Source organism: Loxodonta africana, chromosome 23 (genome assembly GCF_030014295.1).
Source record: "Loxodonta africana isolate mLoxAfr1 chromosome 23, mLoxAfr1.hap2, whole genome shotgun sequence".
In the NCBI taxonomy this organism is placed as follows: domain Eukaryota; kingdom Metazoa; phylum Chordata; class Mammalia; order Proboscidea; family Elephantidae; genus Loxodonta; species Loxodonta africana.
Window position 1 is genome coordinate 60,043,988 of NC_087364.1, and position 121,896 is coordinate 60,165,883.

General features: G+C 40.8%; 1 protein-coding gene across 3 annotated transcripts; it reads right to left on the minus strand.

Annotated features, from left to right (window-relative positions):
- Positions 1-30,936: 30,936 nt before the first annotated feature.
- Positions 30,937-117,167, minus strand: GK5 (glycerol kinase 5). 3 transcript variants are annotated; one of them, XM_023555467.2, is made up of 16 exons: positions 116,977-117,166; positions 106,020-106,113; positions 103,400-103,475; positions 92,764-92,857; positions 83,980-84,111; positions 73,630-73,705; positions 73,006-73,067; positions 72,840-72,913; positions 72,578-72,638; positions 71,102-71,228; positions 69,713-69,817; positions 54,598-54,692; positions 44,785-44,888; positions 43,865-43,924; positions 42,611-42,744; positions 30,937-37,758 (listed from the first exon to the last, which is right to left on the minus strand). In XM_023555467.2, the coding sequence occupies exons 1-16, from the start codon at positions 117,136-117,138 to the stop codon at positions 37,610-37,612; spliced, it is 1,605 nt and encodes a 534-aa protein (XP_023411235.1). In that variant the 5' UTR covers positions 117,139-117,166; the 3' UTR covers positions 30,937-37,609. The 3 variants fall into 3 exon arrangements, with proteins under 3 accessions (XP_023411235.1, XP_064131607.1, XP_023411236.1); XM_064275537.1 differs by lacking the exon at positions 116,977-117,166 and adding an exon at positions 116,658-116,837; XM_023555468.2 differs by lacking the exon at positions 42,611-42,744 and having other exon boundaries at positions 37,618-37,758; positions 116,977-117,167.
- Positions 117,168-121,896: the final 4,729 nt, after the last annotated feature.

A 121,896-nucleotide genomic window follows, 5' to 3' on the forward strand; every position in this document is an offset into this window, starting at 1 on the left:
ACAAGGCATTGTAGAATGGCCCTAGGATCCACATCTACCGCCCGTTTTTTGCTTTTAGACCTTTTAACTACACTTAAGTCTCAAAAAGCCCCAAAAGATAAAGTACAGTGTGGCCCAGGAGGATGTACGCTACACTCCAAAAGAACTGCTTGACTTTTTAAACATGTACAAAAAGAAACCTTGGGAATATGTGTGGGAATGCCTACTAAAGGCGTGGGATAATGGTGCAAGGACCATAATAAAGTTGGATCAGTCTGGCTTTATTTATACAGGCCCACTAAGCATTTTTTTTTACTAAGCATAGATTCTTCATTCACTGTTTCGGCTCAAGAGGTTAGGAAAGGATCTAATAGTTTATTTGGTTGGTTCACTGAAGTATGGATTACACAGTGGCCTACACTAAATCAAGTTGAAGTACCAGGCCTGCTTTGGTATACTGAAGAAAAAGGTATCCAAAGGTTTAGGAAAAATGGCAGATTAGAGTGGATTTATCAGGTTAGATCCACAGACCCACGCATGGAGTGCCCAGAGAACACACTTTTTACCACAATGGTGAGGAACAAATTTATGAAGGGAGCCCCAGTATCCCTGAACCCTGCTGTGATTGCTATTTTATATAAGCCAGATTTGACAGTGGGAACTGTCCTAATTGAATTAAAACACCTAACTACAACAGGGCTGATTGGACCCTCATGGTGGAAGAGGCCAAGTGGTAGCAATCAATCAACAAAGATAAGGTGGGCATGGTTGCAATAAAGGACAGCAGAGTCAAAGCAATAATCAGAGTAGTTTGACTCATATGGACTTAAGGCATTTGCTACTTAGTCATGGTGTCCCTAAAAGTGAAATGGATCAGAAATCTACTGAACATTAACTTGATCTGTATAAGTGGAAGAATTCTAGGTCAACTGAATGGCAGTGTAACTCAAATCGCCAGAATAGAGACTCATGACCCTTCAGAGGTTGGGTCCCCTAGAAGAAGGAGGCCATTACACTGCCAAAATTTATACTGTCAATCTTTCTCTAGCCTTCCCAAAAGGGATCTATGGCCTTTTATGAGAGTGACTGTTCCTTGGGGGAAAAAGAAATAATCAGACTTTTCAGGGATTACTGGATACTGGCTCTGAACTAATTCCAGGAGACCCAAAACATCACTGTGGCCCATCAGTAAGAGAGGGTATATGGAGGTCAGTTTATTATTGGAGTCGTAGCTCAGATCCATCTCACAGTGGGTCCAGTGGATCCCCAAACCCATCCTGTGGTGATTTCCTCAGCTCCAAAATGAATAAGTGGAACAGACATACTCAGCGACTGGAAAAACCCCTTATTGGATCCCTGACAAGTGGAGTAAGGGCTATCACGGTATGAAAAGCCAAGTGGAAGCCATTAGAACTGCCCCTACCTACGAAAATAGTAAACCAAAAGCAATACTGCACTCCTGGAGAGATTGTAGACATTACTACCACCATCAAGGACTTGAAGGATGTGGGGGTGGTGATTCCCACCACATTCCCATTCAACTCACCTATCTGACCTGTGCAAAAACAGTTGGATCTTGGAGAATTAGTGAATCATTGTGAACTTAACCAGGTGGTGACTCCAATTGAAGCTGCTGTTCCAGATGTGGTTTCATTGCTTGAGCACATTAATACATCTCCTGGTACCTGGTATGCAGCTATTGATCTGGCCAATGCCTTTTTCTCAATTCCCATTTTAAAGGACCACCAGAAGCAGTTACCTTCAGCTGGCAAGACCACTAATACACCTTCACTGTCCTACCTCAGGAGTCTATCAGCTCTCCAGCCTTCTGTCATAACTTAGTCTGCAGGGATCTCGAAAGCCTTTCCTTTCCACAAGATGTGACACTGGTCCATTATATTGATGACATAATTCTGATTGGGACCTAGTAAGGAAGAAGTGTCAATGACTCTGGGCTTACTAGTAAAACATTTGTGTGCTACAGAGTGGGAAATTAATACGACAAAAATTCAGGCACCTTCCCCCTCAGTGAAATGTCTAGGGGTCCAGTGGTATGGGACATGTCAAGACATGCCTTCTAAAGTGAAGGATAAGTTGTTGCATCTGGCCCCTCCTACAACTAAAAAGGAGGGACAATACCTGGTGGGCTCTTTGGATTTTGGAGATAACATATCCCTCATTTTGGTGTGCTGCTCCAGCCTATTTATCAAGTGACTCAAAAAGCTGCTTTCAGCAGGGCCCAAAACAATAGAAGGCTCTGCAACAGGTTCAGGCTGCCATGCAAGCTGTTTTGCCACTTGGGCCATAGGATCCAGCTGATACGATGTGTCAGTGGCAGATAGAGATGCTGTTTGGAGTCTTTGGCAGGCCTCTATTGGGGAATCACAGCAAAGACCCTTAGGATTTTGAAGTAAAGCCCTTCCATTCTCTGCAGATAAATACTCTCCTTTTGAGAAACAGCTTTTGGCTTGTTACCGGGCCTTAGCAGAAACTGAATGCTTAACCATGGGCCACCAAGTCACCATGCAGCCTGAGCTGCCCATCATGAACTGGGCGAGCCATAAAGTTGGACATGTACAGCAACTCGCCATCACTAAATAAAAGTGGTACATATAAGACTCGAGTGGAACCTGAAGGCACAAGTTGCATGAGGAAGTGACCCAAATGCCCACAGTCTCTACTCCTGTCATATTACCTGCCTTCTCCCAGTCTGCACCTATGGCCTCATGGGGACTTTCTTATAATCAATTGACTGAGGAAAACTCATGCCTGGTTTACAGGTGGTTCTGTACGGTATGCAGGCACCATGCAAAAGTGGACAGCAGCAGCACTGCAGCCCACTTCTGAGAACTCCCTGAAGGATAGCGGTGAACGAAAATCCTCCGAATGGGCAGAACTTTGAGCAGTGCACCTGATTATTCACTTTTCTTAGAAGGAGAAATGGCCAGATATGTGATGTGGGCTGTGGCCAATGGTTTGGCTGGATGGTCAGGGACTTGGAAGGAATATGATTGGAAAATTGGAGACAAGGATTTATGGGGAAGAGGTATGTGGATAGACGTCTCTGAATGGGCCAAAGAAGTGAAGACATTTGCGTGTCATGTGAATGCTCATCAAAGGGTGATCTCAGCAGAGGATTTTAACAATCAAGTGGATAGGATGACGTATTTTGGAAAACAATTATCCTCTTTGCCCAGTCACTCCCATCACTGCCCAATGGGCTCATGAACAAAGTGGCCATGGTGGCAGGGATGGAGATTATGCGTGGGCTCAGCAACATAGGCTTCCACTCACCAAGGCTGACTTGGCTACAGCCACTGCTGAATGCCTAATCTGCCAGCAGCAGAGACCAACACTGAGTCCCTGATAATGGCACCATTCCTCAAGGTGATCAGCCAGCAACCTGGTGGCAGGTTGATTACATTGGATTGCTTCCAACATGGAAAGGGCATTTTCATCCTGACTGGGATAGACAGTTACTCTGGATATGGATTTGCCTTTCGTGCACACAATGCCTCTGCCAAAACTACCATCCGTGGACTTACGGAATGCCTTATCAACCACCATGGCATCTCACACAATATCACCTCGGATCAAGGGATTCAATTCACAGTAAATGAAGTATGGCAATGTGGACACATGCTCAAGGAATTCACTGGTCTTACCACGTACCCCATCGTCCTGAAGCAGCTGGCTTGACAGAATGATGGAATGGCCTTCTAAAGATGTAATTATGGCACCAGCTAGGTGGCAACACTTTGTAGCATTTGTACAATGTTCCCCAGAAGGCTGTATATCCTCTAAATCAGCATTTAATATACGGTGTTGTTTCTCCCATATCCAGGATTCACAGTTCCAGGAATCAAGGGGTTGAGATGGGAGTGGCACCACTCACTGTTAATCACAGTGACCCTCTTGAAAAATTTTTGCTACCTGTCACTGTGACCCCAAGCTCTGTGGGTCTAGAGGTCTTAGTTCTAAAGGGAAGAATGCTCCCACCTGGAGACACAATATGGATTCCATTGAACTGGAAGTTAAGGATGCCAACTGGGAATTTTGGCCTCCTCATGCCTCTGATCAATAGGCAAAGAAGGGAGTTACCACACTGGATATTATACATGCCTCTGATCAATAGGCAAAGAAGGGAGTTACCACATTGGATGGTATGACTGACTCTAACTACCAAGAGGAAATTGGATTGATGTTGCATAACGAGGGTAAAAAAGAGTATGTCTGGAATACAGGAGATCCCTTAGGGCATCTCTTAGTACTATCATGTCCTGGGATAAAAGTGAGTGGAAAACTACAGCGACCCGAATTCCGCCATGACTACCAATGGCCCAGGCCCTTCAGGAATGAACGTTTGGGTCACCTCACCAAGCAAAGAACCAGGAGCTGCTGAGGTGCTTGCTGAGGGTAAAGTGAATATGGAAGGGGTAGTGAAAGGAGGTAGTTCTAAATACCAGTTATGACCACGTGACCAGTTGCAGAAACGAGTGCTGCAATTGTTATGAGTAATTCTTCCTTGCATCTGTGCATCAAAAATTTTTGTTTTCTTCACTTAAAAAATACAAGATGTAAATGAGGCTAGTGCATTTTCGGTTGTACATGTTAGTTGTAGCATGTTAGGTGCAAGTATGACTTTATAATTGTCTTTATTTAGAGACTGTGTATGGTTTGAAGAGGTGTATACAGGTACCAAGTTGACAAGGGTTGGACTTTCATGGTTAACGTTGTGTCAACTTGTGTGGGCCATGATTCCCAGTGGTTTGGTAGTTATGTAATAATGTAGTTCAGCAGTTATGTAATGATGTGATTTGTTTGTTATGTAATGGTGTCACCCTCCTTGATGTGATCAGCTGTAAGGGGAGTTTCCTCAGGGGTGTGGATGTTCTGGCAAAGCTTGCTTGCTTGCTTTAGATCCTGCATCTAGCTTGTCATTATCTGACCTCTGGTTCTTGGGACTTGAGCCAGCAGCCTGCCATATTGCCTGCCGATCTTGGTATCTATCAGCTTCCACAACTTGTGACCCAGCAGCCTGCCTTCTTACCTGCTGATCTTGGATTCATCAGCCTCCACAGCCCATGAAGCAGTGGTCTGCCATCTGAATTGCCAATCTTGGGTTCGTCAGCCCCTGCAGCTACATGGGTCAGGAGGAGCCTCCAGCCTGACACCTGGTCCACAGACCTGGGACTTGCCAGCCTCTACAACCATGTGAGCCATTTCCTTGAAATAAATCTCTCTCTCTGTATAAATATATATACATACATACATATACATATATATACATACATACATGCTTCACTGGTTTTCTTTCTCTAGAGAACCCAGCCTAAGACAAGACCCTTGATACCTTTTAAAAATATATATTTTATTGTGAAAGTTTACACAGAAAATTAGGTTCCCATTTAATGATTTCTATATTGTTCAGTGATATTGCTTACATTTTCCACATTGTGTCAACATTCTTATTTCTGTTCTGATTGTTCCATTTCCATCAGTCTAGCCTCCCTACCCCCCTGACCTTCTCATCTTTGTTTTAGGGTAAATGTTGACCATTTGGTCTCATATAGATGATTTTTCTTTAAAGAAGCACAGTACTCCGGAGTAATTTTATTTTATGAGCCAATCTGTTATTTAGCTTAAAGGTGACCTCTGGAAGTGGATTCAGTTCAAAGTTTAAAGGGTATCTCAGGGCGATAGTAGTGGGGATTCTTCTAGTCTCTGCTGGCCCAGTGAGTCTGGCACTTTTTAAGAATTAGAGTTTTGTTCTAAAATTTTCTCCCATTTCATCCAGAACCATCTACCATGTCCCTGGTCAGAATGATCGGTAGTGGTAGCTGGGTACCATCTAGTTCTTCTGGTTTCAGAGTAGATAAGGCCATGGTTCATGGAGGCAATTAGTCTCATACACTAGTTCCTTCTCTAAGACTTTGGTTTCCTTCTCTCTCTTCTGCTCCAGACGAGTAGAGACCAATAGCTGTATCTTACAAGGCCACTCACAAGCTTTTTAAGATCCACAGACGCTACTTACCAAGCTAGGATGTAGAACATAAACTTTATGGGCTATCTTGTGCCAACTGACCAAGCTGTCTCATAAGACTATGGTCTTAAGCCTTCAAACCCAGTACATCAACCCCAAAAGTGTTTGGTTATATCTGGGAAGTGTCTGTGACTGTGCCCCCAATGTGCTTCATTATATACATGTGTAGCACACACGAACATGTATATGTATATGCCTACAGATACACCTATACACGCACACATACACCTTCCTTTACACATATATGCATACATATCTGCTGATGTAACCACTCATGTTCTTGGTTGTTATTTCAAAATTGTTCATGTTACAGCCTTTACCAATAATGTCCCTTATTCTTGTGTATTTCTTAGTGTCATAATTAACCTTGGTCAAGTTGTGCACACTTCACCCGCATGTGGTATTGCCTTTCCCATTACCAAAAATAACAACTGTCTACTGTCTAGAGACTGATTCCCTCTCCCTGCTAACCACCAAAGAATGATGGTTTCTGTATGTATACCCATTTTTGTCTTTTTATGGAAATGAGATCATACAATATTTGTGTTTTGATTGACTTATTTCACTCAGCATAATGTCCTCCAGATTCATCCATGTTATATTTTGTGAACTCGTCATTACTCTGTATAGCTGCGTAGTATTTCATTGTATGTAAATACCACCATTTGTCCATTCATCTGCTAATGGACATTTAGGTTGTTTCCATGTTTTTGCTATAACAACACTGCAATGAACATACCAAAAAAACCAAACTCGTTGCTGTCGAGTTGATTCTGACTCATAGCGACCCTATACAGAGTAGAACTGCCCCATAGGGTTTCAAAGGACCGGCTAGTGGATTTGAACTGCTGACATTTTGGTTGGCAGACAAGCTCTTAACCACTGTACCACCAGGTGTGCATAAGTCTATTTGTGTCACTGCTATTAGAGCTCTAGGGTATATAACTAGTGTTGGGCTTGCTGGATCATAAGGTATTTCTATCTTTTTGAGGAAGCACCATTCCACAGTGGTTGCACCATTTTACAATCCCATCAGCAGTGGATAGGGTTCTGCAGTGCAGTGAACTATTTTGTATGGCTCTTCTAGTAATGCATGGTCTTGTGACTTCCACAAAATGATTGGGTGAGACTATGCAAATAAAGTGTTTGTGGCCCACCAGAATTGGACAGCTTGCTAATAATGCAAATAAGGTGCGTGGAACTCCTACAGGTGGGACCATGTAAACAATGCATACAGAGTCCTAAGTGATTGGTTAGTTTTGCCATCCTGCTAGGCTGAAAGGGAGCCAATTCCAGAAGCGAGGTGGGGGGACCTCACTACCACCAGAAGGAAAAGAAGGAGCAGAGTGCATCCTTCAGACCCAGGGTCCATGTGCTAAGAAACTCCTAGTCCCAGGAGACAAAGAGAGAAAGAGAGCACTGTAACACCAAAGACAGCACAAGACAGGCATGAGATGGCACGGTGGACTTCCCAGCCCATACAGCAAGGTGACTACAGTGGGCGTGCTGACCCACGGAACAAGAGTGCTAAGCGCCTTTGGGCGGGGGCATCCTGGCAGAGTGGTGTGCCTCTGGATGCCTGGTGGTGAAGCTAAGCTTGGCAACTCACAGAGTGAGAGAACTGAGCACCTTCAGGCTGAGGCTTACTAGCAGGGGTGCCTCTGGGTACTTACTGGCAGAGCTAAAGCACTTTGTAACATCTGCCCAAGCAGGGCAGAGGCCAGGCCTAGGGGTTGAGGTGCCGAAGGTAAGGCCTGCCTGTGGGCACGGCCGAAAGGTGTCCTGACTGAAGAACTGTATCCTGAGTCATTCCTGATCCTGAACTGTAACCTGTTACGTCCCTAACAAACCCCATAATCTTGAGTATTGTCTGTAAGTTCTGTATGGCCACTGCAATGAATTATTGAATGAAGTAGAGAATGCCATGGGAGGGATGGCTCGTGACAGGATTGGTAAAAAGATTGGAGAGAGGAGGTATTTCTGACCTCCGCCTCATAGGAATCTGCCTTGGGCTGATGTTGATGGTGATTCCCTCTCCTTTACCTTGTGAAGTCAGACAAGGAGGTCCAACGTTGCCGCACCATTTTTACAGATTCCAATCCCCCCACAACTTGGCCAGCATTTGTTAATTTGTTTTTTTTTTTTTTTTTTGATCGATGTCATTTTTGCAGGGGTGAGATGGTATCTCATTGTAGTTTTGATTTGCATCTCTCTGACGTCTAATGGGAAACCCTGGTGGCATAGTGGTTAAGTGCTACGATGCTAACCAAAAGGTCAGCAGTTCGAATCCGCGGGGTGCTCCTTGGAAACTGTATAGGGCAGTTCTACTGTGTTCTATAGGGTTGCTATGAGTTGGAATTGACTTGACAGCAACGGGTTTAATGGCTAATGATTGCTAATGGCTAATGATGGCTACTTGAGGGCCCTCTTTAGTGAAGTGCCTGTTCATATCCTTTGCCCATTTTTTAATTGTATCATTTGTCTTTTTGTTGTTGATATTTTCTGTATATTTTGGAGATTAGAGCCTTAACAGATATGTTGTCTCTAAAGATTTTTTCCCAGGGTGTAGATTCTCTTTTCACTCTTTTTTACAAGTCTTTTGATGAGTTTACATATTTAACTTTTAGAAGGTTCCATTCTGTTGCTCATGTATCTGTGGTGTGTTTGGTAATCTATTTCTGAAAAAAATTAGGTCCCATAGGAGAAACACGTATTTTAAAAAGAAAGATGGCTCTGGCTTCAATGTTTAAGGACTGCAGACAGAAAAGACTAGAATAGGAAGCTATTATATAGTCCAGAAAAGAAGGAATGGTGGCCTAGACATGGTGACAACAGTAGGGATGGAAAGAAATGGATGTGGATGACTTTTTTGCTTTAGGCATCTCTATTAGGAAGAATTATCTTCAGACTGGATGAGGCTAAGCAAGCATTCCACCACCATCTGTCAATTTGTTGTACTGAGGAGGTTTGATATTGCTATGATGCTGAAAGCTATGCCACCAGTATTTCAAATACCAGCAGGGTCACACACGGTGGGCAGGTTTCAGCAGAGCTTCCAGATTAAGACAGACTAGGAAGAAAGGTCTGGTGATCTTTGCAAAAATATGCCAATGAGAACAGAATATTGTCCAACATCGTGCTGAAAGATGAGCCCCCTAGGCACTCAAAATACACAATGGCAGCAACAATGGATCAATGGTCTTGAAGATGATGCAGGACAGTGCAACGTTTTGTACTGTTACACATGGGGGTTGCCATGAGTCGGAGGTTACTTGACCAACAAAAACAAGCACTGGAATTCTGCACAAAATGAATATTTAATAAATTTAAGCAATGAATTAATGGAAATCAAAGCCCAATATGGACGAGAAGATTGAAGAGAGTTCCTAACTGCTGGAAGTAAACCTTCGACAAGGTACACTCACTGCCCCGATGGAATTCCCACTCAGCTGCTGGCAATCACTGAGAAACCAGGGCAAGCAGGAGACTAAAGACTGGAAAATAAAGTTCAAAAAACTATATTTCAAGAAAGAGAAAGGGTATCCTGCCAACTACTGATCACTGAAGTAAATGCAATTCCAGACAAGACTCTAGAATCACCACTGACCGGTTTGTGAATGCTTAGAAAAAGTAATAATCAACACATACCACTGAAAACCGGTACAGTTTCATTAAGGACAAGTAATCACAGATTAACACTATTTTCCTGACAATTCCTAATGGGTAAGGGTTAAAAAAAAAAAAAGAGGCATATAAAATTATCTGGATTTTAAGTGAGACCATTTTAAAAGTTCCTCATAGAACCCTTGTAAAAATTGGGGGAAATGTGAGGAGCATAATGATAAATTGGGTGGATTTCTAACTGATGGTACAACTTGAAACAAAGAATTAATGTTTTTTAGTCAACTCTATGGGGCAGTTCTACAGGGCTGCTATGAGTCGGAATCGACTCGACGGCACTGGGTTTGGTTTGGTTTGGTTAGTCAACGTAGTGGTCTCTCACATAGACCAGTGAGCTCTGCTCTTAGAGCCGGCTAGCCAACATTTTTATAAAAGATTTGCATGAGAGCAATGTCAGCATTATCAAACCTATAGTATATCAAATTTATGGGTTTGATAAACCTTTTGATTGTTCGACAAAATCAGAATTTAAATATTTTATTTTATTGTGATAAAACACGCTATCTCAATAATTTCTACATGTACAATTCAGTAACACTGATAATATTCTTCAAGTTGTGCAACCATTCTCACTATCCTTTTCCAAATCATTCCACCACCATTAACAAACACACTGCCCCTAAGTAAAAACTCCACCTTTCCCCTCCCTTCCACCCGTGGTAACCACTAATAATCACTGGTTTCCATATATTTGCTTATTTCATATAAGGGAGCTCATACAATAGTTGACCTTTTGTGACTGACTTATTTGGCTCAGCAAAAATCAGGATTTTAAAAAATGGCAAGAGATTTGGAATCAATCTGACAGGAGAAGATATAACACCAATAAATATAAACCAAACCAAGCCCGTTGCCGTCAAGTTGGTTCTGACTCATGGTGAACCCATGTGTTACAGAGTAGAACTGCTCCATAGGGTTTTCTTGGCTATAATCTTTATGGAAAGAGATATTTAGGTCTTTAGTTGCCTGGTGCCATTGGGTGGGTCCCAGCAGCCAACCTTTAGGTCAGTAGTCTAGCACAGTTCGCACCATCAGGGACCCTACTTAAATATGGAGTCTTACAAAAAAAAAAAAAAATCCTATTCAAAAATTAGGACAGCATGACTTAACAACAGCATGCACAAAACAAGAATTTTGCTGACTACAAAATAAATAATGTTGTTATTGTCGCTGTGTGCTGTCGATTTGATTCCGACTCATCAACAACACCAACACAATTGGTAACATTTATACAACACTTGAGTGCCTGGGACCATTCTAATTACTTTGCATACATACAGTCATTTAACTCTTAGAACAACCCTATGAGACAGGTACTATTATTAACCCCATTTTACAGATGAGTAAACTGAGCCCCAGAGTGTTTAAATAATCTACCCAAGGTCACCTGGCTAATAAACTGTAGAGCCAGGATTTAAACCCAGGCAGTCTAGTTCCAGAGTCCATCCTCTTAACCACTAAATTTTTATGAATTAACAGTGTGGTGTGGTTGCCAAAAAGCACTCTTCAAGCACATGCTTTAAAAGCAGAGCGGTAACTTATAGTCTCCTGTATTGGTTAACATCTAACTGTGAGTACCACAATTTAAGAAGAATGTAGATGAACTAAAACAAACCCACAAGTAAGCAATCAGTATTGTGAGGAGACTCAAAAAAAAAAAAAAAATCATTAGAAGAGGTTAAAAACTGAGAATATTTTGTCTATAGAAGAAAGGAATCAGTAGAATATAAAACTAATCTTCAAATATTTGGAAACCCACAAAACAGAAGAGATACAACTAGAACTAATGAGGATATAACTTCCAGTTTGTTAAAAGAAAGAATTTTATGAAAACTACAGTTGTTCAAATGTCTTTGCCTGAGAAGGTCATGTATCTCACCGCTAATGTCTTTTCAAATAGGGCCTAGAAGATATTTAGCAGGCATGCTGTGGGCAGTGTTCTTAATCTTTTAGGGCATACGAGTATTTCCAAAAATTCAATGAAAACTATGAATCCTCTCTCCAGAGAAACATACAAATGCATGTAATTTTGGATAAAATTTCTGAGGGTTCACAAACTTACTTAAACTCATCCATGCCCTAGCCCTAGAGAATCATATATTCCAGATTAAAATGGACAGAATTTCAATATGAAGAGGGGGTATAGTTTATCACCTTTAAATTCATTACAAGTTAAAATTCTATGATCTAACAAACTCTCAACCCTATGCTTTTTAGTTCCTTCTGAGATCCACGCTGACACATATCTCAGTAAGAGTTTAAAAGATCAAGGCAAGGACAAAAAAAAAAAAAAAAAGGAAATCTGCCAAGTGGCAATGTAGATTATCTGACAATGACTATACTCATGAATAATATGGCTTTATTATATACTTTTTAAAAGAAATGTATCTAAGTTTACAGATAAAAATATGCAAATATCTATTCAATATCTAATAGTTAATCCCCAAATTTGACATTTCTCCCCTCTGCTATTAAAGCTTTATCTTAAACTCTTCCTTTCCATCCTTTGTTCTTTGTTGTTAAGATTGATAGATCTTTGCCATAATTTTAGAGTCGGAATTGACTCGATGGCACTGGGCTGGGTATTTCTTAGTAATTTTCCTCACTATGCTCTAAAAAGTTTCACACACATAAGAGCTTCAAAACTGGTGAAATGCTACGTAAATATAAATAATTCATGCATTATTTGCAAGGCATAAATTATCAACAGCGAGAAAACAAAGCCATGAGTTGGGAGATGACTTCCTAGATACAGTACTGAGAGCATGATCCATGACAGAAAAATGGAAAAGTTGGACATAATTAAAATTAAGAACTTCTGCTCTGCTAAAGCCACAGAATGGGACAAAATATTTATAAAACACCTATTTGATCAAGAACTTATATTAAAAATACACAAAGAACTCCTAAAAGCCAACAATAAAAAAACAAAAAACAATTAAAAAGTGGACAAAAGATCTAAAATGATATCTCACCCAAGAAAATATACAAATGGTAAATAAGCACGTGAAAAGAGGATCAGCATCGTATGTCATTAAGGAATTGCACATTAAAACAATGAGACTACACAACTACTAGAATGGCTAAAATTCAAAATACAGACACCACCAAATGCTGGTAAGGATGTGGAGGAACAGGAACTCTCACTGCTGCTGGGAATGCCAAATGGAACAGCCACTTTAGAAGTCAGTTGACTATTTCTTAGAAAGCTAAACACAGTCTTACCACTTCATTCAGCAATCACGCTCCTAGGTATTTACTGAAGGTGGAAACTTAGGTCCACACAAAAACCTGTACACAAATATTTTTAGCACCTTTATTCATAAATGCCCAAAATTGGAAGCAACCAAGATGAACTTCAATTAAATGAATGGATAAACACACTGTGGTACATCCATACAATGGAGTATTATTCAACCATAAAAATAAGTACATTATTAAACTACAAGAAGACATGGAGGAAACTTAAATGCACATTGCTAAGCCAAAGATGCCAGTCTGAACAGGCTACGTGCTATGATTCCAACTATATGACACTCTGGAAAAGGCAAAACTATAGAGACAATACAAAGACTACTGGTTGTCACAAATTAGGGGGTTTGGGGGAATAGAGAGGGTGAGGATGAGTAGGTGGAATGTGGGATCTTTACGTCAGTGAATGTATTGTGGATGATACTGTAATGGTGGACGGATGACATTATGCATTTGACCAAACCCACAGAACTGTACAACACAAAAAGTGAACCCTAATACAAACTATGCCCTTTAGTTAATAATGATGTATTAATATTGGGTCATCATTTGTAACAAATGTACTTCACTGACACAAAATGCCAATTGTCAATAAGAGGGGAAACTGGGGGAAGGGGGAAGGGAGGTTACTGTACTTTCTGCTCAGTTTTTCTGTAAACTTAAAACTGATCTCAATAATAAAGCCTATTAGTTGAAAGATTTTTTTAATAAAAAAGCAGTCTATTATGTTAAAAAAGCTAATGTATATTCACATTCTAATTCTTCATTATAAAAATCAATTTTTGAATCCTCTAGGGTATATTCTAGTGTATAATTTTAATCTACAAGCATATGCCTTCCGAGTTAAGGATGAGCTTATCCTTACATCCAATTTTGAGTTGTACTGTAGAGCACACAGTTTGAAAGTAAACAATTTGGGCTGCAAGGGAAAAATGTGAAGGTACCAGTTGGACGACACTCAAAAGTGCTGGGGAGGGGGTTCCACGATCACAAAACAGTAAGATGAATTATTACACACTAGAAAAATTCAGTGTTCTTTCTTAATTAAACAATTAAATATAAAGAGGACTAAAAAAGTAAGAGTTTAGTAAGTCTTGACTTTATTAACAAAATACAATTACCACATTGCTGCAACGGCAAGTGCACTGCCAGAAAAGTACTACAGACACCATGTCTGCCATTAGATGAGAGTCTAGTTCCAGGCACAAGATGTTCTAATAAATAACAAACGCAGCCAGAGCCGGTACACGAGTGTGATAGAATCTGGGATCTAGGCATTTGATTTTGCTCCTGGTGTTATTTGAGATGGACACTGCCATTAAAGATTTCTTACGGTAATTTGATAGTGATAAAACGCTAGCTAAGCAATGAAATGGAAAAGATGCATTATCAGATTAAATGAACTAAGTTTTATATTCAACCTTGAAAAAACACAAGGTCATATGCTGTAGAGAAAGAGGACAGACAGATAAGTAACTTCAACTATATTTATTAGCTGGAGATGATTTCAAGCAATTAAAAGAAAACAAGTAGCCCAGAAAAAAATTAGGCTGTGGAGATCAAATGAAAACACACAAAGCTAAAATTTAGGGGACAAAATGAGCTACTGACTTAGAAAAAGAGCAGGTGGGACAGGGAGTCTGAGTCCTCTGGGATAGAATGAAGAAAAGAGAAAAGTATTCAAAGATGTAAAGGGAGTTTGGGGAGTGAATACCGAAAGGAATGAGCTCATTAATTGTTTCAGTAGAAAAAGGGGTCCTTTTCTGAACCAGCATTCAGAGTATTATGAATAATAAAAATTACGCCTAACTTAGAACAGACAGTCAAGTATGAATCAAGCTTTGTTCCAAGGGTGTTACATATGTTAATTCCTTTACTCCTCCCAACACCCCAAGCAGGTAGGTCCTACTATTTCACAGATGAAGAAACTGAAACCACACAGTGAAAGGTAACCCGGGAGGGACTCGAACCCAGTTAAGATAGCTCCAGAGCCTGAACTCCCATCCACTTCGTGATACTGCCTGTCAGCGAGATCGCATGAAAACCTTTATACATATATATGGAGGGGCTCCGACTTCCTGAAACTTCTCAATTCAGTCTGGGCCCAAAAAACGTGATGCTCTACTTTTTTTTTTTTTTCTCCACTACTTTAGCAAAAAGTTCTCTAAGGAGGAATATGAGATTCTTCGGAACTCTGAAAAACATCTGCTATCAGACAGATGGAGGAGTGTGGGCCACGGAAGGAGGAGGTAAAGTCAGAAACCCACTTAGAGCTCAGCCTTCTCCTCCGAAGGAGCCTGCTGGCGCAGTGGTTAAGAGCTCGGCTGTTCAACCCACCAGGGGCTCCGCGGAAGAAAAGACCTGGCGATCTACTCGAATAACGATTTCAGCCCGGAAAACCCTCTGGGCAGTTCTACTCCGTCCTACAGGGTGGCTATGAGTCGGAATCACTGCACGGCACCCAGCAACAACTTCTCACAGGACCGAGAGTGACTTAGGGGCGCCGGCTCTCCCCAGCAAGCTGTCCGGGCAGAGGGGCGCCCACCGCCGGGTCCCGACCCTGCCCTCACCCCAGACGCCCGCTGAGCCCTCCCCCACCCCGCCCCGCCCCGCCCCGCCCCGCCCCGCCCCAGGCCCGGCAGAGCCCGTGGGAACGAGCAGCTGGAGGCTGGCTGGCAGGGGCGCGAGGCCCAGAGGGGGAACCGACGCGGAGCGCGCCGCCCGGGCCCAGGCCCCTCGGCGCGCGGGCCCGCACCTCGCCGGACCTTACCGCCGCTCGGCTGCAGAGGGCGAGGCGGCCCGCGGGCTGCCGGGCCGGGCCTGGGGAGCGTCTTCGCGCCGCCACTCCTCCGGCGCCCGCGCTAGGCGGCGACCCGACCCCGGAGGACTCACACCCGGGGCGAGGGGACAGCCGCGGCCGGCCGGACGGAGGCACGGGAGTTCGAGTCCCCAGGACGGCGACTGTGCGCGCGCCCTCGAGCCGGCCCGAAGAGGAGCGATCGGGGCGCCCGGGTGCGGGCGGCAGAGGCAGCTGCAGCCAAGCCCGCGGACGGCTTCGTCCTGCCTCACCCGGCCCAGCCCCTGTCCCGCTTCCCCCGCGCGAGCTTTGGCGGCGGAGCAGGGCGGTGTACGCCCATTGGCCCGCGGCATGCGTGACGTAAGGCGCCGCTCCGCACGGATTGGCCGATCCGGCAGTGCGTGCAGGGGTAAACAAACCCCGCCCCCAGGCTGCCCACGGAGGGGAGGGGGCCGCGCGGCCAAGGGGCGGGGTCTCGAGCGCTCTGCCCACGCCCCCGGCGGCCCCCCGGGAATTCCTGAGCAGCCCCCGCCGTCTGCTAGCCGCCCTGCCCCGCGGCCGCCTGCCGGAAGGGCTGCAGGCCCGGGGCCTAAAATTTAGGGACACGCCCTCCCTCCGGGGCCGAGGGTGGGAATTTTGACTCTCCCATCTGCCCCCATCTCTCCAGTCCCATCTCTCAAGGGACGAGGGGAACTGAGGCGGTTACAACTCCGTCCCCAGCCTTTTGATGGGGTCACTAATGGTCGTGAGAGCAGGTGTGGAGCACCCTGAAATTTTCCTACAATAGAGACCACCTGGGGATGTGGAGCTTCTTCAATACCTGGGCCAGTAAGATCCAACCCAGGCCAGGTCACCATGTCATGGGAAAGCTGAAGGGGGACTCGTGGTACATACGCCCAAATACCTGCCCATTTAGTTCATATTAAAACATTTCGTCCATTAATTCTGTGCCTAGGTGAGATGTACTGTGGAGGGTCCGAGACCAGTGAGATGGGAGCTTCCCGTCTAATGGAGACAAGCTTGAAGGCGTATCATTAAAACGATGGTTAGATCTTTTTGGTTCCACCTCTTCGTTTCACTCAATTGATAAATATTTATAGATCGCCCACCATATGGCAAACACTGTTCTTGACGCTGGAGCCCTGGTGGTGCAGTGGTTAAGCATCTGGCTGCTAGCCAAAATGTTGGTAGTTCCAATCCAGCAGCCCCTCCTTGGAAGCCCTATGGGGCAGTTCTACTGTGTCCTATAAGGTCACTGTGAGTCAGAATCAGCTTGATGGCAATGAGTTTTGGGTTTATTCTTGAAACTGAGGACACATCAGTGGACAAAACACAAAAATTACTGCCTTCATCGAGCTTACATTCTAGTGGGGCAGGAAAAACACTATACAAAAGAAATAAGCAAAATATAAAGTACGTTATGTGCTGATAAGTACTAAGGGAAAAAAATTAACCAGAGAAGGCATTCAAGGGGTGGTTTCAGTCTTAAATAGGGTGATCAGGGAAGGATGCATTGAGAAGATTCTATTTATGTAAATGTCTAAAGGAGATGATGGTGGCAAAAAAGAGCCTTGGGATCTTTCTCTAGAGTGGAATACAGGGATAATTTCTGCATGATTGTACACTGATAAAAGCCTCAGAGTCAGTATTCCCCTGATTGATTCAAAAATGCAAGAACCCCAATAAAGTGGTTATTTTACATTTTCTAGTAAGAAATCAATTAAGATTTATTTTGTTTCGACAAGAAATTTTATTAATGTTCAATTTCATTCAACAAATACTTATCAAACACCATAGGCACTGAAGACATAAAAAGTAAGAAGATAAAATCTCTATCCTTAAACGCAGCCTACCAGGGGAGACCGACTGTAAACCACCTCAAAACAGTGGGTAAACGACTGTGTTGGAAGTACACACACAGAGCGCTTGGGCTAGGCAGGGGCATGTTACTGGGGAGCTGAACCGCTCTCAGTATCTCCTTACCTATAAAGAATAACCAGCACTACATTTTGGAGTAAGGGTATGGCTCTCTGAGATTCTCCAACCTCTTTCTGAGTTTCTAAGGTGACAGACTTTTAAGTGACAATCAAATTGGGTTGAACCATAGGAAGTTGGTGATATTTGGCAATTTTCACACGGCTCAACTCATTCTCTTTCAGGTTAATATAAGGATTTTGCTTATGTGATACACATAGTAAGTGTTCGACAAATGATGGCAATTACTATAATCATTCATATGTTGCTTTTGAAAAATCTATGTAAAAAATAGATGTCTAATGACACTTTGCAACACTACAAAATAGAATGGGCAGTGACTTCCAAATTTTCCATATACTGGTTTGATCTAGCTGTGAATTTCCATGACCTAATCAGGATATGCTGTGAAAGACATTAAATGCTAGTTTCACAGCAGGCCAAGAAATTCAGAATAAGGAACAGCTTGGTTTTGAAGCCAAAACTGAAAATTATCCAGAACAGAATAACTCGTGGAGTTGTTACAGGGAGGGAAATTCATGTAAATCAATTTTGCATTCCCACTCAAAGTTCCAATTTAGCAATTTGCACACGAGTGGCATTCTCTCTTCCTTCTTATTTCCCCATTAAGGGATCTTATTTCCTTTGAAAAGGAAAATAAAACTTCCACCATTTCCAATTCCAGAGAGAAGGTGTCTAAAATGTGATGGAACCTACTTTATTAATCCAACAAACACTAAGTACTTATTGTATGCCAAGAAGTATGAGGCACTGGGGATACAAACATAAATGTCCAAAGATCTCTGTTAATCAGATATTCCTTGTGCTTGGAACAATACCCCACTTGATGGTTAAGGTTCTATGTCAACTTGGCTGGGCCATGATTCTTACTGGTTTGGCAGTATGATGTAGTTTGGTAGCTATGTAATGATGTAATCACCTCCATAATAAAATCTGATATAATGTAATCACCTCCATGATGAGATATGTTATGAGCAGCCAATCAGTTGAAAGGGAGTTTCCTTGGAAATGTGGTCTGCATCCAACATAGATGGATTTTCTGACAAAGCTCTTTGGCTTTTGCTCACTCTGGCTCCTGCAGCTGGCTCCTGATCATCTGACCTCCAGGGGGAGATTGATGACAAGGACCTTCCCACAGAACTGACAGAGAGAAAGCCTTCCCTTGGAGCGGGTGCCCTGAATTTGGACTTCTAGCCTCCTAAACCTTGAGAGTATAAACTTCTGTTTGTTAAAGCCATCCACTTGTGGTATTTCTGTTATATCAGCACTAGATAACTAAGACACCCCAATTCACCCACACCCCACCTACACGTGCCTTCTTGTCTAAGTTTAAACAACACTTTCTCCAGAAAAGCTTCCCTTGTCTCCCCCTCGTCAGCTGTTACTGTAAAACTCTGCGTGTCTTTCTAACATACATCAAACTTGCAATTACTCATTTGGTGTTTATGTTGCGTACCATTAGACTGTATGCTACTTGATAGTTGGAGCCATGTCATCATATTCACCATGGTATTCTTAGTGCTTCCTGCACGAGTCTGTTTGTCATATTCTGGGGGCTTGTGTGTTGCTGTGATGCTGGGAGCTACGCCACTGGTATTCAAATACCAGCAGGGTCACCCATGGTGGACAGGTTTCAGCTGAGCTTCCAGACTAAGACTAGGCAGAAGGACCCAGCAGTTTACTTCTTAAAAGAATTAGCCAGTGAAAACCTTATAAATAGCAGCTGAACATTGTCTGATAACAGTGTTGGAAGATAAGCCCCTCAGGTTGGAAGTCACTCAAAATATGATGGGGGAAGAGCTGCCTCCTCAAAGTAGAGTCAACCCTAATGATGTGGATTGAGTCAAGTTTTGGGGACCTTCATTTGCTGATGTGGCACAACTCAGAATGAGAACAGCTACAAACATCCATTAATAATTGGAACTTGGAATATACGAAGTATGAATCTAGTAAAACTGGAAATTGTCAAAAATAAAGTGGAATGCATAAATATCGATATCCTAGGCATTAGTGAGCTGAAATGGACTGGGATTGGTCATTTTGAATTGGACAATTATATGGTCTACTATGCCGGGAATGATATCTTGAAGAGGAATGGTGTCACATTCATCATCAAAAAGAACATTTCAAGATCTATCCTGAAGTACAACGCTGCCAGTGATAGGATAATATCCATATGCCTACAAGGAAGACCAATTAATACGACTATTATTCAAATTTACCCACCAATCACTAAGGCCAAAGATGAAGAAACTGAAGATTTTTACTAACTTCAGCAGTCTGAAATTGATTGAACATGCAATCAGGATGCACTGATAATTACTGATGATTGGAATGCGAAAGTTGGAAACAAATAAGAAGGATCGGTAGTTGGAAAATATAGCCTTTGTGATAGAAACGATGCTGAGATTACATGATAGAATTTTGCAAGACCAGTGACTTCTTCATTGCAAATACCTTTTTCACCAACATAAACGGCAAGTACACACAGAGACCTCACCAGATGGAATACCCAGGAATCAAATTGACTACATCTATAGGAAGAAACAATGGAAAATCTCAATATCATCAGTCAGAACAAAGCCGGGGGCAGATCAGACAATCAATTCCTCATACGCAAGTTCAAGTCGAAACTGAAGAAAATTAGAACAAGTCCATGAAAGCCTCGACGGCACTGGGTTACTGGGTTTTTCCACGAAAGCCAAAGTAGGACCTTGAATGTATCCCACCTGAAGAACAGATTTGATGCATTGAACACTAAAAACTGAAGACCAGCGAGTTGTGGAATGACATCAAGGACATCATACATGAAGAAAGCAAGAGGTCGTTAAAAAGACAGGAGAGAAAGAAAAGACCTAAATAGATGTCAGAAGAGACTCTGAAAGTTGCTCTTGAACATCCAGTAGCTAAAGCAAAAGGAAACAATGATGAAGTAAAAGAGTTGAACAGAAGATTTCAAAGGGCAGCTCGAGAAGGCAAAGTATTACGATGACATATGCAAAGACCTGGAGATAGAAAACCCAAAGGAAAGGACATGCTCAGCATTTCTCAAGCTGAAAGAACTGAAGAAAAATTCAAGCCTCGAGTTGCAATACTGAAAAATTCTACAGGGAAAATATTAAATGACACAGGAAGCATCAAAAGAATATGGAAGGAATACACGGAATCACTATACCAAAAAGAATTGGTTGACATTCAAACATTTCAGAAGGTAACAAATGAACAGGAACTGATGGTACTGAAGGAAAAAGTCCAAGCTGCACTGAAGGCATTGGCAAAAAAAAAAAGGCTCCGGGAATTGATGGACTACCAGTTGAGATGTTTCAACAAACAGATGCAACGCTGGAAGTGTTCACTTGCTCATGCCAAGAAATCTGGAAGACAGCTGCCTGACTAACCAACTGGAAGAGATCCATATTTATGTTTATTCCCAAAGGTACTCCAACCGAATGTGCAAATTATTGAACGATATCATTAATATCACATGCAAGGAAAATTTTGCTGAAGATCATTCAAAAGTGGCTGCAGCAGTATATCGACAGGGAACTACCAGAAATTCAAGCCGGATTTAGAAGAGGACGTGGAACTGGGGATATCATTGCTGAAGTCAGATGGATCCTGGCTGAAAGCAGAGAATATCAGAAAGATGTTTACCTGTGTTTTATTGACTATGCAAAGGCATTCAATTGTGTGGATCATAACAAATTATGGATAACATTGTGGAGAATGGGAATTCCAGAACACTTAATTGTGCTCATGAGGACTCTGTACTCGACCAAGAGGCAGTCATTCCAAGAGAACAGGGGGATACTGCATGATTTAAAGTCAGGAAAGGTGTGCTTCAGGGTTGTATCCTTTCACCATACCTATTCAATCTATATGCTAAGCAAGTAATCTGAGAAGCTGGACTATATGAAGAAGAATGGGGCATCAGGATTAGAGGAGGACTCTTTAACAACCTGCCTTATACAGATGACACAACTTTGCTTGCTTAAAGTGAAGAGGATTTGAAGCACTTACTGATGATCAAAGACCACAGCCTTCAGTATGGATTGCACCTCAACATAAAGAAAACAAAAATCCTCATGACTGAGTCAATAAGCAACATCATGATAAATGGAGAAAAGATTGAAGTTGTCAAGGATTTCATTTTTCTTGGATCCACAATCAACACCCATGGAAGCAGCAGCCAAGAAATCAACAGATGCATTGGATTGGGCAAATCAGCTGCAAAAGATCTCTTTGAAGTTTCGAAAAGCAAGGATGTCACTTTCAGGACTAAGGTGTGCCTGGCTCAAGCCATGGTGTTTTCAATTGCCTTCTATGCATGCGAAAGCTGGACAATGAATAAGGAAGACCGAAGAAGAGCTGGCACCTTTGAATTGTGGTGTTGTCGAAGAATATTGAATATACCATGGACTGCCAAAAGAATGAACAAATCTGTCTTAGACGAAGTACAACCAGAATGCTCCTTAGAAGCAAGGATGGCGAGACTGTGTTTTACACACTTTGGACATGTTATCTGGAGGGATCAATCCCTGTAGAAGGACATCATGCTTGGTAAAGTAGAAGGTCAGCGAAAAAGAGGAAGACCCTCAGCGAGATGGATTGACACAGTGGCTGCAACAATGGGTTCAAGCATAGCAACAATTGTGAGGATGGCGCAGGACCAGGCAGTGTTTTGTTCTGTTATGCATAGGGTCGCTATGAGTCGAAACTGAGTCAATGGCACCTAACTACAACAACATCCCCAGTGCACAAGAGAAGCTCAATAAGTTTTTGTTGAATGGATGAGAGTGCCACAGTCCAGCCCATCTTGGAAGGAGGAGACAAGGTATAAACAAACAAAGTCTCTCCCACTCGTAAATATGCAGGCCACAGAATAGCAAAGAGGGGGATTCCTTACAGTTTAACGTGAGGAATTTCCACATGCTGCCCCCTTCCTGGAGGGTTCGTTTAAACCAACCAGTTGCTGTCGAGCTGACCCCAACTAATGGAGACCCAGTGTGTGTCAGAGTAGAACTGTGCTCCATAGGCTTTTTTCAATGGCTGACTTTTCTGAAGTAGATCACCAGGCTTTTCTTCTGAGGCACCTCTGGGTGGACATGAGCCACCATCCTACTGATTATCGGCAGAGGGGGTGTAACCATTTGTACCACGCATGGACTCCAAGGCATGGAGTCAATTCCAACTCATAGTAACCCTATAGGACAGACTAGAACTTGACCCCACAGGATTTCCAAGGCTGTAAATCTTTATGGAAGCAGGCTGCCACATATTTCTCCGCAGAGTGGCTGATGGGTTGCCCCATCTAAATCTGATGCTCCACCACCCGTCTGTCAGTTTGTTCTGCTGTGGTGGCTTGCATGTTGCTGTGATACTGGAAGCTATGCTACCAATATTTCGAATACCAGCAGGGTTACCCATGGTGGACTGGTTTCAGCAGAGCTTCCAGACTAAGATAAACTAGGCAGAAAGGTCTAGCAATCTACTTCTGAAAATTAGCCAATGAAAATGTTATGGATCACAACAGTTGTCTGACTTACGTGGTTTGGATATATCATCAGGAGGGAGCAGTCACTGTTGGAGGACATCGTGTTTGATGAAGAAGGCCAGCAAGAGCAAGGGAGACCTTTGGTGAGGTGGATTGGCACAATAGCTGCCACAGCGAACAACCGATGATTCTGAGGATGACATAGGACCCGGCGACATTTTGTTCTGTTGTATGAGTCAGAGTCAATTTCATGGCAGCTTTATCTAAATCTGGTGCTTTCTGTAGGTGCATTTAAAGGACTCCTGGATTAGTGCCTCTCAAACGTCGATGCACACAAAAATCACTTGGAATTTGTTAAAATTCAAATTCTGATTCTGTGGGTCGGGGGTGGGGCCTGTTGTAAGTTGCCGGTTGATTGTTAGTCCCGTTAATTCTGACTCACGGCAACCCCACGTGTGCAGGGTAGAACTGCTCGAAGGGGCTTTCAAGGCTGTGACTTTTCAGAAGCAGATCGCCAAGGCCTGTCTTCCAAGGCACCTCTGGGTGTGTTCAAACCACCAAGCTTTTGGCTAGTAGTCAAATTCTTAACCAATTGCACTCCCCCGCCCCCAACCAGGGACTCTAGGGTGGGGGTGGGAGTTTAGGTTTGGCATTTCCAACAAGCTCCTAAGTGATGCTGGTGCTGCCTGGCCAAACACCACACTTTAAGCAACAAGGTCCTCAGTGACACTTTTTCAGTCATATAAAAAGTTCTGTCAGAGACTGACAAAAGAAAGAATAGAATACTTCAAAGAAAGCATTAAGTCAAAGACTTATCTTCCAAAGACAGTCCTACTGTGTGCAGTTCAGTCACCTTAATAGGACAGAGTAGAATCAAGTCTTTGGAATTCCCTCAGAATTACTTTATTAGGGTAGTGGAAGTATTTCACAATCACCCTTAAGAATAAGGTACCTCTTCTTAATATCAAACCTAAAACCCTTTTTCGGACAAAGTATTTTATTCATCCTAAAAATATACAGTTAATTTGAGGTATGAGGAATAATGATAAACCCTTAAAAAATGGAATTAGCAACACCACTGGACCCCGTGTGCCCCTCTGAATGTCTCCCTCTGTCTTTCCCTGTCCAAAGTAACCCCATCCTGAATTTTATCATTCCATTGTTTTCTTTATCATTGTAATACATATGTATGTATTTCCAAACAATATATTGTTTAGTTTCACATGTTTTTGAACTTTGTATATTTCACATCAAACTAATATTTACCTGCAAATTATTTTTTTTGCTCAACATTGTGTTTGAGGATTCATCTGTCTTAATGAACAAAACCAAACCCAAACTCATTGCTGTTGAGTTGATTCTGACTCACAGTGACCCTGTAGGACAGAGTAGAACTGCCCCATAGGGTTTCCAAAGAGCATCTGGTAGATCTGAACTGCTGACCTTTTGGTTAGCGGTCATAGCTCTTAACCGCTACACCACCAGGGTTTCCTAACCAGCTAAAGGGGATCATTTTCTGAAAATGATAAAATTTACATAAATCCATTCTTTTTTTGATAGGCATTTGTGTTGTTTACCTTTTTTTTCCTTATTACAAAATCTGATGCATGTGTAATTTCCCATAAGATCTTAAATTATGTATGGGGTGAGAGTCAAAATATTTAACAACTGGTAATGCACAGATCTTAGCTGTTTCTCCATTGTGACTCCCACTCCTGAAACAAATTCTTACAGACAGATGGTTTATTTGGGGAAATGATACCAAGGAACAGGAGTCGGGGACCAGAAAGCATGAAACACAAAGGAAGGAAAGGCAGTCCAAGAATACGGTATTGCGATGATCGCTCCTGGAAGCCTGCAGGAGGCTCTCCTAGAAGCTGGGAAGAACACACTTCAGAATTGTACCCTTGAAGGATGGGAACCAAAACCAAACCTGTTGCCCTTGAGTTGACTGCCACTCATGGTGACCCTATGTGTTACAGAGTGACACTCCATACGGTTTTCTTGGCTATGTCAAAGTCATGATAAAAATCTTAAAGGAAACAGATCACTGGGCCTTTCTTTCATGGCATTGCTGAGTGGGTTCAAGCCACCAACCTTTAGGTTAGTAACGCAGTGCAAACTGTCCGTACCACTTAGGGACCTTCTAAGGGATGGGAGAGGGGCATGTTTATAACTGGCTCCCTATTCCATTGTTTAAAAGTTACTCTACATGGGAGAAAACAACAGACTGGGTTCATACAAGTATTCCAAGCTGAGAGGCAGAGAAATTCAGCTCAGATAATAGGAGATATGGTAAGGCAAGGTGCTGGCAGGTGATACCTGGGCAGCTGGTTGATGCAACATTATCTGGAGTAAAAATATGGGCCAAGAGGATGTGAAGTGGAGCACAAGGCATGACTAAAACTGTTATAAATAACTCAGTAACAAAGAAAGGAGCCCTGGTGGCGCAGTGGTTAAGAACTCGGCTGCTAACCAAAGGGTTAGCAGTTTGAATCTACCAGCTGCTCCTTGGAAACCCTATGGGGCAGTTCTACTCTGTTCTATAGGGTTGCTAATATGAGTCAGAATAACTATAAAGACACATGGAAATAGAAAATCATTATTAGACAAACACCATGGTAATGATTGTTGCAGGTGAGAACCACTGATGGATGTTAAAACTAGTGAGTGAAAGTGTGATGGGAAACAGGATACGGGCCTAGTCTTGAAGTATCTCCCTACGAGATTCTTATTAACTACAACAGAGGAAATGGCAACCTTACATGGAAAAACCTGGAAGACACTACCTTCACGAAGTGACTGAGGTCACCTATTACCTGGAATAAGACATACTGACATCATTTACTACCTGATAGGATGTACTGAGATGGCCACATCACTTTGGTAATATTCTGATGAAAAACGCATAACCATGATCTAATCATGAGAAAACATCAGACAAACCCAACTGAGAGGCACTCTGTAAAAGAACTGCCCAATACTCTTAAAAAATGTCAAGGTCATGAAAAAAGTAAAACTGAGGAACGTCACAGATTGGAGGAGAGTAAGGAGACATGAAAATGAAATGCAACGTGGGATCCTGGATTGGATCCTGGATTAGAAAAGGGACGTTAGTTACAAAACTGGCAAATTTTAAATAAGGTCTGTCTGTAGATTAGTTACAAGCCCTGGTGCTGCACTGGTTAAGTGCTTTGTGGGAAGAAAGATGCAGTCTGCTCCTATAAAGATTTGTGGCCTTGGAAACCCTCTGGGGGCAATCCTACTCTGTCCTGAGTTGGGCAGTGGGGTTTCTTTTTTTTTTTTTTTTGTAGATTAGTTAATACTACTGTATTAACTGGTTTCAATAATTGTGCTGTGGTTGTGTAAGATGTTAGTATTAGGGGCAGCTAGGTGAAGGGTATGTATAGGGTTCTGTACAATCTTTTACAATCTTTCCGTTAAGTCAAATAAAATTATTTCAAAATAAAAAGTTAAAAAAACTAAATGCCAGAGGATCTTCTTAAAATACAGATTTTGATGCAGTGAGTCTTGGATGAGGCCTGTAATTCTGCTTTTCTGAAAAAGCACCTAAGTGATGCTGAGGCTGCTACTCCCTACAGCAAATTTGAGTAGCAAAACTTTCCGCCCAGTTGCATTGAGGTATAACTGACATTCAATGAACTGTACACGTTTAAAGTGAATAATTTGAATACTAATGTACATATATATCCATGAAATCATCATCACAATCAAGATGAGGAATTTATCATTGGGAGACAATTTTACATGGGTCTTTGGCATGTCTGCTTGTCTTCAAGCAGAGGCAATGTAGCCTTCGTGGTAAGATAGAGCTAGTGTCTCCCTCCAGAGCAGAGGACAGTTTTGATTACTGTCCAATATAATAAAAATAATTTCCTCTAGGGCAAACATCAGGCAGGTTTGCTTGCAGCCTGTTATAAAAGACTCAAGTTTCCTAAGCTTGAGGTTCCTCAGGCTACAAGGCAAACCCAGTGTGTGCACAGCATCAATCTGGAAGCTCTGTGTAAGGGCTTTGGGGGCAAGGAACAATGTGAAGATGAAGCTCACGATGTTGCTATGTAATGAGTAGTAAAGTCCTTAATCTCCGACCTAGGAATCTTGTGTCTTCTGCCAGTATCCACGAAACTGTGGGAGACTAACTTGTTAGCTTTCAAGTGGGGTAAAATCTCAAACCTTTCACAGTTCTTGACAGTATTTGAGGATGCAGCTAGGATGCTGATAGACCTGAATTTTTGGAAGAGAGAGGACAGGGGTTCTTGGGGGCTGGGTGAAGGGATATAACTCCCTAGGATCTGGTATCAAATACTCTTTCTGCCCAAGTGGTGGGTATAAGGGTCCTCTACTGTCCCACCACAAAGGAATGTTTACAGGTTGAGCAAAGAGAGAGATGATTAAAACAAACTGTGAAATAGTGCTTTTGGCTGTTGCTCACTTTCCTCTGGGTGAGAGGAAGAAGGGATGTTAAGACAATGGGGAGCAAGTACCACAGCACCACGGAAAAGCAATGTGGCTGCAGTTAAGACAAAAAGCCCTTAAAGCTAAAATAAGTAATACAGTATAGGAAATGAGGATACATAGCTTTGGATGAACCCAAAACATTAGAAGTTCTTTTGGTTGAGCCATGCAGCTGCTCACAGTTGCTGGAAACTGGAAGTAAAGGCAGAACCTTACTTACTGGCACAGGAGTTGCTTGGTCCCTCTACACTCATCATCTCTCCCTCTCTTCCACCCTCCACTGCTTTTTAGGAGAAAGATGATTAGGACTAAGGGCAAGGTCTCCCTGACCCTAGGAGGACCAAAGGCCATACACACTTGCCTGCATGTGCTAAGAAACTTCCGGGAGGGGAGAAACTCAAACTTTTATGGCTTTGTTGGATTTAGGTGCCCAAGTCACCATCCTGCCTGGTCCCACAGAGTTGGGGTTTAGATAGGGTTCTCTATGGGGAAGGTAAGCCAATATGACCTCGTGGGTGGGGATCTTTGGGCCAATTTAATGTCCTGCTGTTGATGCTACCACTGATGCACACAGAATTTATATGTCATCTGTTTGTACTTCCTGTCCTAGAGTGCCACAGGGGATTCTTGCAATGGGAGAGAGACACATGGAGAGAAGTGCTAGAGGTATAAGCTCCCCCGCCATTTGCCACCAGTGGGTGGGTCAGGATTTAGTGTGAGTGCCTCTGCCCTCTGACGTCCACAGCTTTGACTATATAGATGATGTCCTGCTGGTTTGGAAGTCAGAAGCCTCAGCCTAATGGCTTTGATTGCAGTGTTATCCCCTGTGTTGGAGTGCCTGATAAACCTTGACAAATTTCAGAAGTCAGGTAGGCAAGTAAAGTTCCTTGGAACTACATAGGCAGTCCCATTATCTGCTCAATCCCTTTGAAAATCAAGGAAAAATTGCTGTTTCTTCTGACACCAACCATAAAAGGTCTGGCACTGTATTGGACTTTTTGGGTAGTGGACACAGTGTGTGCCAGACTTGGGCATTCTACTCGGTCCTTTTTGTTAGCTAACTCAAAAATGAGCACGCTTTGAGTGGGGTCCGTGTTAACAGGCTGTGTTGGAAGCTATCCAGCAAGCAGTGACATACTCTACACTTTTGAGGCCCCCTCCAAGCCCAGTGACCCCTTTGAGCTACAAGTCTGTGTGACTGATGATTTCACTGACTGCAGCTTCTGGTAAGGGGAGGCAGCCTTCACCTGGAGCACCCCGTAGGGTTTTGGACTTACTGCTTCCCTAACACGGCTATCAGGTACACTCCCCTTTTAAAAAGCATCTATCAGCTTGCTTAAGAGCTACAGCTGCTAACCAAAAGGTTGGCAGTTCGGGTCCACCAGCCACTCTTTGGAAACCCTATGGGACAGTTCTACTCTGTCCTATGCGGTTGCTATGAGCCGGAACTTACTAGACAGCAACGGGTTTAGGTTTTTAGTTTTTGTATCAGCTCGTTACGGGGCTTTTGTCAAAACTGAATGCCTGGCCATGAAAATTCTGTGACTGCTCAGCCTGATGTTTCCATTTTGGCACAGATAAATTCAGAGTTGATGACTAACAAGATGGGAAGGACCCCAAAGTCCTGCTTGTCAAATGAAAACAGTATGTTAAGAACTGGGCCTTGTCCAGTGGTCTCTTGATATGAAAAAGTGGCAGATAACCCTTTGAGGGAAACTTTATCCCCCCATTTCATTATGTGAAGCAAAGCTGCCGGTTTGATAGGGCCTTCCATTCACAGAGGTTCCCCTAAATATCTGGGCCTGGCTCACGGGTGGTTTGCTAAGCTGAAACCCAATGTTGTCACCTGGGCTGCCATGGCTGTTCAACCTCACTGCTGGCAACGCAGGACAGAAAGTGGACGTGGCCACTCAATGGGCTCAACTCAAGACTGTGCCCGCAGCTCTAGCCAATAGCTCCCTGGATGAACCTTGTTACATTTTACCGACTCTTGGGCTGTTGCTAATGTCCTAGCTGTTTAGTCTGCCACTTGGAAAGCCACAGACTGGCAGATTAAAGCCACTACTCTTTGAGGCCACAGACTGTAGAAACAAATCGTGGCAGCTGATAGAACCATCTGGGTCCCTCATGCAGTTGCCCATGGTAAGAGCCCACTCTCTGATGAGACCACCCGGAATCAAGTTGCTGACTGAGTCTGCTCTGCCCAGGCTGCCGCCATTGCTGTCTGGATCCATCATTGTTTGGGACGTGGTAACACACGGGCACAAGGTAAAGAACTCCATGTTTCTGATGCAGAGGCTCCTTCTGACTCCTGGTACCTCGTCATTGTTAATACTTTCTCAGTTAAGGCGTTACTATCTAGTCTGGCCACACTCATCTGTGGTGCGTGTTTGGCTTTCTAGACCATTTGCAGTATGACCGTGGTGTGCCTTTTATCACAAAATCTGCCTAACAATGAGCTGATAGTCAAGGTATTTTATGGCCCTTCCATTCCCCAGCTTCTGGTATTGTTGTGTTAGAGAAGTCTCAAAAGTTGATTTAGAGTTCTGACTCCACCTTCCTTACCTCCTGATTATGGGACTGAATCCTCCACTGTATGGATGTTGCTAAATATGTGTGTGAACGGAAGCACTGAACAGAGAAACAATAAATTAAAAATGACTTTAATACATCAATAGGTGTCAATCAATCATGGCCTGTTTCATTGTAATTTCCCAAATGATTTTAAGGTTATAATTTTCAGAAAGAGATTTTTGAAAAACTGCTAGGCTAATTCCATCACATTTGTATTTGAAATTACTTTTTCGTCCAGTCAGTTATAATCTTTCCAAATACTTGAAAATATAGCCCATTTTCCCAACAAATTATATCATCTTTTCCCCCACCACAAAGAATTAACCCTCTTCTCTAGTAATTTCCCTTATGCAATAATGTAGGCCATAGGATAATAAGCCTAACAGAATCTAAAGAGGCAGGGTTGCCTAAAACCTTCTTTCTCTGATCATAGCTGTAGTCAATATATGCTTATTTCTCTATGTCCTTAATGTGTTGAAGCCAAAACAGGAAACAATATTTTAATAAGAATTTCCTGGTAAAATTTAAAACGCAAATCTAAAATTAAAGTAGACAAAAAGTTAAGGATAAAATTCCCACAGGCATGACAAATATTTCTACAGCTGTGCAGCCTAGATTTTACATACAGATCTCAACAACAGTTCGTGAGGTTCTCAATGACTATTTAATAAAACTGTGAAATTTGTAGATATAAGGCAATAGGAGAAATAAGACTATGAATTTACTGATGTACATGAATTGGGATCTAGTATTTACCATTTTGCACAAATATGAAAATTTCTAATTAATTTTCCACAAAACCATTCTGAAACATATACACAAATCAGCTTATTTTAAATAAAAAGTTTAGAAACATTATCAGTGTATATAAAATATATATCTTTATACTCTATTTAAACATTCTAAAGCAGAGGAGTCTTTGAAAATTTTGCCATTACACAGTATTAGTACCACATTATATAATGAGAACAGATGAACTGTGAAGACTTCTTCGGCTCAGTACATTATAAAATCATGTTCAAAATGCTTTATACATTAGAAAGATTTGAAAATCCTACTTAATGACTTCTTAAGTCACTGGGCTGATTAAAAAAAAAAGATATTCATTTAAAGATATGGCTCATTTAACAAACAATCTAACTAACAAATGGACGAAATATATGAACAGACATTTCACTGAAGAGGATACAGGGATGGAAAATAAGCACATGAAAGCAGATCAACAACACCATTAGCCATTAAAAAGGGAAATGCAAATTAAAACCACAAAAGAGATATCACTACACATCTATCAGAATAGCTAAAATAAAAAATAGTAACAACACCAAATGCTGGTGAAGATGCAGTGAAACGGGATCACGCACATATTGCTGGTGGGAATGTAAAACAGTACAGCTACTCTGGGAACGGTCTGACAGTTTCTTATAAAGAGTTGGCTCATTTAAAGTGGAACCCTTACATCATTTCTTTTCTAAATAATATAGATACCTGTCTACACATAGCCGCTTCATTGTTGCTGTTGTTAGCTGTCATCAAGTCAGTCCCCAGCTCATGGCAATCCCACACCTAACGGAACCATAGGGTTTTCACCCGCTGATTTTTGGAAGTAGATCGTCAGGCCTTTCTCCCTAGTCTGTCTTAGTCTGGAAGCTCCACTGAAACCTGTCCAGCATCATGGCAACATGCAAGCCTCTACTGATAGCAGAGAATTTCAGAAATATCTGACTCTGCAGGTGCCTGCCTCTATCTACCCGGCTCCCAAGATTGTAACTGCATTCCTCTAGTGACAGTGGTCCCATGGGAACACAGTGACAATACAGCCAGTGCTAAGCTTGGAATAGATGCTGGTGCCAAAATATTTATGAGGCTATGAGGCTCCAAAACTAAAAAATCAATTGATTCAGGGTCACCTGTTTGACTTTTGGGGGCTACCCCTTTTGTCTAGTTTGAGCTATATGACTGGCTTTGGGTATACAAGAAGGTGATTCTGGGACCAGGTAGGTCTTAAAGACCCGGGGTATGTTTTGGGCTTTTAATTCTTATTGAGAAACATGATCTAAATTTCCCAAAGGGAATCAGAATCTTTTAGGGTTGCCTTATGGGGTTGCTATGAGTCGGAATTGACTTTATGGCAATGAGTTTTTTGGGTTTTAGGTTATCTGGGATGACTCTAGAATCACTTAAAGTCCAAAAACCCCAGGGTATAGCTACCGTCTCCCCTCAAAGAATTCTAGAATTTTTGCCAGGCTCTTGGGCTAGACTACTTCTAATCAAAGGCTGGGCCCCAGGTAAATCCCTTGCAGAAGGGGTTATTTCTGAAGTTTTTTTCCCCCAAAAAATCAAACCCATTGCCGTCAAGTCAATTCTGACTCACTGAGACCCTATAGCACCTGTGTATTTGGCACTTTTATGGTTCAATCTCTGTCAGCTACCTGCAGCCAAATACATAAAACCTGTAAACAGAATGGCTTCAATTATAACTTGAAAAGTTAATATAGCTATGTGTATGAATGCATGTGTATCTCTACACATTTGCAAACAGAAACATTTAAAGAATATAGTTGCTGTTGTTTGTTGCTGTTGAGTCAATTCTCACTTACAACAACCCTATATGACAAAGTAAAACTGCCCCATAGGGTTTCCTAGGCTATAATCTTTATGGGAGCAGATCGCCAGGCCTTTTTTCCTGTGGAGTGGCTGATGGGTTTGAATTGCTGATCTTTTGGTTAGCTGCTGAGTACTTAACCACTGCGTTACAAGGGTTCCTGTCATAATACCATAAACCAAAAACCAAACCCACTGCTGTCGAGTTGATTCCGACTCATAGAGACCCTACAGGACAGAGTAGAACTGCCCCACTGGGTTTCCAAGGAGTGGCTGGTAGATTTGAACTGCCAACCTCTTGGTTAGCAGCCGAGCTCTTAACCACTGCACCACCAGGGCTCCCTTAACACAGCAGTCTTTCTTAATCCAACAGAAACTTATTTTACTTATTTACTTGCAATAAGTATAAACTACTCCCTATCAACCTATGTAACCCCAAGGATAAAATGCATATACAAAAAAAGTGCACCTAAAACATAAAAAAAGAAAACCTCATTCTACAAATATGAAGGCACAGTATTAAGTTCTGTGGAAGTAGACACGGTTCCTGCTTTCAAGGCACTTGCAGCCTGGCGGAGGCTTGCACATAAGGCAGGTACAGAGAGTAATCATCTAGTTTATTCAGAGACGAAAAGAAAACAAAAAAGCAGATCAAATCAAAGATGACCCTTTGCCAACTCTGCGTAATACATTAATCCTATCCTGAACTCGTGCTCTGCTAAGTCCATGGGGGTGGTGGAGGTGGGTGGATGGGGCGGGTGAGGAAACGGGGTAGGCACACAGGGTGGGGTGAGTGGACAAAAAATTCAGAAGACAATTACAACATGAGGTATTTTTTTTGCTCCATTAGACTGAAAAATAGAAATTCTATTTTAATGTAGGACTCTCTCTTCTGGCTAACAACAGTTTCCTAACAAAATGCAGCACAGAGAAAAGAGACATGATAGACATGCTACGTGCAATGATTTCTTCCAATACCTTCTAATATAAGTGGCTCTCTACTGAGAGCAGTCCTGCCTCCCAGGGAGCACCTGGCAGTGCGTGAGGTACATTTTTGGTTGTCACAACTGGAAGGAAGATACTGGCAGCAAATGGGTAGAGGTCAGGGATGCTGCTAAACTTCCTACAATGTACAGCACAGCCCCCAACCCCACACACAACAAAGAATTTTTTGGTCTAGAATGTTAATAGTTGAGAAACTGTATCACAGCTGGATATAAAAGATTTAAAAATCAGTAAGTCTACAATATGAAAGCAATTAGTACCATTTTAAGATGAATTGTAAAGGAACATTTTCCCCCTTGATGAGCTAGGTGGGACTCTCGGACAAATATCTGATGGATCCTTAAAGGGAAAATAAAGTGTACTGAGAAATATGAGTCAGAATCGGCCCAATGGCAACGAGTAGTACAGAAAAAAAAAAAAAGACTTACAAATGTTAGCATAAAAATGAAAAATAAACTTGAAAGATGGAAAGGGCAATTTTCTTTTACTCAGTTGATTTTGATTATCAACTACTTCCACAGCCACAAAAGTAAATGTGGCCACATTTCTGCTTTTGGCCAAATCTGACAAAAGATTTACTAAATTCTGACACTAAGACTGGCAGAAATATTAAAATAAAAGAGTATCTTCTAGACTTACACAGGAAGAAAAAATTAGCCACTGTGTTTTTAGGAGATGCTTAATTCCAATGAGATATTTAAACAAAGTTATCTCCCCATAGCATCTAAAAGTGTTTAGATTTATCCTTTATTTTGTGGTGGTTATATGCTGAGAAAGAAGAATGTAGAAAAAGAAGTGAGTTAACACACTTTTAGATATTAATAATATTATAATTTAGTGTATACACACACACATACACACAATTATATCCTATGAAATCACACCCACTGAGATACAGCCTATAAGGAATAGCAACAGAGCATCTTTCACAGGGCTTTGACAGGAAAGCCCTTAGTTGGTCACTAATTAAGCTTTGTAAAAATAATGTAAAAAGAATCCCGGCTGAAGCAAGGGAGAATGAAGAAAACCAAAGACACAAGGGACAAATCAGTACAAACGACTAATGGACCACCACTACCACAACCTTCACCAGACTGAGCCCAGAACAACTAGATGATGCCTGGTTACCACCACCGACTGCTCTGGCAAGGATTACAATAGAGGGTCGTAGACAAAGCAGGAGAAAAACGTAGAATGAAATTCAAATTCACACACATACACACACACACAAAGACCAGGGTTGCTGGTCTGACAAAGACTAGAGAAACCCCAAGAGTATGCCCCCTGATACCCTTTTATCTCAGTACTGAAGTCACTCCTGAGGTTCACCCTTCAGCCAAAGATTAGACAGGTATGTAGGGCCACCAATAACACACGTGAGGAACGTGCTTCATAGTTCAATCATGTGTATAAGACTAATGGGCACAACAGCCCAAAAGCAAAGAAGAGAAGGCAGGAAGGGACAGAAAAACTGGACAAAGGGAAACTGGGATGGAGAAGTGAAGAGTGTTGACACATCATGGGGCTAGCAATCAATGTCACAAAACAATTTGTGTATTAACTGTTTAATGAGAAACTAATTTGCTTTGTAAACTTTCACCTAAAGCACAATTAAAAAAAAAAATTTTAGTGTGCTTTAAGTGAAAGTTTACAAACCAAGTCAGTCTCTCCTACAAAAACTTATATACACCTTGCTATATACTCCTAGTTGCTCTCCCTCTAATGAGACACCACACTGCTTCCCTCCACTCTCTATTTTCGTGTCCATTCAGCCAGCTTCTGCCCCGCTCTGCCCTCTCATCTCTTCTCCAGACAGGAGCTACCCACATAGTCTCACGTGTCCACTTGACCCAAGAAGCTCACTCTTCACCAGTATCATTTTCTATCCCGTAGTCCAGTCCAATCCCTGTCTGAAGAGTTGGCTTTGGGAATGGTTTGTGGCTTGGGCTAACATAAGGTCTCGGGACCATGACCTCCAGGGTCCTTCTAGTCTCAGTCAGACCATTCGGTCTGGTCCTAAAGCACAATTAAAAAAAAAAAATGTAAAAAACAAAGAATGAAGAAACTATATGATGATGATGGGATCTGATTTAACAAGTAAACAAAAACACCCCTAACTCAGCAAGAATGTTTCCAAGTCTCAATTACGTATTTGCTAAATACCCCCATCAAAACAATTAATAATTTAAGAAGACACTTGAAGTTCACTGAGATGGAATTTGCAAAAATGGAATTTGTCCTCTAGTTCTAACTGTCTCTGAAATGGATATACGTAACAGCCAACAACGAAATTCCTTGTAAAAGTCACTCTTTAGCTACATTGTAATTTACCAGCTGATTCCATAAACTGGACTTAGTGTGATTGAGCTTGACTAAGAGGGAAATAAATTCACTATTGCTGCAAATCCAACTGGAACCTACTCCAAATATATGGAGGGGCAAATAACAGGAGAACCCATTGAAAGGTGGTCAATTTTACACCCAGCCTGAAGCAACTCACAAATGGTACCCCTCCACATGCCATCAGAGCTGGAGAAAGTGGCATGGCCTGGGCTCCCCTCTGTGGATCTCTGGCTCAGTGGTCAGAGGGCATCATTAGCATAAATACACTTCCGTCCCTGAGATATGTGTCAACCACCCATTGCACTTATCTCAGAGAGGTGAGGAGACTGGGCAAACATCAAAAAGATACAAGGACAAGTAAAATACCGCAATGAAGGCAAATCTTAAGTCATCAATAAATTAGGGCACTTTCTTCAAATTAAACTCTGTCAATTAGAACCTTAATCAAAATAAATGACACTTAAGTATCTCAACAACTATGAAAGATAAAGAAAAGAAGGACAAAATTTATGTTAACCACCTGCATTTTGTAAAAAAAAAAAAAGGGGGGGGGGAATGTTATGTTTTAAGCCAGAAGTTTTTGAAAGAAATACTATTTGCAAAGGAAAACAAACAGTATTTTTGTTCCTTAAGAATCAAAACCCTTTTTCAATTCATTAATTAAATAAAAATATTTTTTCAGTGTTTTCAATACATAAACAATGCTCATTTTCCTTGAACAAGGCAAAATTAAGGCAGTGTCTTTAAGGTCAGTAAAGGAAAGTACTGACTAGCAAGCAAGCTTCTCTGAGAGGGATCTACTGAGCTCCTAATTGGATATTGAACAGTTATGGCTTTAAACATAAAACATTGATGTTTCAAATTCTACATTTCCTCCGTTATTCTTTGTTTTTAGTTATGTGGACTTCCAATAGCCCACTTAATTTTAGAAAATTAAAGGAAATACTTTCCACATAATTTTGGAACAAAATGTGAATGGTGCTTGATTCGGAACTATTAGCTCAGATACTGAACAACTGTGCTCACATGCACTGTCGACCTAAGTATAAAAAGGAGGAGGCTCCATAACTGCCCAAATATGGTAAGAAATGGTTGACGTACTTTGGAATTTGCTACAAAACAGAAGACACAGAAGTTTTGAGGCACTGCTGCTGTATCAGTCTTACTAAGGTTTGGATTTTAAAAATATGCCTTTTTTCTGCTTGTTTATTGGCTTTTCCAAAAAGCAGTGCTTTTTCTCTCAGGTAGTGAAGCTCATCTTAAATCTTCTCTACTCAGTCATTGTACAATTGCGTATCCCTGAGCTTTGTCTCATCAGCACATCCCGTAAGCATGCCATCTCTAGGTCCCGCCATTTTATTTAGGGCTATATCTCTGTATACCAATTCATGGAGCGTCTCACTGCTTTGACCCAGTTTTCCATACTCATTTCATATTCTTGCCATTTCTTCTGTGGCTTGAAAACCGTTTCACTTTGCCTCAGTTTCTTTAGTTCCTCCTTGTCAGTCCAAAACCCTATAGATTAAAAAAAAAAAAAAAAATTATTCTCTAACTTTAAGGCAAATAATGAGTCCATCTAGTTTATCCACAACTCTACATGAACTGGTACAAAGGAAAATAGCTACTATTTTAAAGTGCAATCCAAATATTTTGTTGCATTTGAATTTTGTAAGTTTGAATATTCCTGGAAATAAATAAACCAAGATTATAAAATCTTTTGGTTTTTAACTTTCCAGCTTTCTTCCTGTGTGGCAGGACACCGGGTCACTTCTGAAGCAGCCACATTCTGCCATCATTTAATTTCATGACTTACCATTCAAAAAAAAGAAAACTCAAGTAAGAAATAGTATATTTTCTTTTTACACAATGAAAATAAATTAAGATTTCTGTCACACATCTTGAGGTAAGTGATGGGATATGCATAAAATCTAATACTGGGAATTAATATAAGAATTTCTTTTTCAAACTATAGCATTTCATACAACTTATTTAAATTCTAAAGGAGCCCTGAGAGTGCAATGGTTGAGCACTCAGCAGCTAAAAGGAAGGTTGACATTTCAAACCCACCCTGCAGCTCTGTGGGAGAAAGGCCTGATGATCTGCTCCGGTAAAGGTTGTTGTTTTTGTTGTTAGGTGCCGTCGAGTTGGTTCCGACTCATAGCGACCCTATCTATGCACAACAGAACGAAACACTGCCCGGTCCTAAGCCATCCTTACAATCATTGTTATGCTTGAGCCCATTGTTGCAGCCACTGTGTCAATCCACCTCGTTGAGGGTCTTCCTCTTTTCCGCTGACCCTGTGCTTTGCCAAGCATAATGTCCTTCTCCAGGGACTGATCCCTCCTGACAACATGTCCAAAGTATGTAAGACGCAGTCTCGCCATCCTTGCCTCTAAGGAGCATTCTGGCCGCACTTCCTCCAAGACAGATTTGTTCATTCTTTTGGCAGTCCATGGTATATTTAATATTCTTCACCAGCACCACAATTGAAAGGCGTCAACTCTTCTTCGGTCTTCCTTATTCATTTATATGATGTGATTGAAAATTCCATGGCCTGGGTCAGGCGCACCTTAGTCTTCAGGGTGACATCTTTGCTCTTCAACACTTTGAAGAGGTCCTTTGCAGCAGATTTGCCCAATGCAATGCGTCTTTTGATTTCTCGACTGCTGCTTCCATGGCTGTTGATTGTGGATCCAAGTAAAATGAAATCCTTGACAACTTCAATCTTTTCTCTGTTTATCATGATGTTGCTCATTGGTCCAGTTGTGAGGATTTTTGTTTTCTTTATGTTGAGGTGTAATCCATACTGAAGGCTGTGGTCTTTGATCTTCATTAGTAAGTGCTTCAAGTCCTCTTCACTTTCAGCAAGCAAGGTTGTGTCATCTGCATAACGCAGGCTGTTAATGAGTCTTCCTCCAATCCTGATGCCCTGTTCTTCATATAGTCCAGCTTCTCATATTATTTGTTCAGCATACAGATTAAATAGGTATGATGAAAGAATACAACCCTGACACACACCTTTCCTGACTTTAAACCAATCAGCATTCCCTTGTTCTGTCCGAACAACTGCCTCTTGATCTATGTAAAGGTTCCTCACGAGCATAATTAAGTGTTCTGGAATTCCCATTCTTCTCAGTGTTATCCATAGTTTGTTATGATCCATACAGTCGAATGCCTTTGCATAGTCAATAAAACACAGGTAAACATCCTTCTGGTATTCTCTGCTTTCAGCCAGGATCCATCTGACATCAGCAGTTTGTCGTACTGTGGGGGCTTGTGTGTTGCTGTGATGCTGGAAGCTACGCTACTTGGTAATCAGATACCAGCAGGGTCACCCATGGAGGACAGATTTCAGCTGAGCTTCCAGACTAAGACAGACTAGGAAGAAGGACCCGGCAGTCTACTTCTGAAAAGCATTAGCCAGTGAAAACCTTATGAATAGCAGCGGAACATTGTGTGATATAGTGCTGGAAGATGGGCCTCCCAAGTTGGAAGGCACTCAAAAGATGACTGGGGAAGAGCTGCCTCCTCAAAGTAGAGTTGACGGGTAAAGGTTATAGCCTTGGAAATCCTACAGGGCAGTTCTACTCTGTCACATGGGGTCACTGTGAGTCAAAACTGACTTGACAGCACCTAACAACATAACAAGGGCCCTGGTGGCACAGTGGTTAAGCTTTTGGCTGCTAACCAGAAGGATGACAGTTGGAATCCACCAGCCGCTTCTTGGAAACTCTAGCGGGGGGCAGTCCTACTCTGTCCTATAGGGTGGCTATAAGTCGGGATCCAGTGGACAGCAATGAGTTTAACAACATAACAACATTTAAATTCCAATTCAAAATCATACTGTAGTTCTACCATAAATTGTTCCTTACAAAGAGAACCATGTGATTTATAATGAAAACATAAGAACACATTTATAATTATGATTACAAATAGTCTGAAATCATACAGGTCTTGTTAATAAACCTGACTCAAATCCCCTACACAGAAGTTTTAACATAGTCTACAAGTGTTCCTTTCTCTTAGCAATAAACAAGCTAACACATATTTTTTTTTAATTTTTTGTCAAGACACATTCCTTCCTTATTTATGAAGTGAGCATTTTCGAGTATCTACATTTTAAAAGTACATTAATTTATAGATGTTTTAAAAGACTAAAAATTGTTTTCATCAGTGCTCTATGGTTTGATAAATCTAGCCAAGAAAATAACTATGTTCTTAAAATCCTTATTTCCTGAATTCAATATTTATATTTTTAAGGTGTATATATTTTAAACATCATTTCATTAAATATGTCTAGAACAGGCCCCCATTTCTGGGTGAGTTTCTAAAAGACGGAGTATATGCATAGACTTCAGATTTCAAATTTCTGAGAGAGAAGCAATCCCAACAGACACCTCAGCTTTTCTGAGACGGTAAAACTGCTCCCTGTAGTTAGTTATATTTCTTTGTACTGAAAAAGTTTGAAAATATAGGCATAACAAAGTAAATAAAACTTCAAGCCATTTATTGTGTTACGTGCAGGGATAATCTGCATGTGTTTATTATTTAAAGTATTTAAAATGTTTAATAGAATATGACACATTTAATCACATAAGGTGAAAAGTGCAGAAACATTTGATTAACTGAATAAACAATATTAGAGCGCTTATGAGAACTTGATTTACCCTAATTATAAGTTTAATTTACTCAATTTACAAGTGTTGCTTTAAGACCTTGAGAAGGTTTTCCTTGCTATGGTTCTCGTTTGTTTTAACAAGCATTTGAAAAAGATCACATACATTAAATTTATAGAACCTGAATGAAATACGCAAAGAAATCGAAGTAGCTACCTTTGCCAATGGGACTGATTATTTAATGGAAATTTATTTTTTCAACTTGAATTAATCAAACATTAATCAATGAACAAATGAGAGGGATAAGTGTACTTTTATGCATAATTATCAAATTTTTATTAGAATGAAGTTTAAGTTGAATTTACCCAGATTTCATGCTTTTTGGATCTCTAACTTTAAGAGACTTTAATATTAGCTTTAAACTTTTCACAGTAAAATATCCTTTTCCTGTTTTGTGGCACAGAACACTGACCCCTCCATACAGGAACACATTAAAATATTTCCAGTGTCCCCAGGCATCATCCAGTTTCCAAGAGAGCATCCTAATTCGATGCTCTGTATCCTTCCCCGCTAATCCTTTCACTAAGGGTCAAGGTGATCTGCTCAGCCCAGATCCGTCCATGTTGCCCTCCTGCTTACAATTCTTCAGGGGTTCTTCTAAGTCTTCAGGATCAAGTCCAGACCTCTCCTTAAGAGGAGCCCGCCAGAGCTGGACCTCTGCGTATCTCTCCAGCCTCCCCTTGTCCTCATCATACAGCGCTTGCTTCTCTTAATGACTCAGTACCTTTGCGTGAGCAGCTTTTTCTGTTGGACCACCCACCTCTTATGTTCTTGTCACCTGGCTGGTTGTAACTCCTTCACAAGTGGGCCACATCAACTCCCCTGGGTAGCCTACACCACTTGCTGACCATTGGGTTTATTACAAGTTTCATAATCAGTTGATCTGTCCGTCTACTCCCACCAGAGGGCAGGAACTATGTCTTTTAACCTCTTTCTTCCTAACAGTAACTGTCATATAAAAGGTGCTCACAAATGTTGTTCAATAAATAATTGAGTGGTTTCTACTAACACAGACAAGCATATCTACCCAGAAAGCTTAATCAGGGATCCTCCTTTGCTAGAGACCAAAGCAGCTGAGAATATTTTTCTTCTCATGTTTCCTCTGGAGTTCTGGTAGCGCAGTGGTTAAGTGCTACGGTTGCTAATCAAAATATCGGCTATTTGAATCCTGACTGAAGGAGTAAAGTGAAGACGGAAGAGGGACAACCAGTCCCACCAGTGGGAGGTCACAGGGGTTTTTGCGAACAATATGCATATGTGGACGGGTTTCAGCGGAACATCCAGACTAAGACAGACTAGGAAGAAAGGCCTGGCAATCTACATCTGAAAATTAGTCAATGAAAACCCTATGGATCATAACAGAACACTGTCCAATATAGTGCCGGAAGATGAGCCTCCTTGGTTGGAAGGCACTCAAAATGCACAGTGGCCGCAACAATGGACTCGAGCATACCAACAATAGTGAAGACGGTACAGGACTGGGCAATGTTTTGCTCTGTTGTACACGAAGTCGCCATAATTTAAGCTGGAGCCAACTAAATGGCAACTGACAACAATGAGTTGTTGTAGATTAAGGGACACCAATGCTTTCCAGACCCTTTCTATAATTTTGAGATTTGGGAAGAGAAATGAACTCTGTCAGAAATAGTTTACAAGATAAAGTCCTTGTTTTTACAGAATCGACACATACCAACAGCAAGGCCAGCTAGAGAAGCCGCACCTCGGCAGGACATGTCAACGTGAACGGATCTGTCTATATTCTGATTAATCAGGTCTGAGGTCATCTGCATGACAAAACTGTTCTTACAGACTCCTCCATCTGCCCTGCGGGGAGCAAGAAAAGGAACATCAATCACTGCAGCCAAAGCATAAAAAAAAAAAATAAAAGCATCATTAATTCTTTTGAAGTGGGCCAGACAATTTTCTTAAATCCTTGATTTTATTTTATAAGTTTAATTTTTAATTCCAAAATTATATCACTTAGCACTGACCTGCAGACAGAAGGCCTTACTGGCGGTAATTATTTAAACATTTCCCCTGATTCTTCCCAACGATTTTCCTACCTGCCCAGTTTGTTCTGCAACACCAGTTCAAAATAAAAATTCATCTGGACATTTCAGCAAAGAAATCAGAAATCTGATGTTTTCATGCCAAAAGGATACCCACACATCTGAAAAACCAATTTTTAAAGATCTACATAATATAAATCTGAGTACTAAGATCCTTCCAAATTTCATAAAGTGCTGTATTCTCCATAAATCTGAAATTAGCTTTCCTTTTCTCTCCAAATTCCTACGACCAAGACTTTTGTTGCAAAGGGGGGAGGCGTCGGATCTCTTTGAGATCATGAATGATTGCAATAGCAAAATACTAAAAGCAGCTACCACTTAGCGAATGCCTCGCGGGTTCTACGGCCTGTATCAGGTTCTCCGAGTTAACTCGCTCACCTTACCAGCAAGGGAACTGAGCCCCAACTCACAGAAAGGAAAGGGGTGGTCTGGGTTTAAAGGCAGACGCTGACTCCAAACTTTGCTTTTTTTCCTTTACTGAAGGATAATGCTTACTCCCCCAAATCACAGCACCTCTAATGCTTTTAGGGAATAAACCTTAAACATAATTTACTTGTCACCATAATGAACTCAAAATGAACTTTATACATAAGAATTTAAGTCTCAGAAATTTAAAGCCTAACTTCTAATCCAATTTGTTAGAAATGAAGAATAATCATCGAGTTGATTCCGTCTCACGGCGACCCCATGTGTGTCAGAGTAGGACTGTGTTCCATAGGGTTTTCAATGGCTGATTTTTCAGAAGCAGATTGCCAGGCCTTTCTTCTGAGGCACCTCTGGGTGGGCTCAAACTGCCAACCTTTCAGCTGGCAGCCGAATGCACTAACTCTTTGCACCACCCATGGACAGAAAGTATAAAAGCAACATATACATACCGGATTTTTGTTACAGGAATATGGATCTCTTTCTGCATCACCTCGTATAACTGTTTATTTCTAGTTGAAAAACAAGACAACTATTTAGAGGAAATAAATACCACAATAATACTTTTTTTTATGCAGATCTAGAAAAAGAAAAACTATTTTTTTACATTACATTTATAAAATATGCAAAGGAAGATATTAAAGAAATATATTCTGCTAGCTGGAAGTTGTCTAACAGATGTCCAACCAAGCAGGGGCCTCAGGGCCTGTGTATTTTGCCTTAATAAAAAAGAGGCTAATTTTTATATTAGAACTAAATTTAATCAGCTACTCTTTCTACAAATAAAAATTTAAAGCAACAGCCCATTTAATAGATAGCTATTAAGATGACGTACCATAAATAACAGCTGGTAGAACTCAATAAACGTAAAAATAGTCATTTTGTAATCACAGAAAATTGTATTTGAAACACTACAAATGTTCCATAATTCATGGCAGTCACATTCTTACTTTTAATCACCTACACCTATCTCATCACAAAAAGGTCACAAGAAACAGGCATAAAAATAATTTTGCTAATTCAATCTTATTAGTTTGAACTCTCCTGCATGAAAAAATACATCCAAACCTTTCGACATCCAAATATTGAATCTGTTATGCTTAAGAAATGGATATTAAAAAAATCATTCAGTTTTCAGATATCAAACCTAAGTGGTACTACTAAATATGAAAAGAAAAGAAAAAAAAAGATTCCAAAGAAATGAGCAATACGAACAGACTACATCATCAAAAAAAAATAGACAGTATAAATTAAACCAACAGTAAATAAACCCTTGGTTAACAAATTAAGACATTTCCAATTTAGTAGCAAATCAACCAAAGAAATAGCAACATTGTACGGGGAAGGGGCAGGTCAGGGCAGGCTTTCGTACCTGAAAGCTATTGACTCCAATATTGCTCGTACGAGATGGTATTTACTGGTGGAAGGCTTTAAACCCATGAACGAGGCACACGCACAGGGGTCATTCAACGGAGCCTAAAGTAAGACATAATAAGAACTCAGTCTTATTCTAAATTACATATCCTGAAGAAATATTATTAGAAATATAGCCATTTAGACGAAAATATTATTTGGAAGAAAATGATCTTTGTTTAGAGTTAAACAATGTAATAATAAATGATAGCCCAAAGATTATGTCAAATATTAGAACAACTTTTTAACAGGTTTTAAGCAAGACCGAGTCAAAGACGTTGGACTTGGCTATACTTTCTGTTTGAGCTCATACCAAGAAAAGGGACTGAAACACATGCTGTTATTGACAGGTGCCACTGAGTCAGTTTCGATTCATAGCAACCTTACATCCAACAGAACGAAACATCACCTGGTCCTATGCCATACTTACAATCGTTTCTATGTTTGAGCCCACTGTTGCAGTCACAGTGCCAATCCATCTCTTTGAGGGGCTTCTTCCTTTTCACTCACCCTCTACTTTACCAAGCATGGTGTCATTCTCTGGGGACTGGTTCCCTCCTGATAACATGTCCAAAGTATATGAGATGAAGTCTCGCCATTCTCACTTCCAAGGAGCACTCTGGCTGTACTTTTTCCAAGATAGACTTGTCTGTTCTTCTGGCAGTCCATGGCATATTTGATATCCTTTGCCAATACCATAATTCAAAGGCATCAATTCTTTGATCTTCTTATTCATTGTCCAGCTTTTGCATGCATATGAGGCAACTGAAAATACTATGGCTTGGGTCAGGTGCACTGTGATGGTTAAGACTGTATGTCAAATTGGCTGGGCCATGATTCTCAGTGATTTGGCAGTTATGATGTAGTTTGGCAGTTATGTAATGATGTAAATTGGCAGCAATGAAATGATGTAATTTGGCAGTTATATAATGATGTGGTAATTCTCCACTTTGTTATGATGCAGTTTGGCAGTTACATAATGATGTAAATTGGCAGCTATGAAATGATGTAATTTGGCAGTTATATAATGATGTGCTAATTCTCCACTTTGTGATCTGATGTAGTCATCCCCATTTTGTAATCGATGTGAGCAGCCAATAAGTTGAAAAGGGACTTTCCTTGGGGGTGTGGCCTGCATCCAATATATACATCTGCTCTTCACTTATTGACATGGTTAGGTTCCAAAGACCAGCTTGCTATGCAAAAATGGAGGATGATCACATCAGATCATAAAAATGGAGAATTACTACATCATTACATAACTGCCAAATTACATCACTACATAACTGCCAAACTGAGAATCATGGCCCAGCCAAGCTGGCACATAACTTCAACCACGATAGCCAGCGTTACTCTCGCCTCACACCTAGGATTTTTTTTTACTGCCAGATGTGCCTTGTTAATGTGCAAAATAGTTGGATAGTAGATTTTTTACTTTTGTTGTAAATGTGAAATGTCAGAGAACAAGACAGTAAGTGAACAGTAGGTGTATAACAGTTGTTCTGACAAAGCTCACTTGCTCTGGATCCTGCATCCAGCTCGTCATCATCTGACCTCTGGTTCTTGGGACGTGAGTCCATGGCCTACCTATTGCCTGCTGATCTTGGAGTCATCAGCTTCCACAGCCTGTGAGCCAGCAGCTTGCCACCCGACCTGTCAATCTTGGGTTCATCAGCCCCTGCAGCTACATGAGTCAGGAAAAGCCTCCAGCCTGATGCCTGACCTGTGGGCTTGGGACTTGCCAGCCTCCGCAACTGCCTGAGCCATATCCTTGAGATGAATCTCTCTCTCTCCCTACCCCTCCCCCCCCCCATATATATATATATGCTTCACTGGTTTTGCTTATCTAGAGAACCCATCCTAAGACATGCACCTTAGTCTTCAAAGTGAAATCTTTGCTTTTTAACACTTTAAAGAGGTCTTTTGCAGCAGATTTGCCCAGTGCAGTACGTTGTTTGATTTCTTGGCTGCTGCTCCTGTGAGCGTTGATTGTGGATTCAAGTAAAATGAAATCCTTGACAAGTTCAGTATTTCCTGTGTATCATGATGTTGGTTATTGGTCCAATTTTGCAGATCTTCATTTTCTTTATGTTGAGGTGTAATCTATACTGAAAGATGTAGTCTTTGATCTTTACCAGTAAGTGCTTCAAGTTCTCTTCACTTTCAGCAAGCAAGGTTGTGTCATCTGCATACTGCAGGTTGTTAATGAGTCTTCTTCCAATTCTGATGCCCCGTTTTCTTCGTACAGTCCAGCTTCTTGAATTATTTGCTTAGCATACAGACTGATAAAGTATGGTGAAAGGATACAAGCCTGACACACACCTTAGCTGATTTTAAACCATGCAGTATTCCTTTGTTCTGTTTTAATGACTGTCTCTTGGTCAATGTACAGGTTCCACATGAACATAATTATGTGTTCTGGAATTGCCATTCTCCACAATGTTATCCATAATTTGTTACGATCCACACAACTGAATGCCTTTGCATAGTCAATAAAACACACGTAAACATCTTTCTGGTATTCTCTGCTTTTAGCTAAGATCCATCTGACACTAGCATGATATCCCTCGTTCCACATTCTCTTCTGAATCCAGCCTGAATTTCTGGCAATTCCTTGTCAGTGTACTGCTGCAAACATTTTTCAATTATCTCCAACAAAATTTTACTTGCACGTGATATCAATGATGTTGTTCAATAATTTTGACATTCTGTGGGGTCACGATTCTTTGGAATGGGCATCATATATAGATCTTTTCCAGTCAGTTGGCCAGGTGGTTGCCTTCCAAATTTTTTGGCATCAGAGTGAGCATTTCCAGTGCTGCATCCATTTGTTGACATCTCAACTGGAATTCTGTTAATTCTTGGAGGCTTGTTATATGCGAATGCCTTCAGAGCAGCTTGGAATTCTTCCTTCAGTACCATCAGTCCTTGATTGTTTGTTACCTCCTGAAATGGCTGAACATCAACCAATTTTTTTTGGTGCAGTGACTTTGTGTAGTCCTTCCGTCTTCTTTTGATGCTTCCTGAGTTGTTTAATATTTTCCTCATAGAATTCTTCAATATTGCAACTCCAGGCTTGAATTTTTTCTTCAGATTTTTCAGCTTGAGAAATGCCAAGTGTGTTCTTCCCTTTTGGTTTCTAACTCCAGTTCTTTTCACATTTCTTTATAATTCTTTACTTTGTCTTCTCAAGCAGGCCTTTGAAATCTTCTCTTCAGCTCTTTTACTTCATTTCTTCCATTCGCTTTAGCTACTCTACATTCAAGAGCAAATTTCAGAGTTTCTTCTGACATCCACTTTTGTCTTTTCTTTCTTTCCTGTCTTTTTATTGACCTTTTGTTTTCTTCATGTATGATATCCTTGATGTCATCCCACAGCTCCTCTGGTCTTTGGTCATTAGTGTTCAATGCGTCAAATCTATTCTTGAGATGGTCTCTAAATTCAGGTGGGATATACTCAAGGTCATACTTGGCTCTCATGGACTTGTTTTATTTTCCTTCAGCTTCAACTTGAATTTGTATATGAGCAATTGATGCTGTTTCACAGTTGGCCCCTGGCCTTGTTCTGACTGATGATATTGAGCTTCTCCATCGCCTCCTTCCACAAAGGTAGTTGTTTTTATTTCTGTGTATTTCATCTGGTGAGGTCCACGTGTATAGTCAGTTTATGTTCTTGTAAAAAGGTATTTCCAGTGAATAAGTTGTTGGTCTTGCAAAACTCTATCATGTTATCTCTGGTGTGATTTCCATTACCAGGGCCATATTTTCAACTACTGATCCTTCTTTGTTTCCAACTTTAATGTTCCAATCACCAGTAATTATCAATGCATCTTGATTGTGGTTTGACCAATTTCAGACTGCAAAAGTTGGTAAAAGTCTTTAATTTCTTCATCTCTGGCATTAGTGGTTGGTGCATAAATTTGAATAATAGTCATAGTAACTGGCCTTCCTTGTAGGCGTATGGATATTATCCTAACACTGACAGTGTTGTACTTTAGGATAAATCTTGAAATGTTCTTTTTGACGATGAATGCGATGTCATTCCTCTTCAATTTGTCATTCCCAGCATAGTAGACCATATGATAATCTGATTCTAAATGTCCAGTATCAGACCATTTCAACTCATTAATGCCTAGGATATCGATCTTCAATTTCATTTCATTTTTTAAATGTTCCATTTCATTTTTGACAACCCTCAATTTTCTGATTCATACTTCGTATATTCCATTTTCCAGTTACAAATGGATGTTTACAGCTGTTTCTTCTCAGTTTGAGTCATGCCATATCAGCAAATGGAGGTACCAAAAGCTTCACTCTACCCATGTCATTAAGGTTGACTCCAGTTTGAGGAGGCAGCTCTTCCCCAGTCATATTTGGAGTGCCTTCCAACCTGAGGGGCTCAGCTTCTGGCACTGTATCAGACAACATTCTTCCACTATCCATAAGGTTTTCACTGGCCAATTTTTTTTTACATTGCCAGGTTTGTTTTCCTAGTCTGTCTTAGTCTTGAAGCTCCGCTGAAACTGTCCACCATGGGTGACCCTGCTGGTATTGGACATACCGGTGGCATATCTTCTAGTGTCACAGCAACACACAAGTCACCACACTACAACAAACTGACAGACAAGTGTATACAGTGAAGTATATAATAGTGACAAATTATTAAATGCCTAGCTTTATAAGTGTGGAAAATGAAAAGTAATCCTAATATTTTCCCCTTACTCCAGCTGCAAAGTTTTTACATTAAAATTGTTTAAGATGAAGAGTGACTTTTTCAAATTGAGGTGACATTTACATAATATTAACTCGTTTTAAAGTGAACTATTCAGTAGTATCCAATACATACATAATGTTGCATAACCACGATCTTTATCTAGCTCCAAAACTTTACTTTTATCACCCCAAAAGGAAACCCAATATCCGTTACACACTTAGTCTATGTTCTTCCCATCCCCTAGTGCCTGGCAACTGCAGATCTACTTTCTGTCTCTAAGGATTTCCCTATTCTGGAATTTTCAAATAAATGGTGTCATACAGTATGTGACCTTTGGGTCTTGCTTCTTTCACTTAGCATTATGTCTTTAAGGTTCTTTCACTTAATATTAGGTATTGGTACTTTATTTCTTTTTAATGGTGAGTAATATTCCATTCTATGTAAACGCTGCATTTTGTTATCCATTCATCCGCTGACGGACACTTACGCTGTTTCCACCTTTTGGCTATTGTGAAGGACACTGCTATGAACATGCAGGTACATATATTTGTTTGGTACCTGTTTTCAATTCTTTTGAGCATATGCCTGGAATGGAGTTACTGGGGTATACTTTTAACTTTTTGAGGAACCAATAAACTGTTTTCTTTTAAAGAGACGTCTGTTGTTGTTGTTGCTGTTGCCATTGAATCAATTCTGACTCACAGTAGCTGCGTGTGACAGAGCAGAACTGCACCGCTGGGTTTTCTAGGCTGTAATTTTTATGCAAGCAGATTACCAGGTCTTTCTCCTGCAGAGCTGCTAGGTGGGTTCAAACTGCCAACTTTTTGGCTAGCAGCCAAGCACTTAACTGTTGTGACACCAAGGCTCCTTTGAGTGACTTTAAGGATATAAATTAGACTTAAGATTATATATAGATATATATAATCTTATATGTGTGTGTGTATGTGTGTATATATATATAAATATATATGTAATGCAAAAAATGTACTTTTCATGGCATAACTTTTACCCAATATGTTGTCAGACATTCAAACTAAACTCTTCTATTTCTTTTCTTTTTTTTTTTTTTTAAATTTTTATTAAGCTTCAAGTGAACATTTACCATTCCAATCAGTCTGTCACATGTAGGTTTACATACATCTTACTCCCTTCTCCCACTTGCTCTCCCCCTATTGGGTCAGCCCTTACAGTCTCTCGTTTCGTGCCAATTTTACCTTCTTCCCTCTCTCTCTATCTTCCCATCCCCCCTCCAGTCAAGAGTTGCCAACACACTCTACCGTGTCCACCTGATTTAATTAGCTCACTCTTCATCAGTATCTCTCTCCCCCCCACTGACCAGTCCTTTTCATGCCTGATGATTTGTCTTCGGGGTTGGTTCCTGTCCTGTGCCATCAGAAGTTCTGGGGAGCATTGTCTCTGGGATTCCTCTAGTCGCAATCATACCATTAGGTGTGGTCTTTTAATGAGAATTTGGGGTCTGTATCCCATTGGTCTCCTGCTCCCTCAGGAGTTGTCTCTTGTGCTCCCTGACAGGGCAGACATCGATTGTGGCCGGGCACCAACTTGTTCTTCTGGTCTCAGGATATTGTAGGTCTCTGGTTCAAGTGGCCCTTTCTGTCTCTTGGGTTCTTAGTTGTCGTGTGACCTTGGTGTTCTTCCTTTGCCTTTGCTTCCGGTGGGTTGAGACCAATTAATGTATTTTAGATGGCTGCTTGTTGGCATTTAGGACCCCAGGTGCCACAATTCAAAGTGGGATGCAGAGTGTTTTCATAATAGAATTGTTTTGCCCATTGATTTAGAAGTCCTCTCAAACCAAGTTCCCCAGACCCCAGCCCCTGCTTCGCTATCCTTTGAAGCTTTCATTTTATCTCGGAAACCTCTTTACTTTTAATCCTGTCCAATTAGGCTGACCTTCCTTGTTTTGAGTGTTGTCTTTCCCTTCACCCAAAGCAGTTCCCATCTACAGATTGATCAATAAAAAGCCCTCTCCCTCCCTCCCTCCCTCCCTCCCCCCTTTGTAACCACAAAAGTATGTGTTCTTTTCCGTTTTTTCTATTTCTCAAGATCTTATAATAGTGGTCTTATACAATATTTGTCCTTTTGCAACTGACTCATTTCGCTCAGCATAATGCCTTCCAGATTCCTCCATGTTATGAAATGTTTCAGAGATTCGTCACTGTTCTTTATCGATGCGTAGTATTCCATTGTGTGAATATACCACAATTTATTTACCCATTCGTCCGTTGATGGACATCTTGGTTGCTTCCAGCTTTTTGCTATTGTAAACAGAGCTGCAATAAACATGGGTGTGCATATATCTGTTTGTGTGAAGGGTCTTGTATTTTTAGGGTATATTCCGAGGAGTGGGATTTCTGGTTTGTATGGTAGTTCTATTTCTAACTGTTTAAGATAACGCCAGATGGATTTCCACAGTGGTTGTACCATTTTACAATCCCACCAGCAGTGTATGAGAGTTCCAGTCTCTCCGCAGCCTCTCCAACATTTATTATTTTGTGATTTTTGAATTAATGCCAATCTAGTTGGTGTCAGATGGAATCTCATCGTAGTTTTAATTTGCATTTCTCTAATGACTAATGATCGAGAGCATTTTCTCATGTATCTGTTGGCTGCCTGAATATCTTCTTTAGTGAAATGTGTGTTCATATCCTTTGCCCACTTCTTGATTGGGTTGTTTGTCTTTTTGTGGTTGAGTAAACTCTTCTATTTCTTAATAGTCATACTCCCTATTATCAGAAACAACCCAGCCTAACATCTCTCTTTAAAAGAGCCAAAATCTTAGGCTAGAAAATTGTGTGTGTGTGTGTATGTGTGTTTATCCTTATATCCCCGGAAACTCAAAACAATATTGGAACACAACAATGAAGAACAAAGACCCCTGCTTCTGAGGAGCTTGCAGTCTCACAAGGAGGCTGACAGAAGACCTCTAACACACCCTACAAGGTCACAGCAGAGAAACATGCAGTGCTCTCAGGGAAGCGTGGCCGCAGACACAAGCATCTGTAGCCTCAGGGCCTTGAAACGTAATCCCTCCACCTGGAAAAACATTGTACTACTCCTACTCCTAGTTCATTCTACGCCCCCTCCAAATCTTGGCTCAGCTTCCTCTGGGAAAACTTCTGACCCCAGAGATCAGGTTAGACTCACTATTATATGTTTTTATGGGACTCTAGTTTCCCATCACATCACATACCACAGGTTATATCTGCAATCACATATATGTGTGTGGTTGTTTGTTGAACGCTGTCTTCCCTGCTAACACTCCAAGTGCCGCAGGGGCTGGAGCTGTGTCTGAGGTACTAGCATTATATCTGTGTCTCCAGGGCCTAGTACTATGTCTGGCCCAGCATAGGGGATCAACACACATTTGATGAATGAATGAACAAACAATAACCAAAAAACCAAACTCACCGCCATTGGGTCAATTCTGACTCATAGCGACCCCATATGTGACAGAGCAGAACTGCTTCATAGGGTTTTCTTGGCTGTAATTTTTATGGAAGCAAATCACCAGGCCCTTCTTCTGTGGCACCACCGGCTGGGTTTGAACCACCAACCTTTTGGTGAGCAGCCAAGCACAAACCGTTTGCACCACCGAGGGTCCCAAACAATACTTGTCCTAATTACTTAACTGAAGAAATCTACCATACAGCTCTTCTTCACTGCAGCTAGGACGATCCCCTCATTGTGACTTTATTTTGATGATCTTTCAGGTTTATGAACATCTTTTTGTGATTTAATCAGCAGAGGCTGATTAAAGACTAAAATTGGTTTATACAAGATGGTATAATACTGTAAAACTAAGATCAGACAGATTGTGCCAGCTCAATCAGCCTCTAGTGATAGGCCATGGTTTTTCTGCACAAAAATAAGTTCTCCCAGCATACTACATAAAACATGACTGTCTGGAAGTCACTTCTGTACAAATAGCTAGGAACATAAGTCGCTATTAGAGCCCTGCTGGTGTCAACGGTTAAATGTTCAACTGCGGGAATCCTACCATTGAACCAGCAATGCCTCACATGATGAAAATGACAATTAAGTAGAAGTTATGAGAATTAAGAACACAGAGCAAAGCTAGGAATGAGAAGAGAAAAAGCATGACCATGGAGAGGCGCAGAAACTGCAAAGAACACTGCAAACTGCTGTACCAGTTGCCAAGCCCTTTCCAGCCCCAGTCCTCAGGAGTATGTGAACAACACGTCCTCTCGGGTAAGCTTCAGCAAGCCTGCTCCTTGCAAATGTAGGAGCCATCATTAATGCACGATTCTTCGTCCTCTGAAGGCTGACACTTGGCTCACAGTCCTATTCATCATCACGGGAACTTCAACGTCCACGCAGATGACCTCTGATTCTTGCCTCCAGTACCTGTCATACCTGATCTACTTTAGTATTCTGCTCCCCAAACCACAAGCCCTTCTAGAGCAAAACCACAATGGCTGCACCAGTTGATGCTGTCCCCTGGCTATGACCCCCATAGTCCAGCCTACTCCTGCCATTCCCAGAAGCAGCTGTCCCGGACCTTCCCTACTCTACTCAAAGCTCTTCCAATGCTCCTTTCTCAGCAGATTCTCTTCAGAAATTGAAGCCTTCAACAGCCTGCCCCCACTCATTTAAGGTTGCTCTCCTTTAGCCTCCTTTCCTTCTACTTCCCCATCCCCTATTTCTCCAGTTGCTGACAAACGCAGCTTATAGGTGATCTTCTATTTTCCAGACAGTTTAGTATCAGTACACTATTGTCTGAATCAACTTTCGGTTTTGAGTTACGAGTTCCATTTTACATTTGGGAGAGATCTGGCCTGCAGCTTCCCCCTCTTGAACATTTTGCCAGGTTGCAATCATGGCAGGACAGGGATATTTTGCTCTCCAGATGAAATGAAAAATCACATCTGTGATAGATTTGTCTAAGCTTTTGGGCTTTCGCAATACTTCGGTCTTTTTCTTAATCGTATACTTTATTTTTATAGGCATGTGAGTTGACAGAGAAATTAAAAACAGAGTTGCCAAGACAAAGTTGCTACTCATGTCTTTTTTTTTTTACCTGCAGTCCACTAAAAGATGGAACAAAATAAACTCCTTCAGAATCTTCTAAACATTTGGCCATTTTTTCAGTCTCCGCAGCATCTGTGAAAAGATCTGCAAACACAAGCAAACAAACAAACAAAACAAAAGAGGTTTAAAAGGGGCAAACTAAATGATGAGACATGACTAGTATTTACCTGTGTCCCCATTTATTATGAAAATAATGTGAAAGGTCTGTTCACTTAGCCAAAACTGTCCTAGCATTATCTGGGTCCCTACCCTGCATAGGTTTACAAGCCCATGGAAGGGGTAAGGAAGCCAGAAGGTCCTCTCAGATAGGCCTTCTATGCAGCAAGCCTTACCGCTTCCTCACATGTATGTTTCTTGGCATTAAAACATTATCCTCCTGAAGACAAGAGCCATCCTAGTTTTCTGAGGAAAGAATCATCAATCATCAACTTAAAATAACCAAGAGAATCAACTGGAAAACTATTCCATCTAATGAGTTCAGTAAGAGGCCAGTAACAGATAGATACACTAGAAGTCAATCTTTAAAAAACAAACCAACCAAGCTCAAGACCTAATTCACTCAGTAAACCTTTCACTGACGTATACTACATAAAAGCCCGTTGCTGTTGAATGGACTCTGACTCGTGGTGACCTATGTGTGTTAGAGTAGAACTGTGCTCCACAGTGTTTTCAATAGCTGATTTTTGAGAAGTAGACTGTCACCCAGGTACCTCTGGGTGGACTCAAACCTTCAACCTTTTGGTTAGTAGCCCAGCGTATTAACTGTTTGTACCACCCAGGACTCAGTACACAATACATACAAAAAAATGTACAAACCCTAAGTGTATAAAAACTAAAACCAAATCCTTTGCTGTCGAGTCAATTCCTACTCACAGCAACCCTATAGACAGAGAAGAACTGCCCCACACCTGGTGGATTCAGATTGCTGACCTTTTGATTAGCAGCTGTAGCTCTTAACCACTAGGCCACCAGGGTTTCCCCTAAATGTATATCTGGATGAATTTTCGCAGTGCAAATACACCCAGAAAACCAACACCCAGATCAAGGCACAGAATATTACTGGCACCCCCGGAAGATCTCCTCACATCCCACTTCAGTTACTACCACCTACCAAGAGTAAACAATATCCTGACTTCTAACACTATAGATTAGTTGTGCCTGGTTTTGAACTTCTTTTGTAAGATACATGTATGTTGGTGTATGTAGTCGCATGTCATTCATCCTCACCCCTGTATAGTTCCATTCTGACACTCTACATGATGTATTCATCAATTCTACTGCTCATAGGCACCTTGGGTAGTTTCCAGTTTGGGGCTAATATAAATAACACTTGTTCATATACCTTTTGGTGAACATATGGACACATTTCTGTGTCCATATGGATGGAATTGCTGCTCCTGTAGGGTGGCTATGAGTTGGAACCTACTTGAGGGCACCTAACAATAACAACAACAGGGTCTTCATGTTTAGGACTGGCTACAGCAGATATTGGAAACCCTGGTGGCACAGTGGTTAAGCGCTACGGCTGCTAACCAAAAAGTCAGCAGTTCGAATCCACCAGGCGCTCCTTGGAAACCCTGTGGGGCAGTTCTACTCTGTCCTATAGGGTCGCTATGAGTCGCAATCAACTCGACAGCAACTGGTCAACTGGTTATAGCAGATATTGCCAAAAGTTGTACAAAGTGACAGTACCAATTTAAGAATCCTGCCAGCAGTATGAGAGTTCCAGTTGCCCGTATTCTTGCCAATAATTGATATTGTTTATCTTTTTCGTTTTAGCTATTCTGGTGAATGTGTGCTAATATCGTATTACTGTTTGAGTTTGCATTTCCCTGCTGACTAATGAAGCTGAATACTTCTATGTATTCAAAGAACACTTCATTGGCCATTTGGACATCCTTGTTTGTGAAGTGCTTGCTCAAGTCTTTTGCCCATTTTTCTGGTTGGTTTGTAGGAATTTTTCTATCTGGATACAAGTCCTATGTATCTTACTAGTATCTCACCTTTTCCCTCTCTGAACAGTGTCTTTTTAAGAACTGAAGTACATAATTTTTAAGCAGCTCGATTTTTCTTTTATGGTTAGTGCATTCTGTTATGTTAAATAAACTGTTGCTTACTCCAAGTGTAAGAATATTCTTCTATATTTTCTTCTAAAAGCTTTTTGATACCTGTCTTAACATTTGGGACAATTAGGAATTGAATTTTACATAGTGTGAGGTAGGGGTCAAGATTAATTTTTTTCCATCTGGATATTCCATTGACCTAGCACCATTTATTGGAAAGAATGTCCTTCACTCATCGCATTAGAGGATCCTCTTTAAAACCTAAGTAGACCTTCCAAAGAAACTAAACTCACTGTCTTTGAGTTGATTCCAACTCACAGTGGCCCTACAGCACAGAATAGAACTGCCCCATAGGGTTTCCAAGGCTGTAATCTTTACGGAGGCAGACTACCACATCTTTCTCCCACAGAGCAGCTGGTAGGTTAGAACCACCAACCTTTTGGTTAGCAGCCAAGTTCTTACCTACTCCACCACCAAGCCGTTAAGTTGGTCCCGACTCATAGAGACCCTATAGGACAAAGTAGGATTGCCCCACAGGGTTTCCAAGGAGCAGCTGGTAGATTCGGATTGCCAACGTTTTCGTTAGCAGCTGATCTCTAAACCAAGTTGTTATGTAGGAAAACAGTCCAGTTTTATAAATTTATCTTATATTCTGTTATTGGTGTTGTTGTTAGTTGCTGTTAAGGCGATTCAAACTCTTGGTGACCCCATATGTTACAGAGTAGAACTGCTCCACAGGGTTTTCTTGGCTGTAATCTTCATGGAAGCAGATCGCCAGGACTTTTCTTCCGCAGTACCACTGGGTGGCTTTGCACCACCAACATTTAGGTTAGTGGTTGAGCGCAAACTGTTTGCCCCACCCAGGCACTTTATTCTGTGACAGATGACCTGTTTTTTTCCTTGGTATAAACAATGTCATTTACCAAAAAAAAAAAAAAAGTTTATTAATATTTATGGTTTCTCCTTTCCTAAGAATAGGACAAGGACATGATCAGAATTGCCTGAAAGGCTTTTTCCAAAAAATGTATGTCTCCCCCTCCCCACCCCTGAATATCTGGCTACTCTCCTAACTCACAACTGCTACTAATGGGAGTATATAGCATCCCTTTGGTGCACCCACCCCCCGTGGTACAGCGGTTAAGAGCTGGGCTGCTAACCAAAAGGACGGCAGTTCGGATCCACCAGCCGCTCCTTGGAAACCCGATGGGGCAGTTCTGCTCTGTCCTGTAGGGTCGCTCCTTGAGTCAGAATTGATTCGATAGCAATGGGTTTGGTTGATGCATAAGAATAGAAAATGGCTTAGAAACGCTGTTATAAATATTTCTAGTACCACATGCCACACAGATATCTATGTGAAAAATAACCCCAGTGTTTCTCCAGCTGGTGGTTTTTAAATCTATATTTAACCAAAAAAAAAAAAATCATGTCCCAATGTCAAATGTTTTAAACCAACTAAAGATGTGGAAAACGAACTAGATGGCTGGTTTGAGGAAAGTTTTTGGTAATAGACAGAAGAGATCTAGCATATTCTTCATTTTCTGGTCCATCTTTTGCTTGAATTTTTCTAAATAATCTTCCATATAAACTGTTTTCAAATGAGCTTGTCGATGAAGTCTTTTGGAGTAATACACTTCTTCCTGCCTCTCCCATTGGATGCAACTCCAGAATCAGCGATGGAATGCACACAGAAGCTATCTGAGGACTCTGAAGGGAAAAGCTAGCCCACAGGGGAGCTCGAAGTACCACCACACCGGAGGTGAGTTTCCTGTTTTTCATTTTCTCTGGGATCTCCTGGCCTAGTCAGGAACAGCCTGAAACCCGAAACCCAGATCTACACGCTGGAAGCAAATATGAAGAGCTTCGAAGGAATGAAGCCCTCTCTTTCTGGTCTGAGGAGCAGAAGACGGGGGTCCCTACAGGGTGGGGGAAGTTCCTCTCTTTTGTTTTTTTGGACTTTTTTTTTATTGTTTCAGAAACCCTGGCGGAGTAGTGGTTAAGTGCTACGGCTGCTAACCAAAGGGTCGGCAGTTCGGTTCCGCCAGGCGCTCCTTGGAAACTCTATGGGGCAGTTCTACTCTGTCCTATAGGGTCGCTATGAGTCGCAATTGACTCGATGGCACTGGTTTTTTTTTTTTTTTTTTTATTGTTTCCTGTCCCAGCTCCCATGGCAGCCCAGCAGCCCAGGCACATAAAACACCACGCTGAGAGTATGGGGAATCCCCATTGCTTGCTTCTTCTTTTTCTTGGTTTCTCCTGCCCCGGGTCACAGGCAATACGTGGCTGCAGTGACAACCGATATGGCAGCGGAGGTGACCAAAACTCCAAGGCAAGCAACAGCATTGAGGAAATTCCTGTTGTCTTTTTTCCTTCCTTTTTCTCCCTCCTCCACTTTTCTTCTCTTTCAACCCTCTTGCCACTTGGCTGGAGGTGGAACTTGTATCAGAAGGTGTGCAGTAGACTAGGGAAACTAAAACCCCAGCTTTCTAGCCAGACGATCAGGATGGGGGACCCTGAGACTCAGAAAGTATGGAGGAAGAAAGGAGCTCAGGAAAGTGATCCTATAAAGATTTGTAGGAACTCTTGGTCTCACCTCTGGGCTGCACATGTGTAGATCTGACCCTAAACAACATACCAAAGGCTTTGAGAACTGGTCTCTGGGGGGAACAATTACCCACTCTGGCCAATGGGTGGCACAAATGAGGGCGAGATTTGAACAGCACTGCAAAGGCTTTGAAATCCAAACTGACATAGGAAGCACAGCCTATAGAGAAGGCAGTTTGGAACTTCTGATCGGAACATATCCAAATTTATTGCCTGTTAAAACAAAACAACCAAAAATTCTCCATAGGATTTAAACAAAATTCAGAGTCTCACACATATTATTCAAATTTTAGATACAATCTAAAATAGATCAACATATGAAAGACAAGGAAAAATCTCAAGGGCTTGCAAGGGAAAAGATAACAGACACCAGTCCTGAGATGACACTTATGTTGCATTTATCAGACAAAGACTTTAAAGGAGCAACTGCGGCTATGGAGCCCTGGTGGCATAGTGGTTAAGAGCTAGGGCTGCTAACCAAAAGGTCGGCAGCTTGAATTCATCAGCTCCTCCTTGGAAACCCTATTGCGCAGTTCTACTCTGTCCTATAGGGTTGCTATGAGTCGGAATTGACTTGACAGCAATGAGTTTTTGGTTTATTGCAGCCAGACTCTAAGAAATAAGGATGAATGCCCTTGAAATAAATGAACCACAAAGAATCTCAGCAAAGAAATAGAAGATATGAAGAAAAACCAAATGGAAATTTTAGAACTGAAAAAGACAATAATCCAAATTTAAAAATCCACTGTATGTGCTCAATATCAGAATGGAGATAACAAAGGAAACAGTCATCAAACTTGAAGACAGATCAATAGAAATTATCTTATCTAAATGAGAGAAAAAGCATTACAAAGCAAGAATAGAGCCTCAGGGATCCATGGGACAATAAAAAACAAGGTCTAACATTTACATCATTTAATGACCAGAAGGAAAGGAAAAAGAGTGTATTGCAGAAAACCTATTTGAAGAAATAATGGCTATAAATTTCCTCTAATGGGAGAATGAGACAGATCTACAGATCCGAAAAGCTCAGCAAATTCCAAACAGGATAAACACAAAGAGATTCATGCCCAGATGTATCACAATTAAAAAGCTGGAAGCTAAAAAGTACCAAAAGCGCCAGAGAAAAATGATGCATCATATATTGGAGAAAAAGCATTCAAATGACTGTGGCCTTCTCACCAAAAACTAGGAAGGCCAATGGCAATGGAGCAACATCTTTGAAGTCCTAAAAGAACTGTCAACCCAGCAAAACTATCCTTTGAGAATAAAGACTAACTAAAGAAAGTCTCAGATGAAGGAGAATTAAGAGATTTGTCGCCAATGGACATGTTATAAAAGAAATGCTAAAGGTCATCTGTATGCAAAAAAGTGAACCTTGGCCTAAACCTTACACTTTATATAAAAATTAACTAAAATTGAATCAAATATCCACATATAAAACAAACTATAAAACTCTTAGACAAAAACATGGGAGAAAAATCTATATGATCTTTGGTTTGGCAAATTGTTCTTAGATATAACTCCAAAAGTACAATCCATAAAATAAAAAGTTGATAAATTAAACTTCACGCAGACGAAAAACTTTTGTTTTAGCTAGGAAATACTACTAAGTTAAGAAATACAGTTAAGAAAATGAAAAGACAAGGTACAGTGTGGAAGAAAATATTTGCAAATCACATAATCCAAAAAGGATTTGTATTCAGATAAAAAAAAAAGAACTATCAAAATAGCCCAATAAAAAATACATGAAAGATCTGAACAGATACTTAAAGAAGATACACAGATGTCAAACAAACACATGAAAAGATTTTTGTGCTTATTTGGCATCTATGTATCTTCTTAGCCACTGAATACTTAACATGGGTGAGTTTACGAGTATGTAAACTAAACCTCAATAAAGTTAATTAAAAATAATACTTCTTTGCAAACATAGGGAAAGAGGCTCAACTTCATTCATAATAAGAGAAACGCTATTTAAATACTGAGATGGCATTTGTCACCCATCCAAGTTGGCAAAAAATCAAAATCTTGACAATACATAGGATTAGCATGGCATGGAGACATGGGGTTGCCTTGAGTTGGAATTTCATACATTGCTGGGGGGAATGTAAAATGGCACAACTCCTATGGAGGGGAATTTGGCAATATCTAACAAAACTACAATGCATTTACCCTTTGACACAGCAATCCTACCTACAGGAATTTATACTTAAGATACACCACCAATAATATGAAAATACATATGCATAAACTTATTCATTGGCAGTGTCAATTATATTTATAAAATATAGGAGACTGGTTGGATAAACTATGTACATAAATGCAATGGGGTACTATGTAGCTGTGAAAAAGAATGAAGGTCTTTCTGAACTGACGTGAAGTAATTCCCACTGTATATTTACAAATAAAATAGGAAAGCACAAAACAGCATACCTATCATACAACCTTTTGGGTAAGAAACAAGTGAAAATAAGAAAACATGCATGTACCTTCATGTTTTTGCAAAAAGAAACAGGAAAGATAAATAAAAAAAACAAATGAACTGGTTATCCGCAACAGATGGGGAGACAGGATAAAAGGATAGGGGAGGACATCCACTTTTCTGAGTATACCTTTCTCATGACCTTGACTTTGGAAATCATGTTAATGGTCCACATTAAAGGAAGAATAATTTTAAAAGATGGAGAAGGGGGGAACAATATAAAACCAAATAACAGAAATAAATGAATCTAATTTTATTTCAAATTAATAAGATAATCCCAGCAAAGGAAGAGAAATAAAAAAAAAAGAACTAGTCCAAATAACTCTGGAACAGAGTGCTTTGTCCATAAAGGCTTGATCTAAAGAAAACAAAACTGCAAACTATCTTGAACAACAATTGCCTGTTGTAGCGGTACGGGTCTAGCAATTTGGAAACTATTTTATGTATATTGTAAGATTGAGGAGATGAGTTACATTAATATTTGGGGGAGTTAAGATTCTCAGTGTGGAAAAAGGAAGATAAAAATATAGAATAGGGAAAGACAAGTATGAACTCTTAAAAGTTGGACTGGAATTGGGGGTACAATAAAAACCCATGATTTCTAATATACATACACACGTATACATACATACATACATTTCCAGCTCTGCCCACTAAAAGGGACTAAGATAAATATGCCCTTGTTGTAGCTGTTCTTAGTTGCTGTCAAGTTCATTTTGACTCATGGCAACCCCATGCGTGCAGAGGATACTGCTCTGCAGGCTTTCCAAGGCTGTGACCTTTAGGAAGCAGATCACCAGGCCTTACTTCCAAGGTGCATAAGGGTGAGTTGGAACTGCCAACCTTCTGGCTAGTAGTCCACTGCTCAACCATGTGTGCCACCTAGAGATTTCTAATGACCCGCTAGTCATTGCTTTTAAATACCATTTCCCACTAAAAGGAATCAGGGTTCGCTGGAAAAGTGGTTAATTCCATGGTGGGGGTAGGGAAAATACAAGGTAAACTTGAAACATATTATGCCAGAAACATTCAAGAAAATTCTCAAGATAATAGACACAGTCACTTAAAAAGGCATAGGGGCTTTCACTCGCCAAATCTGAGGCAATTTGAGCATGAGAAAAACAAGAACTATAAAAATGATAACTTGTTAAATAAAATAAGAAACTATGAGCCCACACCAATAATAAATAGATAAACAAACAGGGGAGAAGAGAAAGCTTCTCCTTACACAGCAGAACGATAACTAATAGAGAAAAACGAATGAATTAAAAAAACACCATTTTGCAACCGCCATAGTGAAAACAGATTCAGGAAAGACTCATCAATGAATGCTAAATTTAGGGGCTTGGGGAATTTTGTTGGGGGAATTTTGATGAGAAATGGGATGTCTTGCTATCTCCCTAAAAATTATTACAAAAAAGGGGAAAAAAGTAATTATACTATGCAGAAACTGGAAAACATCTTACACAAGTGAACAACACTAACAATCAAAAATGGGTTAATTGGTGGATACCATGCGTCTCCTGATATAAATCCTGAGAAGGAGACAGCATTGCTTATGTATTATTCCAGACAGAGTTGCATAGCCTGGGTCTAGTCACGAGAGACTCAAACTGAGGGGCATTCTAGAAAATAACTGACCTATATTCTTCAAAAATGTCAATGGCATGTAACACAAAGAGACGCAGAGAAGGCTGTCCCAGATGAAGCCAGACAATAAGTGATCTTGGACTGGGCTCTGTATTAGGAAAAAAAAGATGACCATGAAGGACATTATTTGTTTTAGGACACCTTATTAGAGGGTACCTAAGAAACTGGAATATGGATGACAGAATTGATAAAAGTATTATAGCCAGTGTTAAATCTCCTAAAATTAATAGCCAGAGCCATAAAATTAATAACCATACTATAGCTATATAAGAGTATATTCTTGTTATTAGGAAATACACAATGAACAATTATAGGGTTAGGAGTGTGTGCATACTCTCTATTCTCAAAGGGCTCAGAAAATTATGCAGATGTAGGTATTTATTATCCTACAGCACATAAGTGAAGCCCTGGTGGCACAGTTGTTAAGAGCTCAGCTGCTAACCGAAAGGTCAGCAGTTCCAATTCTTAGAAACCCTATGGGAGCAGTTCTACTCTGTCCCATAGGGTCGCTATGAGTTGGAATCGATTTGATGACAATGGGTTTTTTATAATATATAAAATGGACAGATAGGTGATTGACAGATAGACGGATGGATGGATGGACAGACGGATGGACGGATAATGCAAACTTAGCCAAATGTTAAAAATTGACAAATCTGGGTAACGGATATACAAGAGTATTTGTAGTATTCTTACAACTTGAAGTTTGAAATTATTTCAAAATAAAAAGTGAAACTAGGTCTCATTTTCTCCTCTGTCTGTGTATACATATCCTGTGAAAGAGTTTATTAATTTTACTTTTTACTTCTCAATGTTCTGGTTTGTGTATCCTTATCCTTTTGTGGCGTGTAAGTTTATTATGCTTCTCTCTCTCTCTCTTTTTTTTTCTTATTAATAAGCATTCATCATTTCCCCTAAGTACCATCTTTATAGAATATAGGCATTTTCTTTCTTTCTTCTTCTTTTTTTTTGACACTGTTAAATTACGTTTCAAATTTGTTTTCCTTGGCCCTAGTACTACTTAAGAAAAGACATTTCAAACTTCCATGTGGTCAAATACCGTATAACCACTGTTTTATTCTTCAACTCTAGCTGTATTACATAACAGGCTGGGATGCTTACCCTTTTGCTTTTCTAAACACGGCATTGAGAACAGGATTTGTGTGTGTGCGTGTGTGTGTGTGTGTTGAAAGGGATCTATATGGAACTCAGAAGAAAGCATAATGAACAGGCTGAAGAACAGAATAAAACATATTCTCCTGTCTGTTCCCAAGCAGCACTTTGCCCTTGAGTTATACATCATGGACTTAAAAGCATTTCTGGGAAACAAAAACTAAAGAAACCATTTTGGAAGATTTAACAGAAACATTACTTTTGTAGAACAACCACACGTGCACATAAAATCATTAAGGCTGGTTTATTTAGTGTCTCTCTTTAGTTTTAGGGTAATTTCAATCTCTTACGGGGATATCCAAAACCACATTCCTAATGTATGGAAACAGGGGGTTTACATTATGGTTGCTGTTTTGGGGTGCCGTCGAGTCCATTTTCAATTCATAGCAAACCCATGTGACAGAGCAGAACTGCCCCATAGGGTTTCCTAGGGAGCCCTGGTGGTCCAGTGGTTAAGAGCTTGGCTGCTAACCAAAAGGTGGGTGGTTTGAATCCACCAGGCACTTCTTATATAAGAGCAGTTCAAATAAAATAAAACAAAAAATCTTGACTGCTACTAAAAAAATTCTTTTTAAAAAAATCTTTTTATTTGAATAACATCTTCTTGTACACTTGACTTTCTCCATTTTGAGATCTTTGTTCTATTTCTTTTAGCCGAAGGAAATATCTCCTAGAATAATTCCCCAGAAAATACACGCTGCATGTCTGAGTATTCCCAAGAAATGTCTCTTTTGTTCTCAGTCTCAGTGATATCTTTGTCAGGCACTGGAATTTGGCTCATTGTCCTTCTTTCTCTGTGGTGTGTACACGTTGTTCCACCTCCCAAAAGCTGCAATTAACTTCCATGGCAGTCTGACTTTGTTCCTTTATAAATAAACTGTTCTTCGTGTCTCGGAGCTTTTCTTTATCCTTGGGATTCAGGCAATTCATCTGGATATAACCCAGTCTGGGCCTTTTTTTTTTTTTTTTTTAAACCCACCTAGCACTTGGTGAGCCATTTCAGTCTGAAAACTCAGGTTTTTCCTCATCTCGGGGAAGTTTGTTTTCAATTATTTCTTCAATTATTACATTTTAACTTATTAATTTTCTACTTTTTGGAAAGGTAATGTTCCAGAAAAGGCACTATTATTTACCTATATCATTGCTGGTCTTTCTTCCATATCTCTTACCCTTGAGTTCTAATTTCATTTTCTTTTTTTAAATCTTTAAATTCTTCCTGATCCCTATTTAGGTTTTCAGCACTGTCCATTCTACTATTTATTATTATTATTTTTACATTTTATATATCATGGTTTCTACTCCTTGAAGTGCTATGTCTTCCAAATGTTTCTTTGCAATAGGTTCTTTTATTCCTTTAAGAGTTTTTCCTAGGGTTTTTTGGTTTTTGTTTTCTTTTTCATTTTCTGTTTCTTCTATTACATGTGCCTCTGAAGGAGCCATTGAGCTTGGTCACCTTCCTTTAAGGGATCCTAATGTTCTTAAATACCCTGGTGGTGTAGTGGTTAAGTGCTACGGCTGCTAACCAAAGATTCAGCAGTTTGAATCCACCAGGCACTCCTTGGAAACTCTACGGGGCAGTTCTACTCTGTCCTATAGGGTCGCTATGAGTCGGAATTGACTCAACGGCACTGGGTTTGGTATGTTCTTAAATACTTTGTATTTCTTACTCAGGCCAGGCTTTGGGGTTGGCAGGCAGTGAGAGGTAAGGGAGTGAGTTCCCTTGGCTTGGGTTTCTCCAGGTATGAGTGTGAAAGATTAGGCTTCCCCTCTCAGCTTGCAAGGGGAGAGTAGTTCACCTACACAGTGCTGATGTCCACTGTTAGTAGCCTCTTCCAGGGCTGCATGTGAGGGATGGGCCAGGCCAGCTCTTTCTTCTTCACATGCTGAGGGGTACAGGAGAGACGGAACCAGTTTCCTTTATTTCTGGTAAACAAGGGTGCTGGGTAATTTTAAATGTGTACTGGAAGTCTTATCGGGATTGCCTGGAGCAGGCAGATGTGACAGGCACCAATTAAAAGTGATCTTGCTAAGGAAAAGATATCCCCTGACCCTTGTTACTAAAGGACAGCAGAGATGGGAACTGCTTCAACTGTAGAGAAGGAGTAAACCATTCTTTCAGTTCCTTTGACTAGGTCATGGAAACCCTGGTGGCGTAGTGGTTAAGAGCTATCTATGGCTGCTAACCAAAAGGTGAGCAGCTCGAATCCACCAGGTGCTCCTTGGAAACTCTGTGGGGCAGCTCTACTCTGTCCTGTAGGGTTGCTATGAGTCAGAATTGACTCGATGGCAACAGGTTGTTTTTTTTTTTTTTTGACTAGGTCATGATCTTCCCTTCCCTGGTCCTTTCTGCTTGGAATGCTCCTTGACCAACCACCTCTGCACCTGCCCAACCACTCTACTCTTCCTTCACTGCTCAGCTGAAACAGTACTTCTTTAAAGAAGCCTTCTGGCTCTCCAGGAGTCCCTGGATGGCTCAAATGGTTAAGCGTTCAACTACGAAGTAAAAGGTTGGCAGCTCAAATCCACCTAGAGGCACCTCAGAAGACAGGCCTGGCCATCCTCTTCCACAAAATCACAGCTTGAAAATCTATGGAGCACCATTCTACTCTGCATGCATGTCTGCATGCATGGGGTCGCTATGAGTGGGAATTGACTTGATGGCAACTGTTTTTTTTTTATGTGTGTGTGCTTGTTTTCTAATTTTCCAGACTAGACAAAGTCCTTCCTTTACAAGGGGATCGTTCATCCTGCTACCACTTCTTCCTGTCACTTAACACTAATGCTTTTTTACGAAAAAAAAAAAAAAAATTGTTCATTTAATACATGTCTTTCCTACTAGACTGTAGTCTCTATGAGTAAAGGGACAGTGTTTATTCACTGGTGTCTCCCTAGCACCTAGCCCAGTTCCAGGCATATACTGAGCATGCAAATATTTGTTAATTTAATAAAAGTAGAAGACATCAAAATATTTGTAAGACTGAGATCTCAAAATCAAACAAAGAGTGAAGGGGACCAGAAATGGACCAAATCAAAAAGAAAAGAGAGAGGTGACCACGTGGGGACTCACATATGGCAGCTAACATAGAAGGATTAAAAAAAAAGTGAGAGAAAACTGGCCTGGGTCAAAAATATTAAGAAAACAAATCTAAAAGTCGAGATGAGCCTGGTTTAAAATAGCTTTTTACTTATGTTCAAGTTTTTCAACCCAGCAAAGGGGCATAAAGAAGCCACCATTCAGAGTGGGACAAAGACCATCATGCTACACAAAGACATAAAGGCTCAGAACCAGCAGAGTTTTCACGTCTTCAAGGACATGGGAAACCTATTCAGGCTCTTACGGACTGTGTTTCTCCTGAATAAAATTTAATTTTTTTAATATGCTCATTAGAATGAATCCTCAGAACAGAAAGGGATTGTCTAAAGAGATGTGTTCAGAATATTAAAATAATTTAAGGAGGAGATTTTAAATGATAAAGAGCTTTGAAATAAGCATAACTTATTAATAAGTAATTTTACCCTTATAACGCAGGTACAGTCTTAGAGAGCAAGGGAGAAAGGGGAAAACTGGCCAACATGTTCCTCCTGGAGTGTACATTTTCTGTCAATAGAACTATCTTTGTCTTTAAACAAATTAGCTTAGTTCAAATCCATCATGTAAAAAGTCAAAGTCTGCCCCATAATTCATGCATCAGTGATAACCATTATGAATATTTTTTATAACATTTAACACTTTATATGTTATATATGGTTAGATAATATACAGGCTTGTCATTATCCAAAACTACCAAAAAGTAGAAACAACCAAAATGTCCATTAACTGATGAATGGATAAATTGTGGTGTATCTATACAATGGCATCTTATTCAGCAATAAAAAGAAATGAAGTAGTGACACATGTCACAACACAGACAAACCTTGAAAACATTATGCTAAGAGAGAGATGCCAAACTTAAAAGACCACATCTTGTATGATTCCATTCATATGAAATGTCCAGAATAGGCAAATCCATAGAGACTGAAAGCAGGTCAGTGGTAGCTGAGGGCTGGGGGTTCCAGGGTTGTACGGGTAAATGGAAATGTAAAATGAATAGGTATGGGGTGTCTTTCACGGAGGATTTTAGATTTAGATTGTGATGATGGTGGCACAGTCCTGTGAGTGCACTAAAAAACCATGAATTGAATTGTATACTTCAAATGGATGAATTATATGGCGTGTGAATTAAATCTCAATAAAGTAGTTTTTAAAAAGGCCAAAAAAATTTGACACAGGCTGTCCTGTAACTGCTTCATCCCTCCTTATTATGTCATGGACAATGCTCCATGTCAATAAGATACACAACTACATTGTTATTTTTAGGTGATTGCACAATGTTCCTCTGTTGGGGTATACTGACGTTTATTCACTCAGTGCTTTATTATTAGACAGGAACCCGTTTCCTATTGCTTTATTAAACACGCACGTATGGGCATATATCTTTGCACATGTGTGTAATTATTTTCTTAGCCAAGAACAGAACTGAGGGGCAAAGGGTTGTCACTCTTTAAAATAATGCAAATGGCTAGACTGTCCTCCAGAAAGGTCACACTAATTAACACTCCTCCCAATGGAAAACAAGAACACTTTGTTCTCTACATTCCCACCAATGCCGAACATCAAACTTATTAACCTTTGACAATATGAGAAGTAATATAATTTTTTAAATGTGTACTTCTTTGATTATTGAATTTGAGTAGCATCTCACAGCAGTCATTTGATTTCTTTTATGAAATAATTGTACTTCTGTGATTTGCCTATTTTTTCTTTTTTATTGATTTTTCTGACACATGTTACAAACTGTTTTCTTTACCAATTTGTCTTTTAACTTCACTTATAACATGTATTTTCCTACATACTTTAATATTTTATATATTCAAATCTATTATTCCTTTTTTTATGGTTCCTGGCCTCAACATCTAGCCTTTCACCATCCCAATATCATAAAAATATGATCCTGTATTTTATTTCCAGTACATGAAACTTGGTTTTTATATTTATTTGAACAATCCATTCATTCTCTAGTGATCTGCTATCCTGTGGCATCCTTGAATTCTTGAAGTTCTGGTTTGTGAAATCCATTTAAAAGAGGACTTACTTAACTGTTGAGCCCATTTTATAGCAGTACCAGTGTCTCCTGCATTGCCTTCAGCTAAGCAGACAACTTCTTGTCCAATCTTCCACCCAATCAATGGATAAAAACCTTAAAAAAAAGAAAAATCAAAGCAAGTCATATAATAAATACATAATTCACTACAGAGACTTCTATAATGCAACTATTTGAGTATCTCAAAAAATAGCAAAGTAGCTCTGAAGTTAGACTGCCTGAGTTCAAATCCCAGCCCCCCGCACTTCTTAGCTGTGGTCTTACAAGTTCTTGACCTCTCAGCCTCAGTTTCCTCAACTGGAAAACAGCCTACCTCAGAGAGTTGTGAGAATAAATGAGTTAATACATATAAAGAAGTGAGCACAGTGCCTGACATATCCGATGAACAATAAATAGTAACCTTTATTAGCCATAGGGATGTCTGTGTCCCTAGAAACACAGAAATAAGTACTTTAATTGAGAAATAAAAGGTTATTATGAGATTGGCTTGCTAGAGAAGTTACTACATTATTGTGTTTCTGCAAGGTTTCTAAACATTGTTCCCAAATGGAAACGGCCTCGTGCAGTGATCAACATTTTCCAGCTTCCATTCTCCCAATTCGGGGGCGGGGGGGGGGAGCTTGAGGGGAGACGGAAGTGGGAAAAAGATTTGTAAAAACCCCCCTTAGGGGAACAGAGCCCCGGACTAAGAGCCCCCAGCTCTGCTGAGGTGGTTCCCCAGGCAGGATTTTCTTGGTTTGCACATCCCAGGATGCCCTTCCTGAGGGAGAGCAAATTCCTAGCAATTGTCATCAAAACCCTAAATATGCATGGCCACTAGTTGAGAACTACCCTCCCAAAAAATTTCATAGAAAAAGAAGAATTTTTATAAGACATAAAAGAAAAAAAAGAATTAGAGGCCTAATCAAAAAGTTGGTGGTTCGAATCCACCAGCTGCTCCGTGGGAGAAAGACAGGCAGTCTACTTCCGTAAAGATTACAGCCTTGGAAACCCTATGGGGCAGTTCTAGTCTGTCCTATAGGGCCGCTATGAGTTGGAATCAACTCGATGGCAATGGGTATTTTTGGTTTAGGATGTCTTAAACAAATATGTATTACAGATAAGTACTTGCCAAACTGACCAAAATACCCTACTCCTTCTGGATCTCTATAATAACACCTTTCTCATTTTTTTGTAATATAAGATATTTCCCCTAAATACGCTTTTAATTTAAAGAAAAAAAAAAAAACGGAAATGAGGACTAGTCTCTAAGAATGATAATAAAAAATATGCTAGAGAAGATCCTTAACATAAATTGAGAAAATAGTCTGAGTATCACAAAAGTTAAATGTGAACCAAAGAAGTGATGCTTTATTAACAAACAGGGTAAATTCTATTTACCTCCAACAGTCTGTTGAGGGTGGTTTCCAGTATTAATATCCAAAAATGTCCCGGTTCCCATGGTTAATTTCACATCTCCTGTATGGAAGCAACACTCTCCAAACATGGCTGACTGCTGGTCGCCTACCTGCCAAAGACGTTTAAACGTAAGGCCTACTGCCCTTAGCACTGGCATGTTTCTGGTATCCTTCTGCTTCAGTTATCCTATTTTTATGACTAAACTTTTTCTTTTTTTCCTTTTCCTTAAAAAAATCAAGATCTCCTAGAAGAACAGGGAACAACAACTATAGAATAAGAGTCCCTCTAGGACTAACTTTGTGTGGATAACAAACATGTCTCAGGAATTTCTAATGAGCAGGCTACTTTATCACTTCTAACTATTATATCAGTAATTCTAGAAATAAAGGTAAGAATAAAAATTGTGCAGAAGAAAAACTTTTCATTCTCAACTTAGCAGTTTCACTCATTTGTCAAAATAACTGACCTCACATATTTCCCTTTTAAGAAGAGCCATACGTGTGTGTTTAACTGTAAATAAATTTATGTCAGAACCATATCTATCCCAAGTTCTTCCTTTTTGTTAAAAAAGAATAATTGTAACATTTTGTTAATATAGCTAAATGTAGGCATACATATATATAGCAGTATTTTAAGGAACAAAATTCATCTAAAAAAAACCCCGTTTTCACTAACCTGTATCTCCTCTAGCCATACATTAATCTAAACTTGAGCTTACGCTTAAACTGAAGAAGACTGAGACTCTCTAAATGACCATAAATTTGTAACTTGGGAATTAAATTCGTCTTCCCTTGCCTTCCTCCCCCGGCTGCTGTGAGACTGTCCATCCAGAGACCAGGGACAGGTGGTCTATACGTCCCAGCATTGGAAATCAAAGACAAAGCCTGAGTTTCTACAATTTCTTCATCAGGTGGCAAATCTTTGGGCTTCTCCAACTTCCTGACTCTTTCATCCAGTCAGAGAGAAAGAAAATTACCAAGAAAGGACCCTAAAAAATCAGGAACAGCTCATTTTTCATTCCTCCACAAGTTTCTCTACTGGTGGTAGCTGCTGGCTAAGGACTGTGTAACTGTAAAGACAGCTTTCTCCTTTAGTTTAAACTTTCCTGTCACTGTTCATGGTTACACTGTATCAAGTATACACTAAGCATTTGCCCTATCAATGTTTGTTGTCTCGGGGCATCAAACGTAAACCAAACATAACTCAGGATATAATATTTTAAACAAATTTAACAGTTTTCTGAAAAACCAATACACACAGAAGTTAGAAAAGTTTATGAAGCACTTCCACGATTAGAAGACTCAAGGGCCCTTTAGCTTATGAAGGAAAAAAAAAAAGATACTTTCATTTTATTCTGCCAAGGACCTTTTGCTTCTCTTAAAAAACAAGCCCCGGCTATTCATATATATTCATTCAGTTTATACTACGCAAAGAGAAACCCTGAAGTTTTTGACTTACCAAGGCTGTGATTGGTATAGGCACACCAAATATCTCTTCATCCACCATTCCAAAATTGTGGCTTCAAATAAAATTGGTCGAAAAGTCATAGCTTTAGAAAGATGAGTTCTAAAATACAGCAAATCGTCTTTAGCATAGGTCAAGAGTTATATCAAATGAACACACAAGCACCTCCAACATGTAATAAAATGTTCTTCTCTACCAAGAGAAAATGAATTCAGGGGTAATTTTGCTGGTTTCTGCGTCTGGTGCTCATTATTACCTGGTGTCCCTCACAGGAGGCAGGAGAGAGAGTGGGATTGAAAGCAGGGAGGTAATGAGCCCGCTCCAACACATCTAGCGGAAAAACAGGCCGTGAGAATCCAACCTAAATTACACAAAATGGTGATTCAAAATGGAAGGGGGGAAAAATAAATAAAACACTTTACCTCATATGGATCAAAAAGTCCAGTTGTACTGGCATTTGAAAAATCTGTGGCATATTCAGAACCTAAATTTACATTGGAAATAATACATTTTTTTATCAGGTGGTGTAAATAAATACCTGTCGCTGGTTTATAATCTAGAATTTGTCTACTCCCAAATTCATTCCAACAGTGGATTTCCAGGGCAAAGTTTCCAAAGCGCTTTCCCACGTAATCTTTATGAAATTTTATTAGTTTACAAAAGCATTTTCATACACATTGTCACTACCTGACTCCCAACTGAAAAATAAGGAAAGAGGGTCAGAGGTGCCAAGTGATTGTCTTCCATTGTACCAGGTGCAAAGTGGCAGATATGGTGCCAAGCATAAGTCTTCCCACTTTTGAAAGTCTGACTGTCCCCTAGTCTTCTATTCAAAGTTCATCATAATTTTAAAATCACCCTCCTCTAATACTAAATCGAAAATTCATCTAGCTTTCCTGCAACATGGAATTATTACGGTACCAAAGAGCAATATGACTGAGATACAGGAAGGAAAAAAGTAAGTTCTACTTCTGCTTTTTTTTGACAAATATTTTCTGTCAAATTTCAGATCCTTGAGGTAGAGCTGATTATTAGGCTGTCTTTACCTTTTGTGAGCTTATGTAACAGCCAGGTATCAACAGTCCCAAAGCAGCAATTTTCTTCTTCAACTGCCTTTTGTACCTTGAAAACACAATAGCACCAAAGCAAAAAAAAAAAAAGGCTAAACTATTAAGTACAACATTGAATGCAGGGTAGTAGATACAATACAATCTCACTTTTTAAAAATAAAATGTATCAAATACATTTCTATAAGGTTCCTGGGTAGCACAAACGGTTTGCCTTCGACTGCTGTGCTAAATTAAAGGTTGGCAGTTAGAACCCACTTAGTGGTACCATAAAAGACAAACCTGGCGATCTGTTTTCATAAAGATTACAGCTAACGAAACCCTATGTAGCAGTTCTACTCTGTAATACCTGAGGTTGCCATAGGTCAGCATCGACTTGACAACAGCGGGTTTGGTTTTTTGGTTTATGCATATATAAAATACATTGTATGTGTATATTTATACACACACACACATATATATACATCTCTGTGCATATGTAATATACTTTCTATGTATATATTCTACCATGCATCTACCAGCTTGTTGTACCGTGGTGGCTTGCATGTTGCTGTGATGCTGGACGCTATGCCACCTATATTTCAAATACCAGCAGGATCACCCATGGTAGACAGGTTTTATCAGAGCTTCTAGACTAAGACAGGCCAGGAAGAAGGCCTTAAGATCTACTTCTAAAAAAATCGGCCAGTGAAAACTTTATGAATAGCAGCAGAACACTGTCTGGTATAGTTCTGAAAGATAAGCCCCTCAAGATATGATCGCAGAAGAGTTGCCTCCTCAAAGTAGAGTCAACCTTAATGACATGGATGGAGTAAAGCTTTTGGGACCTTCATTTGCTGGTGTGGCATGACTCAAAATGAGAAGAAACAACTGCAAACAACCATTAATAACTGGAACGTGGAATTATGAAATATGAATCTAGGAAAATTGAAAGTCATAAAAAATGAAATAGAACACATAAAGATCGATATCCCAGGCATTAGTGAGCTGAAATGGACTGGTACTGGACATTTTGAATCGGATAATCATATTGTCCACTATGCTGGGAATGACAAATTGAAGAAATATGGCGTCATATTCATCATAAAAAAAGATCTATCCTGAAGTACAATGCAGTCAGTGACAGGACAGTATCCACACGCCTACAAGGAAAACCAGTTACTACTACTATTATTCAAATTTACAAACCAACTACTGAGGCCAAAGATGAAGAAATTGAAGATTTTTACCAAAATCAGCAGTCTGAAATTGATAAAACAAATAATCAAGATGCTCTAATAATTACTGATGACTTGATGCAAAACTTGAAAACAAGGAAGAAGGATCAGTAGCTGGAAAACATGGCTTTGGTGACAGAAACGACGCCAGAGATCACATGATAAAACTTTGCAAAACCAATGACTTATTCATTGCAAAAACCTTTCAACAATATAAATGGTGACTATATGCATGGATCTCACCAGATGGAACACACAGGAATCAAATCGACTATATCTGTGGAAAGAGATGATGGAAAAGCTCAGTATCATCACTCAGAACAAGGCCAGGGGCAGACTGCAGATCAGACCATCCACTGCTCATATGCAAGTTCAAGTTGAAGCTGAAGAAAATTAAAACAAGTTCAAGAGAGCCAAAGCACAACCTTGAGTATATCCCACCTGAATTTAGAGACAATCTCAAAAATAGATTTGATGCACTGAACACTAAGGACCAAAGACCAGATGAGTTGTGGGACGACATCGAGGACATCGGACATGAAGAAGGCAAAAGGTCATTAAAAAGACAGGAAAGAAAGAAAAGACCAAAAATGGATGTCAGAAGGGACTCTGAAACTTGCTCTCGAACACAGAGTAGCTAAAGCAAAAGGAAAAAATAATCACGTAAAAGTACTGAACAGAAGATTTCAAAGGGCAGCTTGAGAAGACAAAAGTATTAAAATGAAATGTGCGAAGACCTTCAGTTAGTAAACCAAAAGAAAAGAATACACTAAGCATTTCCCAAGCTGAAAGAACTGAAAAAAAAATTCAGTCCTCAAATTGCAATATTGAAGGGTTCTGTGAGCATAATATTGAACGACTCACAAAGCATCAAAAGAAGATGGAAGAAATACACAGTCACTGCACTGAAAAGAATTGGCCAACATTCAACAATTTCAGGAGGTAGCATATGATCAAGAACTGAAGGAAGAAGTCCAACCTGTACTGACGGCACTGGCAAAAAACAAAGCTCCAGGAATTGAAGGAATACCAATCAAGATGTCTGAACAAACAGATGCAACACTTGAAGTGCTTACTCATCTATGCCAAGATTTTTGGAAGACAGCTGCCTGTCCAACAGACTGAAAGAGATCAATATATGTGCCCATTTCAAAGAAAGGTGATCCAATGAAATGCGGAAATCATCAAACAATATCATTAATAACACACAAAAGTAAAGTTTTGCTGAAGATAATTCAAAAATGATTGCAGCGGTACATTGACAGGGAGCTGCCAGAAATTCAAGCTGGATTCAGAAGTGGGTGTGGAACAATGGATATCATTGCTGATGTCAGACGGAGCTTGGCTGAAAGCAGAAAATACTAGAAAGGTGTTTACCTGTGTTTTATTGACTCTGCAAAGGCATTCAACTGTGTGGATCATAACAAATTACAGATAATGTTGTGTGGAATGGGAATTCCAGAACACGTAATTGTGCTCATGCGGAACCTGTACATGAACCAAGAGGCAGCCGTTCGAACAAAACAAGGGGGTACTGAGTGGTTTAAAATCAGAAAAGGTGTGTGTTAGGGTTGTATGCTTTCACCGTATTTATTCAATCTGTGTGCTGAGCAAATAATCCGAGAAGCTGGAGTATATGAAGACAAATGCAGCATCAGGATTAGAGGAAGACTCATTAACAACCTGCAATATGCAGATGACATAATCTTGCTTGCTGAAAGCAAAGAGGACTTACTAATAAAGGTCAAAGACTACAGCCTTTAGTATGGATTACACCTTAACATAAAGAAAACAAAAATCCTCACAACTGAACCAATAAGTAACATCATGGTAAATGGAGAAAATATTGAAGTTGACAAGGATTTCATTTTACTTGGATCTACAATCAACGCCCATGGAAGCAGCAGTCAAAAAATCAAACAACGAATTGCATTGGGCAAATCTGCTCCAAAAGACCTCTTTAAAGTATTAAAAAGCAAACCTGTCACTTTGCAGACCAAGGTGCTTCTGACCCAAGCCACGGTATTTTCAATTGCCTCATATGCATGCAAAAGCTGGACAATGAATAAGGAAGACCAAAGAGGAATAGATGCTTTTCAATTATGGTATTGGCAAAGAATATTCAATATACTACGGACTGCCAGAAGAGTGAACAAATACGTCTTGAAAGAAGTCCGGCCAGAATGGTCCTTTGAAAGGAGGATGGCGAGACTTCGTCTCATGTACTTTGGGACATGTTATCCGGAGAAATCAGTCCCTGGTGAAGTACATCATGTTTAGTAAAGTAAAGGGTCCGTGAAAAAGAGGAAGACCCTCAAAAAGAAGGGCTGACACAGCAGGTGAAACAACGAATTCAAACACAGCAACAATTGTGTGGATGGCACAGGCCAGGGCAGTGTTTCACTCTGTTGTACACAGGGTTGCTATGAGTTGGAACCTACTCGACAGTGCCTAACAACAACAACAACAACAACAACAACAATGTATATATTGAAATATACACATAGAAAAACAATTTCTAGAATATACCCCAAACAGTTCTAATTAATTATTACAGATGTGAGATTCAGCGGGTAGGGGGCTTTTATTTTCTATGCAGTATTTTCTGAAGTGTTTTAGAAAAAGCCAAAAGAAACATAGCCTTAAGTGCAGGATGGCACAGTACAGCCCACGGGCCAAATCCAGCTCATCGCATTTGAGTTAGTCAACCACTTCCTCTTTCTTGAAACACTTTTTATTATACGGACCCTTTGAGTCCACACTGGCCTGGTTTTCCTTCTTGCTCTTGGGCTGCTCCTGCTCCTCCCCCTAGCATCTACATGTTAGAATCCTGAGGACAGTTCTCTTTTCGCCCTTAAAAAGCTTTTAAATAATTCTTACCTCTAGTCCTAACCTCTCCTGTAACCTCCAGACTTAACCAACTTCTTTATTAAGTATCTCCCCCTGGAGGCATCTCAAACTTAACATGGGCAAAAAAAAAAAACTCTTGGATTCCACCTCACCCACGAGCACCTACTTTGCTCCTCTCGTGGTCAATACTGCCTCAGTATTGAGCACCAATATTTACCCAATTATTCACTCCAAAATCATGGTGTCCTCTTAGATAGCTCTCATCTCTTCATGCCCCTCATTCAACAATCAGCAAGCCTTGTTCATTCAACCTTTAAGAATTTTCTTGAATTTGACCACGTCTTACCACCTACACTACTGTCACCTTACTCTAAGCTACTATCATTTCTTGCCTGTTCTACTGCAACAGCCTAACTAAATCTGTCACCCACCTACGTCTGACTCATCCTACCACTCTCCACATTACTCAGTCTTCTCCACAGTGGCCTCCTTGCTAGTCTTAGAAGATGCCAAACTCATTGTTCCCTTAGTCTTTGTACTTGCTGTTTGCTCTTCCTGAAACACTCTTCCCCCAGGTCTTTATACCGTACCTCCTCCCTCAAGTCTGTTCAAATGTCACCTTCTCTAATCACCCCATCTAAAATAACTCCCCGCCTCCGTCACATTCTAACACTTTTCTCTCATTTACTCTCCTTCTTAACACTTTTTAAAATCTAAAGTTATTTATTTATTTTCTGTCTTCCCCACTAAAATGCAGGCTCCTTGATGGCAGGAACTTAGGCATTACTAATCCCTTTGTCTAGAGCAGTGCCTAGTAAAGAGCAGATGTTTAATAACTACTTAAATGATGACTTGTCACAACCACCTCATTTTCCAGATCCAGAAACAGCCTTACAATGTGCTCTTCTGCCCATACCCTATCATATAGGTGAATCTTATTTCAATCCTTCACTTATACAAAGACTCACCATCGGTATTTATGTGAAGAATTTGTTTTTCTCTTTAGAGTCTGAGTGACTAAAGAGAAAAGAGAAAAGCTTTTCCATTCCAATGTCTCCACTATTTTTTTTCTCTCTTTGTTTTATTGTGCTTTAAGTGAAAGTTTACGATTCAAGTCAGTTTCTCATACAAAAACTTACACACACATTGTTATATGACCCTAACTGCTCTCCCTGTAATGTGACAGCACACTCGTCCTCTCCACCCTGGATTTCCTGTGTCCATTCAACCAGCTTCTGTCCCCCTCTGCCTTCTCATCTCACCCTTGGGCAGGAGCTGCCCACATAGTTTCATGTGTCTACTTGAGGTAAGAAGCACATCCCTCACGAGTATCATTTTATGTCTCATAGTCCAGTCTAATCTTTGAAGAGTTGGTTTCGGGAATGGTTTTAATTTTGGGCTAACAGAGAGTCTGGGGGCCATGTCCTCTGGGGTCCCTTCAGTCTCAGTCAGGCTATTAAGTCTGATCTTTTTACTAGAATCTGAGATCTGCATCCCACTTTTCTCCTGCCCCATCAGGAATTCTCTGTTGTGTTCCCTGTCAGGGCAGTCATTGGTAATAGCCAGGCACCATCTAGTTCTTCCGGTCTCAGGCTGATGGAGTCTCTGGTTTATGTGGCCCTTTCTGTCTCTTGGGGCCCTATTTTTCTCGTGTCTTTGGTGTTCTTTGTTCTCCTTTTCTCCAGGTGGGTTGAGACCAATTGATGCATTTAGATGCCCACTTACTAGCTTTTAAGACTCCAGACATCACTCACCAAAGTCCATTATTTCTAACAGTAAAAACCATCCTAAAGCCAAACCAAACCCACTGCTGTCGAGTCGACTCCAACTCATAGCGACCTATAGTGACCCTCCTAGAGCGTAAAAAAGAAAGTTGTTGTTGTTGTTAAGTGCCATCGAGTCAGTTCCGACTCATAGCGACCCTGTGCACAACAGAATGAAAGAAAGTACAAATCATGGAATTATAATCTAGTGTATGATTGTCAACAATGATATAATTCAGTTCTAGGATTCAAAATGTTCAAGAATTTAACCAAGGAAATTTCACTTCCAATAGTGGCAAACCAGGTAATTTAGTAGAAAAGTTGGGCAAAATATTAAAAACCAACTGCTTGAAGGTGCCAAACAGCAAACAAAATAGAAGAATTACTGGACCAACTGCTGTGCTTCTTAGTTCAGTCAACTATACAAGACCAAACAGGAAATACCTGCCCAAAAGAAAAGATGGGGAGGGACAGAAAAGCTGAATGAATGGACACGGGGAGCCCAAGGTGGAAAAGCAGAGAGTGCTGACACATTGCAGGGATTGCAACTAACACCACTAAACAATTTGTGTATAAATTTTTGAAGGAGGAAAAAAAAAAAAGGTTATGTGCTAACGCAGTTCATAATGACAACGTTCTGCATCCTACTTTGGTGAGCAATGTCTAGGTTCTTAAAAGCTTGCAAGCAGCTACCTAAGATATAACTATTGGTCTTTTCCCATCCAGAGCAAAGGACAGTGAAGAAAACCAAAGACTCAAGGAAGCAGTTAGTCCAAAGGCTATTGCTACTGACCACTCTGACTGGGATCACAACAGAGGGTCCCAGACAGAGTGGGAGAAAAATGTAGAACAAAAAATCAAATTCACAAATAAAAGACCAGACTTACTAGTCTGAAAGAGACTGGAGGAAGCCCCTAGACCATGGCTCCAAGACACCCTTCTGACCTGGACCTGAAGCCATTCACAGAGACCACCTTTCAGCCAAACAAAAGACAGGCCCATAAAGCAAACAATAACACCCAAAAGGAACGTGTTCCTCAGAACAATCAATTATACAAGATAAAAGGACAACATTTGCCGAAAAGCAAAGACAAGAAGGCAGGAAGGGGTAGAAAATCCAGATGAAAGGAGACAGGGAACCCAGGGTGGAAATGGGGAAAGTGCTGACACATTGAGGGGAATGCAACCAATGTCATGAAGCACTTGATATACAAACTATTGAATGGGAAATAAATTTGCTCTGCAAACTTTCATCTAATACATGATAAAAAATTTTAAAAATATGACCCGTGCAAAATGAACACAGAACTTAAAGGCTTGGAAAATTTAGTTGTACAAACTAAGGACATGTATCCCAGAATGTTCACTAAGGACATGGCTACACAATCTTTTGTTAAAGTGATTAAGCCTGTGTGGTGGTTAAGATTGTGTGTCAACTTGGCTGGGCCATGATTCTCAGTGTTCTGGCAGTCGTATAGTATTGTGATCGCATCCCTGTTGAGATTTGATATGTGATCACCCCCATGATGGAATCTGCTGTGAGTAGCCAATCAGTTGAAAGGGAGTTTCCTTGGGCGTGTAGCCTTCATCTGAATATAAGCAGACATTCTGGCTTTTGCCTGCTCTGGATCCTGTAGCTGGCTCCTGTTCATCTGACCTCTGGTTCTTGGGACTCGAGCTAGCAGCTTACCTGAAGTCTTGTCTGCCAATCCTGGGATTCACTGATCTTCACAGACTGTGAACAAGTGTCCTGCTCTCCGACCTACTGAATCTTGGGTTTGCTAGCCCCTGCAGCTACGTGAATCAGGAGAAGCCTTGTGATCTTGCCTGCTGATCTTGGAATTCATCAATCTTCACAGCCTGTGAGCAAGAGCCCTGCTCTCCAACATACTGAATCTTGGGTTCGCCAGCCCCTGTGGCTACGTGAATCAGTAGAAGCCTCTATTCTGATCCATGGACTTGGGACGTAATACCCTCTACAACCACATGAGCCATTTCCTTGATATAAATTTCTCTCTCTATATATATTTATATGCTTTGCTGATTTTGCTTCTCTAGAGAATCCAGACTAAGACATCTTGTGACTGATCTAACCAAATACCCCAGCAGAAAACCCATCACCATAGACTAAAGGAGACAGAGAAAGAACACAAGGAAAATACACTGCCTGCCTCTTGCAATTCTACAGGCAGGAAACAGGCCAAAGGAGCTACAGCTGTTGTCCTGCAAGAAAAGGGCTATCCTGGAGCAGCTTGGAGATCAGTGGAACTGTTGGAAGCAGCACAGGAAGCAAGGCCTGCTTGATTTCAAAGAGTGGGGCCACGGCCTCCTAGGATTCAAAGAGTCAGATCTTCACCCATTCAGTTCCAGAATGTGGGGCTGCTGTTCATGAGTGCCAGCGGCATGGGGCCCCAAAGCTGGGGGGGCGGGGTGGCTGCCACACCCAAGGGGCAGAAGAACAGGGCCTGCTGGAGCTCAGGGGGTGGGGTAGCCACTCAGATGGATTAGGAGAATGGGGCCACCCAAAGCTGAGGGAGCAGAGTTGTCATTCCAGTAGGCCTGGAAGGCAGAGCTGAAGGCCAGGGCCGAGGGGCCTCCACCCAGAATCCAGAGGGTGTGGCCAACACCCACAGTCTGGAGGGCAGTGTCATTGCCCAGAGGGTCTCAAAGAACAGAGGATGATTATTTTTAAGCCTTAAGAGTGGTCATGATTAAAGTTGTGTGTCAGCTTGGCTAGACCCTGATTCTCTGTGGCTTGGCAGTTATATAGTTTGGCAGCTATGTAATGATGTAATCATCTCCATGATGAGATCAGATATGAGCAGCCAAAAAGTTGGAAAGGAGTTTCCTTGGGGCTGTGGCCTGCATCCAATATATGTGAACTTTCTGGCAAATCTTGTGGGCTTTTGCCTGCTCTGGATCCTGCAACTGCCTCCTGTTCATCTGACCTCCGGTTCTTGGGACTTGAGGTGACAGCTTACCTGCTGATCTTAGGATTTGTCAGCCTCCACAGCCTGTGAGCCAGTGGCCTGCCAGCTTACCTGCCAGTCTTGGGTTCATCAGCCCCTGCAGCTACATGAGTCAGGAGAAACCTCCAGCCTGAGCCATGGACTTGGGACTTTCCAGTCTGTACAACCAACTGAGCCATTTCTTTGATATAAATCTCTCTCTCTCTTTCTCTGTCTCTATCTCTCTTCACGAATTTTGTTTCTCTAGAGGACCCAGCCTAAGACAAGGGCTAATGTAAATTGTTCTACTGGGTTTTGGACTTGCTTGGTGTCCATTATGCCTTCTTTCCCTCCAGTGTCTCCATGTGTAATAGAAATGTCTACTTTGTGCCTGTACCACCATTGTATTTTGGAAATAGATAACTTGTATCCTGGGATTCACAGGTTCACAGATGAGGAGGAATTTTGCCTCAGGATGGAATATGCCTAAAGTCTCACCCTTTTTGGATTCAGGTGATTCAGAAGATGAGATTTTGAACGTGGAGTTGATTTAAGACTTTTGGGATGATGTGACAGTGGGAATGTGTGTTGCATGTTGCAAGGACAGGAATGTTGGGGGGCCAAGGATGGAATGTTATGGGTTGAATTGCAGCACAGTGCAGTGCCATCGAGTCCATTCCGACTCATAGCGACCTTATAGGACAGAGTAGAACTGCCCCATAGAGTTTCCAAGGAGCGCCTGGTGGATTTGAACTGCTGACCCTTTGGTTAGCAGCTATAGCACTTAACCACTACGCCACCAGGGTTTTATGTCCACCATAAATATGTGTTGGAAATCCTAGCCTCTGTGCCTGTGTTTATAATCCCATTTGCAAATGGTTTGTCTTTGTTATGTTAATGAGGCAGGATTAGTGTAGGGGGTTTCTTGAGTCAATCTTTTTTGAAATACAAAAGAGATTAAACAAGCAAGCAAGAGAAGCAGAGCTGTGCAAGACAGATGCCACGGCACATGAAGATCACCCAGGAGAGATGCTCGGCACATGAAGATCACCCAGGAGAGATGCTCGGAAGAGACAAGGACCTTCCTCCAGAGCTGATAAAGAAAGAAAGAAAGCCTTCCCTAGTGCCAGCATCCTGAATTTGAACTCCTAGCCTTCTAAACTGTGAGAAAATAAATTTGTTTGTTAAAGTCACCCACATGTGGTATTACAGCAGCACTAGATAACTAAGACAGGTACAATGGAGATCTCTGGGAGTGGAGCGAGTGTTTTAGTTCTTGATTCCGGTGTTGTTACACAGATGCTTACAACATATGTTACAACATATTACTGAATGGCTCGTTTCCAATTTTGTTCACTTTTCTATACGTGTGTTATAACTCACAATAAAAAGTTAAAAAAAAAAAAGTATAGAAAGATGCCCTGTCTTCCATCTCTATACCTGCTAGGCACTTAATTTTCCCTCAAATAATCAAATTACTATCTTTATTCATTGAATATTTTTCTCCTCCATAGTCTTTACCAGGTTTCAACATATACAAACTTTTCTTACCTCCATCAGGTTCTGTAAAACCCAGGCCAACCTCAACGAAACATGCTGTGTTGTGAAAGAGAACAAACTAGCACCTAAGAGCCGTTTACTTCTAGTGAAAAAATGAAGCAGTTGGCAGGAACCGTGTATTAGCTATTAAAAAAAAAAAAAGGTATTTTAGGAAATTGCATTTAATGGTATTTGATGTTTCTATATTAATTTTATACACATGCATAGAAAATGAACAGTTACTTAACTACTATACTGGGTTGAATGGTGGCCCCCCAAAAGATGTGTTCACCCTGAGCCTTATCTGGAAAAAGGCTCTTTGTAGAAATAATTAAGTTCAGGATCTCAAGATAAGATCATCCTGGATTAAACCTGAAACCCAATGCCTCTGAGTCAATTCTGACTCATATCGACCAATGAACAACAGTACAAAATGCTGCCTGGTAGTGCGCCATCCTCACAATTTTTGCCAGGTTTGAGTCCATTGTTGCAGCCACTGTGTCAATCATCTCTTTGAGGGTCTTAACTCTTTTTTGCTGATCTTCTACTTTACTAAGCATGATGTCCTTCTCCAGGGACTGATCCCTCCTCATAACATGTCCAAATCACATGAGACAAAGTCTTGCCATCCTGGCTTCTAAGGAACATTGTGGGTGTACTTCTTCCAAGATAGATTTATTTGTTCTTCTGGCAGTCTGTGGTATATTCAATATTCTTTGCCAATACCATAATTCAAAGGCATCAATTCTTCTTTGATCTTCTTTATTCGTTGTCCAGCTTTCACAGGCATAACAGGCGATTGAAAATACCATGACTTGGGTCAGGCGCACCTTAGTCCTCAAAGTGAAATCTGCTTTTTAACACTTTAAAGAGGTCTTTTTGCAGCAGATTTGCTCAGTGCAACACATTGTTTGATTCGTTGACTGCTGCTTACAATGGCATTGATTGTGAATCCAAGTAAAATGAAATCCTCGACAACTTCAATCTTTTCTCCATTTATCATGATGTTGTTTATTGGTCCAGTTGTGAGGATTTTTGTTTTACGTTGAGGTGTAGTTCATACTGAAGGCTATATAGTCTTTGATCTTCATCAGTAAGTGCTTCAAGTCCTCTTCACTGTCTCCATGCAAGGTTGTGTCATCGGCATGTCGTAGGTTGTTAATGAGTCTTCTTCCAACTCTGATGCACATTCTTCATACAGCCCAGCTTCTTGGATTATTCGCTCAGCATACGGACTGAATAGGTCTGGTGAAAGGATACAACCATGACACACACCCTTCCTTAGCAAATACCTTATAAAAATCTTTTTTAAAATATAAACTATAAAAATCTTTTAAAATAACAGTTATTTTCTACCTCCACCTATTTTTAATGATGGAAGTAAAGAAAGACAATGGAGGTATGAGGCTATATTTACAGTATTTATTTCACTGGGATATATATACTTAAATTTTACTGTAGGCCTCACGGACAAATTTATGCTATTTAGTAGCAGGGTAGCATTAATTCATTTCATTGCCATTCAATCAGTAATACCCTCTGCTCAAAGCTCTTGGTTATTCTTTGATTTCGAAGGCTCATATTCCAATATTTTCATGTTATTTATAATCTTACATCTTAGCTTCAAAGTGCCTAAGAAACAGTACACACACACACACACACTTTACCTTTTAGAGTAATTGTAAGTTTACAGAAAACATGTGCAGAAAGTATAGGGGGTTCCCATATACCCCACTTCCCCCCTGCACGAGGTTTCTCCTAAGATTAAAATCAGCATTAATGTGATACATTTGTTACAACCGATGACCATTATCGATACATTATTATCACTAAAGTTCATCGTTGACATTAGGGTTCACTCTTTGGGTTGTGCACTTCTATAGATAAAGGCATAATGTCACGTAGCCACCATCACGATATCATGCGCAACAGTTTCACTGCCCTAAAAACGCTGCGTGTTCCATCTATTCATCCTCACCTCCCTGAGTCACTGGTAACCTCTGATCTTTTTACTCTCTTTATAGTTCTGCCTTTTCCAGAATGTTATGTAGTTGGAATCATAAAATCTGTAGTTTTTTTAGAAATATATTTTTTAACTAAATGACTACTAACCCAGAATAGGAAATTTCTCTATACATTATTAAGTACTCAGAAAAAAAATTTTTTTTTACTTGATACTATTTACACTCATCTTAGGAGCCCTGGTGGTGCAGGGGTTAATGTGATCAGCTGTTAACCAAAAGGTAGACAGTTCGAACCACCAGCAGCTCAGCAGGAGAAAGATGTGGCCGTCTGCTTCCATAGAAACTTACAGTCTTTGAAACCCTACGGGGTCACTATGAGTCGGAATCAGCTCAGTGGCAGTGGGTTTGGTTTTCTTTTTGTTGTTGCTCCTATACTTATCTTAGGGAGTACTGGTGGTCCAGTGGTTAAAGCACTCAGCTACTAACCGAAAGGTCAGTGGTTCTATTCTGTCCTATATGGTCGCTGTGAGTTGGAATTGGCTTGATAGCAACAGGTTTGGCTTGTTTGTTTGTTTTGGTATACTTATCTTTAGGAGCCCTGATGGTACAGTGTTTAAGCCCTCAACTGCTAACCGAAAGGTTGGTGGTTCAAACCCACCAGCTGTTCCTCGGAAGAAAGATGTGGCAGTCTGCTTCTGTAAAGACTACAGCCTTGGAAACCCTACAGGGCAGTTCTACTCTGTCCTATAGGTTCACTATGAGGCGGAAGCAACTCGATGGCAACAAGAATACTTATCTAAAAGTCAAAGGCGAAACATATCATACAGTTTCAGATCAACTTCTTACTGAGCGAAATCTTCAATTAAAAAAAAAAAAGCCTTAGTTACACAGAACACTAGCTTTGAGTTTTAAGATTTCTAAGATACACTAAAGCAAAAACAACAAAAACCCTAACCTGCAGCCCACTCCAAGGATGGAAACGGACACCACAACTTCCGAAGCTGATGTTTTACAAAATGCTCACTAATGAAAAACTTACCCACTCCTTGCATTTTTCCTCTGTTATTCCCAACCTCCAAAAAACTAAATTTAAAGATTTTGGTTTATCTATTAAGCAGAGTAATACGAATTTCTTTTTTTCATTTTAACTGATAATACGTTAGTCAAGAAAATCTGGAGACTCGGTTCTCTTTACATTTCAGTCTTACTCTTTTAACTTCCTTTCACCTTGTCCAGGGCTCAAACCTTCTGCGCTTCTTCATATTTTACGTGGACTATATGGTTTACGTTATTTATTAAAATGAATTGACTCGACGGCATTGGGGTTTTTTTTTTTTTTAAGAGTTTTGAAGACCACCCATGATTCTTCTTTTGATCTATTATAATACTTTAAGAAATGATGTAAACTGAAATGAGTTCTCCCCCCTTAAGCACACTACACCTTTCCCTATAAAAACTTAGATTCCGGTCCTTCAGGGATCTTGTGTTAAAATTCAGATATCTTGGGAAGAGGAGGTCACACAAAAGCATTAACAGCTTTAACGGCTGCACCGTTAGTTAATGTCTGAACAATCAACCCCCAACACCAAACCAAACCTGTTGCCAATGAGTTGATTCCTATTCATAGTGACCTTATAGACAGAGCAGAACTGCTCCACAGAATTTCCAAGGAGTGGCTGGTGGACTCGAACTGCTGACCTTTTGGTTAACAGCCAAGCTCTTAACCACTATGCCACCAGGGCTGCAAACAATCAAAACCTTCCTTCATGTACTTAAACATTTATTGAGTACCTTCTATATATATATATATTTTTTCTATATACCAAGCTAGGCTAGGCCTGAAGGAAACACAGTGACTAATACAGGCAAAATCTCTGTCTTCTTGGGACGTATATTCCAGTGGGGAGAAAAAGACTGTTCACAGAAAAATTGGTGCATGAATGATCATAGCAGCGTTATTTGTAATGGCCCAAAGCTGGAATCAGCACAGCTCTCCTTCAACAGGTGAATGGTTTAATGAACTGTGGTACATTGTGCCACTGAATACTACCGGCATTAAAAACGAACCAACTACATGTACACAACAAGGTGGATGAACTCCAGGGAATTGGGCCAAGTGAAAAAACTCAATCCGGAAAGGTTACATACTATATGATTACAGTTTTGAAATGACAAAATGTTTTAAATAGAGGATGGATTAGTGATTGTCGGGAGCTAGGGATGGGGGAGGGAAGAGGATGTGTAGGATGGAGGTGGATGTGGTTATAAATGAGCAACACAAAAAAACAAACAAAAAAAAACCCAAACCCATGGCCATCGAGTCAATTCTGACTCATAGTGACCCCACAGGACAGAGTAGAACTGCCCCATAGGGGTTCCAAGGAGTGGTTGGCAATTCAAACTGCCAACCTTTTGATTATCAGCCAAGTTATTAACCACTGCACCATGAGGGCGTCAGTATCTTGATACCTGACCCTGAACAGGTGAAAAAGCTGGATAGGAATAAATACACACACACACATACACACACAAATGAGTATAAGTAAGCCTGGGAAAATCTGAGTGAAATCTGTGGATTGTATCACTGCCAATATCCTGGTTGTTACATGACTAGAGTTTCATAAGATGGTACCATCGGGAGAAACTGCAAAGTGTACAAGGTGTATCCTGGTTGTTACATGACTAGAGTTTCATAAGATGGTACCATCGGGAGAAACTGCAAAGTGTACAAGGTGTCTCTCTGTGTTGTTTCTTATAACTGCATGTGAATCTACAATTACCTTAATAGAAATTTGTATTAAAAACAGGTATAAAAACTTGAAACTCAGTAATAGGGTGGCAGGAAATTGCTCCCTGTCCTGTGAGCTAGGCCCTAAAGGATGAGAAGGATCCAGCCATGATGGCAGAGGGAATGCTCGCAAGTACGAGGGCCTTAAAGTGAGAAAGGACATGGGTGCCACAAGGACAAAAGCAGACTGGCAAGGCTGGAGCTTACTTAGCGACATCAGGGAGAAAGGGGTTTGAGAAGTGCTCAGAGCCATAAATAAGACCAAAGCATAGTAAAGGACTGAGATTCTATTCTAGGCAGACTGGAAGAAAGCAATGGTATCGGAGATTGCCAACACACTTCAATTCACCATCTTGCCTGGTGCAGGCCTTGGCCAAACCAATGACATTGGTGCCAGCTCCAGCACATACACACTAGACATTTCCAAGAGCCTCAACAGATAAACAGCTAGCATCTGGGAAGGGATGGCTGCAGGGCCAGTTTCCTTCACTGGTAGGACAGGCCCTGGACTTGTACGTGCTAAAACTGCAAGAGACTGTATTTTTCTGCTAAGAGGAGTCAAAACTTTCATCATATACATGTTCAATACCAAGCAGACAAAGTTGCTCAAATGCTCAGTTATTTTGCCATAGTTTCACATCAAGATTTGAGATTTGGGGCTTATACTACAAAAGTAAATGTTTTCATAGACACAATTTATTTTCAAAGGAATAAAAACTTTACACATCCCCCTGAAAGACTTAAGGAATGAGTCATGACTCAAGAAATGTTGGCTGAATTGACCTGTTAGGTTCCTGACATTTTCTTACAACTGTTTTTAGCTCCTTTAATTAATGTCTCTTTTTGCTTTAAAAAGCACCTCTCAATATTCAACCTTACAAGTTATTAAAACAAGGTGCGTTTTATACAGCAAACTAACAAAAGAAAAACCAATGCAGGTGAGATTATGACAAAATTGTTTCACTCAGCATGACTGTTATAGTCTATACTATATTCAAGTTTGTTTTCATGTAAAGTTAATGTCTTCAAATATTTATCAAATAAAGTTGATGTTTCAGACACTCCCCCATACACCACCTGGTGCCGGCTCCCTAGATGAGAAGGTATTTGTTACAGATTGAATTGTGTCCTCCCAAAGTGCCTGTTGGAATCCTAAACATTATTCCTGTAGAAGTGATCATGTTTAGAAATAGGGTTTTCTTTGTTATGTAAACAAGGCTGTATCAGTGTAGGGTGTGTCTTAAACCTAATCACTTCTGGGTTATAAAAAGAGCAGATTAGACTCAGAGGCACACACCACAGGGGAATACAGATGCCAGATGAGGCTCACCAAGGAACCAAGGAAGATCCCGGGCTACCCAGAAGGAAGGAATCAACACAGCCAAGATGCGGATTTGGACTTTTAGCCTCCAAAACTGTGACAAAATAAATGTCTGTTCTTTAAAGCCACCCACTTGTGGTATTTTCTGTTACAGCGGCATTAGAAAACTAAGACAGCATTTAGTTGTGAAATATTAAAACAATAACTTAATAACTGTTAAGTATTAAAATAATTTAATACTATACATTGTATCAAATGTTGCAGGCTTGGCTACATTTGAGGAGTTGGAAAATTGTCTTACTCTTTGACTCAGTAACCTCACTCTTAGGAGTGCGGGAGATTTGGGGGTCTGGGGGAGACGACCCGACAGAAGCAACTGCTGCTAATGTTGATGTTGTCGTTGATGTCACTGTCATCATCATCATCGTCATTTACTGGTGGCTTACTATGTACTAGGCACCATGCTAAGAGCCTGTAACAGCCAGCTATTTATCCCAATATCCATTCTCTCCTTTTTTTTTTAAATAGGAGAACCCTAATTTTTAACTGGGTACACACTGTTGCCAGATACAAAACTACATTTCCCAGCCTCCTTTGCATTTAGTGTGGCCATGTTGTTGTTGTTGTGTGCCATTGAGTCAATTTCGACTCCTAGTGACCCTATATGACAGAGCATTTTCTAGGCTGTAATATTTATGGGAGCAGATCACCAGGTCTTTTCTCATACAAAGCTGCTGATGGATTTCTACTACCAACCTTTCGATTAGCAGCCAAGTAATCAAGTGCTTAACTAATGTGCCACCGCAGGGTTCTTTCAGTGTGGCCATGGGACCAGGTATTGCTCATTGAGATGCAAGCAGAAGTATGTGCAAGGCAGCTCCAGGACATCTTAAAAGGCTGAGAGTGTCTCATTCCTCATTTGTTCTGTCCTGGGAACCTGTCTGGAGTCATCAAGGCCATGAGGCAGTCCATGATATATTCAATATCCTTTGTCAACACCATAATTCAAATGAATCGATTCTTCTTCGGTCTTCCTTATTCATTGCCCAGCTTTCGCATGCATACAAGATGACTGCAAATATCATGGCTTGGGTCAGGCACATTTTAGTCCTCAAGGTGACATCTCTGCTTTTTAAGTACTTTAAGGAGGTCTTTTGCAGCTGATTTGCCCAATGCAATTCTTCATTTGATTTCTTGACTGCTGCATCCACGTGGGTGTTGATTGTGAATCTCAAGTGCTTTAGACATGTTATTAGGTGGGACCAGTCCCTGGAAAAGGACATCATGCTTGGTAAAGCAGAGGGTCAGCGATAAAGAAGAAGCCCCTCAATGAGATGGACTGACACAGTGGCTGCAACGATGGGCTCAAACATAGCAACGACTGTGAGGATGGCACAAGACCAGGCAGTGTTCCGTTCTGTTGTACGTAGGGTCACGATGAGTCAGAACCGACTCAATGGCACCTAACAACAGGCCATGAGGACAAAAGTCACAACCTAGGAATGGTGAGCTGGAAGAAGCCTGGGCTCCTGAGGACTTCACAGAGCTACCAGGTGGCCCAGTCTGCATCTTGAGAGGAGCAAAGAAATTTCTATGTGCCTGAACCAACAGAGTCAGGTCTCTGTTAACTGCAGTCACATCTAATTCTAACAGGATTACATACGGTGTCTCATTTCAATCTCCCAACAGCCCTATGAAGCAGAGTGTTCTCACTTTATAGATGGGAAGAACAGTTATAAAAATAAAAGTTATTCATCATAGCATGTAACAAAAATTTTAAAATATCAGTTTTATGAATGATGGCAAGTAAATTCTATAGTATATTCTGTACCCACTAAAAACACAATTCTACATTTTATTAAAATACAGTAAATTTTTGCATGTTAAATGAACAAGGTAGAAAACAAAAATGTACGTATATACCTACATTAGAATTACAATTATTTCAGGACCAAGGGATAAGCCAAAGAGATGAACAGAGTTGATAAACTCATGGAAATGAAAATCCCAATTTGTTAAAATGATGACATTGAGCTCTTTCCTGATTATTTTTAAAGTTTCTGAGAATGGCATTATAAAGGCATATTTATCAGAACTTGTCCTTAACTATTTTAAGCCTGATTCATGCAACCCCTTTTTTTTACAAATTCTTTTTTCACAGAAATAATAGGGTTTTCCACACATGATAATCTCAATAATTGAGATTTTATTAATTTTGAATTAGGTTAGGGTGCCTGAATTAAGTGTTCGTATGACTTATGGGTAGACCACATAAATTTTAATATTTTCTTCTTCACTTTCACCCCTAAATGTATAAATTCTACTTGGGAAGTGTAATTTTTATAGCTTGCTTCAATAAAATTTGGTTGTTTTCATAACAAAAGATGATGAAAGTTAGACCTTTCATCCTATCTGGTCTGCATCTTTCCTATTTCTCAAGGTCAGAGGCACGAACTTTCACTACCAGGTGACATTCTGGCCCTCCTCCAAGGCTCTTTAGGACTTCCCAGGGTGCGGTTGTTAAGTGCTCGGGCCTACCACAAATTCTTTTAGGTGAGTATTATTCAATTTCATTGGTGTAGGGAGTGTGTGTGTGTGTGAGTATTTTCTTCTTAATGTCCTAAAGCAATATAGGTAGAAAAGTATACAATTAAGGTATGGTTAAGAGACATTTACAGGAAAAACAATAATACCCAAATCACAGAAGATAAGCAAAAGATTACCTTAATTATAAGAGAACTATTCCACGATTTTACGAGGTCAGCAGCTCTTAGGTCTTGCCAACTTATGAAGTTGTGAAAATGATTTCCCGTTTTCCTAAGAAAGATGGAAATAGTATTTTGAGAATAATCAGAAACTATATAATATCATGATCTGCCACAAGGGAAAACAAAATGTCAGGCCAAAGTGTAATTTCAAATAAGCTGCCTGTCCACCTGACTGCTCCCTTTAATCCCTCAAACTTCCTGATTTCTTCCTACCAACCCCTCCTAGGCTTACTTACTTTCCTGGAGGCCAAGAGCTATCCCTTTAACTACTTTAACTGCCTTCATACTATCTACCCCTCAACATTCAACCTAATTAGACGCCTTTTTAAGGAGCCCTGGTGGTGCGGTGGTTAAAGTACTTGGCTGCTAACCGAAAAGTCAGTGGTTCAAACCCACTAGCCGCTCTGCAGGAGAAAGATGTAGCAGTCTGCTTCCGTGAAGATTACAGCCTTGGAAACTCTATGGGGCAGTTCTACTCTGTCCTATACGGTCGCTAGGACTCAGAATTGACCTGACGGCTATGGGTTTTGGTTTGGTATCCACCCATTTAAGCACCTACCCCTGGATCAATCTAACTCTCTACTCTCCCCACCCTCAATGCCAGGGCCAATGAGAGGGGCTGGAGGAAAGTCATCTAGCCTGTGAATTGGTACCAATCCATATCTATGGAAGGCAACCTTGCCTGCATTCTCAAGGTCATTTAAAAAGATAAAAGCCATCTTCTTGTGCCTCATAAGTTCCCTCTCCATATCCCACAATGGCAAACCCAAAGCTTCACCAGGCTTCTCAAGCCCTAGGTCACCTCTGGCCTCTTATTTCTTAAAGGAGGTAACAGCATAGGGAATGACCTTCCTCAACACCCCACTCCTCTACTAGCTACACCTATGGCCATCCTGCATCTCCCTCGGTTCACAGGAAAAGCTCTTCCTCTCCAAGTTCAAGGCTGTACTCTCTGTATCCATACCTTCTCATTTCTTTCATCACCTAATTTCATCTAATATTCCTTCCTTCCTCTTCTCCAAATATACTTAACTTTTCCTATCTTTGAAACAGAACCAACAACATCTCTCTTGATCCAGGATGTCCCCCACCAGTCAAGCTAATCCCTCCCCAATGTTTCCTCTTGACCTCCCGTGGCCTCCCAACCCACCCAGTGCCGTCGAGTCGATTCTGACTCATAGCGACCCCATAGGACAGAGTAGAACTGTTCCATAGAGTTTCCAAGGAGCGCCTGGCAGATTCGAATGGCTCGCCCTTGGTTAGCAGCCACAGCGCTTAACCACTATGCCACCAGGGTTCCCCCATGGCCTCAGCCAAATGCAATTTGAATGCAATGTAGATTACCAGTCACTCACAAAAACCACATTCACTACCGTGGTTACTGTCTTCTGAGTACTTAGGCTCTATGCCTTCCTTATTTCACCCTTGAATTTCAAAGTACTCTCAATGCTTCAGGAACACCATGCTTTTACATCCCCTGGCCTTTGCCAGTGATTTGTTCTTCCCACTTAGCAAAGTCCTATTCATCCTTCAAGACTTGGCTCAAGAGCCCTGTGAAATCTTCCCCAACTCCCCCTTCTAGTCCAGCCAGTCTCCTTTCTCTAGCCCTCTCACCACCAGGTATAAATCACAGGGCAGAGGCCTATCAGGCTTCACCCTAACTATCTAAGTACACATCCAGACTGTGATCTTCCTGAGGACACAGCCTATTCACATTCAGATTCTAACCAGCCAGCCCAGACACTAAACAGGTATTTGGCAAATGAAGAAATACTGCTCTATCAGCAAGGACTACCAGATTGTTTGACATAAATGAAATCTAATAACATATACTTCTTTGGAAACTTCCTATAATAAAACGAAAACCAAACCCATGACTGTCGAGTCAATTCTGACTCATAGTGACCCTACAGGACAGAGTAGACCTGCCCCATAGAATTTCCAAGGAGCACCTGGTGAATTCAAACTGCTGACCTTCTGGTGAGCAGACTTAGCTCTTAACCACTACGCCACCATGGTTTCCACTTTCTGTAAACAGCATCTATATATTGAAAAATCTGATTTTCAATCACTGATTCAGCAAAGATTTATAAAGAAATTGGTGCCAGGAGCTGGAGACACAGGTGTGAACACAGAGACATGGCATATTTGCCCTTATAAATAAACCTGTACCAGGGAAGTCAAATAAGCAAACAATTAATTACTTAATTACAATAGGAACAAGCTCTATGAAAGAGAAATACGAGGAGCCATGAGGGTATATAATGGGAAGCCCCTGTCTAGTCTGGGGTCAGGAAGACTTCTTTAAGAAATGCCACTGGAACCAAGTTTTGAAGGTTGAGTAGGAATTAACAAGGAGGGTGAATATGGACAAGATGTACCGTCTGCTCAAAGGCCCTCAAGCAGAAACAAGCATGACCTGTTAGAGGAACTGAAAAACTAGTATGGCTGAAGAACAAAGAGGGGGAGAAGATCACAAGATGAAAGTGGCACCATTAAGTCATAACATGGTAGAAGGCAATTGAGAATATTGACCTCGTAGTAGCCTACATTCCAATATTCACTTAGCATTGATTCAAGTTTACTCTATCTCTGTCAACAATAAAAGGAGATGTGGGGTAGGGGCTGTAAATGAATTGTGCTGAAGCCCTCTAACACTTTATCCCATCCTTGAGGCTATTAATGTGTTTTATGTCATAAATTAGTAAGCACCATGGTACAATAAAAGATATATTCGGTGCTGTGGGAAAAGAGAGTAATTTATATACTTGTATTATGAGACTGTAAATTCCTTGTGGGCTAGTACCGTTATGTCTTTATATTCAGTTCAGCATCCAGTGCGGTGCCTCACTCCCTACAAGCCCTCAAACAGTTACTGAGTGAATCCCTTACTTGTGACTCATAGTTTATTTATGTTGCTAATTGGCGCACGCCCTGAGCAGAGGTTAGTTGGCAGAAGCCTTCCTGAGAGACATAGTGACTGAAGAAACAAAACAGCTCATGATTTTTTTTAGAACCAAAAAGACTTTAAAACAACCAAACTGGAGGTAATATCATTTAGAGTGATTTTGGAAAACAGGTTAAAAAAATTAAACCTAAGAACATGAAGAAAACTCAAGGACTGAAAAGAGTTCATAAAAACTGAGGGGGGAGGGGAGGAAAGGCCAATTACAAAAAGAAAGTTCAAAGTTTTAGACCTCCTGACAGCCAACTGTCAGAGAAATAACGCTCCTATGGCCGTGATGACAGAAATGTTCCACGGACCCAGGAGGAAAAACCAAGGAGCTGGGAAGAGGAGGTGCTGGCTGGGACTGGAACAAACAGATTGCTCCACAGGGTCTGGTCTGTCTCTCTCTTTCACTCAAAAATGAGCAAGAAGGACTTCCTGCTGGCTCAGAGCTGTGCCTGCTTCCGCGTTGTGTCTTGGCTGTTTGTTGGGGAGCTTGTAGAATCTGCCAGCCTCACACCACAGAGGCTCACTGGGGCTCAGTGAGCCGAATAAGCCTCCATTATTTTAAAGTAAAAGAAGCAACATGAAGACTTGTATATTTTTTCAGAAAATATCTGGTATCTCAGTTTCTACAAGCAAAGAGAGGTCCCAAAATGCATGAAAGAATACAGTCATTCCAAAAACAGAAAAAAGAACAGCCAAGAAATTAAACTCACAATTACACCTTCTCCTCACTATCTTTTTATCGGACATTTTGCATTTATGACAATAGTAAAAAATCTACTCTATGACTAATTTGCACATCAACAATGTATGTCTGGCAGTAACAAATTCCAGGTTGCAAGGTGAGAGTAACGCTGGCTGTGATGATTTAGGTTATACGTCTACTTGGCTGGGCCATGACTCTCAGTGGTTTGGTAGTTATGTAATGATACGTACTTTGGCAGTTTTATGTAATAATGTAGTCATCGTCCATTTTGTGATCTGATGTGGTCATCCTCCATTTTTGCAAAATGCCATTTCACATAACCACTTGGTCTTTGGAATCTAACCATGTCAGTAAGAGAGGACAGGGTGTAATTGTTTTCAGGAGAAATCATATCCTTCCCTTATGACAACACCATCACCAGTAAGAGTCTGAACTGTCTTGAAATCTGACTCTCCTACTTCTCCGAAATGGGAGGTATGGTCCTCATGCCCCACAAAAACTCTGCATCCTAATAACTGACCTTCCTGTGATGAGTGAGGAGTCCCTGAGTGGTACAAATAGTTAATGCACGTGGATGCTAACTGGAAGGTTGGAGGTTCGAGTCTACCCAGAGATGCCCTGGGAGAAAGGCCTGGCGATCAACTTACAAAAATGAGCCATTGAAAACCCTATGGGGCACAGTCCTATTCTGATACACATGGGGTCATCATGACTGCAGTCAACTTGACAGCAACTAGTTTTGTTTCTTTGGTGACGATTGATATGGTAGTCAGATCCCGACAAAAGCAATCTCTGTGGACAACGGCCTAATCTCCAAATCCAACTAAATGTGACACTTCCAATCAATTCCTTTCGTAGGAACACTCTCCTGCTTCCACTTCCATATCACCCACTTCCCAGATTGGCCTTGGCCACCTTTGTCAGCTTGTTCTTCCTTGATTCCCTTTAAATTTTGGAGAAAAAAACCCTCAGAGTTCAATCCTCAGCTTTCTTCTCTTATCTCCATAGTATACACACACTTCTCTAGGCTTCATCTACACCAGTGGTTCTCAGCTCGGGGTGATTTTGACCCCACGGAGACATCTGGCAACGTTCGGAGACATTTTCGGTTGTCGCAACTGAGAAAATGCTACTGATATCTAGTGGGTAGAGGCCAGGGATGCTGCTAAACATCCTACAATGCCCAGGATAGCCCCCTAAAACAGACAATTATCCTGCCCAAGTATCAACAGCACTATTCTTTAGAAACCCTGATCTACTCACATGACTTTATTAATTCCTTCATCTGACAAATATATTACCTATTTAAGACCTGCCGGTCGGTGCAAGGGGACTGGGGGGTAGGGCATGGGCAGAGAGGGGTGTCTGCAGATGGATGCGTCAGTGTGAGCTGCATTACGCTCTAAGCATTATCTCCCGTAGACAGGTACTCTATATGATAATACTCTGTGCAGCATCTCCTCTGGACAGGTAGCTGTCTCCTCTAGAGGAGATAAACCACGCCTCAGTGTAGACAACACCGATGTTCTAACATGCCCAAAACAAAAACTTCATCCCTCCTACCTCTTTGGTAGTTAATTACGTATCAGTTTGGCTAGGCTATTGTACCACTGTTTGGTCAAACGATAGGCAAGATATTGCTATTTTCTATATTAACTTTGATATTGTAGGCAGTCCTCATCCAATCAGCTAAAAGCCTTAAGAGCAAAAACCAAGGTTTCCTGGGCAAAAAGGAATTCTGTCTCAAAACTGTAACAGCAGTTCTGTCTGAGGTTCCAGTCTGCAGGCCTGCTTTATAGATTTCTGACTCAAGTCTGCAATATCAAGCCTGCCAGTCTGCCCTAATATTTCAGACTTGCCAGCCTCCACACTGCATGAGTCAATTATTTAAAATTAGTCATATATGTTGTTGTTGTTGTTAGGTGCTATTGAGTTGGTTTTGACTCATAGCGACCCCACGCACAACAGAATGAAACACTGCCTAGTCCTGTGCCATCCTCACAATTGTTGCTATGCTTAAGTCCATTGTTGCAGCCACTGTGTCAATCCATCTTGTTGAGGGTCTTCCTCTTTTTCGCAGACCCTCTGCTTTACCAAGCATGATGTCCTTCTCCAGGGACTGATCCCTCCTGATAACATGTCCAAAGTATGTGAGATGTAGTCTAGCCATCCTTGTTTCTAAGGAGCATTCTGGTTGTACTTCTTCCAAGACAGATTTGTTCATTCTTCTGGCTAAAAACATTCTTCACCAACACCACAATTTGAAGGTGTCAATTCTTCTTCGGTCTTCCTTATGCATTGTCCAGCTTTTGCATGCATATGAAGCAGCTGAAAACACCATGGCTTGGGTCAAGTGCACCTTAGTCCTCAAGGTGACACCTTTGCTTTTCAACACTTTAAAGAGGTCTTTACACAGAGTCACTATACCAAAAAGAATTGATCAAATTCAGCCATTTCAAGAGTTAACACACAATTAGGAACCGATGGTACTGAAGAAAGAAGTCCAGGCTGCGCTGAAGGCCCTGGAAAAAGGCAAGGCTCCAGGAATTGACAGAATACCAACTGAGATGTTTCAACAAACAGATGCAGCACTGGAAGTGCTCACTCATCTATGCCAAGAAATCTGAAAGACAGCTACCTGGCCAACCAACTAGAAGAGATCCATATTTATGCCTATTCCCAAGAAAGGTGATCCAACCCAGTGCAGAAATTATTCAACAATAACATTAATATCACATGCAAGCAAAATTTTGCTGAAGATCATTTAAAAGCAGCTGCAGCAGTATATCAACAGAGAGCTACCAGAAATTCAAGCTGGATTTAGAAGACGATGTCAGGGATATCATTTGCTGATGTCAGATGGATCCTGGCTGAAAGCAGAGAATACAAGAAAGATGTTTACCTGTGTTTTATTAACTATGCTAAGGCACTCGACTGTGTGGATCATAACAAATTATGGATAACATTGTGGAGAATGGGATTCCAGAACACTTAACTGTGCTCATGAGGAACCTCTACATGGATCAAGAAGCAGTCATTCAAACAAAACAAGGGAATACCATGTGGTTTGAAGTCAGGAAAGGTGTGCGTCAGCATTGTATCCTTCCACCATGCCTAATCAATCTGTATGCTGAACAAATAATACGAGAAGCTGGACTGTATGAAGAAGAACAGGAAATCAAGATTGGAGAAAGATTCATTAACAACCTGTGTTATTCAGATGACACAATCTTGCTTGTTGAAAGTGAAGAGGACTTGAAGAATTTACTGATGAAGATAAAAGACCACAGCCTTCAGTATGGATTATACCTCAAAATAAAGAAAACAAAAATCTTCACAACTGGATCAATAATCAACATCATGATAAACGAAGAAAAGATTGAGGTTGTCAAGGATTTCATTTTACTTGGATCCACAATCAACACCCATGGAAGAAGCAGTCAAGAAATCGAAAGACCCATTGCATTGGGCAAATCAGCTGCAAAAGACCTCTTTAAAGTGTTGGAAAGTCATATACACACACACACATATATATATATACACATATCTATACATATATGCATATATATATGTAATATAGAACTGCCCCATAAGGTTTCCAAGGCTGTAAATCTTTATGGAAGCAGACTGTCACATCTTTCTCCCATTGAGTGCCTGGCGGTTTCTAACTGCCAACCTTTTGGTTAGCAGCTGAGCAATTTAATCACGGCGCCAATAGGACTCACAAATACACACACATGCACATAAGCAGAACAGTAAAAGCCTAGATTCTTTGAAGAGATTGTTGGTAGAATTACGGATGTCAAAGGCAATTTTGGCAAGGGCTCTGACAGAAGTGAGCATAGATACAAAGAAAGTCTCTATTGTCTTAGAGAATACATATGGTGCCAGAAACAGAATGTTGCTAGAAATGTGGATGTTAAATGTGCTTCTGGTGAGGCTTTAGGAGAAAATGATGAACATGTAATTGGACAATGGAGGACGGGAAATGCTTTTCATGCAGTGGCAAAGAGCTTGCCTGAATTATGTTCAAATATTTGGTGGAAGGTAAAACTTACAAGTAATGAACCTGGGTATCTGGCTGATGAGATTTCTAAGCAAGATCTTAAAGAGGCCATGTGGTTTCTCCTTGGCACTTATAATAAAGTGTGAGAGGAAAGAGATGGACTTAAAAATGAACCTTGCAAAATGAAACCAGAATTTAACAATTTGGGAAATTCTTTTGTACAAACTAAGGGCAGGTTTCTTAGAATGTTCACTAAGGATGTGACTACACAATTTTTTGTTAAAGATATTAAGCCTGTGACTGATGGATCTAACCAACTATCAGAGTAGAAAACCCATCAGCTTAGACTGAAGGGGAGAGAGAAAGAACACAAGGGAAAAATGCTGTCTGCCTCTTGGAATTCTATAGGCAGGAAACAAGCCAAAGGAGCTATATCTGTTGTGCTCCAAGAAAAGAAAAGGAGTCCTGGAGCAGCTTGGAGATCAGCAGAACTGTTGGAAGAAGCACAGGAAGCAGGGCCTTCTTGGTTTCAAAGGGTGGGGCTGTGGTCTCCTGGATTTCAAAGGGTGGGGCCACAGTATTCTAGGTTTCAAATCTTCACCAACTTGGTTCCGGAGGGTAGCACTGCCATTATGGTGTGCCAGGGGGATGGTGCCACTGCCCAAAGCTGGAAAAGTGGGGCTGCCATCCCCAAGGGGTAGAAGAACAGGGTCTGCCAGGGCTAAGGGGGCAGTTTCATCACTCAGATGAACTAGGAGAATGAGGCTGCCCAAAGCTGAGGGAGCAGAGTTGGCACTCCAGTGGGTCTGAAAGGCAGAGCTGAAGCCCAGGCTGAGGGACTTCCACCTAGAATCCAGAAGGCAGGGCTAACATCCAGAGTCTGGCAGGCAGGGCCACTGCCCAGGTGGTCCCAGAGAACAAAGGATTATTTTCAAGCCTTGAGAGCTAATGTAAATTGTTCTGCTGGTTTCTAGACTTGCTTGGAGCTTGTCAACCCTTCTTTTCCTCCAATTTCTCCCATTTGTAATGGAAATGACCCATCACTGTACTTTAGAAATAGATAACTTGTATTCTAGATTTCACAGGTTTGCAGATAAAAGAGTAATTTTGCCCCAGGATGTAATATACCTAACGTCTCACCTGTATTTGATTTAGATGATTCAGAAGATGAAATTTTGAACTTGGAGTTGATTTAAGAATCTTGGAATGATGTGATAGGGTGAATGTGTTTTACATGTGGCAAGGACATGAATTTTGGGGGGCTAGAGGAAACCCTGGTGGCATAGTGGTTAAGTGCTATGGCTGCTCACCAAAGGGTTGGCAGTTCGAATCCGCCAGGTGCTCCGTGGAAGCTCTATGGGGCAGTTCTACTCTGTGCTATAGGGTCACTACGAGTCAGAATCGACTCGATGGCACTGGTTTTTTTTGCTTGTTTGTTTTAAAGGGTGGAATGTTATGGATTGAATTATGTCCCCCCAAAATATGTGTTGTAAATCCTAACCTCTATGCCTGTGGTTATAATGCCATTTGGGAATGGACTGTCTTTGTTATGTTAATAAGGCTGGATTACTATAGGGTGTATCTTGAGTCAATCTCTTTTGAGATATAAAAGAGATTAAACAAGCAAGCAGAGAAGAGATGGGGTAAGACAGATGCTAAGACATACGGAGATCTCCAAGGAATCAGGGGCAGAAACTGCAGAGACAAGGACATTCCTCCAGAGCTGACAGAAAGTCTTTCCCTAGATCCAGCACTCTGAATTAGGATGTCTAGCCTCCTAAACGTGAGAAAATAAATTTTGGCTTGTTAAAGCCATCTACTTGTGGTATTTCTGTTATAGCGATACTAGATAACTAAGATATATATGTATACGCGCGCGCACACACACACACATATATATATATCCAGCTCCCATACTGGTTCTGTTTCTCTGGGGAACTCTGATTGATAGAACCCGCCTCCTGATACACACACACACACACAGAGTACTGTCCAACCTGTTCCTCCTCTTATATTTATATTTTCTGTAATTTCTATCATATCCTCCCAAACATCAACACCAAAAATATTGGTTAATTCAAGTTTCTTCTTGCCTAATATTGAATTAAAGGCGAAGTCTGTGTCTGTGTGAATTTACCTTGCTTATATTTCTCAGATTCATCCCTACCCCCTCTACTCACCGGTTTTCTTCTCTACTGTCCCAAGTTCAAGATATACTTTGGAGTCTAGTGCTTTATAACAAAGATAGAACTTATAGATTTTTTTTGAAAGCAAGATACACATGTTGAGGACAATAAGAGGGTAGTGGAAAGAGTCTACACTTTGGGGTCAAAAAGGTGATTTGGAATCTTGGTTCTATGTACCCAGTGCCTTAAGCAATTTACATATTTCTTTGAGCCTCAGTTTCTTTCTCTGTAAAAAATGGACATAATATTTAAATAATAGCTTTGTTTTAAGGACAGTAGAACATAAAACAGTGCCTAGAATATCACAGGTGTTCACTACATAGCTATTATGATATTATAATTGTTTTTAATCTAACATGCCTTAGGATATAGACACTTAAATATTTGGAGTAAATTGAAAACACAAAGCATAGTATTGTATTTCTATAATTCACTAGTTTCTCTGATTCCCTTTAGATATAAGTTACTTTTTACACCTTCAACCCAAGCTTATTAGAAAAAGTTAACTTACTGCAAAAAAAAGGAGCAACAGCCTTTTAATTACTGTTATTTTAAATAAGTCAAGCCCGGATGACAAGCAGATAGCATGTTTTAATAAGCCAGAAAATAAGCTCATCTTCATCCCTCTTAACAAGCAAAACTGTTCATTCAAAGGTGAAACTCACCAAATAGGTTTCACACCAGTGTACTCATGATGATACGAACCCAGCAACAGGGTGCTTACCACACAATGCACTTACTTGTTCCATGTAATAAATGTTGCTCTCTGTGTTGAAATGCCAAGGCCAACAATTTGATTCATCTCTATTCTTGCAGCTAAAAGATACATAAAACGTGTATTTAAAACTCAATGACAACTGAGATCATCTTTAAATTTTAAACCAAAAATATCCCATGAAGTCTTCTTAGAACCAAGCAGTAGTTACCTTAACTAGTAAAGAATGTCTTCTTGAGCTTTTTTTTTTTTTTTACATTTACCTTCTCTTGTCTTTTTATACAAGTGAGTTCATACAATATTTGTGATTTTGTGATTGGTTTATTTCACTCAGCATAATGTCTTCAAGCTCCAACCATACTGTAGTATGTATCGAAACTTCATTTCTCCTACTGGCTGAGTAGTATTCCATTGTATGTATGTACTACAATTTGTTTATCCATTCATTTGTCAATAGGCGTTTAGGTTGTTTCCACCTTCTGGCTATTGTGAATAGTGCCACAATTAACACTGGTGTATAAGTCTCTGTTTGAGTCTCTGCTTTCAAGTCTTTTGGGTATATACCTAGCAGTGGAATTGCTGGGTCATATGGTAGTAGTTCTATTTTTGGTTTTTTGAGGAACTACCACACTGTTTTCCCCACCAGCTGTACCATTTTGCATTCCCACCAGCAATGGATAAGGGTTCCAATTTCCCCACATCCTTGCCAACATTTGTTATTTTCTGAGCATTACGGTCTTTTAAGAACTATCTATATGGGATTAAACTGACAACAGCAACTCGAAAGATTAGATAGGAATCTTAGGGGCAACTGAGTTCCTGTTAATGAGAGAGGACCAGCCGGAAAAGGAGGGTGAGAATAGTTGCACAACTCAAAGAACATAATCAATGTCACTAAATTGTACATGTAGAACTGTTGAATTGGTGTATGTTTTGCTTTGTATATTCTCAACGACAACAAAATAAATAAAATTTAGAAAAAAAAATCAGTGACATTTCTTCACAATATTACAATGTGGAAAAGAAATCATTCAATATAATCTTCAAGAAAAACATCTGGGTTTAACATTTTAATAAAACAATTGGAGCTAGTAAAGCACTGATAAAATTATTTTGTAGTTCTTTTATTATTCAAGGAAAAAAAAAGATTATATTCTAATGATAATAAAATAGTCTTCTTACTTGAAATGGGAGAAAAGAACAAGCAATCGCTACTCCAAATAAGTCAGACTGCATTTTATTTTTGATAATACTAAGAGATTGGATCCTAATTTAACCAACAATCAACAATACTAGAAGCTGGTTGATGGCAATAAAGGAAAATCCCCAGGGAAAGTAGCATAACTACTGAAGCTACTAAGATCTTATTTTCCACACAAACTGATGCTAGAATGCAAATATAAATATGTTCCCCCATAAATTTTTTTTTTTTTTACACTACAGCAATTCAAGTGATTTTTTTGTGATATTCTTTTGAAAAGCAGTTCATCCCACTGGGCAAATTACGGACAACTTTGATTTGAACACTGACAAAGAGACATCGTTATGTACACAGGACTCCTTCCAAAAATATTTAACCTCAGTCTAATCATGAGAAGCAATATGACAAGCTCAAATTCAGGGATAATCTGCTAAACTGGCCTATACTTTTGAAAACTGTCCATGTTTTAAAGAACATGTTCTAGATTAAAGGAGACTAAGCAGACTGGCAGCTAAATGCAATGCCTCTTCTTTGATTTGACCCTGGGTTAGAAAAAAAATCAGTTATCAATGACATCAAGATAAGAAGAGAATACTGAAGACTGAATATTAGAAAACAGTATTGTATTAATGTTAAATTTCCTGAGTATAATCGTTGCATTGTGTTATGTAGGAGAATACTCTTCTTTCTAAACAAAGCTGAAGTATTTAGGGCTAAGGGTTACAAGGTCTATAACTCTCAAATGGTTCAGCCAAAAAATAATAATAATTTGTTGAGAATGGTAAACATTGCAAAAACCCATTTGAATCTCTTTCACTGTATTATTTTTGCAACTCTGCAAAAATTGATTTTGAAATATTTCAAAACAAAAAGATAAAAAGGAGAAGCAAGTCAGCCAGAAAAATGAGGTAGAAGTTGTTTTACAATTTACATTTACCAAGTCATCTTTGAAAATATCCTTAAAGAGCTACAATTTTAGACCACGGCTGTGGTCAGGAGAGCATCTTACGTCAACCGCCACACAGACAAAAACAAAGCAAAAACTTCTTTTACAAGGAAGATAACTCAGTTGTAAACTCACGAGAGCTGGAATTGTGCATTCTAACTTTGTTTACAGCCCTCTGGTATTTTGTACACAACAGGAAATCAAGTCAGAACTTTCTAGAACCTGGAATGAAGAAAGGTGAGCCTTTACATTGTAGCTGGGAAAAAAAAAAAACTTAACCCAGAGGACACAGTTGCTATTGTCTACCCTTGACATACTGGTTCACCATAAACCACAAATATCCCCTGAAAAATACTAGGAAACAGTAGCTCCAATAAAATATTAGATATATAATTATAGCTTAGGAAAACCATAAAATAGTACAGAAGCCTGAGGAACACTCCTACAACAAACAAAAGATACTTTAGGGACTATTTTTATTTTTATAAATCCAATTACCTTTGACAGCTTCTTTTATTACAGCAACAAATTGAACCCAGAGAACATCAGGATCAATTTCAACCCAGCCAGTTTGAGGGTAAAGACTTTCTACCTATTTATGAAAAGAAAAGATTTAGTAAAAACAATATTAGATCAAGTCAGTTAGTAACTGGGTCTTAAGACTGGTTAAAATAATCAACTACATACAATTTATTGCCTAATGACTTTTTACTGTTAAAATAGAAAAAAACATAGATGCAATAAAAAAGAACTATACACAAAATAACCATAGTTATTTACCTTTAGTTCACGAGCATACCAAAGATTTTAGCTATCTTCCATTTCTTTATTTTCCAAGTTTTCTACAATGAAGATGTGTAGTTTTTAAAGACAGTTTTAAGTTGGAACTGACTCGATGGCACCTAACAACAACGGTGTATGTAATAAGGAGCCCTGGTGGCACAGTGGTTGAAGTGCTCAGCTGCTAACCAAAAGGTTGACAGTTCAAATGCACCAGCCTTTCTGAGGGAGAAGGATGTAGCAGTCTGCTTCTGTAAGATTTACAGCCTTGGAAACCCTATGAGGCAGTTCTACTCTGCCCTATGGGGTCTCTATGAGTCAGAATCAACTTGACGGTCGTGGGTCTTTTTTTTTTTTTTTGGTTTATATATGTAATGCTTTCAATTTTTTTTCTTTCTTCTGTTTTCAGCATTTTCATTATGATATGTCCATGTCTAGAATGCTTTGGGTTTATACTATTTCGGGTTTTTTGAGCTTCTTGATTATATAGATTTTGAACATTTCACTAAACTTGGAAAGTTTTACAGCATTATTACTTCAAGTATTTTTTTCTACACTGAACTCTTTCTCTTGGACTTCGATTACACAAATATTAGCACCTTTTGCTATGGTCAGACAGGTCCCCAAGGCTCTGTTCATTTTTAAAAATATTTTTCTGTCATTCAGGTTAATTTCTATTGATCTATTTTTAAGTTTTTTGACTTTTCCCATCATCTTCATTCTGATATTAAGCCCACCCAGCAAAATCTTAATTTTCATTATTGTATTTTTTAATTCTAAAATTTCAGTTTGGTTCCTCTTTATGTCTTCTATTTCTTTACTAAGACTACCTGCCTTTCCATTTGTTTCCCTTACTTCTTGGAGCTTTTTTATAATAGGTGCTTTAATATCTTTGTTAGATATTTGGGTCGTCTTGGCATTGATAGCTACTGACTGTACTTTCCCATGTGAGTTGTGATTTTTCTGGTTCCTCATATACGTTGTAATTTTGGATTGTGTCCTGGACATTTTTTGTTTATTTTTATTGAGCTGAAGTTTGTATAACATAAAATTAACTATTTTCAAGTGAGCAACTCAGTGTCATTTAGTTCCCAAAGTTGTGCAACCACTACCCTTATCTAGTCCTAATACATTTTCATTAGCCAAAAGGGAAACCCGGTACCTTTAAGCAGTTACTTCCATAGTATTTTGGACATTTTGATAGTACATTTTAAGACCGGGTCTTGTGTAAATTGTAGGAATAATATTGATGCAATTGGACTCAGGCCACAAATTCCTACCAGTGTTCTGTGGGATATGATTTCAGTGTCAGCTCTGTTTTTGAAATTTTGCAGTGCTATTTAGATTTGTCCTGTGTGTGTGCCACCCTTGTCAGTGACTATCCTTTATTTATGTTCTTAACATTTTTGGTATACTGTTTAGGATTGTATCCACATAAGTACATTTTTGAGGAGAGCCTAGGAGTTCATATGCAGCTTTGTGGGGTTGCTTTCTCAAGTTGATCCTTCTCTGAGGTCGCCCTGGTACTTTTTGTTCCCTGAGCCCCCCCCTTTTTCATCTCCCCTCTGGCCAGAAATCTGGAGCTTCTGTTGTCCCATTTGGCTGTCCACTTCCTGTAACCCTAAATAGTATAAATCCAAAGCATTCCAGACACAGACATATCATAATGAAAATGCTAAAAATTGAAAGCATTACATATATAAACAAAAACTAAAACAAAAAAAAAAAACCCCACTACCATCAAGTTGATTCTGACTCATAGAGACCCCACAGGGCAGAGTAGAACTGCCTCATAGGGTTTCCAAGGCTGTAAATCTTTACAGAAGCAGACTGCTACATCTTTCTCCCTCTGAAAGGCTGGTGCATTTGAACTGTCAACCTTTTGGTTAGCAGCTGAGCACTTCAACCACTGTGCCACCAGGGCTCCTTATTACATATATTGCTGTTGTTAGGTGCCATCAAGTCAGTTCCAACTCATAGCAAGCCTATGTACAATAGAATGAAACACTGCCCAGTCCTGTGGCATCCTCACAATCGTTGTTAGCCTCAGGCTCATCGTTGCAGCCACTGTGTCAATCCATCTCTTTGAGGGTCTTCCTCTTTTTCACTGACCCTCTACTTTACCAAGCACAATATCCTTCTCAAGGGACTAATCCTTCCTGATAACATGTTCAAAGTATGTGAGACATAGTCTCGCCATCAGAAGCATTCTGGTTGTACTTCTTCCAAGACAGATTTGTTCATTCTTCTGGCAGCTCAATATTCGATATTCTTCACCAACACCACAATTCAAAGGCATCGATTCTTCCTTACTCATCATCCAGCTTTCATATGCATACGAAGCAACTGAAAACCACCACGGCCTGGGTCAGGTGCACCTTAGTCTTCAAGGTGACATCTTTGCTTTTCAAAAGTTTAAAGAGGTTTTTTTGCAGCAGATTTGCCCAATGCAATGCATCTTTTGATTTCTTGACTGCTGCTTCCCTGGGCGCTGATTGCAGACCCAAGTAAAATGAAATCCTTGACAACTTCAATCTTTTCTCTGTTTATCATGATGTTGCTCATTGGTCCAGTTGTCATGATTTTTCTTTTCTTTATGTTGAGGTATAATCCATACAGAAGACTGTGGTCTTTGATCTTCATTGTAAGTACTTCAAGTCCTCTTCACTTTCAGCAAGGAAGGTTGTGTCATCTGCATAACACAGGTTATTTATGAGTCTTCCTCTAATCCTGATGCCCTGCTCTTCTTCATATAGTTCAGCTTCTCGGATTATTTGCTCAGCGTACGTATTGAATAGGTATGATGAAAGTATACAACCCTGATGCACACCTTTCCTGACTTTAAACCACACAGTACAGGGTCAATGATTTGAATAACTATGAATTTACCATCAGAACCATGAAGGCCAGAAAGAAGTAGCTCAATAATTTTAAAATGCTAAAAGAGCTGTCATCCCAGGATTCTACATCAAAATTCAGATAGGATTTTTTTTTTTTGTAGAGATACTCCAGATGATTCTAAAATTTATATGAAAAGGCAAAGAACTAGGATAGCCAAAACAATATTGAAAAACAATAAAGCTACAATTCTCAAAATAGTGTACTATTGGCATAAAGGAGCCCTGATGGTGCCGTGGTTAAGAGCTATGGCTGCTAACCAAAAAGTCCACTAGCCGATCCTTGGAAACCCTACGGTGTAGTTCTGTTCTGTTCTATAGGGTCACTATGAGTCGGAAATGATTCAACGGCAGCAGGTATTAGCATAAAAATAGACAAATGGATCAATGGAACAGAATAGAGAGTCCAGACATAAAAAGCCACACAAATATGGCTAACTGATTTTTGACAAAACACAAAGGCAATTCAATGGAGAAAAGACTTTTCAACAAATGGTGGTGGAATACCTAGACAACCATATCCAAAAAAAACCTCATAGCTTACACAAAAATTAACTCAGAATGAATCATATATCTAAATGTAAAACATTGTTTAAAAGAAAACATAAGAAAAAAATCTTTGTGACTTGTGGTTATGCAAAGAGTTCTCAGACGTGACACCAAAAATATAATTCATAAAACAAAAAAAATTGATAAAATTAGACTCTGTCAAAATAAAAAACATTTGCTCTACAGAAGATACTGTAAAGAAAATAAAAAGACAAGCTGCAGCTGGGAGAAAATGTCTGCAAATCACATACCCAACAAAACATGTATCCAGAATAGAAATCACAAAACCCAACAGTAAGAAAACAAACCCAATTAAAAAATGGGTAAAAGACTTGAACAGGCACTTCACCAAAGAAGATACAACCACCCTCACTCAAAAAAAACAAAACAAAATGAAACACCACACCCACTGCCATAAAGTCAATTCCAACTCATAGTGACCTCATAGGGTTTCCAAGGCTGTAAATTTCTATGGCAGTGGACTGCCTCATCTTTCTCCCGCAGAGCCCCTGGTGGTTTCCAACCACCCACCTTTTGGTTAGCAGTCCATGGTTCTTTAACCACTGCGCCATACGTACGTGATGATATTCAACATCATTAGCCATTAAAACAAAACAAAAAAAAACAAACCTGATGCCATCTAGTCGATTGTGACTCATAGTGACCCTATGGCAATTTGGTAAATGCAAATTACTATATTTCATTAGAAAGCACAAATAAAAAAAAAAATACTAACAATACCAAGTGATACCAAGGATGCGGGAAAACTGGAACTTTTTTTTTTTGCCTATTCCGACTCAAAGGCAATGGGTTTGGTTGGTTTGTTTGGGTGAAAGTATACAGCACAAATTGGTTTCTCATGCAAAAATTTATACACATATTGTTTTGTGACATTGGTTCCAATCTCCCCATGTGTCAGCACTCTCCTCCTTTCTACCCTGGGTTCCCTGTGTCCATTCATCCAGTTTTCCTGTCCCTTCCTGCCTTCTCATCTTTGCTTTTGGGCAGGTGCTGCCTGTTTGGTCTCCTAAACTAGACTGAACTAAGAAGCACATTCCTCACATCTGTTATTGTTTGTTTTATAGGCCTGTCTAATCTTTGGCTGAAAGGCGGACTTTGGGAGTGGCTTTACTTCTGAGTTAGCAGGGTATCTAGGGGCTATAGTCTCTCAGTGATTCCTCCAGTCTCTGTCAGACCAGTAAATCTGGTCTTTTATGTGTGTGTGAATCTGAATTGTGTACTACATTTTTCTCCCACTCTGTCTGGGGCCCTCTACTATGATCCACTATGATCCCTGTCAGAGAGGTCACTGGTGGTAGCCTGGCACCATCTAGTTCTTTTGGGCTCAGGGTGGTGGAGGCTGTGGGTCATTTGGTCTGTTAGTCCTCTGGATTAATACTTTCCTTGTGTCTTTGGGTTTTTTTTATTCTCCTTTGCTCTGGATGGGAACAACGTATGTATCTTAGATGGCCTCTTGCCAGCTTTTAAGACCCTGGATGCTACTCATGCAAGTAGGATGCAAAATATTTATAAACTATGTTATGCCAGCTGACCTAGTTGTCCCCTGAGACTATGGCCCCCAGCCCTCACCCCCAGTAACTTGGTCCCTCAAGGTATCTGGATGTGTCTAAGAAGCTCCTATGATTTTGTCTTGGTCTAGTTGTGCTGATTTCCCCTATATTTTGTCCTTCCCTTCACTGAAGTTAACACCTGTCTACTACCTAGTTAGCGATTTCCCTTTCACACCCCTTCCCTCTCTCATAACAAATCAAAGTTTATTTTTTCCTGTGTATAAACCTTTTCTTGTGTTTTTATAATAGTGGTCTCATACAATATTTGTTCTTTTGTGATTGACTTATTTCACTCAGCATAATGTCCTCCAGATCCACCCAGGCTGTGAGATGTTTTGAATTTTCATCATTGTTCTTTAGTGTTGCACAGTATTCCATTGTACGTATTATCATAATTTGCAATTGGAGCTCTTATACATTGCCGGTGGGAATGCAAAATGGTACAGCCACTCTGGAAAAAGTCTGGCAATTCCTTATTTAATTAAACAGTCACTTATCATATGATCCAGCAATCCCACTCTTAGGTCTTTACCCTCAGTTGGAACTCTTATACATTGCCGGTGGGAATGCAAAATGGTACAGCCACTCTGGAAAAAGTCTGGCAATTCCTTATTTAATTAAACAGTCGCTTATCATATGATCCAGCAATCCCACTCTTAGGTCTTTACCCTAGAGAAACGAAAACTGACGTTCACATTAAAACCTATATACGAAAGGTAATAGCAGTTCTACTCATTCATAATCCCCCCAAACTGGAAACAGCTCAAATGTAGTTTAACACATGAATGAACATGGTACATCCATGTAATGCAACGGTACTCAGAAAAAATAAAAAGGAAGAGACTATTGATAAACACAGCAACATGGACAAATCTCAAAGGCATTATGCTGAAAGAAGCCAGTCTCAAAAGACTACGTATTCTATGATTCAACCATTACGACATTCTTGAAAAAAATAAAACTATGGTCAGGGAGAACAGATCAGCGGTCATCAAGGGTTAGGTATGTGGGGGGGGGGGATATAACTACAAAGGGGTATCACAAGTGAGTTTTTTTGGTTAATCTTATGTACGTGTTCCAGCTTCTCGACAGGAGAGAGATGTGGCAGTCTGCTTCATAAAGATTTACAACCTTGGAAATCCCATGGGGCAGTTCTGCTCTGTCCTATAGAGTTGCTACAAGTCAGAATTGATCAACAGCAATGGGTTTATATATGTGCTAAAACTCAGAACAGTACACCAGAAAAAAGCCAATTTTATTATATCTTACTTTAAAAAAATTAAATAGATAAGGTCTATAAAGCAAGCAATAATACACGGGAGGAACGTGCACCATAGTTCAATCGTGTATACGAGACTAAATGGGCACACAAACCCAAAAGCAAAGGCGAGAAGGCCGGAAGGGACAAGAGAACTGGACGAATGGAAACGGGGAGCCTGAGGTGGGGAAGGGGAGAGTGTTGACACATCATGGGGTTGGGAACCAATGTTGCAGAACAATTTGTGCATTAACTGTTTAATGAGAAATTAATTTGCTCTGTAAACTTTCACCTAAAGTATAATATAAATAAATAACAACTTACGGCTTCCGGCTAAAATGATGGCAACCTTATATATAACAGAAAGAAACCCTGCCCGGTCCTGTGCCGTCCTCGTGATCTTTGATATGTTTGAGTCCATCGCTGCGGCTATTGTGTCAATCCGTCTCATTAAGGGGTTCCCTCATTTTTGTCGGCCCTTCCCTTTAACAAACATGATATCCTTTTCTAGCTATTGGTCTTTCCTGATGAGGTATCCAAAGTAAGTGGGGCGAAGTCTCACTAACCTCGCTTCTAAGGAGTATTCTGCTTATATTTCTTCTAATATGATTTGTTCATTCTTTTGGCTTGTTGTGCACCATCAATTTGATTCTGACTCACAGCGACCCTATAGGACAGAGTAGAACTGCTCCCTAGGGTTTCCTAGGCTGAAATCCTCACGGGAACAGGTCACCAGGTTTTTCTCCAGCAGAATAGCTGGTGGGTTTCAACCTCCGACCTTTCAGTTAGTAGCCCAGTGCTTAACCATTGTGCTACCAGACCTTCTTAGGTACTCCATAAATGTAAGTTGAATGAATGAATCAACATATGAATAAGTGGTCAGAGTAACACCCATAAGCAGAGAGCAGAGTTTCTAGGCTAGAACCCTGGCGACACTAAGTACCTCTGAAGGCTGGGATGGCCAATGCAGCTAACATAGCACTGGTTCAAAGTCCTCATAAGGATCCCCAGTTCTCTTCCTTTAGTCCCTACAGCCAGATCACTGCCCCTCCTTGAACCTGGCAGTGGGTAAGAGGTTTATTCTAAGAAGGCACTGAATCAGAGGAGTTCTGTGCCTACAAATACCAGGTACAGCTGCGTACTTGGAATAGACACGGTACTGAAAAGATTAACAGATAACCAAGATCACCATTTTAAGGAAAATCTCTAACAGGCAAGAAACGGCCAAAATAAAGAGGATAAAAAAGGAGCTCTGAGGGAACAGTGACAATGTGGGTAGCAGAAGGGTGACACACAATGATGTGAAGAATCTATTATTTCTCAGTAAGCTCATCAAAAACAGATTTCCAGAAATCCACTCCCTTTCCACCAAGTGATATTTCTGTCATTTCTACACAAGACGTTTTTCAAGACTACTGTAATATCCCTTTCCCACCCCCAAAAAACACTCCGTGCGAATATTATAGCTTCGGACTACAGACCTCCAGACTAACAGTGACACCAAGAAAAGCGGTGAGTCCAATGCGGCTGGGAATGGTTTATGGACCCGGTGGTTCTTGTTCTCCCTAACAGTCCTCACATAAAAAGATGGTGCCCACCCTTCTCCAGGGCCACTTCCCCCTACTCCACCAAATCCAGCTCACCACCCCCAGACACCACGCAACAGTGAAATCTGTTTCTCTACTGAAGGAAGGTCAAACCACAATTAGACCAAGACGATGATCGAAATTAAGAAGAAAATTCGTGTTGCTGGTTAAAACAAAAGACGACCACATAGCTCGTCTTCCAGGAATGTAGAGGGCACACAGTACTGAAGACTGCCCTGTCCAACCCGTTTCTCACGTAGCTTCACGTTCCACTTGGGGAAAACATGATAAACGTTCTTCATGTTTAAAAATTAAAAATATCAAATACTCATAGGATTTCTAACACGCAATACTATTCTAGTATTTAATGCTAATATTTAAGAGTTTGAAGAAACAAATTAAAAAATACAAATTATTTTTTAAAGCTAAAAATGTATCTCTGCTGTTAAACATAAAAAATGAATGTCACAAGAAATAAAATTGTAGTCTTCTGAGAAGCCTAACACAAGCCCCCTAATGTAAGAGTCTATGTCTGGGATTTCAATTTTAACCACAAGCCTATTTTGTTCTTGCCCCTGAGGGTGATCACTTTTTTATTTTTCTTTTCTTTTCTTCTCCTTTCTTCTTAAAGCCATTTATTTGGCAATACTAAGCAAATTCTATAGTAAGAGGTTTTAGGTTTCTCTTATATATTCTTTTCCTTCGTAACAGTAGCAGAGTTGTGATTTTTCACTTGAGAAAAGAAACACAATCAAGTTCAGTGCCTAATCCACAGGGCCCCATGAGGCAAACTGAATTTCTAATGCTCTAACTGTCATTGAGTCATTATTTATTCAGCACCTATGAGGTAATAAACCAGATGCTGAGTAGTAATGCCGACCAATAAGACCCTCTTCCCTAAGGAACTCAGCTATCTGAAGTGGGGACCAGGTCTTTTTTTTTTAATTCATCGTGGACCAACTATTTTAAAGATATGTAATTAAAACAAGTTTCTAGAAAAATAAAATGAAAAAAAAAGACATACAAAATAAAATCCCATGTTTTATGATAGAGACAACCGACATAAAATTACTCTGCCAAACTGCTATGCAAGTTTCTAAGCACTTAATTTTTGTTAATTTATCTCAACCCATTAGCCCAGGAACCACACTTTCAGAAGCACTGCTATAAACTCCTTTGTTTAAGACAGCGCTTTATCATTTGAGGGCAGGGACTTTTTGTATTTCTATTTACTCACATTATTTTTCCCAGATACCCTTCCAGCTTAGAGTCTGAACAAATCATACTAGCTTCCTGCCACTCCTGATAGTCTTGATTCATCTTTGAAATTTGTACCTCATCTCTAAAAGACTAATGATTCATCCCAAATTATGTCCCAACTGTGAAACTCTGCTTCTTCAATTTTTTTTTCTCCCTCTAGTTCAAAATATTTCAAAAAAACAAAAACACTGCTTAAAACAGAATTACTTTGTGTTATGAGTTATGAGAGAGGCTGGAGTGAAAATATCATTGTGCTTGAGATAAAGACTAAGACAAAGAGAAAGAAGGAGCACAGTGTCTGCCTTTCATCTGTCTTCTAAGGTGGTGTGTAGGGAATCCAGGTGGGCAGTGTGCCTGCCAGCTACCAGAGAAGGGACAGGGAGCTGCCGCAGCCCCAACTTACTGTCCTGGTCCCAAAACCTGAGTGGAAGTCTTCTGTATACTCAGAACAAACGATCAAAGCAGTCACTACTAGCACCCTGGCTGGAAGCACAGATGGGAAGAGGGTGGGACATCAAGAAAACAAGGAGTCCAGTGCTGGGAATGACCTGTGTAACTATGGCTCCTGTGTACCCTAACTCTTCTAACATAAAGAGATGTTGGTATTGGAAAGAAGAGTAAATAAGAACAACTATTATCCAATAGGAGCCCTATTGGCACAAACGGTTAAACGATTTGCTGTTAGCCTAAAGGTCAGCGGTTTGAATCCACCCAGCGGCTCCTGCGCAGAAAAGATGTGGCGATCTTCTTCCCAAGAAAACCCTATGGGGCAGTTCTACTCTGTCGCATGGGGTCACCATAAGTCAGAACAACGAGTATCCAATAAACAAAACTCTGTGCTGACAACTGTGTTAGAAAGTAAGGCTTCATTCAAATGAGAACAGAAGAATCATTCACCAATGGGTTGGTTGCTGGTCAATATTATTAACAGTTCAGGGCTTTACTAATAACAAGCCAATGACTTGGTAGGTTTCTCAAACCAGAAACAGATGCCACTATGAATTCTCAAAGATGGAAAGGAGAAATGAAACGACAGCACAGCCTTCAAACTTGCTCGCTACCTCTAACCCACGCCCGAATCAGTCTCCAGCATTTTGGTGAGTAGTTAGTCATGACAACTGAGGAACAGACAATACATTTAAGTTCCATCAAGATGGAAGAAATGAAAAGGGAAATAGAGATGGGGATGGAGGTTTTAACAAGGAAGTGCAGAGAAAACCAAGCAAGTCACGAACCACGCTCTGGCTGGATCCGCGCAGCCTGCCCTGTCCTGAGAGTCAACCCCGTCCCAGCCAGGTGAGGCCCGACAGGTGACTGCCCAGGTGACAAGGAGCGAGTGTGCGGCCCCGGGAACCACGCGGGGCCCCTCCTGCCCTCAGCCGGCGCGAAGGGCGCGGAGGTCCAGCCTGGCCCGGGCAGGGAGGGCGGGGATCCGAACGGTGTGGCCGCGCCCCTGGGCCGAGGGCCCGCGGTGCTGCAGGTGGCCGCGGCAGGGCCGGTGGAGGCAGACCCGCCCAGTCGCCCCTCGCGACCCGAAGCCCGCTCCCCGGTCACCTTCTGCGCGCTGGAGCCGCGGATCCGCGCCTCCCGGTCGTAGACGTGACAGCGGATCACCGAGCTGCCCACGTCCAGCCCCAGCACGAAGCCTGCGCGCAGCCGGTCTGGCGCGCCCTGCTCTGGACGCTCCTGCTCCGGGGCGTCGGGCAGCCCAGCCATGCCGGCTCCGCACGCTCCTCGCGGCTGCCGCCTCGTCAACCAGCGAGCGGGCCAACGCGCTGTAAAGCCCCGCACCTCAGCGGCCGGCCACCGCCCCCGCCACGCCCCGTCCCGGCCCCGACACTCCCCCGTCCCGCCCCCGACACGCCCCTGTCCCGCCCCCTCCGCCTGATCCGGAGGCGGCCCCACCCCGGGCCCGGCTGTGGCCCCGCCCCGACGCGGTGACGTCACGGCTGCGCAGGGATCCTTGCGAGACCGGCGCCGGCGGCGCCTTGTGGGGCGGGTGGAGGTGAAGCGGCGTGGCTCCCAGGTCGTACTTGGGAGGAGTCGGGCTTGGCCTCTGCTCCCTCACCAAACGCAAGATGTTAACTTTGACTTTAACCTTTCATTTTAGTTATTTCCCGAGTAACCCCAAGCAGCCTGAGCTGGCGCCTGCGTTACTTTTACCCCTAGTTACATTTTATGAATCACTATTAGGGGGATGCTGGTCAGGGTTGTATACTTTCACCATACCGATTCAGTCTGTATGCTGAGCAAGTAATCTGAGAAACTGAACTATGTGAAGAAGAATGGGGCATCAGGATTAGAGGAAGACTCATTAACAACCTGCCGTATGTGGATGACACAACTGTGCTTGCTGAAAGTGAGGACTTTACTTTCTGATGAAGATCAAAGACCACAGCCTTCAGCATGGATTACACCTCTACATAAAGAAAACAAAAATCCTCACAGCTGGACCAATAAGCAACATCATGGTAAACGGAGAAAAGCTTGAAGTTGTCAAGGATTTCGTTTTACGTGGATCCACAATCAACACCGGTAGAAGCAGTAGTCAAGAAATCAAAAGATGCATTGCATTGGGCAAATCTACTGCACAGGACCTCTTTAAAGTGTTAAAAAACAAAGATGTCACCTTGAAGGGGAAGGTGCCCCTGACCCAAGGCGTGGTATTTTCAGCCCCCTCATACGCATGTGAAAGCTGGACAGTGAATAAGGAAGAGCAAGGAAAAGTTGACGCCTTTGAATTGTGGAGTTGGCGAAGAATATTGAATATACCATGGACTGCCAAAAGAACGAACAAATCTGTCTTGGAAGAAGTACAACCAGAACGCTTCTTAGAAGCAAGGGTGGCGAGACTGCCTCTTACATACTTTGGAGATGTTATCAGGAGGGATCGTTCCCTGGAGAAGGACATCATGCTTGGCAGAGTACAGGGTCAGCGGAAAAGAGGAAGACCCTCAATGAGATGGACTGACACAGTGGCTGTTAACAATGGGCTCAAGCGTAACAATGCTAAGCATGGCTCAGGACGGGGCAGTGTTTCGTTCTGTGGTACACAGAGTCGCTATGAGTCAGAACCGACTGGACGGCACCTAACAACAACAACACTAAGAAAAGGAGCCCTGGTGGCACAGTGGTTTAGAGCTACAGCTGCTAACCACAAGGTCAGCAGTTTGAATCCAGCAGTTGCTCCTTGGAAACCCTATGGGGCAGTTCTGTTCTGTCCTACAGGGTTGCTGTGAGTTGGAATCAACTTGACGCAATGTTCTACTCTCTTCTGCTCTATTAAGAAAAAGTGACATGCAAAAAAATTCAAATTCAGCAGAAAGTATTTGTCAGTGGAACAAACCGGATTTCCTGCTTGGACTTCCCTCCCCATGAAATCTGGTCATTAAAGACTGCACATATAATGTTGCAGGGCCATCAAATCGATTTGCAACTTGTAGGGTCACTATGAGTTGGAATCAACTCGATGGCACTGGGTTTAGCAGCCCTGTGTAGTACAGAGTAGAACTGCCCCATAGAATTTCCTAGGCTGTCATTTTTATGCAAACAGATAGCCAGGCCTTTCTCCCTCGAAACCACTGGGTGGGTTGAAACAACCAACCTTTCCGTTAGCAGCCTAGCTCTTAACCATTTTTGCCAGCAGGGTCTCTTGCACATATAACAAACCCATTGCTGTCCAGTCAATTCCGACTCATAGTGACACTATATGACAGAGTGGAGCTGTCCCATAGGGCTTCCAAGGAGCAGCTGGTGGATTTGAGCTGCCAACCTTTGGTTAGCAGCCTGAGCTCTTAACCACTGGGCCACCAGGGCCCCTTGCACATATAGTACACATCAATAAATACTTGCTCCTACACACGGATAAGACTTCCCCCGGCTACTTTTGCCGCAAGTCTTCACCCCAGCAGTTGCTTTGTCAAGAATCTGAAAGGCTCTCAGCAGCCCTTAGCCTTTCACTGCTGGCCTCCAGCTCTCTGAGCTTCCCTTGAGCAGTCTAGCTCTCAGGAAGGTCCTGACCTGTGGGGAGCAGGAAGTGGTTATACACGCGCCTTCACCTCTACACAGTCACCAGCACAGAAACACCATTATCTCCTTTTTGTAAAATTATAAAAAGAAATGTCGTTAGATGCCCTGGAGTCAGGTCAGACTCACAGAGCTGTTACGCGTAAGGGAAGGAAACATTGCCCAGCCTCGTGCCATCTTCGTGATCATTGTTATGTTTGACTGCCTTGTTTTGGCTGTTGTGTCAATCCATCTCATTGAGTCCTTCCCTGGTTTTTGCTGACCCTCTATTTTACCCGCCATGATGTCCTTTTCTTACAGTTGGTCTTTCCTGATGACATGTACAAGGTAAGCGAGTCAAAGTCTTGCCACCCTTGCTCCTAAGGAGCATTCCTGTATTACATGTTGTAATATAGATACGTGCTTTTTGGTGAAAATGCTTAATAGTGCAAAGTGGTGTGTCGAGTAAAAAATAAAGGATACTCATTTTTGGACCAAATTGTTTTTTTTGGCCCAATTGCCACTTTAACCACCTTGTTTTCGGCCAATTTGACCAAATTGTTTTTTTGGCCGTTTCACTTAAGCTTGGAACATATACATGGAAGGGTATGTTCTTTCCTCTTTATACCCTGTCCCTGTCCAATAGTACCTCATTTGTTCCAAATGGCCTCAGGACTGCCTTCACCAGATATATACCAACATTGTCATTTGAACATTTCACAACAGAGAGACCTGTTCTGTATTTCCCAATGTTAATATTTAGTATGCTTCTCAAAGTGAAACTTCTTGGGCTTTTTGGACTCTGACACTTACTTCCTTTGTGATCCTGTTTATAAATTAAAATCAATTATCTTGAATATAATTGAAGAATCATATACATTGTGAGAACAGGGACCTTAGAAATCTTTTAGTCTAGTGTTTCTGAATCTATTATTTCAGATCTTGAACGATTTTGAGACCCTAATGAATGTTGTCTTCTAGAGAAAACGGTTATACATACGAAGTTTTCCAGGTTCTGGGTGTGGGGTAAATTAAACATGAAGATCTCAGATTAAAAATCTGAAACAGATTTCCTTAACCTCAGACAGACTTGCCTGGGAGGACTGGGGGAACAAAGGGACATTTTCAGAGCTTTGTGTCCCCTCCCCCATGCTCATTGTTCTCCATTCTCACCTCTCACTCTGTTCAGCTGTCAGGGAAAGGAGCAGGTGGGCCACAGGGCGCAGAGTCCAGAGGCCCCCATTGTCCCTTTGCTAGTGGGTCACTCTGTTGTTCTTGATTCCAGCCACTGCTGCTCTGAGCTCCGTCACCTGATGGCCTTGGCCTTTATCTGGCCAGGCCGCTGCTTCTCCTCATTCTGATTTGGCCTCAGGGGTGGCTGCTGAGGATGCAACCATAGGCTGTCTTCCTGCCACTGTTAGTTCTTAGACTTTCTCGTCTGGAAATGGGCTCAGGATTACAACTCATTTATCAGTCTTCCACACACTCAAGAAATTTGGATTCAGTTCCTCAGGGATGTGTCAGAAAATCTATGAGGGCCACTGTTGACTGTCACACCCCAAAGGGAAATGAATGGTGCTTTGGGACTGAGTCCAGGGACCTCAATGCCCTTTTACCTCCAAGGAAACTAGTCAGTGTCTCTCCATCCTGGAGTAACTATCCTGGTTTGCCCAGGACTGAGGGATTTCTTGTGAAAAAGGACTTCCAGCGCTAAAACTAGGACAGCTCAGGGCAAACCAGGACAACAGGTCACTCTAGTCTCTCCAGAAGCCGGCCAGGGAGAAAAGTTTGTTGCCAACCTTCTTGGAGAGTGCTCCTTCCAATGTCCGAGGGTCTACTCGTCATAACACTCAGTACTCTTTGCAGAGGCTGTCACGGTGCACAGGTGACTCCTTTGGAGCAATCTGGCTACATCATGTTAGGTGTCTGTCTCTCCTTTTAGGCGGTGCACTTCATGAGGGCAAGGACTGGACCGTCTTCTTATTTGCTTTGTGAAACAAAATCACACGTTTTGCTTTACAAAAATAGAGAGAGCTCACTTGCCCACGATACTAAAGGTCACCTTATTAAATGTTAGAAACCTGTGTGCTGCATAATCATATATATGTAATTCTTGAAGCTTCCAGTCATGCCTTATGCCATAACTAACCTTTAGAAGCATCTTACCTAGTTTCACATAATTGTACTTAGGTGATCAGGCTCACTGAAACACTTGGAACTTGGTCTTTCAGAAAACAAGCAAAGATTGATGAACATGTCCTGTTTCTAAGACTCCAGGGGTCTTATAATCATGTCTCACTGATTTTGTGATTGTCTTAGCGAAATTTCTATTTCTCTATTCTTGATAATGTTTGAGCGCATACTGCTGTCCTATAAGATTTATGTATTCAGACACCATTATCAACCAATCAAAAAAAAATTTTGTTCCAAGTTCCTAATGAAATTATTTATAAGCACCCTGAAATTTTT

What these genes read in the sequence shown, in the direction of transcription:
- GK5 (XM_023555467.2), bottom strand. Translation starts at nt 117,138, where the DNA reads ATGGCTGGGCTGCCCGACGCCCCGGAGCAGGAGCGTCCAGAGCAGGGC. An exon ending in AAAATGGGCTCAACAGTTAA is followed by an intron (nt 54,693 to 69,712) that starts GTAAGTCCTCTT and finishes TTGTGTTTGCAG; the next exon opens with ATCTTTTCACAGATGCTGCG. An exon ending in CATCTTTTAGTGGACTGCAG is followed by an intron (nt 44,889 to 54,597) that starts GTAAAAAAAAAA and finishes GTCTTACTTTAG; the next exon opens with GCTCCGTTGAATGACCCCTG.